The following is a 117897-nucleotide window of genomic DNA, read 5'->3' on the forward strand; positions in this document are numbered from 1 at the left end:
GGCACCCAGCAGCAGCCCTGGCACAGTCAGGAGGGGATGGAGGAGACGCGGACAGGCTCTGCCCAGCAGTGCCTGGAGGGAGGGCAGGAGGCAGGGTATGGGCTGAGGCACAAGGGGCTCAGGCTGGAGATGAGGAGAAGCCTTTTTCCCACCAGGACAGCCTGGCTGTGGAGACAGGGCCCAGGCAGTTCGGGACTCTGCAGCCTGGGGGCTTCGTGTCCTGACTGGGTGAAGAATTTCTCTGAAATTCTGAGCCTGGTCTGAGGGGCCTGCAGTCTCTCCCATCCTTCATGTGCCTGCAGGTCTGCTGCTTATTACTGAAAAATAGAGGTAACAGCACCTGATTCCTCCCAGCTCCAAGTTCTTTCCTTCCCCTTGCTCCCTTTACACAAGAAAGAAAAGAACAATAGCTTTCAACTAGTTATCATTTCTTAATGAGACTTAGATGGCAAGAAGCAAATCACCTGGACTCATTTAAGCAAATGCACAGGAATTAAGTGAGGCAACAAACATGCAAAGATATTCAATTATCAGCATCCCAAGGATCTAATTGAATAAACAAAACTTTCAGAAGTTGTGTGTCAAGGATCAGAAGTCTCCATCCTACAGCATGGAAAAATCTCTTGAGCAGCTGACTGTAAAAAACAGTAAACGCAGGAGCATTTCTCCAAACAGGAGAAACTCTGTTTCTTTATTCATGTTGGGTTGCACATCTTTATGAAAAAAAATTCAAGGATCAGCATAGGCATTATAGTTAGTCACAAATACAGGATTATACGCCTGTGTAAATATGCACATATACACATGCATATGTCTTTACATATAGTATATATATATTAAATATGCAATATCTCTACACAGTATTATAGTATAATAATAATAATGTAAATCTGTATATATATACATATCTGTAAAGATAGCTCCTAGGCAATCCAGGCATTCAAATGCTCTGTATAAGCTCAGATCTACATAGAGTAGTTGCGGTGCCCCAGGCAGCTGAGGATGAATTTTTACAGATTTGAGTTATTCCTAAACATTCAGTTCCCCATGACTTCACAGGACAAACTAGCAGCTCAGAGCTGTGGGACAGAGAAATGTTCCTCTACCATAAGACTCTTCAGAACAACTCCCATTGCTGGGGGCTAGGAAGGAATTGTGATATAAACATTAGCACACCTGCCCTGAACCACAGAGGGATTCTGCTGAATCCTTGAGTAGAAACTTAAACCAGTATCACAGTTGCTTTGCACTTTTTAACTGAATGTGTTTGCAAGGTGTGTATACTGGAATCAAACACCATGTCTGTTTCAGAGACGGAGTAACTGAAAATCACAGATGTGAAAAGGCTTGCTTTGCAGGTGTAGTAATTTAATTACCTAGAGAACACTGATTTACTGCAGATTTTTTTACCATAGGGGTATTTCCATGTCATGTGGATGAGCCACGAACTGCTGATACCTTATTCCGTTCATTTCACTGTACGTGGCACTATGTGCACAAAGAGGGTATGGTTGGGGCTAGCTTACCCCACTACCTCTGTCAAGAGGGAAGAAGGGTACTAAGAACAACTGGTATAAAGTAGAGCAGCCTTACATGCATCATGTGAAACATAGATGCATATGCATAGATGCAGAGACATAGCCACCAACCAGCTGAATTATGCTTTGGTTGTAGAATAGCATCCCTTTTTTCCATTTAAATCCATTCTGGCATCTTTTTATTCTGATCTGAATGAAGTATATTTTGTTACAGTTCAAAATCTTAAGGTGCCCTTTGAATTTATTTATTATTTTATTATAAATAAAATAAAAAGTCTGAAACCTGTGCTAAGTCTCAATACTCATTAACACGACATCGTGTTATACAGAGGCTGTACCTGTTGCTCACCAGTCCTGTCCCAAAGAGATACAGAAAGATCACTAATCCCCTACCTTTTTTTTGTTATTATTTTACAAGCAGTTACAGAAATACAGTTATCCTTTTCATCCTTTTTCTTTTGTTTTTCTGAGTCTTGGTTATTAGTCTGTTCATATAGTTGTTAGCTTGCACAAACATCCATAAGTGTTTGTGCACACTTCTGTGTGTACGTATGTTCATATTTATGTACAGCGTCTGCAAATGTAGACTGTTATATGCATTTAGAAGGATGGGTAACAGGGATACAGGCTTTGGTGAGCATTGTGTTGCTAAATGAAGGGCTTGTTGCACCCACTAGCATGTGTGCTTCTCCTTATCCTGACAGCCTACCCATCCCTTGCAGAGGCCTCAGCTGAGCATCAGCTCCGGGAAAGGCAATCTGTCACGACTGGAAACACAGAAAAGTCTGAACCTTAGCATTATTTTCATCTAGCAGTTTACTGCATCGGTTTTAAAATGGGGATTGTTATCTTAATCTCCTAAAATACCAAGATTATATCAATGAGCCAGTAAAACAGAACTGTAGGCAGAGTGGTTGCAGAAATTTCCAAAACAGTTGTTAGGAGCCTGAGATAGCAAAGTGATTTCTAGGCAAAGATGACTACTCTCTGAGCAGACATGAATTTTTAAAAAATAGCTAAATAAAATAAATAAATAAAGTTGAAAGCTTTACTTGTTTCACATTTAATACCCACTCGTGTTTTAATGCTTGCAGCTTTAGATTTGCCTGTGTGTAAGCAGATAATGAATGACTTCTATGAAAAAGTCAAAGGCTTTATTGCTACTGCAAAATATGGCCTGATATAGCATAAGTACTGCAGATTCATAAAAAACCAAAGCATTGAAGCATTTAGAGATGCCAGTATCTCAAGACAAGCATATGCCATTAACTTCAAATAGGCATCAAGTTGACTTGGTGAATCATTCACCTAGTATTCACAAGTATCCTTTTTTTTTTTTTTTTTTAAAACTGTTTTATTAGTAGTTTTTGTTTGATTTGTTTGTTTGGTTTGGTTTGTTTGCATGAAACACAGACTATTTTGGAACACTGGCATTTTTTACATTCCTAAATTTATATCAGATTCTAGGGGAAGTTCTATGAGAAGCAGAAGACCAAGATAACCAACACTAAAACAATCTTTCCTATCTGCTTCTCATAAAAACTTGCTTATCTTGATTTAACAAATTAATTTTGTTTAAATATACTAGGTAAGATGTAGGCTTTTAATAAGATAGTCATGCTGAGCCTTTTACTCTGGCAAATCCCACAGCATTCTACTTTTGCTAATCCTCTGACCTTTAAGGTAAAATACATGTATAGAGGCATGGCTATTCACATAAACCCAGATTATTCACAAAGGAGGTCTGAAATGCAATTTCCAGAATTTCCAGATTTTGCAGGCATCTTGGCCTTTTACAAAACACTTTATACACATAAGGCTGTTCAAATGAACAAAGTCAGTGACCTGAGAATAAGCTGTATGAGATACAAGAACAAATCCTTTCACTTTTGGGTAATAGCATGAAATTTTTAACATCTAGGCAGAACTGACTAAACCACAAGTAGAAGGGTTTGGGAATTAAAATGGAAAAAATTTTGCTTTCCTCAGATACCTTCTTTCCTACAGCTCAACCGCAAGAGAGTTTTTGCAGCTGTATTATAAATGCTCGACAATTGTGGTTGGAAATAGCGACCATTTTGTAACTGCTACAGGAAGGCTGAATACAACCATTGCTGCAAAGCATTCCTCTGAGAAACAGAGGGGAAACCAAAGCAATTAATGGAAGGGTATACCAAGAGGACATCTCCAGACAGAATCTATGGTGTTATTTATTTTCTTTTGTTTTACAGCAGGCAAATTATGTTTTTTCCATGTTTGATTAAGTTGGCAGGAGCTTAGTTTAGTATTGTGTTCTCTGTCAACCAAAGAACAGGCATTTGTTCGTACAGAGGGAAAGATGAAACATTTACTTCTGATTCCCTCTTAGTGGAAAAATATTTCAGCAATTCAGCTACCACATCTGGTGTATAAAGACTATGAGAAAAAAAAAAAAAAAAAAAAAAAAAAAAAAGTATGTTTGTAACCTTAATTTATGAGCTTTCACAGCAAAATAGGCAAGAGACCTATTTGTCCCATTCTGCTTCTCTGTCAAGTTTATTTCATTTCCTGTGCACAAATGTTTCCCCTAGCTTTCTGGCCAAACTGTTTCTGTCTGTTCTAAAGGCTTTTGGACCCCAAGACCAGAAAACTCTTTAATGTCTTGATCCTCTCTTGGATTGGTCCCAAGTAGCCCACCAGGAAAACTTCACTGACTCCTCACTGTTTAGCAGATTGCAATGTACCTGCCAGCTTGTACTTCTATTGCTGTGCCTGCAAAAAGGCATGAAATGCTTCTCATGGTTTTCAGATATTTGTGTTCAAGCATGAAGTTTCATGTTGACCATGAATACCTTCAGCTACAGCTATTACTAGCTATACAACTTAGCAGGAACTCAGCTGCATAAGAGAATAGTCTATTTTCTTCTGGTTTTGGTACAGATGAAGCAAACCTACGCTGAGAGAAGAGGACAGCCATTTGGCTAGCAGCTTTCTTGAAGGCAGTCTGGCTTCAGTATGACTGAATTTTCAGAGGGCTGACAACAGGAAGAGATATGAGGAAGGATCCTGTCTACAGCAGGCCAGAAAACACATTAAAGATCTGGAGGAGAGATCACAAAGAGTTCGGAGTTTGGGAGAAAGGCATGAAGGATGGAGACAAGAAACAGAAGAAGCCTTGGCAGCAGGAGAAAGACTGAGAAGATGCAGGGAAGTGTCTCCAGCAGCACTGAAATGGTATGAGTGGCAGACTGAAAGAAACAACCAGGCATAAATTTACATAAGACGCCAATGGAGGATGAGGTCAAGGTCTGCCTGACAACATGAAGAAGGCATTATGTGGCCGGTCCAAACAATGGAGGTGTGGTTTTGTAGGTGCATTAAACACAGCTAAGTAAGCAGAGTGTAAGAAAGCTTCCAATATCCTGCTGTTTTGTTGTTGTTGTTGTTTGCTTCTTTGTTAGTTTTTGTTTTTCTTTTTTGTAGTTTTTCACATTAGCACTGCAAGTTTATCACATGCCCTCCAGCTAGTGAGCCTCATAGGCAATTACTGAACCAAGCTGTACTGAGGGAAGGTACTGTCTCTGTGTACATTACCATGATTGACTCTAACTCCTAATTACAACATACTGTTCCTGGATTGTTTTCCACAGTAGTGGACAAGGAACAAAGTATGAAGGACTGTCTGCTGTATTACAACCACTCAGCAGCTTGTAGCTTTAGATGAGATTTCTGTCATTTTCAGGAAAATTGGAAGTTTCTACCTTAGTTAAACCTTTTTTATCTAGTGTCACCTTTTGGCCATGCCGGGACAATGGCCAAGGACAGAACTTGCTTGCTATGCCATATCCCAAGTGTTTGATTACTGTGTTGTCATCTTTGCAAATAGTAACTACAAATATTGAAGTCTGCAATGATTTTTGTAGTTCTTACTCCCATAAACTTGAAATAATTTCTACTTAAAGTTTGGCAACACTGTAACTACTTTAATTAATTTCTGTCACAGGTTGTGTGACATATCTTGGGAGATTTAGCGGTAAAAACTTCTAGAATATCAGGAGAAATTCCTCTCTCACTTGTCCCTTTGGGGTAGAAAATACAACTGCATTTGGAGCTTAGTGTTATTTTATCAGTTCAAGGTTTAAGTAATCCTACCAGTGCTCACAGATTATTAATATTTAAGTCAGTTTTTGTTTCAACACAGAGAAACTTGTCTAATCTGACATCCAGTCTGAGGAAAGATTTTTTTAGAAGCTCCATGTGCTGTACCCTGATGACTAGAAACACAAGGACAATGGTATTTAATCAGTAGAGAAACAAACAAGAAGATTCATAATGAACAATTGCCATTTCTCTGAAAACTCTGGGCAATACTGTTTAAATATCCATCCATTTATGTTAAAAATTGGGTTACTTGCAGAAGGATTACTAGGAAAATAAAATAGAGAGAAATTTCCTGGGTCACTGAGCTCTTACCTTCTGTGATGGATGCTCTTTCAAACTGATGACATACTAATTTCCCATATATCACCCCAGGCATTGCAACAAGTTTTCTCTAACTTTACCTGAAAGAAATTACTTCCTCTATTTGTAGGAGGTCTGGCAGTTCTCTATAGACATATAGCAAAGTGGTGAGTGCATTGTACATACCTCTTCTGACCTTTTCTGGCTGTTGATGCTCTAGGTTATGATGGCTTCAGAGACATGGTGAAGTTGAGACCTCCTCAGTGCCAGATACACAACCAGTGACTGTGCTCCTGTCAGCACTTTTTTCCATTGTACAGTGCACTTTGAGGACCATACTAGTCCCACAAAGGTACAGGATTAAGACCCCCTGAAGAGATTAAGAGCTCTGGATGATGTGCACTATGGGGGTGGTGTACTTCCTGGGTCAGTAGAGCAGGGCCTCACAGCCAGGCCCATCCCACTGCCTCCAGGTAGAGAGCAGGCAGCCAGGGCAGAGCTCCAGCCTCAGGCACTGAGCATTACCATGGGGACAGGCACGGGGTGAGGCCAAGCTTGGACATCCACCCATGGATAGGGGATCAGGATCAGGCATGGGAAGAGGAATCAGAGTCAGACACAGCCCCAAGCTTCCTTCCTTCCTTCCTCCTCCTCCTCCTCTCGGATAAAACCAAGTGTGCCTTTCCCTACACATACATGTTATTAGTTACGTTATAAATGAGTGAATAGGAACTGATTGAGCTACCATTACTTATGGTTGTTCATTGTTTAGAATGGACTTTATGGGCTCAGTGTGGGTCTTACCATGATGGTGCTATATCACAAATTGGTTGTCAGCTCTACGTCATATAAAGAAATGTATTATGAATCAGTGGGAGCTTGGAGAAATCAGAGTTGAGAAGTTATGACAAACTGCCATCTCAAAGCTCTTGTTATTGTTACCTAATTTCTATCTCTCCTATAGATAAAAATGCTATAAATGACATCAGCAATACATTTAATACTTTTTTTCCAAAATTAAAGGAGTTGCTGTCAATAGTTTATAATACTGTATTCTTTCACAGCCACTGTTTTCCAAAAACTCTGCTATGCTCTCTATATTGTTTATTGAAAGGAACATCTGAAACAAGACATAGTTTTTGTTCATCTGTGAATGCTTTAGGTTGTCCCTGTGCTACTTGCTAAGCAAAAAGACACATGTGGAGTCATTTCAAATACTTGAGAAAACAATGTGCCATTCATGCACAAGTATGCACAAATAACAATACGCTTGAGCTGTTGTGTAGTGAAAGAAAGAGAGAAAGAGAGAAAGAGAGAAAGAGAGAAGAAGGAAAAGAAAGAAAGAAAGAAAGAAAGAAAGAAAGAAAGAAAGAAAGAAAGAAAGAAAGAAAGAAAGAAAGAAAGAAAGAAAGAAAGAAAAGATAATTACATCCTGTCCAGTCTGATGATAAAAAACATTACTTCAAAAAATAAGGTAACTTCTGTGATAAAGTCAGAAGGGCCCTGGAATAAACCATTAGATAGCCGAACTGAGGAGACTTGATATGACTGGGTCAATACTGTCTTTGTTGCTTTCAGCTTTCTTTATGCTACCTATATGAATAGAAGCCTTTTCTCTAAAGGGTAGTAGTAACAGCTATAGTAGTTGAATTATCTGAAATTTCTTTGTTTGCATTTAATAAAGGAATTCCTTTATAATTTTGTGTCTTGAGAAAAGGGCAGACGTTATAAAACTGGAATTTCACTGTGAATACCAAGTTTCTTCATTAAGAGGGGAATAGTAATGCTTCCCTTTTTCACCTACAGTTAGGCATTAGAATAATAGCGCTCATCAATTATTGGTATTATACAGAAGTTGCATAGTGCACATATAAAGGAGAAATTGAAAGAAACTTGATTTAGGACAAGACATCCTTCTCCCATACTAAAAGTAAGCAGGACTGTATAAGTTCACAGTGCAACCCAAAACTCTGTTTTATGAATTGTTTCCACAGAGGATTATCAGGGGCAGCAATTGCTCAGATAGGATAGTTCTAGATAAATAAGGATGATGCAAATGAAATGCAGAAGCACTCTCATAAAAAGCATGACCAGTCCTGTCACTGAAACACTAGAGTACATCACTGTCAATGCTGAATATACTGAACAGCCAGTGGGGTGTCATAGCCCAGCCTAATTCTGCCCCAAGGCAGTATTCAGGCATACCACCTTACATATACCCGTTGTGGTACTGGGACCAAAGCACTCTGTCTCTATCACAGTATCAAACCTTGTTGGCAAGAATCACAGAAGCATTTATAGAATCATTGAATCGTTTTTGCAGGAAAAGACCCTTAAGATCATCAAGTACAACCAATTTGCTTTTCTAGCTGAAGTCACGTAGTCTATAAATGCAGTAAAGAAACAAAGAAACAAAGACCCATTCTCCACAAAATGTTAAGAAAAAACAGGATGTTACTGCCAATGCATCTGGCCTCCTGTGCTCTGCTTATTAAAGAGGTGGTCTCCTGGAAATCTTTGAGAATGGCAGAAAGGTCCAGGAGTAACTTTAATTATAAATGTAGTGCAGGCTCACAAATACAAACATAAACAAGTGTTCTTTACTCTTAACAGGTGAATACAGCACCGTCTGCACCCTGCTTTTCATACTTCCAGTGTTCTTCAGCTTTTTCCAGTCTCTGTTTGTAACTAGCCACACAATTTACCTGTCCTTTCATGGAAACAGTAAATATAGATTTATATTTGTATATTGTATATATTTTCCAAATATATATTTGGAAAAAAAAAAACAAACCACGGACATGCTAAAACATTCTGTAGAAATGGAGGCTTGCAGCAAAGCTGAAAATGGAGCTTTGGGCTTCAAAATCCTATGCTGCTTCCACAGAGCTACTAGACCATTTTTCCTCAGGGCACAGTATCTTGAAATTGCATCTGTAGCACATGCATCAGTGCAGTATGTTTCATGTACAGTTAGGAACTAGGTTTAGTTCTGTTTAAAACACTGGCACCAATATACTGATTTCAGTACTGATTTAGATTTACTTCTAAATTATATCACTAAAATTCAGCATTTCACCAGCTTTGACTTAGGATATGGTTTAGGTTTGATTAGCTGCATCCTGAACTCCTCAGGTTTTACTAGACTTTAATGTAAGACCTTTACACAATTTTTGCTTTTTTTTTTAGATGTCATCTTTTTTTTTTTTTTTCCATTTGGGTTTAAGAGAAAGGTCTCTCCTTCATTAATTGCTCAGAAGAATAGTGAGAACATTAGTATAAACCCAGATAGCAGAAAAAATAGCAAAAAGAGTGGGCCATAAACCACTCATTAACTACAAGGCAAAATTTAGAAAATGAGAATCAGAAAAGCAGATCAAACAAATCAGGGGATGAACGTTTGTAAAATGACTCTCTTTCTTCTTATAAACACAGTTTCACAGAACTATAATGTACTTTAACGGTGTGCTAATAAAATAAGGAGACTTCTAACAGAAGTCTTGCTGCTGATTCTTAATCCTACTGCCCTTTTCACTACTAAACCCAGAAAACTCAGTAAGATGTGACTATTTGTCAAATAATATCCTTTAATGGTGAGTTTTGTGGATTACTCATGTAGCATCGAAAACATTACCTTTTGAGTACCTTGTGTTTCACTTAAATATCACCTTAGTTCTGTATAATGAGCATAAGTCAATTGCCTTCTTTATAAAGTGTAGCATTTATATTTCTGTCATATATTCTCTCACTCCTCTGCCTTTCAAACTAAGCAGTCCTAGTCCCTTTAATCTCTTCTTGCAACTGGCATAGTCTTCTGGGGCTGTATAATTCACACTTTGAGGAAGGAGAGAGAGCAGAAGCCAGATATCATCTCTGTAGACTTAGCGACTTAGAGGGTTAGGAGAGAGACAGGGAAGGAAAAAAAAGGAAATCCTCCTTAACACCAATCATGAGATGATTATGAACAGCTCTGTCTATGAGTGAGCACTAAGAATAACCAAAGATAATATCAACAGGGCTGACAGTGACTTTTGATGCACAGAATTCCAGAGTACCGGTTTTCATTTAAAATATTTTTTAAAAAAGCATGAAAAGTTGCCATCTTGAAAATGTTTCTCAGATAAAAACTATCAGCCTGGAATAGCGTGGGAGAGTTTGTATGTTCAACTGCTCATCCCCACCAGAATCCTTTGTAAGCACTCAAAAGAAGGAGAGCTTCTAATCTTATTCAGAGCACAAATAATCAAATAGGCTTCATCACCAATTTTTTAGAGCAGGGATAAAACATGGTTATCACAGCTATTGACTTGTTGAACTAGGAATTTTGTTTTTCCTGGACCCAGTTTTGATTAAGCATTAATGAAGCTCAACCAAATAATTTTATCTTGTGTTTTAAAAACAACTGTATAATCAATGTATGAAATATCTCATGTTAGCTTTGGTCACTACAGAACTAGGAGTTAAACTCAAGTAGTAACAAGGGCACACAAGCCATAATTCCATCTCTGTTTTTTCAAAGAAACACTTGAAGACAGTTTCTGCTCTGGGTGAGGCACAGAGAACTGCTGTCAGAAGGTGGGGGAAATTACATGAGCGTGCCAAAAGGCAGAAAAGTTCGGGCCAACAACGGCAGGAGACAGCAAATCAAATGAAAATCACATTTTAATTATTCTTTTGGCATTTAAACAATCCTATTAATATGCCATGAACTATTTACACACATCTAACAAACTTAATTTCCTTCTACAAGGTCACCCAGCTAGTTGACCAAAGGAAGCAAGTCTATCTAATCTTTCTGGGTTTTAGTAAAGTTTTTGATACTGTCTCTCACACTAGCTTTCTGGACAAAATAACCAGAACACAATTAGAAAAATGCACAATAATATTGGTAAACAGTTGGCTGACAGGTCAGGCCCAAAGGGTTCTTGTAAATGGTGTTAAATCAGGCTGGTGACCTGTCACTTGTGAGGTTCCTCAGGGCTCCAGTCCTCTTCAATGTTTTCATAAACAATTTGAATGAAGGACCTGAAGGTTTTTTGAGCAAGTTCATAGATGATACCAAATTGGGTGGAGCTGTTGACTCCATTGTGGGTTGTGAGGCCTTTCAGAGAGATCAACAAAACAGAGAGCTAGGTAATCACCAACAATATGAACTTTAACAAGAGCAAGTGTCGGATTCTGCACCTGGGAAGGGGCAACCCTGGTTATATGTACAGACTAGGGGATGAGATGCTGGAGAGCAGCCCGGCAGAAAGCCCCTGGGGGTTTTAATTGACAGCAAACTGAACATGAGCCAGCATGTGCCTTGGTGGCCAGGAGACCACCTGTATCCCTCTGTATCACACTGTATCCTGGGATGCATCAGGCACAGCACTGCCAGCCAGTTGAGGGAAGTGATCGTCCTGCTCTACTCTGTGCTGGTGCAGCCTCACCTTGAGTAGTGTGTGTGCAGTTTTGGGCACCACAGTGTAAGAAAGACATAAAGCATATAGTGTCCAAAGGAGGGCAACAAAGATGCTAATGGGTCTAGAGGGGAAGACATATGAGGAGCAGCTGAAGTCACTTGGCTTGTTCAGCCCAGAGCAGAGCAGGCTGAGGAAAGGTCTCATGGCAGCCTGCAGCTCCCTCTCAAGGAGAGCAGGGGGGCAGGTGCTGAGCTCTGCTCTCTAGGTACCAGTGATAGGATCTGAGGGAATGGCTTGAGGCTGCGACAGGGGCAGTTCAGGCTGGATATCAGGAAAAGGGAACATGCTCCCCAGGTCACGGCACCAAGCCTGCTGTAGTTCAAGAAGTGTTTAGACAATGATCTCAGACACACAGTCTGATTTTTTGGGTGGTCCTTTGGGGATCCAGGAGTAGGACTCAATGATCCTTGTGGGTCCCTTTCAACTTGGATATTCTATGACTCTATGTAATAACACAGATAACTCTCAGGAAGAAGATTTATGGGATGATAAGGTGAATTCTAATTTTTCCCTGCTAGCATAGGTTGGTGTTGCAATGCCTTTGAAAAGCATACAAATGCATCTCTTCCAAGAAAGATCTAGGATGGCAATGCCATCAACAAATCTAGTAATTTAATCTAGTCATCTAGTAACTGCCACATGGTACAGTGTTTCTTCTGCCTCTTATATTCTGTTCAAATTTGTTTATTAATTATTTGCCATCTCTTGTATTGAAAGGCAACAAATTTGAACTGGAAATTGTTCATCACTTGCTGAAGGAAGGCAAAGCTCAAAATACTTACACTGGGCTGGTCAGTCTATCTAATGTCATAGAAATTGTATCTAACATGCTATCCTCCTGTTGTCCAGAGGGACTAGTCTCATGAACATTGAAATACAGTCACCTTTGGAAATTTGCCTAGTGAGATGCCTGTAAGATTTTGTATTTAATATGAACTTAATTTTTATTTTGTTTAAGAAATTTCAGAGAAGCTGAGATATATCAGTCTATACTTCCAGCCTCGATCAGCCATAACAGAACAGGAAAAAAACTCAAGAGTTTTCAGGGATTTGAGAATATTTACTCCACATTAGGTCTTGTTCTAATTTATCTGGGGCTCTGTGTGAATATTCTCTGTGTGAACGTTCTTCATTGTTTGCTATCCATCTGTTAATCTCTATTCCCTAAAGCTCTCCTTTAAATTGGCCTTGTATGCTTTTCCCTGACCTTTGAGTAGTACAGAATCTTTTGAGATTATTAGATCTTAACTTTCTCTTACTGTGTATGGGTCAGCAAAGCCCTACTCTTTGAATTTCACTTTTTTATTATTATTAGTTCAATTGGCTGTACCTCCAAGGGAACAATTGTGTCAGATGGGATTCACAGATAAAAGAATAAGAAACTGCAAAATTAAATATCATTTAAAAAAATAAATAAATAAATAAAAAGGATTATAGTATCATGTATTTTTACGTCTAGTTTAAGCTATTAAAGGTAATTTCACAGTATTAAGGAAAACCTCTTATTTTTCATTACTCCTGAGGACCTGCAAATGAGTTGGAAGTACCTGTGAAGCATATGCTGCTACTCACCTGATGTCAGTTCAAGTATCAGATTAGTCAGCAAGGTAAATTCCTAAATACTCCTGAAAATTTGTCTTCCCTGCAGCATGGTTTTCACTCCCTGTTTGGTGAGGGCCAAATGGCTTGTGGGCAGTTCAAACTTTTGTATTGTACTAAGGTCTCAAGTTTCTTGCAAAACGGAATTCTTGAAGTCTGTCAGGTAATGCACTAATATAGTTTGAAATTACTCTTTCTCTTACATACTCCAACTCAGTACAACGTGGGACATTGTAAGAACATAAAAAACAGTTAGGCAGAGAAACAGCCTCAGCTGGACACAGGACATGACTAAGAGAAATCATCCAGATTTATAGATCTCTAGAAATACTGTTATTCATGAATTTTTAATAAAAGTAGTTTAGACAAAGACTACCTTGTTCCCTTACCAAAACATTCCTTCAGACAAAATCATTTATGTTCTATAAAAATGTTTCTGAACTCAGTGCCGATATAAATTACTCAACGGACAGCTCAGTGAGCTGATTTCTTAAGTATATATTAATGGTTAGGAAAAAAAGAAGAAAAAAAAAGTTACATTAATCTAAAGTGACTCAGATATTTCAGAGGAAGTTTTACTGAAGTTACAATGAAATTTCTTTCCACTTAGCCAACAAATATTATATGAAATGACACTTGTGGTGGTGGCACAGCAGAGCAAATGTACACTGCCTTAACCAGTCAAACTGCAGGTGAGACAACTCCTATTCAGTCAGCCCTCTTTAGATGTCTTTTAGAGAAATTCTCCCCTATACCCCACTGACCAGGTAACTGTTAGTTACAAAGAGAGCTCAGTGGTAGATGTCTACACTATAGGAAGCTCTTTCCACAAGATAAATCCCTCTCTGTGTGTCACTGGGGAGGAGTCAAAGCAATTCTCTGGCACAGCTTTGTGCCTGGCCTGTCTCCAAGAAAAGCCATCAGGTGAAATTCTACAAACTGTGTTGATTGCTATCATCAGATTATCGCCGTGGACTTCACCTGGCACTTTGATTTATAGGCATGGATTATTCTCAATAGTATCTTAACAAAAAAAAAAAAAAAAAAAAAAAAAAAGCAAACCTAAGTGTTCCTGAAAAGTAAAGTACTATTATTCCTTCCTTAAAATGTTCCTTTGTCTCAATTATTTCATATTAAATTTATTATTTGTTTCTAGCCACTGTTATAGTAGCCTTACATTTGGAGAGCCCATCAACATTCAAAAGATGACCAAACATCCCAGTGTTATAAGTGCAGTGAAATAAATCCAAATTCAAAACACTGTATTAGGACACATTAACTCCAGTTTCTTTCCAACAATAACTTGGTGTAAACCAACAAACTATTGTATTGTCAAAAAGAGCATATGTACTGAAATTATCACTGCATCAAAACCGAAGATACATCTTCCAGGTGACATGCTGTATCTTCCTAATATGCATTAAAAATGTTGCTTGCATTTGTCCAACCATGTCTCATAGCACTTTGTATCCACCATTTTTAGATAAAAAGACAGGAAGAATTCAACTTCTTCAAAAATGTGCTATGCACGTGCATACATTTTCAGATCTGGCTGTGTCCAGCAGGAATATTTTTAAAGGCGAAGACTCTGTATTTAAATAAAAAAGAAGTATTTTTTAATCTAACCTAATCTAATTTTTAAATTTATGATAAAAGACTTCACACATTTCTCATCTAAGCAAGGATTTGAGCTGGTTTGGAATTCCGGCCAAGCAAATTTATTTATTTATTTATTTATTTATTTATTTATTTATTTATTCATTCATTCATTCATTCATTTTCAAAAAAAGCCAATTAATCAAAAACAAAATTTTAGATGAAAATTAACAGCTTAAATAAAGCTTTTATAAGAAATAGAAGCATAGTATAATTGCTTATTAAATGAGAAAGAATAAAAGAGAGCCATAGCAACAGCTTGATGGTTGAAGTATAGAAAACCTTATTTCCAGCTTTTGTTCTCCTTCAGTAACTTCTCCTTTCTATTGAAAAGTATATCTCCTAGATTACATTTTTCGCTCCACTTCGTAGAAAACTTGGAGTGAATGTCTGATCCTTCTTAAAACTCTTGTATGTTTGCAGAATGAATAAATAAATAAATAAGTACTGAATTCACTATCTATTTTAGGAATGTGAAATAGCAGAGTAGGGAATTTAATCTTTGTCACATGCTTTTCTGGCTACAATGCCAATATACAAGTTACTGTCCTTCCATCTGTGAGCTATCTTCCCTCTGCCTCACTGCTCTTTCCCCCTGCTCCTTCCCAAACCTAAGGAGCAAACAAACAAAAACAGATGGAAAAAAAATAAACAAGCTTACTTTGCACTGATGTGAAAGAGAAAACATTTGAATCTTGGGAAATTTGGATAGGAAAAACAATTTCTAATCCAACATCTGTATAAAAATGCTTTCAAAATCTGTATACTAATGCTACATTATGGAGACAGGTCATTTTGCAATTGTTAACCACTATATATTCTGGTGTTGGTCTCCTGTCCACTCAGCATAGCCAAAACAAAGATGCGGATGTAGAACTGACTGACCACCACAGTGGAGTGTTTATGCTTTTGAAGCTTGCCTTTACTTTCTTTTCAGTTTAAGGATTGGCCTTCTCCCGTGCAGTTTCATTCACAGAGAAAACAGCTCCACCTATATTGCTTAAATCAATTTTTCTACCTTATTCTTTTTGGAGTACTCTCAGAGAGCAGAGCTCCTGTGCGTCCTTTTCTTCAGCTGATTTTATATATATTTTTTGTTAGCTGGGGAAGCTTTCATAATTGCTGTTCCATGTGCATTTATTAGTGGTTAAGAAAAGACATTTTATGGCTTTTTTCCTGACTGGGAAGGGATTCAGCAAAAAGTAGGACCGGTACTAATTTAGATTCAGGAACAGTGTCCACTTTTCATGGCTAGAGGGCAAGTTCATGTGCTTCAGCCATGGAGCACACCTGTACTGCACACTGCAGCATTGGGCAGGGATGCACTCTGTATAGTTAGTCCAAGAAACATCAATATGAGAGACAGAACTCCTGACATGATAAATTTACATGCTTCTCATTCAGTTTAATTATGGTTAAAACCCTTTAAAACTATGTTGCCGTGCATAGTGGATACTCCTATAATGACTTTTTAGGACAATATTCGATAGGTGTCAACAATAACACTTACAACTGTGGATTCCTGTCCTGTTATCTCTGATGATAGAATTATATTTTCTCTTTTCTGTCAAAAAGCTCAAGAGATGCTTTCAAATATTCCTTCTCTTAAATGAGTCTCTTGTCTTTCTTCCTGTTGACATTTGTTTGAGTATTTGCTTTCATCACTGTGACACTTTGGAAATCAGTATGTTTAGGTTGTCTGCAGGAGCAAGGAGGTCATCAAATATAAGCTGTACTGCTATATGATCCCATTAAATATGCTTATATTTTCTTCTGCTATGTTTTTTGTTTTTGCTTTTTTTTTGCTGGGGGTGGGAAATACTTGTGTATTGAATTTCACACAAAATTGTCATCCAATTTCTCTAATATGGTAAATATTGAGATCATCATGCAATAGAAGATTCAGTTAAAGGTAAATGCTAGCAATATCAATATACATTTCCTGAGGACAGGGAGGAAAGGAAGGAAGGAAGGAAGGAAGGAAGGAAGGAAGGAAGGAAGGAAGGAAGGAAGGAAGGAAGGAAGGAAGGAAGGAAGGAAGGAAGGAAGGAAGGAAGGAAGGAAGGAAGGAAGGAAGGAAGGACTTAAAAGTGCAGTACTTAAAAGGGCATCCACAAGTGATTGGGTAGACTGATGTGCCGGATTTCTCATCAGGCATTATCTGAAAGGCAATATTAAACTATAGCAGTGCACTCTGCTTAAGCTTGAAAAGAAGCAACCTCAAGAAAATGAAAATGTTTTCAAAATGCAGCCTGAATGCAGATTCTCAGCAATGCACGTAAGACCTTACTAAACTCCTTTCACTATTTTTCATTTAAAAATTACATTACACTGAAGGTTGTTCTGCTGTGGTGCTGTTCCATGGCCTGACACATGAGATGGTCTCTCAGGCTGTAAGTTTGCTCTTGTTGGCCTTGTGTTTTTATCTCACCTCTATGCAGAATCACTGGCAGAAGCACAAAGTCTTTAGCTCCTGGTATAAAAGCACTGAAAAGTCTCACATGTTTCTCTGAGAAAGACCAGAATGATTTTCATCTTAGCTGCACAATACAGCTTCTTTTGCCTGTGTTTGTTTTTTTTTTCCCTCTTCACACATAAGTATGTATGCAAACACACTTTCTTCTAGAAGAGAGAAGCATGGTAGTGTACTGGTAGAAGTTTTTCTGGTTTTTGATGACAGACAAGGACTTAAATAAAACAGAAGTTCAAGAGTCTAGTCAGAGATGAGATTGATTCAAATTTTGGATTATGTTTACACATGAATAGAAGTCATAATTACTAGTCCTACAAGAACACGCAGTGTATGTGAGGAATACACAAAATGAAGACACTGCCTCAGTATATAATATCCTTACAGTCTTACAAATTAGACCTGTTGCTACTCCCAGTAAAATCAGTTTTATTTTAATTTCCGTGAATAAAAGGGCATTATTTTGAAAATGCACTGTCAAACCATGAAGTCTTTGGTGCTGCTGAAGACATTGTATAGCATTGTAATGATTACTACAGTACTGTATTGTAGCTAAAGATTGCAATAACTGATACACAGTGGAGTCTTGAAAATATTTATTGGCTAAGGTATACACAGCAAATGTTCTCTTAATCTGATCTTTAAAATGTCCATAAAATCTGTTTCCAAAGCCCTGAATGACCAGAAAGATGCAGGAAAGTGAGGTGTTGCATATCTGGATCAACTTGAATACAGAATAAGAGAGTTTCTTAGACTGTATTTGTTGCATAGTCTACCTATTCTTTATTTATTTTTTATTTTTTTAAAGGAAGCACTCAAACAACCCAGTCATACTGTAATTATTTAAGAAGCCAGCTGTACCAAATGTTAAACTATTGAAGGTCAATCCCATTTCATGTTACAGCATATTTCTTCAAATGTTTTTTTCTACCCTACTAGTTTAATTTTGTTAGCAATATCACAGACATACTCACAGAGTATCTAGTTTTCTTTTAGCATGAAATAAACCTAATTTGGGAAGAAACCCTTGTAGTGTCTTTGCTGTGTAGTGTATTAGTCACCCTATCCTTTACAAATTAAGCTCTTTGGCATTATAGGAGAAATCATCTGCTACATACTGGCATCAAGCAAAAGCAGATTCATAAACTCTGCCCTTAATCTCTCTTTCAGTTTTCTTCCAATTAGAAACAATCTTTCCCTGATACTCTAATTAATACTTACACATTAAAATATTAGGCATTATAGCAGAAATCATCTGTTATATTCTTGCACAAAGCAAAAACAGGTTTGCAAGCCCTTGCCCTTAATCTTTCTTTCAATTTTCTTCCATTTAAAAAACAATCTTTCCCCAATACTCTAATTAATGCAAATGATATTCATGATTAGTTAGTATTATGCTAATCTGAGCCCCAAATTTACCTAAATCTGCATGGTGTTGTCTGAGTACCAGATTGCTTTGGGTTTCTAAGTAAAATTACATTAGCCTGCCAGCTGTACAAAACAACATGATAGAGTAGAAATCCAAGCAAATCATCAAGATTACATTAGTTTTGTTTCTTAATGAACAACTGTTTGCATTAGGGATTACAGACAAATTATGGTTTTCCTCTCTGTACCCAGGCAGCCAGGCATCTGTTGAGAAGTTTCTTTTTTTTTTTTCCTGACTACCCCTAAATAGATTGAGGGGAGCTAAGACAGGGATAGGAGTCTAGTATTTCACGTAATTGAATTTTTTCCATTACAAAGTAATCACCACTCTGGGGCCCACTGCTAACCTCAAATTTCTCTCTTCCACTACTGTCTGGAATGCAGGAGAAACTTGAGTGTATTTGTAGGGGGGCATCCATCACCCAGATTCTCCTCTCACTGCACAGAAACAGGTTACATACCTTACATCAGTACCTGCTTGCCATTACACTGCTGATTTCCAAAACCATGCTGCTGAAATTCCCGCTCCCGTGGTACAAACAGTATGCCAGCAAAAAAGCACCATGTATGGAACACAGTGATGCTCTGTAGCCGGTCTTAGCAGCGCACACAGAAAACCAAGCTATGTAAGGTTGGGCAATAATGAACATGGTACCACCAAGACTGCTAATATTTAAGGAATAACAACAAAGCACAGCTTTGTGTATGTAATTCAGCAGCCTGTTCACATTTGCCCCTGTTTCATGTCAAACTTCTATAACGTGCTTGTTATTATGTTCTGCTTGATTTAATTATGCTCCTAGTGTACAGGTTTATTCATTCTTCCATGTACTAATCTCGTCTCCAGAACTCACACTGTGACAGCTCATTATTGTTGGCGAAAATGTAGGACGCTGATAGGAAAAGAAAGGCTCAGATACATTCATCATTGTATATCTAGACCTTTTGATTACAATATACAAGTAACAAGTTAATTGTGGATCAACCTGCAAAGTGTAGGACAGTAAAGGGTGGGTAAATCACCTTCTGTGTCTTGAATGACAATGCCAAGGAGGAGCAGAATAATTCTGAGCAATTTCTTTCCTGGCGTCAAACCCTGTGCTAAAAGTGCAATCCTTCTTTGCCTATCCAGAGCTTCAGTTACATACAAACGTGCACTGAAGGGCACTGCCACTGTTGTGGAATTTATTAAGAATCCTTACCAAAATATCCCCCTAGAACATGGCCTCTCTTTCACTTAGTTCAAATGATCTGTTTAAATAGTTATAATTATTTTTAGCAAACAATATACGAAGTGAAAGCAAAACAAAACAAAAAACCGACAGGTATCTTTCCCATTTATAGTCATATATGCATTTTCTGGACCTTATTCTATACACTTATTCTATACACTTCCAAGTATCGTAATGCAAACTATTGAAGGAAAAGATCATTCTAAATCCAATTTCATACTTTGATAAAATGAAGCAAATCTAAAATATGTGCATATGAGGTCTACAGCAAATGTATTAAGGCTTTCATGTCATAAAACTGATTTGAGACTATAAGGAAAAGTCTGAGTGACTTTTGAAATGCTTTGGAAAAGTTATGTATTAGGATAGCTTTGTCTGAAACAGGTGATCCACAGCTCTGTCTTTACTGGGTCTTACTGAATGCAGAAGTATAAACTGGAGCAAGACGAAACCATACCTTCCATTTGGAAAGCTGCCTGGGAGCTAATAAAGATGACTGTTTTCCTTACGTGGTTGTCACTTTTGGTACTTCTGTATAGACTTTTTTTTTTTTTTCCTGTCAACAATCTATACAGATAATGAAAATAATCACAAAGATTAGTCAAGGAGTGGACAATCTGCAAATTAGATACCAGGAAACTTCCAAATACGCGTCGTTATTATTTGAGAAAGACTTACTGATACCACAAATAACAGGCATTATATCAGATAAATTAAATCGTTCACCCCAAGAATAAAAAAGATATCTCAGAGTTAGAAAAATGAAAAAACAAATAAACAAGACTAATATTTCTGCTGTGGTAAGAAGCGTTTATAAGGCTACTAGATGGACAGAAAATCTGAATGGTTATATGCTGCTCAGTAAAGACATTCTGTTAATCGATGACATGCTATTTTTCTTGTGGATTTTTGAAAGAACACTAACAAATAATTATATTCTACTCAAGTACGTGTCAAAGAGATACCTTGAAACAATTCTAGTAACACAACGGACAAACACAGCTGGATGAAATACCTTGAAAATCACGGTACTTAATTAACTTTGGTTAAGGGTTTTTAGGCATTCAAAACTGGCATTATCGTTACTATTAACATGTTCACTTTGTCCTAGTTTTTGCACAGATTACTCAGGTAGCACTGTTAACTGCATTGTAATTTATCTGAACAAGAATAAAAGGATTTTTCCTTTCTCTCACTAATTCTCATGAACTAAAACAGTCACAGACTTAGCTGAAACTCCTGTTGTTTTTCAACATCATTTTCAATATCATTGAATGGCTTGGGTTGGAAGGGACCTTAAAGATCACCCAGTGCCAACCCCCTGCCATGGCCAGGGATGCCACCAAGGTGTCATAAAGCCCTATCCAACCTGGCTTTCAACACTTCCAGGGATGGAGTATCCACAGTTTTTCTCTGAGCAACTGGTTCCAGTGCCTCACCACCCTCTGAATGAAGAATTTCTTCCTTATATCTCCCCTCTTTTAAAACCATTCCCCCTTCTCCTATCATTATCCTGAGTAAAAAGTTGCTCTCTTTTTAATATATCTAAAAAAAAACAACAGATTTTTATGACAAGTCAAAACACGCAGCTGGAGTCAGATGGATCAGTGATAGGGCTAAAGTGAAAAGCATGTTGGCATCATGGTGCTGGTGGTGGGAATTAACAAACACTGCTATGAAGACTTCAATAAGAATTCTGATGAAACAAATCACTGAGTTCAGGTTCTGGCTCAGTCCCCGCTTGCCACTCAAGCTTGCTAATTATCAGTACCAAGGACAGAACATTCATGGGCCTTAGGGCTGTGCCATACTCCTGTACAAGCTCAAGCCCAGGTGTAAAACAGAAGCCAGTGCTGCTGCTGCATTTGCTGTACAGGCCACGTGGATAGATGCTAGCTTTCAAGATAGATTCATTTCATACCTTATTCTGTCATTAGGCCCATCACAATGCACTCAAAAATAAATTTGATCGGCAGGCCAAATAATCTTACAGCATGCTTATGTAGATTTATGTAGACTTTATTCTCCTTTCTTGAGCCAACAGGGCCCTAGACTGCTGCTAAAGCCAGAGAGAGGATTGTTCTATGAGAGCAACAGAGCAACACTTGATGAAATAAGAAAACTCTTGATAAAATATTGTGAAAAACACCCAAGTATCACCACCATCAGTATCTTCCCACCACCCCCAGTACCCTCAAAAATGCAAGTAAGAAATCCTTGATTTGCAAACACATTTGCAGGAACAATTACTGTGGCTGGGAAGCTGAAGTAGCAAGCACAGATTAAGAAATGTCATCATGTCTGCAGACAAATTCTGACAGATAAAAACCTAACCAGCCTTCCAGAGCAGTGTGATAAATCTCATTGTTTTCTGACATGATGGTAAATTTTATTTTGAGATCATATAGTGACATCTTCTTATGAGGAATCAGCACAGGTATTTATCTCAAGTGAATGATGTGCATAGACAGTTCTTTTGTCATTAGCTAATGGGTAATTATAGAGGTGTTATAAAAGCAGAGCTCCTTAAAATATGAGTAAGAGTTAGAGCAGAGGTAAGAGTGACAGAGTAAATGGAATACAACTCATTAAACACAGCAACTTTGTAGTGCTTCAGTGTGAAGCATTGCAAACACTAAACTTGTTTAGTTCAAAAGCTCAGTATTAAAGGATTCAGTTCGATCCTCTGTTCATTTTAATGTGAACTTATCTGTTGCATTGTATCCACAAATCTCAAGCCCACAGTGTTTTGCTAACAGCATTCTTTTACAGATTACTTGCCCTAAATGGAAAACCAGAGAATTTTATTGGATCAAATTTATTACTCGGAAGAAATCAAAAGTCTCCTGTCATATTTTCTTGAGCACTGGGAGAATTCACATCTGGATCTAACTTCTCTGAGCAGTCTTTTCTTAACTTACAAAGAATTCAGTTTGTTTCCATTGGAATGTTTTTTTTTTTTAAGATTACCTGAGAACCAAGTCATCATTTACAAAGATGCTATATAGAGTGTTTCCTTCTTCAGTATTTAATGTCTTTGATAATTTTGACATTTAACAATGACAATTTGACCTTTGATGTTGACCTCTGCTTAACAAAATAAATCTGTCAATGGACATGCATGCTGTGCTGTGTTGAGACAGAAGAACTTCAGTGTTTACATGACATTGCAAGTTACAAGATCTGTTAAAAATATTTGATTGTGTGCTTTTGTTTGGAATTCAGAAAAGTTCTAGTAAATGTTTTAAGACAGTTAATGGTATGACTGCACAGAGTGGTGAAGTTGTTAGTAGCAGCTGTTAGAGAATTCAAAATTGCTTCCTACTCATATTGATTTTTAAGTTTGAAAGTGCTGTTTTTATCTGCTCTCAATACAGTTTTTCCTTGTTATACTGTCTGTGTCATGATGCTATAACCTGAAAAAAATTATGTCAGTTGTAGCTAATACTTAGACATTCCTTATTTCCAGCAACTGTCAAAAGGCTGACTTTCAAACTCTTTTTTCACTAGTAACTTCTACTTTTGATGAAGTACTACTTAAATTGCAAAAATAAATTGTAGGAACCTTCATCTATCTCTCTTTAATTTAGATCTTCAATTTACTGAATTTGATTGTTTTAAGATTGCAAATCTAATATTTTAGGAACCTGATAATACATCTCAAAGAAGAGAAATGTTTCCAGTTTTGAAGTTTTCAACCTACTAAAGTATAGAAAACTCAGCTTTATTTCATCACAATTTTGAATCAACATTCATCAACTTTCCAGTGGTAAAACCACCTATTTTGCATAGCAGAAAAAATTTGCCATGAAGAAAACAGTTAACTGGAAAACAAAAACGAACAAAACCCACCACCACCACAAAAAAAATAAATAAATAAATAAATAAATTCAAGAACAGACTGATAACTTCGGATAAGAAAAAGCAATTTTATTATGAGTTGCACAAGATTTCTACAGATCCTACACAAGTTTTACCTCCAGCAAGGTGCCATAGATTGCTTAGTGTATGTATGTCCTCAATCATAACACAAGTTCTGTTAAGTTACAAAAGGAAATCTTATTAAACAGGTATGTAAAACACCTATGTTACATTTTGAATATTATAATTGTATAAATTATAGACATACATAAAGTACTATAGCATCTTACATGCTGCAGAAGCACAGTTTAGGACTAAAAAGCTGTTTTGACCTGATTTCAGTGGACTTTGGATCATGTCTTAAGCCAACGCAGTACATGCATAATGGACATGCAGTCCCAGGCACACGCAAGCATTTGTTTACAATATTGTTGATGCAGGACTTTTCTCATAAGAAAACTGTAAAGATTCCCAGAATGAACAGACAAAAGGGGCAATGTCAGACTCGGACTCGCAGTGTGGAGTTCTTGCTAGTTTCAAGTACAAAGTGTAAGTCAAAGCGTTGTTACACTACAAAGGTGTTGCAACTGTTACACACCTCACAGTAAGCAAAACTAACTGGAAACACATATTTAACTTGAATGGGACTGCGAAGTAAAAGACACAGAGGAATTAGAAAAGTACCTGCTAGTGAACTACTATTGGTATTTTTTTCTTGGTTAAAAGTGCATGGTTTTTAAAAACAGCAATGAAGAAGTGTTAAATGTGAACAGTACCTTCATGCCACACTAGCATATTCTGCTAGCATCTGAATTCCCTGCTCCTTCTAGGTTTTTCTTGATAAAAGAAAATTAAAAACTTGAAAGAACTATTCCCCTGTCCCATAATAAAAAACATTATACATTAGAAAGGAAAATGCATTTGAGTTTTACAGTTTTGCCTATCTCCAGATATCCTTCTGATTTTAAACAGTCAAATTCAGAAAGATACCAAGTATATACAGTTCCTGAGCCAGATACTTGTTACAGATTGAAATATAGCTTTCTTTTTGAACAAAAATAATAAAAATAAAAAAGAAGGGTTTACAGTGTCTCATAAGAGTATATGTTGTCTTAAAAAAGACAAAAGTATTTGTATGTCTTTTGGCTCATCATTCAGAATAACTATATCATTACACAGGATCTATGTAATTTCATTACATAGGACCTTGTAGTAGGGTATGTATGCTGTTCACATGTTTGTGTCCACCAGGAAAACTGAACAACATCCTATGAACATAACCTTGAGCTAATCCTTCCTCTTACTCGCTTCTCCCCCTGAATTAAGATATTGTGTTCTGGGTCCATGAATAAGCACAACAAGTCCAATACGTCCACGGTTATATTGACATTTGTTTCTAAATCATTTAATTAAAAGTCATTATTGAGAACAAAGGATTCATTAACAAGCTGTACATCTGAACAACTGATGGAGTTGTTGTATTATGAATATAATTTTAATCCAAGTTAGAAAACTGCACAGATGTGCTGCTGCAAAATATTGACATACTGCAACTCCATTGGAATGTGATTAACATTTGTGTAGAACCAAAATGTACATTAAAATCTGGCTTTCCTAATAAATTTAGGACTGGCATAATTCTTTTAATACTGAAATAAGGCATCAAAATCGTTAGTCTTTTTATTTCCACTCAAGACTATATGCTCTACTAATACACCTTAATACTGTGTGATATTTGTTAAAATTATTTCTTTCTAACTCGCAAAATAAAGAGTAGAATAGAAAAGCAGTAAACTTTGTATTGATAATCTTTTTGGTCAGAGTTTAAGCTGTATTTTGATCATAAAATAAAGCCACTAGGCAAAATGAAATGTGCAGTATTTGCAACAGATTTGAACTTCCTAGCTGTCTCTGGATTGTTCTGCACACAAACTTGTCAATACTTTTTCTCAACAGTTTTGGATAGAGAGACTTTTCTTCATTTCTATGTCTGCTGCACATGCATGCATAAATGGTTACAAAAATAGAGTTTTGAGATTAGGAAGAAGAGATTTTTTAGAAAAAAAAAAATAAAATATATATATATATATGTACTCTGTAGATTTGCATGGAAATGATCTGACACCTGTCAATATACATTCAAGCCTTGGCACAGATTTAACAAAAGAGCTTTCAGTAGGTTCCTGAGATCCAAATATCTGCAAACCTTTCCTACAAGAAAAAATATCAGCTGAATAAAAATGTCAAACAGTTTTGTAAATAGCTACTTGGATCTGAATTTTTAAATCTGCAAAATGAAACACAAAACACCATATGACTTTAATTCTGAATCAGTCCTTTACCATGAGGAGACTGAAAACAGTAAAATATATTTAGTGTTGTTTCTGCAGGTATCATCCTCTAAATCACCCTCATCTTCATTCCTCTTCACTTTATAAATGGAGATTTTTCATTCAAAAAATTCTGGAGTATTTGCCAGCTGTACTGAACAGCACTTGATATATAGGCTCTCCCTCTTCACTGAATATGTGTTTTTCCTCACCATAGAGTTCAATGAAAAAATAATAAGATGATGCACAACTAAGGTGATCACACTACAGCCAGCTAAAAATCTCAAGTAATCAATTTAAAAATTTCTATTTACTGTTATTTAGTATATTAAAGATTGTGTGTGTGTTTTTTTTTCCACTTACCTGTTTATTACCCTCTCAGTAAAACTTCTACTCTTTTATGCTTTAGTAGATAGGTCTATATTTAAAAGAACATAGAGAGCGCGTGACTTCCCTTTTATTGTTTTTCCCTATCAATTTATTACTATTGAAGCTAAATAAAAGAACCTGAATGAAATAAAGAGTAATACAGGAAAAAAAAAAATGTAGTATTGCAATACCGTAAGTGGACTTTACTTTACTAAAGACTTTACTTACTAAATACCCATTTCACTTTATTTAAAAAGATAGAATAAAGTTTTGTAGAAAAAAAGTTTCAATGTAATTACTTTTTTAAAAAAAAGAAAAAAGCCATTATTTTAGGAAAATTCAAACTACATTTGATGTTGAACCTCCATGCTGCACAGTTATAATAAAACAGATAGCCTACCTATGCTGAAAAAAATACAGGTTTTGTAATGATGCCTGTTATAATAATGATGCCTGTGTTTGTTAATGAACTTTTTTTTACAACAATAAATAACCATCTTAGCACACTATTTCCTGTTTCCCACAAGGTATTAGCAATTCACTGTTTACAATCAGTCAGAAAAAGCAGAAGCAGCAAACTAAAAGTCTGCTTTTTTTTTTCCCCACTTAGAAGTCTGAAGCTTTTTCTTACACTGCGTATTCCTGTCAAGCATTTACTACAAATAAATATACAATAAATTCTGTGATAATACTTTGTGCACATTGAATCATAAGGTATTTGTCTTTTTCTCTAAGAGAAAACAATTCACATTGCATGTGAGTTTACCTTCAGTTCTACAACTACAGCTTTATAAATGAGAAATATGCTCCAAAGTAGAAGGCACGGCTAAAATTCCATCTGATTTTCACCCATACTTAAAAGCCATGAATTTTAAACTCTCTTTTTAAAGTGTGAATGAAATATACATGCACAGCAACAAATATTTACATTACCTGTATTTCACAGATTACTGTTCAGGATAAAACACTACATGCAGTGAAAGTATTGATTTTCTTTTCCCTTTGGAAGCAATGCCAGCTTACCGACAGCTATCCTTATAGAGACTTTTATTATAATTAAGACATGCTACTTAAAAAAAGCCTCTGAACATGCAATATTAAGGAGATCTGCAACACAACATTTCATGGTGCCTTCATCTAAACATCTGTTAGCCACTTTAATAGCTCATTTCAGTAATGTACACACTTCAATAAAAAAGTCTGATTAAAGATATAAACAATAATGTAAACATAATGCTATAAAGTATAGCTCCCAGTGAAAAAGCAGGTTCACTAAACAGTTTTTTATCATTTACTTTCCTTCTCTGTTCTTTTCAAAGTAACATCAATGTTCACACTGCAATAGTTCAACAAGTAGAAAAGACAGAAAAACTCTCATTGCCTGTATTTTAAAAGTACAGAAACAATCAAAAGTAGCGAGCATAATTTAAATCAAATACTCCCTTCTGGTATGATACCCTCACTGAAGGCACGTATCAACATCCACCTTTGGAAAGATAATGAAGTCCTTGCAAAGCAGTGTCGGAAGGCAGTTATAATCAGAGAGCTGCCTTCTGTCCAGGCACTGGGACGTGCTATCCACTGGTGCTCCCCAGACCCACCGCCCAGGAATAAAGTGCCTATTGTCTCAGCACTGTACTAATTGTGAAAAAGCAGCCCATGCAGTAAGCATAATAATTATCCAGACAAACAAGCAAAGGCAATCAATGAAGGAATGAAAGGGGTAAAAATACACGGCCAGACAAAGCAACCCAGGAATGAAATTAATATTCATAATGCAATGTTAGTCAGCAGAAAGTCCCTTTCATGGCATGGCTACTGCATACAAGAGACCATTGTCTACATGCAACAAAATCAGCATATGGAGAAAACTTCATGTAGCTCCAGCAAGAAGAAAGCCGTTCTTTCCCAAAAGACTTGCTCCCCATCCCACTATTTTGATCAAATAAAGTTTTGGACTCCTTTGCTCACTAACATTAAAAAAAGTTGTCTCTCAGGGTCCACCCTTTCCTGATCTCTCTAAGTTGTTTTTTTTTTCCACCTCCCTGCTTTCATTTGCAGCTGTATAAATATGAACAAAAACCCCATGCTCATCCAAACAAAGAAAAAATGGACTGAATATGCATAGCCTCATTAACTAAATTTAATTATGACAAGCGGCATATTAATCAGTAGTTGCTCCAGTTACTGCATTCATTGGAAAGGAGGAGGACTCCAAATTAAGGGGAAGCGTGGGGGACAATCGCATGCTGATTAGGAGGCTGCTCACAACATGATACAATACACTTTCTAAATAATTATTCAGAGGAAACAGAATAAAGAGGCAGATTGCTCTATTTTTAAGACCAACTCAAGAACAATTAGCCAAGAGCATGATGACAAGGCTGCTTTCTTTTTTTCTTGTGGCTGCTTCCACCTCTACATTCTCACACCAAATAGTTTGGCAGGCACTGCAAAATTTCCATTTCACATTTAAAAAAGAGAGAGAGGAAGAAGAAGAAAAAAGGAGAAAGAGAAATCCCATGCTGTTCTGTCCTTGCTGCTGTTTTATAAAGAAGGAAAGAAGGCCCATGCCACTACAATAGCAGAGAAACCCTATCTGGCTGCGGTGTTTAGGAGCTCTGCAGAGTCACCAGGCTGGAGCTCAAAACTTTGCACACCCTGAACTTTGCGACATGTGCATTGCAACAGTGAAGGAGGAGTTCAGAAAGGGGAAAAAAATCTTTCCGGGAGGGAAACAAAAAAAAAAAAAAAAAAAAAAGTTTTCACACCAACTTACCATCCACCAGGTCCTGGCTGACATGTCATAGCATAGCTGCCATTTTATGGAGCTGTCCGATGCTTTCCCTGCCATTACGCTGTCAGCAACCTTCATCAGATGCAGCTCAATGGAAGATAAGACACCTAATCAAGAAAACATCAGCAGTGGCTTGCTGGGCTACATGTAGGCCAATCCTTATCACGCTGCATCATGGGAAAAGCTCCTTTATTAGCAAGAACTCCAACCTCACTGATATAAAGACAAGGATCAGGGCTTTTTTCCTTTTTTTTTTTTTTCTTTTTTTTTTTTTTTTTCTTTTTGTCTGAAGGGATTGGTGAGACTAGCCAGCGCTCTTTGTGTATCATGTGTACACGAGTTTAGTATCTTGCAAGTGGGCGGCTAACTGCATCGCCGGGCTAGGCAGACCTAAGTTTATTTGCATTCTTCTCAGTTGTATATTGTTTGACATGGTTTGGGGTCAGCTCCCAGAGCAAGGACAGAGGGGAAAGGGGCTGCTGTGAACCTGTGCCTGTGCCAGCACGCAGACGGACAGACGGGTTTTGGCCAGACGGTGGGGGCACGGCTGGGGTGCCACAGGCGCCCATGCACTTGCACATGCAGGCATACGCGTGCACGGGCTGGCGGCCCAGGAACACACAGGTAGCAGCTGCAGCTGGATGCCGGAGGTTGCCAAAGGCTACAAACTCTGTTCTTGCACTGGACATATGGAAACAGTTTAACTCTTTGCAATCAGCCTTTCGCGAGGAATAGAAAAGCCTGGCAAGCCAGCGTAAGGAGAGGGGGGTGGGCTTGCAGCTAGGGTTTCAGTGCCACAGACTTTTCCCCCTCCCTTCCCATGGATGTCCATGATCTCCTCTGCTCAGGGTGATCTGGCCTGGGAGGGGGAGGCGAGGGGGCGGGAGCTGCTCTCTCCTGCCCCATGGCTTCTGGTCATCTGCCTGCTATACCCACCACCCACAGGGAGAGAAGGCATTTTCCTGCGAGGTTTTCCAGACAAGGCTTTCTCCCACATGGAAAATACAAGATCCTCTGAAGGAAGGGATGGCTTAGAAGAACAAGTAATTCTGACTTTATTTTAAGCAGCGGAAAGGGAAAAGTATGTATGTAAGCACATGCAGGAAATCAATAAACCCTGGCTCACATTAAAGGGGATATACAGAAAGAACGGGATTTGCCAGTCTTGGCTGAAGGGGTCAACACCAATTTTACCTCTGTGCTGCAGATTCTATATGTGCTTTAGTTACAAACACCTCTTTAGCAAAAATAAAAAATTTAAAAAATCACATTTGGAGATTGCCTACTTAAAATTATCACATTAAAATAATAACAGTAAAAGAGCAAGTATTGAACACACATAGCATCTCTCTACTGATTGCATTTCCAGTTTATCATCTTCCACATTTTGCAATGTGAAAGACTTTGCAATCTACAGGGCCCACTTGCCTTGAACCACAAAGACTCCAGGACTACTGGCATATGTATGAATATACCACACTACAACACATGGAGCCACCACCAGGGCTCCTCCTATTGCACTTCATCTTTCCCATGCATGTTTTTTTCCTTTTCCTTCCTCTTCAGTCTTTGTCCCTTCCATGAAGACTACCTCCAGAGTTAAGCACTCTCACAGATGAGAGCCCACTGTAGCTACTGTCACAGCAGTGCAATGCTCCCACTGACAGACAGGGTACCCACACACCCACAGAGTAATTTTGGCTGCGTGTTGAGCTGTACAGGTGTCTGGCACATGGACCCGCCACCTTCACCTACCTGTCAGAGCTGGTGTCTGTGGCCCATTTAATTTGGTCCTGAAGCAGTCACAGCACCTCAAGAAATGACTCTCTGTACAAGTCCAGAGCACTGGCAACAGAGATGCTTTGCAGCAACACCGGGTGCATCAAAAGATGAAAACTGTTTTCCTTTTCCTTATGTGTTATTGTGGTCAGCTTGCTGACTTAGTTTCCTATTTTGAACATGCTGATGAGGACAGAATCAAAAAAGCCAGACACAAAAGTAGTGGGCACTCTGGACATCCCAATCCCCTATATTGTTCTTTATGTAGAAGATCTGTGCACTACAGATGAGGATGTTTCCTTATTTTTCATTCCAGTTAGGTCAACATGATAAATAGGAAATGAATTAAAACCCTTGTAGTTGGAAGACCTGCCTGATATCAGATGGGGTGAGATGGCTAAGCACACTTACTGTGAGCAGGAGGAGTTAAATCTTTCTGGCTCAATCCCTACTTCCCAGTCAAACAGCTTTGTGGTAACAGTACCACGTATGGTGAGCACTGGCAACTATACGCCTTCCCTGGAAGATGTAGGTAATGTAACAGCAGACTAGATAACATCATCAAGCACTGGGCAAAAAACAGGTAGAGTTTTACCCAGTTGTTCGCAGGCAGACAACAGTCAGGTGTCCTGAATGGTCTCAGCATGAATATCTGGGTTGTGCATGCAATGTGCATTTAACAAACGTACTTTCAAGTGCAAGAAAACATGGGAATAACATGCAGGATGAGTACTCTGCAGTTTCACACCCACTGAAGTCTGATCATAGATGAAGAGACCAACTGTCTCAGCCACTAATCAGCCTTAGCAGGGCAGCTGACAAATCCCCAGCAGCACTATGATGGCTGGGAGTGGGAGCCCACAAGTTAGGTAATCATGAGACAGGTTCCCGTGCTTAAAAGAGGATAAGAGTTTTATCGCATTGTAGGGAGCTGAGAGAGCCCATGCTGCTCTCAGATGCCCAGCCCACAGCAAATCTGATCTTGCAGCATCCTCTTCTACCAAGCCCTCTGTGACCGACACGTTAAAACAGCAGTGTCTGCTCCATCTCAGATGAACACATCTCCTGAAGCTTCACCAAGTCTTTGCATCGCCTGTAGGCACAAACAGCACACAGATGTTTGCTTTACTTGCAGCCAGAAAAGGCAGAGTTAATGATGAGCCTCCCTTCTGTTGCTGCCTGTTGCCTTTCTTGCCTTGGCTGAGGACAGAATGGGCATTTCTGCCACCCAAAAAAATGTGCCTGCAGCATTGGTCAGTGCATGCTTCCCACACACGTGCTACTGCCATGCCCTCTCCTGCCAGCTGGGAGGACAGCCTTCCCCCAGGCATGTCTGTTTTGCAGATGAGATTTTAAAAATGCTGTAATACTATAATGTTTGAACACACAGTCATATACGCCACTGGGAGAAATACATAACTGGACTTTTTATTTTATTTTATTTTATTTTATTTTATTTTATTTTATTTTATTTTATTTTATTTATTTATTTATTTATTTATTTGCCTTTAGGAAAAGACAAATTTATGAGGAAAACTTTGACTTTGGCAGAAGTGCATAGTACTGCTTGTTATGTAACAGAAATGCACTTCAAGGTTATTCAAACTTCCATTTTGATAGAAGGGTTTTTTTAAGCTGAAATGAATTTTTCAACTGAAAATTGTAATGAAATATTTGACCTGACTGACCCATATTTTTATTATGATTTTTTAAATCTTTCCTAAGTATCTCTTCCATTTATTTGAAGCAATGAAAGCAGTCATCAAGATATAAATGTTTGTGGAGCAGAAACCTGATTCCTAAAGAGCTTCAGCAAAATAAAATGCAAGCAAGTTCATGCAGTTTCAGGAACCTGTCTTCTTAGTAAGTTAAGAAAATAATTACCAGCCTGACTTTTCCCCAACAGCTTGAGTTTTCATAAGGCTTGTTTTCTCCAAGCTGGCTCAGGTCTTGACTCTACTCTAGGCAACTTCCCCATCCAGGAGGGAACTAATGAACACTGCAACTCTTAATGAGCCCACAGGAATCAATTAGTTTCTTTCTGTAAGGTCCCAACACCTACTAACAGAGAGGCTCAGACAAAGAAAGCTTGCTACTCTGGAGTATATGCAGTGCTGCTGCAGAGACCTAGACTAGGACTGCAGATTTAAGGAACTGTAGAACACAAGATTAACATTCAGATTTTGGGGTGGTTTTTGTTTGTTTGTTTGCTTAATCTACTATTTGTAAAAGTCCTTGACTGTCTTTGGAAGGAAAAAAAAATCTGAAAAACTGATGATGTAAGTCTAGAGCAACACTATTTCACCAGTGTGTATTGTGTTTATATTTTTCACCTAGTGTCGTGAGGCTACCTATGACATATAGAGACTCCCCTAGTGTTGACAATTTCCTTTCCCTGGTAGCCAATGGACCTGTGGGCAGACACTTATCCCAAGCAGTATTTCCTAGGAAAACATCTAGGCCAGCCATCAATGAACCCAACCATTAGCGTTAACAGCAGATAGCTAATTGCACATCACATTCAATCATTTTCACACACAGCTCTCTCTCACATACATGTGTCATACTTGCAAGTGTCAGTGCCGGGTTGAAGCTGGGACACCAGCTCCAGCTGTTCATTCTGAAGTGAGAACTTGTACTGATGCACCAGAGCATTTTAGGCAGATGCTCAGAAAGTCCGTTGAGAGCTCCTTTGCTCCACCAGGTACAGATATATACACACACACTAATATATATATCCCCTTGGACTTTGTCTGCATGCAGCAAACTCCACAGTGGTGTGTGCTGCCCGTTTGGTTGGCAGCCTCTCCTCTTTGTTGCATAGAGTTTCTCTGTTCCTGGCATTCCAAAAGGATGGCTGGTTCTCAACAGCCTTACAGCTCTGAGGAGAGCTTTCACATGCTGCCCCTCTGCATGCACTTTTCCTCTCATTCCCCTGCTGTTTTCTGGTAAATATTTTCCATCCATAGTTATAGGCACCTACAGACAGAACCCATTCACACAAACTCACACAGAGAGGTTCTTTATGGCACCAGGCTTTTTTTTTTTTTTTTTTTTTTTTTTTTTTTTTTGTTAATGATAGAACAGCACTTATCTCCAGAAGTCTAAAAAAAAAAAAAAAAATGTTTTCAAATATACAGCTTTGATGATTCCTTCAGTAATGCAGCAGAGGGAGGTGGTTGCTATTTTTTTCACTTACCCTTTCTGTTTTAATATTTGATGTAAGTTGAGAGACAAATAAGGCTTTTTGAACAACAACAGCAAGAATAACAAACATCTAGCCATGACAGAATTTGCCTGAACAGCATCTTTGCTGTGCTGAATGCCTATGTGAAGAAAGCCAGTATTCTTACCAAGTGCTTCCTCAAGTACTTCATGGCCAGAAACTTTACAACCATACATTTCTACCTTAGCACTTTCTCTTCTGTGGACAGACATACTTTCCTGGAACTCCAAAATACTGAAGAAGTGTCATGGTACGTCCAGGACTGTGAAGAGCTCCAAGCTTCGCTTAATAGAAGCCACCAACAGTGGTGATATCCCTGAAAGTAATCAGAACCCCTCTTTTTGCTGCCATCACAAATGCCTTCCAGGCTCAGCACAGCACTTGTTTGGAACAAACAGAAAATGGAGGGTAGTGGTGCCCCTTCAGAGACCCTGCCTGCTGAGCACATGCATTGGAAGCTGCAGCTGGGCAAGCTTCCAAAAAACTGGACACCCGGTCCCCAGGCTGATGACAGTACCAGGAAAGACAGTACCACTAAGATGCTTTTTGCAAGTAATGTTTTGAAGTCATAAATGCTGAGTGTCAATTAACAAAGCAGATATGGCCAAACAGTCAAGTGGAAACCACATACTTGTAAAAATGTATGAATCAGTCAAATTCAGAGACAAATATAATGACTTAACTTACAAAATTAATAATGATATCATTTCAATATATCCACAGAACTGCTGCAGTTTATATACATGCCAATGTGCTGCAGAACCTTTCAGCTTGGGCAGGAGACAGACAGTGGTGGGGACACACCCAGAACCAGAGGGTTTCACTCTGTGTTCTTAAAGTAGTCCCAGAAAATGCTTCAATTGCATTATTTGCATTGAAATGATTCCTGCAGGATAATGGGGACAATATAAAATAACTTAAAGTGATAGAAGTCTAGCAGCCTGTTAATTTTATTTTTAAAAAAATCATCTTTTTGAAGGCAGTATGTGACCTTTATTCATTTCTTAAAAAAAATCCTAGAGCACAACTATTATTCAAAGACGGAGGAGGAGTTCTACTTGCCATTTTCCTGCAAAATTGCTTGATATTTAAGAAGCATGTTTCTTACACAAGTGTTCTTTATTCACGAAGTCCCTTGTTTCATAAGGAGGGTGGTCGTTAGCATTTAGAACAGAATAATACTCCATCCATCTCATTCGTGGGTTGAATTTCAACCCCATAAGCCATGTTAGAATCATAGAAATCTGAATTGGGTCCCCTGAGATTCAGTGCTAAGAAGCCTGCTAATAAATGGAAGCCATTATGCTGCTTGTTCATGATCTCCTTAGAAGCAGGGATGGATTCTTTTCACCTCCATTTTGAAGAGACTGGCATACTGATAGGCTTCTTCAAATACACTGCACTTTTCACTGAATGTGGAGCCTGTTCTTTGCTTACAGCACAACTCCAGTTCGGGGCATGCCAAAACAGCCTTGCCACCAGGAGCAAGCCAACTGCTCACTTTGTGCTGGCAGCAGCCCTGGGACAAGCTCCAGGGAAATCCGGTCCCTTCCCTCCAGTCTTCACTACAAAGCTGTTGAAAGAAGAAAAGGGGAAGGGGAAGGGGAAGGGGAAGGGGAAGGGGAAGGGGAAGGGGAAGGGGAAGGGGAAGGGGAAGGGGAAGGGGAAGGAAAAGCTGATTGCCCACCTTTCCTGGGGAGAAGCAATAAAGGTTTGCCCACCTTTGGCAGTTCTCAGCTGCCATTTTACTGTTTTGCTGCAGTGCTGTCCCTTTTGTTAGTCCCATGCTGGAGTATGCAGGAGCACTCTAGGAATTTTGTTCACAGTGTTTTAGCAGGACTTTTTGTTCCAGAGGGTTAGCCCAGGTGTTGAAGGTTTGTGCCTGCCACAAACCTCTCCTCAAAGGTTTGGGCACCAGTGCATTGCCTCCTGCAAGCCAGGTGGGTGAGGGTCAGCACAGATATATTTCTCCAGGAGCTTTGGTGCAGAACTGTTGGCAGAGAACAGCAAGCTACACGTAAATGGAAAGACATGTAAAATTTACCTCGGTGCCCACCTGGGAAATTGATTATCTGTCTGAAAAGAGCTCTGAGATCCCATCAGAAATGATTGTTTTAGAGCTCGCTTCTGAAAGGCCTTCATAAAATAACATTGCCAGTTCACCTATGCAGCTTACAATTCTAAGGGCATATTAGACAAAATGAATGCAACGTTTCAATACCACACCAGCCCCCCTGTGCAATAAAGATAAAACAAGGTATTTAGTTAATGGTTCATATTCTTACCTTCAAATGCCCACTGACCTATGTCAAAGAACTACACAAAGAACAACAAAGAACTAGCACAGTCTTCCAAGTACTTGCTAAACTAGTAGACCTGCAGTTTCTATCCTCCTCACAAATGATTTCTCTACTGCCTTTTTGCCACCTGTTTTATATGTCACATAAATAGAGCTCAGCTTACATAGAGCTGGTTTCCTCTTCAATTACCATTATGATACAATATAGACCTTTGCAGTTAAAAACTTTCAAAATTATAATTCAATGTACACATCTGATATGTTTGCCATAACCTTTACTAGGTTTTATAATGAGCACTGGGCACTGAGGGTAAAAGAACAGCCTCATTAATATTCTCCAAAATATCGTAGTAATGCCTTTTTCTCCCCACTTTCTCAGCCATCCTTTAAGGATTTTTACTACATGTCTTTTAAGAAAAAAACAAATTTCTCTTCTACGACTCCCATAATTTCTCTCATGAAAATTCATGAACCGGTTTGATATTATAAGAAAACAAACGTTTCTTCCTTCTTTTATTCAGAATCACCTGCAAATTACTGTAAGGAAATTTGTCATCGTTGGCTTTCTCAAACAAAACAGATTTAATTATTGATATAAGTGATTTGACTAAATACTACTCTGCACCATATCCTTTGCAGCCTAAGTCAAGAACTACTTGGAAGACTGGTAGTTTTGCTCAGACTTGTCCAAGGTTATGGAAGTGTTCATATGAATCCATATATTCATGCAACATATTTTTTTTCTGATTCTTTTTCTGAGCATTTAAAATAGGATATCCAGAGAGAGATGCACCTCAAATCTAATATTAAGCTGTGGCATTCAATTATCTTTCAGCAGCTCTGGTTTAATGAGAAGCTTTTCTAAATACTAAATTACATACATCAGTTTGGTTTACTAGTCTATTCAGAGGAAGAATAATTATTTTGTTTTGAAAAACTGACCAAATCGGATGAGACTGTGGCTGAAGTCCAACAATTCCACCAAAGTTACATCATCTTCTTTTAAGTACTTGTAGCTTTGCCAGACTTGAAATGAGTCTTAAACTTGAAAATTTTCTCTCTAGGGAATTTTCAGGAAGACTTGAGGAGAATAGACCACATCCCTCAACATGATGCACCCTTCATAGTTCAGCAGTTCCACAGGGAAGCTCCAAGGCATTCAAGGCATTGTGCCCAACAGAACGAACATGTCTGAACAAACTGGCTAATCTTCACATGCAGGCTTACTGACAAGTGTACCGGTTCTTGCGCCTGTCATGGAAGCTCTGAACTGGAAGAATTTTGCCATTGGAAGGAATTCTGAGGCGTGCCTTGGAGGAATAGTTTTTTAAGCCTGGAAACCCCTGTCTCATTCAGGAAAATAAAACCAAACCAGATGTGCATCTTCGGCCCTTCCTGTTTGTAAACGCCTGTCCGTATTTACTTTTATGTTTCCTATGAATATGTGGCTAGCTTGCACACCTTCCTGCCATGTTTTGGTGAAGACTCACCATAATTTTTTTATATAATGATTCACTTTCTTCAGTATGGAAGTAAGAACAGTATGAAAGCCAATTTTTGAAAGTCTTTGGTAAAATATTTGCTCCAAAATGAAATGTGTAGTCAGAATTCTTGTTTCAAGCTCACAGCAAAATGAGACAGACAAGACACTTCACATTTAGAAATCTTTCTTAGCCAAGTCCTCAAGGCATAGGTAGATCATTTCAAACAATCCTGTTACACGGGATTAAGCACTTGTCACTTGCTTTCTGACCTGTGGTATTGGATGGTGTATATGATCCTAATCTCACCCTTGTGCAATGCAGCGACATTTCTGCTGGTCTCACCAGCTTTACAACCATTCTTCCCTTTAATTGTACACTGATTTCCTCATGCAAATAATTTTCTTACTTGAATAGTATTATATAAGCTCCCTTTACATTTGACTGATCAGAGAGAAAATGTGACTCCTTTTAGAAACTGAACAAATAATAAAATGTGACTCATTTCAGAAATTAATGGATCATGTCACAGATTAATGGATACTGATGTATTATTTTCAATACATTAGTGATGGTGGAGATAAAAACTTCCTGAACTAAAATGGGCATGGTTCCAGTGATGTTGAAGACGATTGATTTTGGCAGCTTCAGGTCTATGGGCTGCAAAAACATCAGTTCAGAAATCATTTTGCCGACAGCGGAGCTGTGTGCCTAACTTCAGCTTTCAAAAAATACTGAGCAGAAAGTCACTTTGAGTGAGAAAACAGGAGGGAGATCAATCCAAAAATGTGAAAAGCACTGTGTATAAAGTCTTCAAAAAAAAAAAATTATAAAAAAGACTAACAAACTGTAATTTGCTAACAACAAAAAAGTCTATTGTTTATACTTTCTGTCTAGATCTAATCAGCACAGAATTAGAAGTTCAATCGTATTCTAATTTAATTGAACTAATGTCCTGTATTTTTTTTTTTTTATGTTTTGTTAGTATTTTTAATAAATTTAGCTCTAGACCACTGATAAGTTTCATTAAATTTAAATGGAGTAATCAATGCATGAGAGATGGAAAGCCCTTGAAAGATATGAAAAGTCCTTACGTCTATTCATAATTCAAGGCAAATACATAAACCACTAACTAGCACTAGCTAGCAATTATTTCATTAGTTTATTGGTTTGTAGTAAAACCACATCCATCCACCAACTTACCCTAAAACTTGTCGAACAGTATGGGTGAGTTCAGTGACAGACACACATAAAGCCATTGCCTTCTTGTGGGTGTAGCAATTCTTACATCTGGTTTTCACAGCATCTCAGCATGGAAGAAGCATGCAGCTAGACTCAGCTGGGCATTACATGACAAGCAGAAAGACAGCAGGGACAGTCTGCTGTGACCCTCTGCTGTAACACTTACTACTACAATTCCCTTTGGTATTTGAGAAGCATGGGATGAACTGTGCTCACGTAGGCTCTTTGCCTCACTTGTGCTTTGCCTCACTTACATCTTTTTCATTTCATTTATTAGTTGATTGGTTTGAGGAACACTATGCTACTTTCACCAAAGTTTAGAATATACTTTGACTTATACCTACTCAAAAGTTGTAGTTTGAATGAAAGGATCAGTTAGAGCTACTCCCAGTACTGAAAAGTACTGAAAAGCACTTCTCTCTGCCTAAAAATATGGAGATGGCATCTGTTGTATTTGCCCCGTAAGGTGATTTTCCTGTAGCTCTCAGGATGTGAGATCCTGTATTTCAACATTCTAAGTGAAGACAAATTTTCATCTGTTGTGTTCTGCAAGTATTACAGTAGGACAGGGAAACCATAACATAATGTTCAATGACCAGGACTTAACACTTGAAATAAAGATGAATAGGTGATCCTTAAAGGCTTGCTCAGAAGAATTCTTACCCCCTCTGTTTGCTGAAGATGTTTTATTAGAGGTGAGTGAAGACACATACAGTAAAAATTTCAAGCCCTGTCTATTAGTCATAAATTATCAGAATTCTTTCCTAGCTCATACAAATGCCATATATAAATTTAGTTATAGAAATGTGCCCTGGATATACAAATGTTTAGAGTAGTTTGGATGCAGATATGTTTTCAATTTCCCTGCAAGCAGTTTCAATATTAATGGTATTTACCTAAAGCTCCAATATTTAAAAATGAATTAAATTTAAATCTCAACATGATCACCTAAGACATGCTCATCTGCTGCTTTCCTTTTTAGCGTAATCCAAAATCAAAGGCTGAAAACTAAATATAGTTTTTAATATGATCTTTCTTCTTAGTCCAGATGTGTGTCATTGGTTTAACCAAGAAGTTAAAAAATAGATATGCTTCAAATTCTACATGTCTATGCAGTCCTGAATTGTAGGCAGCCCACATTTCTTATTTGATCTGTGGGATATGTCTATGTCTTCTAAAGTGGAATATCCAAGCTTCTCTGACTTGAAAAATCATAAAATCTTAAAATGGCTTGGGTTGAAAGGGACCTTAAAGATCATCTACTTCCATACCCCCTGCCATGGGCAGGGATGCCACCCTACATCATGTTGCCCAGGGCCTTGTCCAGCCTGGCCTTGAACACCACTAGGGATGCAACATCCATGGCTCCTCTTAGCAACCTGTTCCAGTGTCTTACTGCCATCTGAGTGAAGAATTTCTTCCTAACCTCTGATCAAAACCTCCCCTCTTTTAGTTTAAAACCATTCTCCATTGTCCTATCATTATCTGCCCAAGTAGAATAGTTGCTCTCCATTTTTTTTTTTTTTTTGTAAGCCCCCTTCAAGTATTGAAACGCTGCAAAGAGAACTCCTGAGAGCCTTCTCTTCCCCAGGCTGAACATCCACAACTCTCTCAGCCTTTCTTTATAGGAGAGGTACTCCAGCCCTCTGAGCAACCTCATGGCCTCCCTCTAGACCAGCTCTAACATGTTCACATCCTTCTTCTGCTGGGCGCCCCAGACCTGGACACAGCACTCCAAATGGGGTCCCATGAGGGCAGAATAGAGGGGGACAATCTCCTCCCTTGATCTGCCGGCCACCCCTCTGTTGATGCAGTCCAGGACACAGTTGGCGTTCTGGGCAGCAAGTGCACAGTGCTGGCTCATATGAAGCCTTTCATTCACCAGAACCCCCAGGTCCTTCTCTGGAGGGCTTTTCTCAGTAAGTTCTCCCAGTCTGTGCTCATGTCTGGGACTGCTCTGACCCAGGTGCAGCACCTTGCACTTGGCCTTGTTGAACCTCATTAGGTTGATGTGGGCCCACTTTTCAAGCTTGTCCAGGTCCCTTTGGATGGCATCCCTTCCTTCTGTTGTATCAACTGCACCACTCAGCTTGGTGTTGTCTGCAAACTTGATGAGGGTTCACTCAATCCCTTCATATATGTCACTGATAAAGATATTAAACAGCACTGGTCCCAAGTCATAGCCCTAAGGGACACCATTCATCACCATCCTCCACTTGGACATAGAGCCATTGACTGCCACTATTTGGGTGTGACCTTCAAGCCAATTCCTTACCCACTGAATGGTCCACCCTTCGAATCCTTCTCTCTCCAATTTGATGATCAGGATGTCATGTAGGACCATGTCAAAGGCCTTGCAGACATCCAGGAAGATGACATTGGTTGGTCTTCCTTTGTCAACTAATGCAATCACTCCAGCATAGAAGGCCACCAGACTGGACAGGCACAATTTGCCTTTGGTGAAGCCATGCTAGCTGTCTCAGATCACCTCCTTGTCCTGCATGTGCCTTAACATTGTTTCCATTGTTTCCATGATCTTCCCAGGCACAGAAGTGAGGCTCACTGATTTGTAATTCCCTGGGTAATATAATGTAATGGAAGGGGCAGTATTTGAAAAGCATACATGGTGGTTTTATCCTGCTGGGCAGCTGAATTCCACAACTCTCACTCTCACTCTCCCTCCTCAAAGAATGAGGGAAAGAAAATATGACAAAAAAAGGCTCAAGGATTGAGATAGGGACAGGGAGATCATTCAGTGATTATTATCAAAGGCAAAACAGACTCAGGATAGGGAGATTAGAGAAATTTATTACCTATTATAACAAGCGAGAGAAGCAAGAAACAAAGAAAAACTAAAAATGCCTGCCCCCTTCCACCCTCTTCCACCCCCTCCCCCCGAATGGTGCAGGGCAATGGGGAATGGAGGCTGCGGTCAGCGGTCAGCCCCTGTCATGTCATTTCCACCACTCCCTCAAGGTCTCTCTCTGCCCCTGCTCCCAGTGGGGTCCCTCCCACGGGATGCCGTCCTTCCCCAACTGAACCTGTGGGGGCTGCCCACAGGCGGCAGCTCTCCAAGCACTGCTCCCACATGGCTCTGTACCACGGGGTCCATCCATCCCCCAGGAGCAAACTGTTCCAGCACGGGTCCCCCATGGGTGGGCGGCAGCTCCCCCCAGACCCCTGCTCCTGCGTGGGCTCCTCTCCACGGGCTGCAGCTCCGACCCGGGGCCTGCTCCTGCGGGGGCTCTCCATGGGCCGCAGACTCCTCCAGGCCACATCCACCTGCTCCACCGGGGGCTCCTCCACCCATGGGGGGGCTGCAGCGTGGAGATCTGCTCCATGTGGGACCCATGGGCTGCAGGGGGACAGCCTGCTCCACCAGGGGCCTCTCCACAGCCTGCAGGAGAACTGCTGCTGCATGCCTGGAGCACCTCCTGCCCTCCTGCTGCACTGACCTGGGGGTCTGCCCGTCTGTTTCTTACTCCTCTCTCCCAGCTGCTGTTGCACAGTAGGTTCCCTCCCTCCCTCGCTCCCTCCCTCCCTCCCTCCCTCCCTCCCTCCCTCCCTCCCTCCCTCCCTCCCTCCTTCCCTCCCTTCTTTCCTTCCTTCCTTCTTCCTTTTTTTTTTTTTTTTTTTCCCATTCCTTAAATCTGCTGTCCCAGAGGCCCCACCAGCATCACTCCATGGCCTGGCTGTGACCGGCACGAGGTCTCTTTGGAGTCATCTGGAGCTGGCTCTGGTCTGATATGGGGCAGCTGCTGGGCTCTGCTCACAGTGGCCACCCCTGCAGCCTCCCTGCTACCAAAATCTTGCCACATAAACCCAGTACAGCAACTAAGATTAACAGTAAAGATTAGTTAATGCGAGTGCTGCAGACTTTGTGAAGAGTATGCATCCATTTATGGCAGGAGCTGGGACTGCACAGCCAGCAGGGGTATTGCCCTCAGCTGAAGGAGGAAAGGGAGTGCAGAGAGGTGATGCAGGTATCTCAACTTCTGTCATTTTAAGTGGTCTCACTGCCCTACCTGAGCCCTGGTTGCTGATCCAGAAGAGGAGAAGTATATCCATAAATGCCGTGTTGAAATTGCTGGCCTCACACTGTGCTCCCGGTCACTCTAAGACATCTGTAATAAGTACCTGCATCACTTTTCATGATTTCCTGCTTCTAGGCAATCTATTAGTAGACCTCTAAAATCTGATGTCTCAGCCCTAAGGACAAATAACTGTGTTTATCAGTGACTAACACAAATGCTAAGCAATGTCTTCTGCAGTCTAAATGCTTCTAGGGCTAAATAATTTTGAAGCCAAAGTCTTTAAAGTGTTGCCTGAGGAGTGGCACTCAACACAAAAAGGCTTTTAGTAAAATATCATGTCTGTATTTGTCACTCTCCCTCAAATGCCATCACAACTACAACTGCTTTTTCAGTAATCTCTTTCAATAAGATTTCAAGCACACATTCACTTAGATATATGGCTGAAAGGCAATTTATTTTTATAAGTAAGTTTAGGTAAAGAGAATGCTGACTGGTCAGGGTTTTTTTTTCCAGATAGCAGTGAAAGGCACAGTACAAATCCAATACATTCAAACAACACCCTTAAATTTCAAGTTGGAAGAGAGAGCAGTCAGAAACTGGAAGTGGAAAAAAAAAAAAATATATATATATATATATATATATATAAAGTGAAGGATCAAGCAGCCAAGGTAAGTGATGGATTTGCAGTGTCTTGGCACCTTCACGAATACTCATCTTGAAGGAGAATACAGGGGAGCTAAATGAAGTTATATTGCCTTTTTTGATAAGCCTGGTTAAGATCTTGAACTTATAATGTGCTTGTGCATCTGTTGTGACAGGTGAGCAAAGACTATAAAAAGTTCTTTCCAGAAAGAATACCTGCAAGGCACTGCAAATGCTGCTTTGATATCAGAACAGATGCACAGTTGCTTATTGCTCCATCAGCTGGAGCTCTTGAAAGAAAAACAAACAAACAAACAAACAACACCACCAACAAAACAGAGAGATTAGAAATTTTATGATTATCCCTGGGCACCAGTTGTCTGTACTAATATTGATTTCCACATTTTATCTTCTCTACCCAAATCTCCAAAGTATGGCAAGAGCTTAAAGATCTATGAGGGAATTAACTAGCATGGAAGGAAGATACATTCTTCTCAGAAAAGGAGTATAAGTGAAGTATTTGGAGAAATATTACATCTCAGCAGTAAGCACTGTCATGATATATTAAACAAGCTCTTCTTTTTGCCTTCTGTGAACACAATGCTCTGCTCTGAGTGTGTGAAACAGCATATTTACATGCTATTTCAAAGATTTTTGGTGTATGGATAAGCTAAGAATGCTAAGTCCTCCGTAATTATTTACACAAGATAGTTCCCCTGCCCCCTCTTTAAATTCTCCTTACGCAACAAATGAAGAGTTGAGGGGAGCTTTCAGACAGTATGTTTTACTCCTTGGTGCCACAGGCTGCTGCACATCAGCGCTCACCCTGCCCGCAAAGCTCCCTCCTTTCTGACAGCTCACCTCTCTGCTCTTGCAACATGCATGTCTGTCAGCCAGACCCTGACAAACCCGCAAGCAAGCCTCCCATTACTGCACATACAACTTGTTCTTCATTTTCTCTTGCACAAACATTCATCCTGCCTTTTTTTTTTTGTGATTGGTATTAGATTTGCCAGCCAGGCTAGGTGTATGAGGTGTCCATCATTCCTCTGTTTAGAGGTGTGCTTGCTCTTGCTTTAAATAAAAGCCTTGCCCTCCTCTTCAAAGTGAGGTCTGTCTCCTAACAGCTCTCTCACCCTTTTACCATCACCCTTTTAACCATCAGAACAGCCATCATAAACGGTTTACAGAATTATTATTATTTTTTTAATTACTCCAATACTTTCTGGCTTTATTGAGAACTACAGTGACTACGCTAACTATATGACATGAAGATACTGGCAAAACTCGCTCAATATTGTCAAGTTTTTAAGTTACATTCATGATTCTTTAGGCATCTGATAATTCTAAAACGGAAACAAGACAGAAATGAGAGGCTGACAGGAGTTCAGAAGGCCGGATGTTTGGTAACTATTTTAAATTAAAAGACAATTCCATGAATTTTTAAAAATGTACCTGTCTACTCATCACCATTTCACTTTCTGCAATTGCTTCCCAAGAACTGGGTCTCAGAAGATAAAGCTATTCAGAAAATACCATCTTTTTGTTTGGTATAGGGTTGTTTTTGTTTACTAACAGCATTTCCAAAGAGACTTTGAAAAGTGAGATTCCATCTTCACAGAATATAATTTTTCAGTGTTCTACTTATAGAAAAAAATTTATGGCCCCAAATTAGGTGAAAATTAAAAATAAAAATAAATAAAAAAGCAAAACATCATTGGACAAAAATACTTCTGGGACTAGCTTACATGATGAAATCTCTCACAAATGACTTCTTCAGTACCTCAACAGAACATAAATTTGAGTAGTAACCTGTCCTTCAGTTATAGTTCTAAAATTGTACACCTGGCTTCCTGTTTTAACAGACCTTGTGGAAAATTATTCCCTGAGACATTTCCTCACCTACCAAGTCAGAGACTGGAGAAATCTTATTCGTTAGGTATTCCAGGCAAAAGGAGTATTATACTCACTAATTCAACCCTGAATTTTGTAGCAAAACAGTGTAATTTAGAAATATGATCGATATCAGCATAGTGATTTGAACTTACTATTACCCATAGTACGTACAAAACATACAGTGGATTATGTGCAGTAAGACTTGCAGATATTATTTGCATTTAGAATTTAACTAGTGGCAAAAAGCACAATGTTTACTTTTTCTTTTTTTTTTTTTCAGTCACTGAGAGTTACAGAGACCTACTTTTTTGATTGGTTCTCCTTTGCTGATTTAAATCACACTGCTGTCAGAAAGTTGCAGTGTAAAGTTTTATGAAAAGTGTATTACTCATTAGTTTGTTAATATACACTCAAAACCACTTCCTCTTTGCCAAATTTTTACTTAACAAAGTAGGAAAAAGGAAGACATTTATTTTCTTATCTTTCTAACTTCTTCTTGGCAGTGCAAGGGTAGACAGTAAAATTACAGTAAAATTATTTTATCATTAGCAGACATTTGGTGACCTGTCTGGACTGTAAATAGGGAGTTATAAAAAGGAAGTCAATTAAAATGAACAACATCTTAAATTCTCTGCTTCTCCCTCTCTGTCCTCAGTGGAGAAGCGCTATTATAAGACAAAGGATGGCAGAGCCTCAGAGCTTCATTAGACATAAACATATGGATCAATAAATCTTTTTTTTTTTCTTTTTTTTTTTTTTTTCTCCCTTCTTTCATCAGGTCACTTTCTTCACTCTCAAGCTGGAAGGTCTTTCTTACACAGCTACATATTTCTTCTCCGACTTTAATGGTATCATTGCAGACCTTATATTTATTTCTTATTTACTTTATTTCTTTATTTCTTGCACAGGATAGCAGGGTTTTAATCTTACACAACAAAAGAAGTTCTCTTAACTCTTGTGATCTTCAACATCATTCAAAAAACACATCTCATTCATCAGAATGTCTTGTGGAAATAAAAAATAAATAAAATTGCAGCACCCACATTTTTTTATCATCTTTAACAATATTGTCCTTAGCATAACTCTGAGTCTGAAAGCATTTGTAATCCTATTCACACCAGCCCTGGAAGCAAAAAGAAGCTGCTACATACCCACTAGAAAAGGATGTTACACCATTGAAATATGGACTTTAGACTGCCAGTAAAGGTACCATGATAGTCAGGACTTTGTGAACAGCAACTGGAAGCCCTCAAGATGTACTGGAACTACTCAGAGCTGGCAGAAGCACCCTGGAGAACTGCACTAGCTGTAATTTTCTGCTCAGAATCACTTGATAAAGACACAACTTAGCAGTGATTGCTGCTGTGTTTGGGCTGCATCATTCAAAGGCTTTGGGGAGCATCTCCGATGTTCCGTGGATGGGAAGCAAGTGTGCAGCTGCCCAGGTAGAAGAAGCAGTGGGGACACATTGTGCTGGATGTCCTGGTAAACCAATACAGGATGGCTTCTGTGTCACAGGATGTGGCAGCTCTCATGGCAGCATGTGAGCAGGGAGTTGGAGTTTTCTCTTTTGGCAGTGTAGCCCACCCGACTCCTGCTTCTGGCACGCAGGTGTCTTAGCCAAGAAAACCAGAGGTCAACCGAAGACAGATCTTATGAGTCTCAGACTTGTGATCTAACACAGTGGGTTAGCATCCATTAGCTATCAAAACAAATGATCAAATTTCACATTTGTAGGGCTCAATTCACTGCATCGTCTGTACTTAACACCACTTGGAAAAGAAAAAAGAGGAACTTATTATCCAAATGGCAGCCAACACGCTATAGAATCAGGGACTTTGTCACAGCTATGAGAAAATCCTCACTTTATGGAATAAAAAAAAAGTGAGGTTGTGAATCATATCTAAAACAGAAAGATCACGTTCAATTTGGGGATAAATTATTACTTGGGCTTGAAAGAGTCATTATTCCTCAGCAGCACCTGTCCAATTCATTTTATGTTCAGTTCTGTGTGACTGAAATACAGCTTTTTGGCTTTCTGAATACAAAGTCTATTGCTGCATGTGTCTGATCTTAAATGAAGCCTTCAGCAAAGGGAATGTTTTTGAGAGGAGAAGTCCAATGAAAAAAATATTGTGAAACCAGAGGACATACGAAGAATGTGCTGTGACTGATACAAATTCTGGTCTTTTTTTTTTTTTTTTTTTTTTTAATTCTGGTCTTTTTTTTTTTTTTCTCCTTTTTTCTCTCTCTCTCTCTCTCTTTTTTTTTTTTTTTTTCTCCTTTTCTCTCTCTCTCTCTCTTTTTTTTTTTTTTTCTTTCTTCAAATTAGCTTGGCTGTATTTTATTCAACCTAACACATCCTCCATCCTTCCTCAAGCCTGTTTACTCAGCTGGATGTCCACAGGGTCCAATTTTCCCTCCAATTGCCCTTGCACGCTAATATAATTGCAGCTCATATGGGTAATTGGTCAGCCTACAGCAGTGTTTGCATGCATTTGTTCATCTGCACTACCTGGCAGTCTCTTAAAATGAATTTATAGACTGAAAGTACTATTGAATACTTTGTTTCATTCAGTTTATAAAAGGACAAAACACATCAAGAATTACTTCCAGGAGCTTTAGGCATTAAAAATATTGCAGTGTACACATTTTTACGGGCAAGTCGGAATAGATCTCTGTTTCCACACACCAAAAAGGAGGCAGACACACAGTTCAGTTGTATCTAATTTGCAAATACTAAAATAAATAAATTTCTTAGTAGAGATCAACCAGATTGGAAATTATTATGTGGGGAAAAGAGGCCCAGTGAAATTGCAAACAAGAGAAACCAAAATTGTTGGCAGAAAGCAGGAACAGCTTTTTCTGGAATACACACAGAACATAGAATTTTACAGGTTGGTTTTATGCTGTTGTGGGAGGATCTGTATGAAAGTGATTTTTATTACCGTTTACCAGAATCCGGTTCATGGGTTGAAACAGAAGATGCAAGTCCTGTGCCACATTACCATGTAGTTTGTACTCCCTTATTCACGAAGTGTTACAATTCAGCTATTTTAATCTTTTCCTTGCAGACATCACCACTGGCCTTTCTCTTCTGTTCACTGTTCTTGCAGTGGATCTTCCCAGGTCTCCAAAATCTTCCCTGCTCTCATTTCTGCTATGGCTGAGTCTACTGCTCATGCCAGAACCTGCAGCCTCTATTTTATTTCCTCTCTGCTGGATTTTTCTCTAGTTACTAATAGTTCTGAACGTCTCTTTAGATCTCTAAATCTAGCGTCTCATTTGAGTGAGACCTGAACGTGGGAACCCTCTCTGCATTGACTTCTCTGGCACCAATTTGCATTTGTACAAAACAAAAAGGCTGCCAATCCAGATCCCTTTAACTAGCTCAGATAGACATATTTTTAGAATCTGTGGCTTGTATGTTTTTGTACGATGTATTAAATCTTTCATAATCATCCTTGGAAACCTATTTCTCTATTTTCAATTTGCAAATGGCAATTTATAAAAATGTTATATCTACAACAAAGGTTCCTACTTAAGAACTGTCCTTCAGACAACTGTCCTGGCATAAATGTGCCACAATAGGTCTTGATTTTATGTGCTTGTACTCACCCATCAGTACAGTTTACATATTTGCTTGTTTTTCATTACATATGAGAGTTCAGAAGGCAAAAAAAAATGTGGAAGGGTTAATACATCAGTATAACTACATTTACATTATTCAATTATTTAAGCAAGAAATCTACCAATACTGTAACTAGTGCTGTCATCCTGATAGACACTCAAATTGAAAAACAGATCAGGTTTTCTTGCTTTCACCAACACTCATTTGTTCACTTAATAAGAAACAACAAAGAGGATAAGTACTTTCCTAACTATTAAATGATTTATCAGGCTTCAGTTTTCCAAAGCTATCAATGGGGATTATAGCTTTATCTTTTGATGTAAAACTATTGAGTAACAGTCGTTTAAAAAGGAATTGTGAAAATCTAAAAACAGATTTGGAAAATATAAACAAAGTATCTACACAACATTAAAATAATATTAATAAACTCAGAGGAGAAAATATTTTTTTTTTTATTATTTAAAAATAAGATTTCTAAAAATACAATATATAGGAAATTTCAATAGGAATGAAAAATAATACAAAACTTAAATCAAACATAAAAGAAAAACAGAAATATTACATGAATAAACCAAAGAATGAAAGAAAGAAAAAAGACAATACAAGATTTGATTAAAATAATACCAGGGTAAGTTTTCCTGTTTTGATATTATTCAGCCATTCACCTCATACATCACCCATTCTGGCAAAACCTGTATTAGACCTCATAACTTTCAGTAAGTTCAAAGTAAACATTACTCAGAATTGTTTGAAAACTGTCAAGATTAACCAAAGATCAGTATGACTCAATCATATGCTGAAGTGAATTACAAAATTCAGGCTAATAATTTATAAAAAGTAGTATTATTTTCCTACCTGGCACTCAGATTGAAGCTGTGAAGGATACAGAGTGATAATTTTCCATCTATAAATTGTAATGTGATCTACAATATGTTAGAAAATGCACACAGAAATACCTTTTCACCCACAAATGCATGTGTATTACAATTTAAGTTTGGTACCTTCTAGCTGAGAAAGCATGCATTCTAATGTAAATTTGAATTATTCTTCCAGGCAATAAATACTTATATGATCCTTGTGGGAACAGCTGACTTTATTCATTCCACCGTACTTGGGCAAGGAGGACACAAAATGTTATTGACCAATTTCAGCAGGACTGAAGTCCTAGGCCTAATGTAGCTCACAGATGCAAGTTTGTCAAAGAACCTTGAAGACAGTAGTACAAAAACCTTTAGAAGAACAGCGCATTCTTAAGTAATGCACTATGTTGCATGAGTAGGGACCCTGTATTTAGAAGTAGTGATTCTTCCCGAAGGCAATCTCTAGAGGCACCTCTACAACTAATAGTTTTGAAGTCTAGATAGTTTGAATAACTTAGAATTACATTCAATTCATTCATGTAAGAGAAATAATGAATTTTGTCTTTATTAATGCAGGAAACAACTGTCAGTATATCTTCTGCACTCTTAACTATTATAGCTGTTAACCTTAATATATATATATTTATAAATATATAAAACAGCTAATAATGGTGTGCCTGACAGACTGTGTGGTAGTAGCAATAGTATTTCTATTTTGATATAAACAGCATACCAAGCAGGAATTTGTCACTTTTCATCTATTTTAGATAACTTTAAACAGTGATGAAATCAATCTTTGAAATGCCTGTGTTCTCTAATTTTGAATTTTCAAATAATTTAATTTACACAATAGAAGACTTGTAATATTTTTATAGATAAGTATTTATAATGTATTTTCTATATGCAATTTGCTAATGACTGTGAAGCATAGGATTGCATCTTTATTTTGATGGCCTTATCAATATTATAAGTTGCTGTATCCTGAAAACAATCAAATTTGTTGTGACATTCCACTTGGTCTTTTATGAACCATGAATATTAACTGATGAATAAAAAAAAATTATGAATACCTGAAGAACAGCTCAGAACATAAATTTTAAAGCAGTTATGTCTGTTAATAAAGACTGATCCATGGGAGGTTACAGTTACTTTTAAAAAGTTCAAATATGTGCGAATTCAAGTCTCATAGCTGGTCTAATATTTTGACGGAAGAGATATGAATCTCTGATTGCAAATATATACCTGTGCCTGCTCCAGAACATTGCATGTACTGGCTTAGGTCAGAAGATGATGACTCAAGCAACAGCAAAGCAAAAACTAATCTGATTTAAATATAAAATGTTTAAGGAATACAGAAAACTCCCAGCTGTGGGAGAAGTTTTAACAGAACTCATTCAAAGCATTAACTTTTATGTTGCACAGAATTAATTACAACAGAAGTGATTTTGACTGGGAAGATGACTACAGCCTTGAAAGGTCTGATCTCTCACATAAATCAGAAGGAAAATTTCTCACAAGGAGAATTTTTTTCCTAGATTAGCAAACGCTTCTTGAAAACATTCTCACTCCCACATTACTAAAATACTGTGTCACACAGCAAATGCATTGAACAAAATGTCCAGAACATAATGAGAAATTATTACCATCCTGATTTTATAGGAGATATTACCTACAGGTTCAACCTCTAAGTCACCCACTGAGGTTATTTTTAAGTCTAAGTTTCTGTTTTTCAAACACAACAATTTCAGTGTTATTAATACTAAAAATCAGTTAATCAACAGAAAAACTAACTTACACAAACTTAAGCTTAAGACAAAGTGCAAACTAAGCTTCTAGAGATCTGGGACATATTGCAAGAAGGTCTTTCATGACTTCACACTAGTTAGCACCCCACATGATATGATCTCAAAGGATGGTAAAATGAGCCTGTACCTCTGGCAGTTGAGAACATACTAAGCTGAAGCCTATTAGGACTTGAAAAGCTGTACCACATGCCCACTACTGATGCAACATTATTTAAGAGCTAACAGAGCTAGAAATGTGGCTATTTGGTATATACTATAAGCAATTTATATTGAAGGCTGGACACAAATAATCTTTCAGTAGGGAATGGTCTGATTGAAGAGGGACAGGACCTTAGAAGCTCATATGCTGGGCTATATGCATATATACAAAGCTCTCTAATATTTTTTCTATTAGCACTGATGGACACGTACAATGTTTAGTTGGATCTCTTCACTGGGTTCAAATCTTTGACTACAGACTTCAACATCAGATAAGAGATTTTGCTGCCAGGCAAAAGCTTGTAGTTTCTTGGAAGAAAAACAAAACAAAACAAAACAGAATAGTACCTATGTATTCTGACAGTTAACTCTCAATCAGTTGCAAGATTGTAAATAAAAATGTATTTCTTATACACAATGTTAATAAAAATCAATTTATTATTCTTACATACATAACACAACTGCAGAATTACAGGATTGAATGAGAAATACTAGGTGTTACTAATAGATATCCACATCATTTTATGTAACTCATCCTTCAGAAGCAGATTCTATGGAAATACATATAGTTTTTATCCTAGAAAGAGTTTAGAAGTACTAATACAGTATTATTGATTGGAATATATGTAGAATAAGTAACATTTTTTGTCCAGAAAGATCAAGACTCCACCATACAAAGAAAACACTTCTAAGGAATGCAATGATATTTCTAGTTGGGAAAATGAGAAGAGTCAACCAACAGTATTAAGCTTTATCTTTGTGATACAGCTGTTCTAATAAAGCTACCATTTTGTTTTTGTTTTGTTGTTGTTGTTTTTGTTTGTTTGTTTTGTGAGCAGCAGCAAAATGAATTGCATGGTGAAGACAAAGGTTGGAGACCACCAAGTTAAAAAATACACTGAAGTGACAGCAACCTCAAATGCATGACAGCAGCTTTCTGCTACAAGTGATGTACTGCTGGCAGGAAGGATAGCCAAATACAGCATATGACATGTTATAAAACATGATTTATGTTAACTAACAACATCAAGTTACCAGAAACCCATCTTATTATCATGTTTTGTCTGAATGTAAAGTGGACTTGAAAAAAAATCTCTTTCACAGTACTGCTGAAATCCTTACTATAATCACCTACATTCCCCCACTTACGTTACCCCGCTTACATTGGAGTACAGTGGGCTGCTACAGGACAAAACAAAGCATATTTCATTATTTCTTAGAAGAATAGTTTGCTTAATAAAACCAGACATCTGTATGATGAACAATGAAAGATGAATAATGATGGCATGGATACATAAACGGCAAAACACCTGCTCTTTGCAATTTCACTTAAAGAATCAAAGCACCTGTTTTAGTCACATCTTCATTTCCACTACACATTCACGAGTTTCCCTTCACACTCACCCACTGTAGATTCAAGACAAGCAGAAGGAAGCCTAGTTCAAAATCTTTCCTTCCACTCGGTTCTCAGGTTCTTACTCATGAATCCTTCTCAAGACTGTGCATACAAACACTCCCTTCTCTCCTCCACACATTCAAAATTAGGATAAAAAATAAAGTAGCTGCCTAAATAATATTTATGTTGGTTCCTAATGTTATGAGTGAAGTCTACGAAAAATTTATTTACCCCCAAAAATCTAACAATATGAAAACATTTGAGAAATTGTGACTTTGTGACTTTATCATTTTCATCTCAGATTCAGGCAATATTTTCATATACATCATTTTCTTAAGCTCCAAGGTTCTTCTTTGGGTCATTTGAGTAGGTGCCCTAGAATTTAAATTTATAATATATTATTTGAAAGGAAAGTCTATTCCTTTCTATTCTATTTGTATTCTATTCTAAAATTCTGAAAATTTTCTAGAAAAAATCCCACATGCTACACTACCTTTTAGGCAGACTAAAAACATTATCTGCTTATTTAAGATGCAGTCCAGTCCTAATACGTTAATCTGACCACTAGCACAGACACACGCCCAAATCATTCAATTATTCGTCCAGATAACTCCTGTGCAATAATGAAGAATGACAGCTGGGCCCGTCCATGCTCCAGGCCACGATTCAACTATTGTTGCATAATATGACCAAAAGAGGGCACTTTGAGAATAAGAGAGGAAAGGCTCTACCCCACATTCGAGCACTAGGCTGACAGACTACAGCCCTAAAGTCTTCTTACAGAAGACAAAATACCTTATAATGTCCAAGCATAAACATTCTTCATCATTAACTATTAATCATGTGCATGAGTGCACGGATGTTTGTACGTATACTTTGTAGTCCATTCAGAGCATGTTTATTCCCCAATCTGGGCCTTACCATGACTTTTTTATGTTTCACACTTCCTCTTTCTTAAGAACAATGTACACATTTGGACTTCGTGTGGATTTTTATCCCCGCAAAGCGGATAACATTCAACGCATATCATGTAAAATAAATAAAATATACAATGTTTATAATTGAGGCTCCAACTACTGAGCTGATTCTGGATTACAGATTTGGTTCTCCAAGTATACTTAAATTACCTGAGATGATGATATTAGAAATCAGAAAGAATAATTATATACCCCCATAATGAACATACCAAGAACAGTTACATTCTTGATTGTATGTCTTAATAAGCATCAAAGCATTATGATCTGCTATGAAATTTGAAATTTGATTTAAAAAAAACAAACAAACAAAAAAAAAACACTACATTTTGCTTATGACACATATTTAAATATTGGCATATAAGCCAAAACTGACTGCTATTATTGCAGTCTCTCCTCTATGTGCTTTGCAGAGATTACAGTAATTGAATACCTTCCAAAAAAAAGTGAATACAGACATTACTTTAGAATGTATAAACACATTCTTGTTAATTTCAAGTGCTAGTCCAGCCTTTTCATCCACTTTTCATGAAACTCACCTTCATTTACATACTGCTGCCAATACCATCTTAAATTCTAAACTCACATCTACAAACACAGTGAAAAAAAAAAGAATAGCTGAATATTAGGCTCAAAATTTAAATGACGCATTGTATTCATTTTATAAGAGAGGAGAAGTGAAGTTAGTTCAAATATTAGAAGTTTACAAAAAATTCAAGTGATTTTTAAGATGAGCAATTTTGGCAATTTCAAAGCATCGTCAAAATCTGTTAACTCAATAAATGAACACCTAGCACAGGCAATGACTCTATTAAGATTTTAAGAGCTGATCTAAAAATTCATTATGAACAGCATTCAAAAGCTAGCCATTCATTTTGAATGAACCATTTATAAATTTTCTCCAAATTCAGCCTATATATTGTACACGCTGATTTTGTGCCTTTTTATTATCTATTTGCTTGGCTGTCATTTAAGGTGGATCCTAGCCCATTTAGACAAGACAAGAAACACTATAAGCAGCATAACTTAAAACATTGCAGCTCTGAGTTTTTCATGAAAATTCACAGAACTTTCAAAAATCACAAATATCCCATGCTGGTATTTGTACAGATACACAAGGCTATAATAAACTACATATATTTTCCAGATAGAGCAAAGTCAAGCCAGTGCTTAGGAACCATTGTCATTTTACCACATGTAACCTTCAGAATGCTTTCTTTGGTTAATTATTTCTGTACAGAAAGGGCCCACAATAAGCTATTGTGTATCAATATAATACCCTATTAAATCAGCTAGTAATCTTTACCAGACATATTACTAGCAAATATCTGTATTTATATATAAATATTTTAAATTATTTTCATATATGCTCCCCATTTACAAACACTTAAACTAATTGCAGCTAGTCATGACTAAAGAATAAAAAATATAAAATGTTTATCGTTCTAATGACAATGTACTATTCTTTACAGTACATTATGCTAATTATATCTGCATTTTAAAAACATCATAATTCTCACATTTGCACCCTACAACTTTTAAAATTATTATTTTATTTTGAATTATTGCAAAGAAATCCTTGGGATACTGTGTAAAGCATGCTTTCCATCTGCATACTTTACCCTGTGACATTTCATAGCTTCTGTTGACATTAAGACACAAGTATTTTCCACTAAGATCATATTTATGCAGAAAGATAATTGTAAGATCTCTCTATATAAACAGATACATATACATGAATTTATAAAAACCCTTCTGAGAAAGGTTTAGGAAGAAGTCTGTCTGTTTTAAATGTTTTGTTTTATAGTGCAGTGTTGCATGATTAAAACTTTGCATCACAAATAAATGGCAGTATAAGTGAATTTTAAACATATGTAGCAGAAAATAAGACCTCAATATTATTTAAAAAGACCTACCGATTAAAAAAAAATAAAAATCAATAAGACACTTAGTGGAAAAGCTAACAATCAGTGTAAACTTCAGTGTTTCCTACCGAAGTAAAAAAACAAAAGAGCCAGTATTATCAAACACTGTACAACTGCATTCCAGTCATTTGTTTTTGCTATTAACCTCAAAGACAACAGAAATCCCTTTGGAAAGCTAATTTGAAAGTGAATATGCCTAAACTTGAACATACAACTTGTAATAATTTCAGAACAGAATCAAGACCACTATTAAAATAAAGCCTGGGGCACTCTGTGATGTTTATGATTGGTGGGTGGCTTTTAATTGACTTGAAGACTGTCATAGTCCTATTATCATAAAACCTGTAACACACTTCCAGCATGGAGGACCCATCTGTGCCCACCATCCATCTGTTTAGACATGATTGGCAAAGTGGTAGGGAACTCGCAGTGGTTGCCTCTGCCTGAAAGGAATAAACCACAGGATCTTCCAGCGAGTGCCAAAAACTTCTGAGAAGGTCTGCTGCCATGGCTTTCGGGGCCTCGATCTACAGAAGACAGCATTATTAGTGAAAGACAGCACTCCCATGGTGCACTTCAGTCAGCTAAAACAATACAGGTTGGCTGGGGATCCATTACTGGACTCTGATGAATTGTGTCCCAGCACCATAAATACAGCTTTTCTTTCATTATGGCTTGCAGCTGAGACTTAACTTTGGAAAATAGAAATTATCTATGTCATCAATCAACTGAAGGTAACTTTTGAAGCAGAGGAGAACCTCAGGATCAATGCAATGTATGTCAAGAACACAGTAGCAAGTGATTTTCGACCTGTACTTTTGAAAGAAAATACAGCTTCACTTACTATTGATAAAGAAGGAAAATGAATAACGTGAGGCTGCTTTGTATAAAACTAATATTAAAGGATTAGAGAGCTACTGCTAGAGATAGGAAGTACAGGACACAGTAACATGCAAAATAATCTTAACAATGCCTTCGGTTCCTCTTCTCTCACACAGTTAAAAAAGCAAAACTCCTTCAGCAAATAAATGCAGACATTTTACAGCACTTACACATTTTCACAACAGTTTGACATTTTTTCTATACTCGTAGTGTCCTGTTGAAGAAAAGAAAACAGAATGAAATACTATTTCATTATATTCCTCACTGTTAATATGTTATTATGAAAGCAACTAAATAAGGCAGGGAATTGATTGTAAGCATACACTGCTTTGGCATCAGTCCAGTAGGTTACATATTACTCATATATATTACTCATATTACTCATTATTCTATATTAGCTATAAACAGCTGTGAGATTATATGCACAACAAATTCATTCAATCTGTTAAATGATTTTTACAAACATGATGTAACACTATACTGTGTAATTATACTATGGTAGAACACACCACAGAATATCAACAAAAATTTACAGCATTATTATGGCTAAAATAAATAGACATATTACACTTAATTCATGTGACATTTAGAAGTAATGCACACAAAGTAAACTCTTGCCATACTTTTCACAAGCACCCATTCCTGACTTGGAGTAGTCCACTGAGATAACCACAGGAATTTAAATACATTTATACCTTAACTTAGTAAAATGGAACTATTAACAGAAGTAGTATTTTGAATAGTAGGAACTAGTAAGAAGTTTTGAAACAACCATCTTCGTAAGTATCATAATACAAGCAGCACTGCTAAGATGAAACCAGCTGTTTCCATAGCCTCTAGAGGTAAACACTAAAAATAAAAATGATTTTTTTTTAACTTTTTTTTTTTTTTAAGGAAAAACTAAATCGTATCCAGATTGAAGACACTCTTGCAGTAAACTAGATTCATATATTATACTCTTAAACAGGACGGATTTAATAAAATCACAAAGCTTTATAAATAATACATCAATTTAAATTTAGGTAATCACAAAATTATACTTTTAAAACTACAAGCAGTGGTACTTTTCTCTCACTTTCACACTACATATTTAATGAAAAAGCTTGCTTTGTACACATATATCTCTTCAATTTTAACTCCAGTAGCATTGGACCTGATGATCTCCTGAGGTCCCTTCCAAACCCTACAATTCTGTGACTCTGTGATTCTTTAATACTAGTGTTTTCAAGCACAGGCACAATTCATTATGTCCCAGAATTATTCACTGGGTCCAAAATACAGTAAATATTTTTCATGGTTCCACCTTCTTTTCATGGCAGCTTGATATTTCCCTTCACTGTTCATTGATTTAGGCATGTACATAATGCACCTGTCAGATTACACTAGCATTTGAATGAAACTGAGAGCTTGTGTCTATTGTCCCAGCCATACACAGACACAAGGGATGTGGTTTAATTAGGTTGCGACTTCATTAAGTCATCTGGAAACACTACCTAGCAATAAAACCATACTGTGTTCCTTGATTGTTCTTGCCATCGGCGCACTGCTGGGATTCTGCTACCCTCTTTCATAAATGTTTGGAGAGAAATGGTGAAATGTTAGTGGGATATAATGTAAAGTGAGCTGCTTCCCTACCTCACCAAATGTAGGTGGTCTCAACTCCCCTTGTTAAATTTTTATCTTCTAAATCCACTTCCCAACTATGATTAGTTTTGGAAGAGGATCCCTTACCGCTTGCTAAACTGCAAAAATATGTAATTCTTCCCCACAGCCTATCAGCTGAATTCTACACTCACTGTGGCAAAGGAGAGATGTCCCCTATTCTCAAAGTTCTTCCCTGTTTCTGCAGAAAAGACATGCCCACAGCAGATTATATAAATCCATTCTGGCACCATCATTAGGTGGATTTGAACTGCTCAGAAGTGAGAGAGGACCGGACTGGAGGCAACAGACTGTAAATAATGTCTGTTGTTCCAATTCCCATAGATAAACTGCTTCTCCTCTCTACTTCATGGGCTTGTCTAGTATATTAGCTTGCCTTCCCTCCCATCACCTTCCACAGGTTGCAAGAAAGCATTAGAAGACACAAGCCATTTTCCTTGCTACATCAGGACATGACTGAACAGCCAGAGAATATTCTGCTTCCTTGGGCAAGCTTTTTGTCCAGTCCTGTCAGGACAAACATTTTGCTGACCACAAAAAATCACACACAGTTTTCTGAATATAGGCACAGGCAAATAGGCACGGACATTACTTCCATGACATTTCAGTGAGGTTTTAACAGTGGTTTCATGGCATGCTCCTTCCATAACTGCAAAAACATCCCATCTCTAAGAACTAGCCTCCTGTCAACTCAAAGCTCTCTAACTGATAGTATAAAATAATACTATGTTTGAAAGCAATGATTTCTAATTAATTTCAAAGAACAGCAGTATACTAGTCCATGCTACAATTGATTTCTAACTATCACAATTTACATTATATTTGCACAAAAGGAACCTTAAATAGCTTTGGGTGCAGCCATAACATAACAGAATAATACTTGAACTACAGCTTTTTGATCTGTTTCACTACATCTGCTATCTAAAACATTGTATTTCAGATTTTTTGGAGGAATTTCCAGTTTGGGGATTCTGAAGGGGCAGAGTGCTGTTTCTTTTTAGTAGCTATCATGGCAGTAAGACCTGAAAGATGCTCCTCAAAATTTGCTTCTCTCAAAAATGCAGCCCATTACATTAATGAACTAAGTGGAGGCACCAAAATAGGAACTGCAGAAAATGGCTGTAAGAAATGCCTGTCAAACTTCCACACCTTTAAAACATACCAAGGATTTTAGTTGGATAGGAAGTCAAAGAAAATACTCCTTCCTCCTTGCATTAAAATGACAGAAACTACTTTTTCCTACTTTAGCTTTACAGTAAAGGAATTGGGACTAAGCAGTGAATCTTTTGTTTCTGGGATACCATTTCAGAACTAAAAAACAAACAAGCAAAATCTTTACACATTGTAAAAGCTGCGAACTAGTGCTGAAGGAATGGGAGGAATCACCTCTCCCCAAAGCTTAGCTAGTTAACAAATGCTGGTGACTAACTTGAGAAACTGAACTCCCCTCACTGCTTCCCTCCAACCCCCCCCCCCCCCCCCCCAAAAAAAAAAAATATATATATATATAAAAAATCCACTGCCAAACAGCTGGGCTTATTTGAAATATATTTTCATTGGACAGTGAACCAATTTACCTTTTCACATGAAAGTGAAACTTCACAGCACCCCAGGAAACTCAGCAGCCCCTCTGGAGACAGGAGAGAGAGATGAATTCTTTCAGAGAAGAAAAGGAGGACCAAAAGGAGGATCAGAATAACCCCTATTCTTCTGAATAACAAAGTGTTCTGTTTATTAACACATCTCATGAACTTACGCATTTAATGTAAATGAAGGTTTTGTTACAACACCAGCATTACTACATTCAGCCTAAGAGGCTTTGGCTGTCTGCATCTACTATCAGCTTGGATTACTATTAATAGAAACAGAACACTGCTACAAACTTCTTTGTTTTGTTTTGTTTAAGACTCACACCCTAATGTTGATGTTAAAATCTTTTGGGAAGTTGTTACTCATCCAGACTTTGAAAATAACTTCATATGAATAAACATGGCGTTATCTATTGAGTCCCAGTAATATCTATCTTCAATAAAAATATAAAAATTCCTATTTCATACAAGACAAGATCGACTAACCAAGATCTAATTCATTTCACATTAGGGGTCATCTGGACCCCAAATGTCATCATCCAGATTGGAAACAAGTAATTGTTCCTGCACTTGGCTATTCAGAGAAACACACCCACTGACAAGCACCTTAAAGCAACTAGGGACAAAAAATCATACCTTAATGAGAAAGACAAAAGAAATTAGAGGAAGTAAACACAGAAATTATTAAAAACATACAGTTTTAAAAGAGAGACAAAGAGCAAAGGGTTCAGATTCTTCTGATGGGATACAGAATCTTGTAGGTTTTTTTGGTTGGTTGGTTTTTGCCTTAAGGACTTACTGCTAGAAGCAGCTTGCCTGCTCTAAGTAAGCTATTACAACAGCTAAGACCGTTATGAAGAGACAATAAGAGTACTGACTGAATTTTGCAGACTAATTTAAGATTAATTTGCAAATGAATGCACTTGTGCTACCTACTAAGAGAAAGAGATCTTCCACATCTATATTTTTAATAAGCAATAACCACCTGCCTCAAAAAAGAGGTTTTTAAGAAAGTATTTTAACAAACTGTGCTATAGGATGTAATTCATCGTGAACCAGTTTATGATAGATCAAGCACATGGAAAGAATATTTTTCTCTGATTCATATTTTCCACAGGAGAAGCAGTAATTTGTAACTCACAGGACTAACACCAAAGCACGCATCCACAACCTCTGGTTCAATTTTTCTTATATGCTTGCTTAAAGTGATGTGTAAGAAATACAGCTTTATTACTCACATTTGAAGAAGGCAAGCATTAAGCCATGCTTTCTTAATACAGTATTTGCATATACTCAATATATAAGAATCAGAAAGAAAATACGGCAATGCAGAAAGAGGAAAAACAAACAAATCTTGGCAAGCCTTCCAGGATTTGCAGCCATTGCTGTTATGTGGAAGTGCCATTCTATCTTGAACAATCTATCAGTTTATTATTCGTTCTACTTAACATCTTTTCCATCTTCGTAAGCATATGACAGGTGAGCATTTGAGGAATACCAAATATTGAGACCTTCACAAAAAGATCACTTAATATTTCAGAAATTTCCCCTATTGGCCCTAATTACATTTAGATTTTATGTTTAGCCACTTTTCAACATTGTTTTCATAATCTTGACTTCTCATGTAAGAAAGTATGATGAATTTTATCAATATTAGTGAAATTCAGCCTGAAAATTACTTCTGTATTTTTAAATTCTTAAACTGTGTGCAAAATGAAAAATGAAGCTACATTATACCTAAGGAATATTCCTCCTAGGCTCTTCTAGGCTCTGATGAATTTTGTTAAGTAGATTTTTCATTATTAAATCCGTCATTACTAAATGACTCAATGAAAAGAAAATATATAACAACAAATTAGGAGGACATTTGCACAGAAGATTATACAAACAGATCTCTTTTTTTCATATTATTTCAAATCTATGGTGTGCTCAGTGCTGATGTCTGTTTGACAGCAAGATACATGACAAAACACATGTATTATTTCTCTTGATACTTACCAATATCATCTTAAGAAAAAAACAATAAAGAAAAAAATGCCTTGCAAGGCTAGCTGTTGACCTTCCTCACACAGAAGTCATTTTAATGGTCTCATGTCTTAATTTGACAACCCATGTATTAAACAAAATGTACTCAGCACTGAGAACTCTAAGACATCATTATTATAAGTTACTTATTTTTAATTGTTCAAAGGAACTTCTTTTATTATCTAGAAAAATAATTGAGCTGTAACAGGCCTTCTTCCTTGAGTGATGAAAAAGATATTTTTTGTATGACATTTTTGTTTCTCTGCAAAGTATAAAATGCCTTTGACTATTTTTTTTAAGTTATACAACTCTTTAATACTAATGTAAATAATGATTTTCAATAAAAGCATTCTCTAAAAATCTTAAAAGCTAAAACCATGCAGTGATCTAAACCAGATGAGATCCTTTTCCGCTATGGATGTTTTACACTTGAATTTATTCTTACATTTAAAGCTTATAAGAGAGATTTTTAAAAGAAATTAGAATTTTGTTTTTATGGTAAGTAAATAGACTTTTAAAACTGGCAGGATATATCAATTCAAAAGTTAAACCATTTCCTAGTCTATTTGAGAAAAGTAAGTTAGAAGTTCAAAAGACTTTATACTGTTAACAAAATCTCATTCAATGACCAGGACGTGATTAATTCCTGACCAATTAATTTATAGGACTTTACGCAGTCTTCTAATAGGAGATTTACCTATAGGTGGATTAAAGGTAGAGAGAGAAAAAGGAGAAGGGATAAGAACAAAGCAGATACAGACAGACAATATTTGCATGAATATATTTCCCATTTTATCTCTAATTTCAAATTATTATTTGGGTTTACAGTTTACATACAGCTTTCTCTCTACAATTACTTTTTATTTTATAGTTTATTACAACCAAGTAAAGAATACATAGGCCTGGGAATCCTGATTTCCCCTTCCAATCTCAGTTTCTTCTATGCTAACTTAATTATGAGGATTAATAGTTCTTTGATTAAATTTCTGCCATGTTTAAAAAAAAAATCAGGAAAAGCCCTTATTACTTCACTAATCAAAGAGTATTTAATAGATTATCTGATTAAAGATGTGATTACAAATACTTTTAGTTATAAGATATTTATTTTTCAAGACAAAAGGCATTTTAGCACAACTACGTCACTTGTGCTTGCTGTATATTAAAAAGCAATGGATCAACACTACAAAATATGTAAAGAATTTAACAGACTTTGTTTTATTCATAAAATTAACTCCAAATACATTTTCATTATTTTGCATTTCATCTCTCTTAAAATTTTGTCTAACTGATTCCACAGGGAATTTTATTTTTTTCACTTGTATTTTCATTATTTACACTTCATTTTGCATTATGCTATTAAATGAAATGATACTCCTAAAGAAAACTGACTCCTTGAAAATATTCCTTTGGGATAAAAACATCAAAACTTTAGTTTGTACGACTTCCATCTTTTTCCCATTTTGTTAAAATGATTTTATTTTCTTTTGAAAATGAATGAAACGATCAAAAAGAAAAAAGTTCCTGACTCTCTGTAAGTATCAGCCAGAGCAAGTAAAAGTTAAAATATATTTATTATTAATTTAGGATGCTCATGCTGAAATATATCTGTTTACTACAATGAAAATACTACTGTAATATATTTGCTACTTAAAGGTGAAAGGAGAAACACTGCAACAATAACAAAGGATAGTCCTTAATAAATATCAACATTTAAAAATACTTCCGAAGGGAAAAATTTATGTGGATAGGCATCATATTGTACACCAGACAGACTGTTGAACACCAGCTGTTAAACTATTTTCCTTTCCATCCTCCCCAAGGCAAATGAAGGGAAATTTTTCTCTACCACATCCACCCAGCACTGATGCTCCAGGATACTGGCATATCACTGTACACCATTCAAACCCTTAATTAACAGGAAACCCCGGCAGCATTAATTAAATTAATAAAGTCACTGTCCACTTAGTTTACGATAATACATATGCTACCTTGCATAAAGAACACATGTTATCTGTTATATTTATAAAAGCCCATCCATTACATAGTTCTGCCCCAAAGAAACAAGTTAATTACTAAACAATTTTAAATAAAAGTATTTCTCTACAGTACTGACACTTAAATGCACAGAAAATCATATTTTATGGACTATGTTGGAAAAATTAAGGAAATGTATTTAATTCTATATAAATAGTTTATTTGAACATATGGAAAAATGGAAACACAAACTGTTTAATGTTTAAAATAAAAAACAATCAAAGGTAATCCTTTAAAATTAGGGTTCAGATTAGTCTTTGCAAAGGATGCTGTTTAACTGAAACATCTGGTAGTGTTATGTTGAGAGACAGACCTTTTTTAACTTTGGAAATGAGATTAGTAGATCCGTTATTTGTAAGTGTCCAAGTAATTTCTAATTATTTTATCTGGGTCACAGATAATCCGCTTTTACAGGGCTTCCACAATGACATCAGAGGATCACTACTGAACTGATTATCCTGTTACCTTCCACCATCCATGGGAAGATGGGATTTTCCTTTTGTACAGAGGAAGAGAAAGAGAGAAGTGGCTGATTGCTTCAGACAGGTGGCAGCCCACAAAGTAAAGAACTGCACAGAGCCTGAGAAAAAAGAAACCCTCTCATATGCAAAAGGCACCAGCCTTAAAAGAGGTCAACAAATTGTATACTACTTAGTATTGTGCAACTTAATGCTACTTAATCTTGTGCAACTTAAAACCTCACTAGATGTGGAAAAAGTGTGAAAAAGTGTTTGTTTTGGAACACACCAAAATAATCAGAGAAACCATTATTTATAGGCCATGCCATATTATTAAATACTTGTATTACCATAATACTTCATAGATCAAACATAACTGACATGTCAGAACCTTATTGTATCAATTAAAAAAAAAATAAAAAATTAACATTTTAACAGTTGAAGTGATGTGAAAGATATAAAGAAATACTTTCTTTAAGCGGAAGTAGAACCTGAGCAAAAGAGACAATTGCAAATGCCAGGGCTAGTTTTGTACTAACACACAAGGAACCTGACAGTTCCTCCTTTTTAAGTGATCCTGGGTAACAGCTCTTTCCCTCTTGCAATAATAAACTTGGAAGAATCTATAGCTGGTAAAAATACTTCTTTTTTCCCCCCAGGTGAATTTATGCCTTTTCCTATTAATGAATGAATAGGTTATTTCTTTACTTTTAGGAAAACAAATACCTGTTGCATATAAAAAATATCAAATGACATAGCATTTGTTTAGAAAAAAAAAGAAAAAGAAAATAACATCTTGAGAAAAGAAGCATGTTTCTGGATAATACTTAATTTAGCTGTTAATTAAATTTTATTACTTGACGTGCGAATAACTACAGAAAAAAAAGTAACTGGAAATAAAATGAAGTAAATTTTGCTCCTCAAGATTTGCTCTTATACAAATGCAAGATACTTCTTTCTACACAAACGCAGCATTTGTCTTTCCAGTACAATGCCATGAAGAGGCATAGGCAGTAGTTACATAAGTCTGCATATGCTTTGGATGTTTTTTGTGAAAACTTTAAAACTTTTCTGAACTTGAACAGTCTCAAGAAAGCAATAGTTTATATATAAATACTATTTTTACTATTTATGACAAGCCACCAAATATATAAAATATCTCCCTCTATCTCTGTGGACCCGATGGTCTTTCAAGGTCCCTTCCAACCCCTTCAATTCTGTGATTCTGTGACTGCTTGAGGTGAGAGAAATGATTGATTTCTCATGGGAGAGGGAGTGTTCCAGCTAGAAGTAGTCTGAAGTAAGGGGTACCAATAATAAAAAGATATTCTCAGTAGCAGAACTATATATATATAATCTTATTTATTTATTTTTAACCTACTGTTTTATGCTATGCTTGCCTTTGCTTCTGAAGTAGCCATTGAAAAATATTGTGCTGCCTACGAATCTAAGAATACTGCCTTATTTCCTATTATGGAAGATAAAATTTATATTTGCAGAACAAGCAATTACAGGGAATAGAGGACAGAAAAAGCGAGTGTCAGGCATGGAAGATAACTAGGCCTTCAATATAAATACATCGTCAGTTTTGGAAATTACATCAGACTGTGCTGTCTTCATAGCTGAAAATGCCACACAGATCTTCAGAAAATTTTAAGTAAGAACACTAATTTTTATAATGAAATTTTAAGAAGAGTATCTTCTAAATAAAGATCTTAGACTTTCTCCCCATTTCAGAGAGTTCTGAATGAGAGAGATCTTAGCCTTCTCTTTCTCCAAAGTATCCAAATACGTTACCCAAGAGAGATCTGGTGTATATGAGGAAGAAGTGCTAAAATTCAGGATGATCATGAGAGTAAAGCCAAATATAGCTTTGGGAAAGCAACTGCAGGAGGATGAAAAGAGACATGTGCCTGTTCTGCTAAAAGGGTGTTTCACATATGCTAGTTTCTAGGGAGAAAGCACTAATCTCGTATAAAGTGGCAACCTCAGCTGCTCCTCTCTTCATGACAATAATTCATGTCAAAAGTTCCTCTAAGGACAGTTTTTGCCAACCAGCTGCTCTCCTCTCATTATGGGAAGTCACCTCCCCTGCTCTTTGGTTGCCTGGACCTCCAGATGAGATATAAATAGCATACTCATGATACCCCAGCAGAAATACCACAATACAAAAGGTGGTTTACATACTCAGAGAGATTACTGCATATTAGGTAACTCGGTCTGCTAGTCACTTTGCAAGTAGTACAGCATTAAGAACAGCCTTCATGCAAGAGCCAAATACAAGTACACAAGTTAAAATGTTTTTATTTTTGCCTGAGAGAACACTCTTTCCAAGCATCTTAGAATCTGTTGAACACACTTGAAAGAGGGTAACAGAAGATTACACACATTTTTTCTTAGTTTAATAACTCTTACATAATGGATCTACTGTTACAACACAGAGTTATGCAATGACAGTCACAGAAGTTCAGTCAACTGCACAGCAACACTGTATTTGACAAGCACACAGAGCAGAATAAATCACCTGCACTTCATCATATATGTCCTTATTTTTAGGTACTGCCCTGTTTCAAACATTTGGAACTATATTGGGCATATCCTTTCCATTACATGAGTTAGACAACAGTTTTGACTTAAAAAAAAAATAATTAAATAAATCAAAGAGGAGAAAATGCCGGTATTTCTACTTAAAATCTTACAAAAACTCCTGATCTTTCATACAGCTTGTCAAGATCGGATAACTCAATTTGTTAAATAGCTCATGTTGGCAAAGACCAACTCTGCTCAGAAATATGCCATCTACAAAGGGCATTTCATGCAAATTCATTCCATACATTTAATTTTACCTGTCTCACTGCAGTGGCAAAAAGGTTAACTGATAGCAATTTTACTTCTGTAAACATGAACAGTCAGTAGAGGTGCTCTGAAGTCGTATACTTATCTTGCTTCATAATTAGGCTACATACCAATCATTTATATTTGAGCAGAACCATCATAATGTGGAAACCATCCATAAATATTGAAGCAAGAAGGTGTTATTTCAGGTACTAGTTTTTCATTACCCATAATGCTAAGGAAGGAAGAAAATTACAATTTCAAATCCCAAGTTGCTTCTGTGGGACTGACAGTAAACAGAAAACTTTCTATATATGAACAAGATATGGGAAAATTGGGAACTGTGTGTTTTTAAAATTGGTATGTCCAACATTCCTGAAAAAAATTAGCCTTAGCTGCTTGTATTACTTTGTTCAGTGACACAAAACAGAAACTACGGGATTGGTTTCTGGAAAATTAAATGATGGTCCTGCAAGTTTACATTATGGAGAATGAAAAAGTTTTCCTACAAAAAAAGTTCAAAGTTAGATAAATCCTGAGTCTATTTGTCCTTCCAAAAATGCAATTTTGACAGAATTTGAAATACAGGTAAATAACAAAGATAAAATCCCAAACACTTGAACTCACTAGGTTCATCTAGCAATGTCATATATATCATTCAAAGTAGATCATAGAGCTGCAATGTTGATTGTCCCTATTATTTAAAAACAACTTTTATCCAGAAGCTGTGGAACTAATCTTGGTTTGATATTAAACTGCAAATGCAGGAACCAAGAAAATGTTTATCTGCTTTTCTGTATGAGTATGAAAAACAGAGCTGCTGCTCTGCTGCACCTTTTTCAAAAGGCCCATATTCTCATCAACATCTCTTGCACACATCTGCGTACCTTCAGCAATTTCTAAAGTGCATGCTTTCAAGAACTGCTGCAGAGCAATTAATGTAACATGAATGCTCTAACTGTGCATGTCTATGCCTGCAAGTGTTTGAGTTTTCTCTAAATTACCCTCAAATCTGCACTACTAGTCTTTGATGACTGTGCTCCTCTGTTACATAAATTTTGATCTGTACCTTATACTAAATTAAGCCTAATTTCATAATTAATTCATTATTTTAAATAGAGCTCACCACAGCCAAAATTTGCTTAGTTTATACAGGAAGTCTAGATCCTGAACAGCAACTCCACAAAGTACACAATGGACACATTACTATCTCTAGGTGATCACAGCTTGTTGCTTCTAGAGGACACAAACTTCTCAACATTGTGCACTCAGAACTGGGGGCAGGTACACCCATTTTGTTTTGCAGTTCTACACATCAGAGGACTGTCTGTGCAATGTGCACCTGCTGCCCTCTCATCTGCCTTTTCCAATGACTAGCCGAAATTGTTGGGAAGTGCTTACAGGGGAAGCAAATCTCCACACTACAACACTAACAATCAAACACTGTACAGACAGATTTTCTGACACAGCTTGCAGGCTAAGCACAACCTCATCAGATGCCTGACTAGCAGATTTCCTCAAAACGACTGCATTTTTTTATTCCTGCCAATTCCATATTCATCAAAGAATTAACAAGAAGAAAAGGATCATGCTGCTGGTATGGAAAAAAGGCATGGATATGAAAAAGGCAGGGTACCTTCAGAAGACAAAGGGTAATTTTGTGGAAGAGTATCTGGACATTTAGCATAAAATCCATTCTATCAATTGAGAAAATCTTATGAAAATTTGCATCTTCCTCTATGACCGCTCCCCATATGACAGGTTGCTAAACTCTTTGTGACTGATTAAACTGGAATTATCATGTGTCTAAATATTGATGTGTACCAGAACTTGAAAAGCATTGCTTCCATCGAGACACTTTCCCACTCAGATGTAGGGGTGGGTGAACACTAGTAAATTTACCAAAGATAACACACCCTAATCAAACTGCAGCTTTTAAGAATTTTGAAGGCACTCTGAAGGCACACAGTAAAGTGGCTCAAATACTAACAACATTACAGTTGTAGATGGTGACAGTAACTTGAAGGGGATCAGGATCCTGCTTACTTAAAAATCCTATGTTAAAGGTTTCTATTTGACTTTGATGTCTGGAAAAACAAATGCAGAATTTCTGTAGACCAGTGACTGACAAAAAAAAAAGGGGGGGGGGGGGGTGGAATAGTGACTGCCAAAACAAGAGAAAACCAAACATAACCCAAAATGTACATAGCCACCAATTTCACTTAAGCAGGAAAGATCTGGAAAGCATTAAAAGATTAAGGTTCAAAAACTTGAGTGATGGTTTCAGCAGCATCCTTCTAAGTAACATCATCCATTGCTTCTACTTTCAATTGTGACCATGGTTCCTTTCAGCTGTACGGTTTTTGTTTTCCATATAAACAAATACCACCAGTATGTATCTTGAGAAACCAGAAGAAAAAGCCTTTTGTGTGTGGGCAGGTAACTTTGCTTTTTTACACATCCATTCCTCTGCAGTGGTCCAGAAGTTAACAACCCTAAAACAACACTAAAGCTGGGGTGCAGAGTGCCTGCAATTTCTCTAGCCACCACAGAAAGGTGTAGCCACAGACACCCACAACTTACAGAAGACAGCAGCAGCTTACAAGGGCAGTTCACTCACATCTGAGGTCACCAATTTCACACCCTCAACCATGCTGAAAGTGGTTGCAGAGGAATTCTTTACAGAGGATCCAAACACAGAAGTACGGATGCTGTGCAATTTGTGTTTGGAGATACACACCTGAGGAGTCTGAGCATGGCACTGAATAACCCCTTCTAGGCAGCTCGCAGCTTACTTTGAGCAGTTGAACACGACTAATAATTGAATAGTATAGGTTGGAAGGTTCTTTTAGACGTCAGTGCAACAGAGTCACATGGTGTGAACGGGGATCACAATAATGGATTTCTACTTCTGCAAGCAATCCCATACCTAAAAACTCAGGCATAAAAAGCAAGCACAATAGTTCCTCTACTACAGGAAGGGTGCAGTGAGAGGTCCTACTGCAGAGCCCATCCACATCTGAAATTATTTTGTGGTGTATTTGTTTGAAGTAGGTTGACAAAGAGGACAAGACAGTTCAGGTATAGCGCAGCTCTGCAATCCACAGAAATATGATTTAAGCACATAAAAGAAGGTTGGACTTGAAAATACTATTTTTTGCTCATATCCATTCCACAGTAGTAGACAGCTCACTAGGTGCAATGGGACATACATTACAGTATAGTAGAGAACTGACATAGAGAAAGACTTTTCAGCACTTTATACAGTCCGAAATGTTGGTGGCAGCCTAACAGTGTTAGGAAGTGTCCCAGGTTTCAGGCATGTGTGACAATCAGTTTCACTCAGTTACTGTTTCATGTATACTCATAGTATCTGGATAGATGCTGATGGCCATAGCCAGAATTTAGTCCACACAGAACAGAACTGGAGGTTTCTGTTTTATTCATTTTCTCCTGCATCATTTCTGTGTTTTAGCATAGTGCTAAACACATGGCTTTTTGTTCCTTCTCCTACATCCACTTAACAGACACTCAAAAGACATCCACATTTCAGCATTTGAACATTAATGCTCCTTGATTTTCTGCCTCTCCCACTAGAGGGAGAAGAAGCAGAATCCAGACGTCTGCAGCACTTCAACTAGATACCTAGCAAGGCATAGTATGGGATTAGAAAAACTAATGTACAGGGACACAAAGGTTGTGTGCCAGCATATAAACAGGGAGGTGACAACCTGTCAGCTAGACCCTGGAACAGAAATCAGACACAATAACGGGGCACAAAAGTGAACAGACCTGTGATTGAGAGGAAGTGCAGGAAGTAGTCTGTTAGAGCAGCTAGAAGATGCCAAAAATACAGTAGTGCTATAGACACACAAAAATCAGGAAGCAACAAAAACAATAAATATGTTTTTATCTAACAGAAGTAAAAACTATGCAGCTTTTTTTTTTTTTTTTTTTTTTTTGGTCCTTTATTCCATACAAAAGAATTACATAATACACTTAGGCATTTTTCCATCATACACCTAAAACATTAATACTGTGTAAACCATGACAATACCAAAATGAAATCTCAGGCAAATCTCAGTCAGATGTAGTCACAAAGATTCCGTTATCTTATACTTCACTATTTCTAAAAAAAAGTTTTGCAGGCTAGATCATACACTCTTTTGGATATGTCCACGTCTGACTAATATACTCTCTTTGTTGAACACTGGAGTATTTTAAATAATTCTTTGGATTCTCGATATAATTCTAAAGGATTCACTAGTGGTGATTCATTTTTAACGTACAGAAAGGGATGTTACAGGAACAAAAGCTTCCTTCTTATATTTATTAAATTATCAAATTCATCTAACTGAAAAACGTTTCCAAACAGAGTTTTTTTCTGTACCTTTAAATATAGAATATGCATTTGGACTGTAACAATTTACAGTCAGAATACATAATCCCATTCCACAACTTAGTAATTGAAAAGTTATGAAAGGAAACTTATTTATTAAAATACTTAACAAAAAGTCTGTGTTCTCAGAATCCATGATTTATCAGCAGGCCTCACTGTCACAAAGCCAGAGACCACCGCATATAAGATTTTAAAATAAAAACGAGAATCAAAACTCAGGAAATACATACCTTGTACACTTTATCAATCCAGGACAATGTAAGGTTAATTTTATTAATACTAATCAGGAAATTCCCTTGATTGGTGAGTTACTACACACTTGTTTCCTAGAAGGCTTCTTAAGACTTCCTTCGAGAAGAAATCTTGACAAAGCACATACCAAATAGGTGCTTCATAGTAGAAACGCTTCTCTATTGTCCATTAAATACAATCTTCTTTTTTACTTTTAATATGTTTATTGAAAATAAAACTAATATATGCCTCTAAAATTAAGAGATTAGATACTTACAGTGAAAATACCCATTAGCTGAGTGTAAAAGAGTCCACTTATTCCACCTAACATTATTAGGCCCATGAAGGCAGATACTCTTAGAAGAGCAAGTTCATGTCTAAATACAAAAACATCCTAGAACGAGAGAGAAAGGAGAAAGACTTTAGCATTTAAAAATTTATTAGAGTCTTTGAACTGAATGGTAATACCAGATAAGAGCTGCACCCGAAGACTTACAGCTAGAGACAAACATTGGATTTTGAGGTATGTGGCAAATTACTGATATATTTATGTGCTAAAATTATAAAACAATCATTTATTTATACATGTAAACAGTTTGTTTGTTTGTTTGTTTGTTTGTTTGTTTTTTTGTGTGTGTGTGTCGTACTGCTAATAATACCTCATTCAGGTATTTAAGGTTTGGGAATACATTAAGCTCAGACACATTATTCCTTATTTTATCACCTCAAACGGTGTCAGATTGCTACACGCAAGCTCCAAAATATAAGAAAGCCATTCTGTTAAACTGTCTAATTTGTAAGGCTTCTATATCTTGGCTCCTAGACACAAGTTTCTTTTTAATACCATCTCTTTTATAATAAAAATAATTACATTTCTAGCTTAAAGACAGTACCTATAAAATCCAATGTCTGTATTCAATTGGTCTAACTGTAATACTGGCTATTATCCAACAAACCTATCTTCACCTATTAAATCTTATTTTCAAGTGGCTGCTTATGACTTTGGATATGGGTGCACAACCAGGTTGCTTCAGGGTAGAAGAGGTTATGAATTTACTGTATCACATGCACCATATTTTTAACACAGGAAAACATTTGCACATGGCAATTACTGTAGATGTACTTACTGCAAGTTCACACCCCATCTTACCCTTTGATAATGAGTTAACACATCCATTCTCTTATTTGTAAGTTATGATTATGTTCTCAGGGCTGTCTTTTGAATGTACACATCTGTTCATCCACTTAAAAAAGCGAGATCACAGCAGGAAACTATTAAAACCTTTTAAGTAAACTTTAAATTACAACCAGAATATAAAAATGAACTGAATGAAAAAAAAAAATCCTACTGCTTTTGAACTTTCCTTCTTTATGTTCAGCCACTAGGACCTAAGAAGAGGAACTCTTACAATCAGAATATGGGATTTTAATTAAACAGGGAACAGCAAATTATATTTTTTAAAAAATTGATTTTATGTTTAAGTTATTTCCCTGAATGTTCAAAATACAAATCATGGAAAACGTTTATACTGGCTACTAAAGTCAACAATTACTGAAAAAGAAGATACCAGCAACTATCAGCTAAAAACAAAAACAAAATGCAAAACCCACTCATTTTTTCTGAACTGTTAAGGCAGCTCTTATTAGGAATGTCCTTTCTTACAGATGTACAGAACACACCCATCATTTCCTTTTTTTTTTTTTTTCATTCTGCCAAGTTAATTCAAAGTTAAATAATCTTAAAACCAGACATGCTGATTTTTTTTTTCTTTTTTAACCATCTCTCCAAACATTTAAAGAAAAACAAGGTAAGACACCACATTCTACTAGGTATAAAACATTTTCTCCTCTTAGGTATGTTGCTTTGTTGTATCTGAAATGTTTCAATGTATTCACACTCATCTTGACAGAAAACACTAAAATGTGACTGCCAATAGTGCAGTCACATTCTGGATCTAATATCATACTTCCCCATTAGCACAAAAATATTTGTAACAACACATCTCTTAGCATCCCAACACTCCAAAGGACTTCCTTCTCTTCAGCATGGTCTTCAGTAGGAAAAAAAGACATCACACAATACTGAAGAAAATCTTACTGTAAAAAACACAGTTAGCATTTTCCCTTTGACCTTTCTAACCCAAGACACAGAAAAGAAAAAACTTTTGATACTGAAGAACTAGGAATACTACTATCTTTCCTTCCTTCCTACCTAAAGGAAAAATTCATCTACAGCAGAAGAAGGGGGGTTGCTGAAAATCTAAAGAGAAGAGGTGACACTGTAAACATTTTTTTCCCCCAGCCATTACATGTCCCTAGTGGAACCAAAGTCTGCGAGGCAACGATGACCTGGAAATCAATACTGAGTCCTAGTCTAGCACTCTGTACAGACGACAGTATTTTCCTACAGAAACACAGAGTCTTCTTGTAATCGGACCTTAGTAACAGCTGTTTTCACAATTCTACCTTGAAACAGAATTCCATGAAAGTAGGTAAGAGAACAGTTAAAAGAAATTAATTTAAACCACAGCAACGACACTAATTGTATATTTAGGATGATGATGCTTTATATAAACATTCACCCCAATTTATTTTCATTGTTCTTTCTCAGGACTGACAAAAGCATCATCCGCTGCTAAGAAAACCAGTCAAAACTATCATACATCAACACTCAAGACTACTCAATAATTAACTAATCCCTCTTTCAGTGTATTTTCGAGATGTCCTCTTGTTCAAACACCATTAAGACTCACCCATGTCAGTGTAATGTGAGTACTGAGACATCCTGCCCCCCTGACTCTCCAAAAATCACGTTATTTCTGCTCAGAGAAAGAACCACACAGACTGAGCAACCAAGTATAATCACACAAAAACTCTCTCTTGGCAAAATAGAATTTTGTTCCACAGCAGCTTTCTTCCATACCGGGCCAGGCTGACATCAGTGACAAGGCCACTGATGTAACACACACAGGTTTAGCAATAAAAGCAGCACTTCAGGTGGCCCCCTTCTCTCCTTTTTGCATACACCACAGTCTAATGGCTTTGTCTAATCTTCAGTGAAATAGGTTGTTGCCACTGTTTTTCAGCTTCCTAGGCAGCTCTGTCCCCCTCTCTTTGTCGCCTGTTACATCAGGTTTTTAGCTCCCACTAGCCATACAGAAATTAGTATACTTAGCTCTTCTACCCATACAGAAAAACTGCAAGGATCCTCAGCTTCTTATTAAAACACATGCATAGAAATGCCTGCAATAGAAACTATGCACAGAATAGTAAAGCGTAGGATTACACTGAGGGCTGTATTACAAACCATGGGATCTAGCATCTGTATGTTAATAGCATAATACTAAAACATTCCACAGAAAACACAAAGTCCATGGGAGAGTGCAAAACAACCTCAGCCCCATGACGTAACATACACTGTACATTCATTCAGCAGCAGTCATGGATGATCCCTATGACAAACGCTAATGCTGACTGTAAAGACTGTTACTTTATGTTTATGTCACCATACAACAGAGAGGTCAAAAACAATGAGTGTCAGCTCAAGATCATAACAAATGATAAGATCATTGCTTCAAAATTCAACTTTCTTTTTACCCTGCTTTAAAACAAACAAACAAACAAACAAAAACAAAACAAAACAAAAACAAAAACAACAAAAACAAAAACAACAAAAAAAACCATGAAAACATTTCAGATGTCCCTGCCATTTATAGTGTTGGGTTATTTTGTTATTTTCAAGGGTTTACGGTATTCTTTGAATCCAGGAGTATGGTATCTGCTCCAGAAGAAAAAGTGAAAACAACAAAAAACCCTCATAACTTTCCATTTACAAAGTGATATTCCTTTATTCCATCTTGCTTCTTTAGTGAAATATGATATACATATAATAATTTCTAACAAATAGAGTAAGATATTTCATGTTTCTCTTAGAAAAGGGGTACATAAGAAGCCTCATGTAATACATGATAACCTATTTATCTAGTCTCTGGTTCAAACACATGGGATGTCTGCCTCAGTATGGTTATAAAGTCAGTCAACTTAGCTACCATAATAACAGTACAGGATACAGAACAAAGCCGGGCTGTCAGCTTTAAAAAAGCAAAAAACATGCAGACAATAGGTTTTGCAGTAACAAAAAGGAAGAAGAGGTGCAAGGGAGAAAATTCACTCACATTAAAATTAAAATAATGAATTAATAGATCTTCATTCTAATAAACCTTTTTGTAGATATCTTTATTATGAATACACTTCTGAAAAAAAAAAAAACAAAGCTAAAGAGGAACTAATGTGCTGTCTTATCTCACATAGATGATTTAATTATTATTTTCTTCTGTTCTAGTAGTAATGGTACTCCTCCTGCTGGACAAACAGAAGCAATAACCACAAGCCATCTTTCTGACAGTACATCAATTAAAAGAGCCAAGAATAGTATATAAAACCTAAAGATGAAATACTTTCTCTCTGTTGAAGTGGTTTCCTGCATTAGCTTTAAAGCTAACAACTTTATCTTACATATTTATTTATTTTTTAATTATTTTTTTTTACTTAAGCTTTAAAATGCAAATAAAACTTTTCATTTGCGATGAAATGCTAACAAGCATACAGTGATATTTTTGTAATGAATTAATCAGTACTGCAATAAAATGATTACTTCACAACAGCATTAAAAGCAGTTTTAATTCCATAGCTTCTGTATTGTGTACTATTTTATATTAAAAGAATAAAAATTGAGAGATAAAGGCACACAGCCAAAAAAATCACAAGCGTTTTTAATGAGCAGGAAGTAAGCTAATTCCAGATGGCTGTGTAGAAAAAAAACATATCATTTTTTGAATCTGTGCTAAACACTAGCCCCTGTCAATTCAGAAAATACCCGCTTTTTGTTAAAGCCAAAGTTTCTCCAGTGAAAAGCACTTCCGTGAAAGGTAGAATGTACCTTTCTATAGTCTCTGGAATTCTGTGGTACTTCAAGCTTAATTAGTATTTGAAGATTGAAAGAACTTTGCAGGATGCTTGCCTAAAAGCCTAACCAATAGAAACCAAATTGTCTCACTGTTCATTTGATATCAAAAGAGACACTTTTGACAACTGATTCTGTGCCCTAAGCTATACGAGAAGAAACTCTTAGCTAAACTTGAAAAAAAAAAATCAGCCTAATGGGGCTCTGATGTCATCTTCCAGGCAGAAGTATTAACTACACCCCAAATTATTTTTAATTTTTCAAACTTCAATGTGTGTCCCCAGTCCTGCAGCTTAAAAACTGAGAAAGCCAAACACTATTAACAAAGGTCTGAAAAGATCAGACCTGCTTTGTCTACTAATCTTTCTGTATGTTTGTATGTCATACACTGTAACACAGATCCGGTTTTCCAAAAGCCACTGTCATTTGAAGTGTCCATAAATGAAAACTGATCAATAAAAAAACAACACAACTAAAACAAAACAGTACTTCCCTCCCCCCCCCCTCGTGAATCTGTGTAAATTTAGGTAGACAAATGTTAGAACCAGATCCATTATTCAGGTAACTCCAGTAAGCTCAGTTAAAATAATTACCCCGAAGCACTCACTTTCCTAATCTCTACTTCCCCTAAAGGGTAGATACTAAAAAACAATCATAGGTCTGTCTCCTAAAGACTTGAAATTAAACCCGTTTTAAGCTATCAAGAACAAACTTTAATATGTATTCATTGGCAAAACCATTTATTATTACCATAAAGAGTTTGCAGACTGACTGAAGTATGATTTCCCATTTCTTTTCCTACATACACTAGTCTCCAAGCAAAAAAATTGGTTCCCTTATACTGTATTTTTAAATAACAATGCTAACAGACACAACTTGTGTTGATTATCTAAAGATGGTGTAATTACTTAAAGCAAGTTATACCACTCACAGGACTCAATAAAAATGAAATATTCTACCATGAAATTACTCTATTAAAGAAGCACTGCCTATGCCATACAAAATCCTTATCTTTATAAAATGAAACACTTTACATAAGCATTAGAATGCCCTATTCAGTATTTACAAAGTCATTAAGTGTTCTTTGCACTTGAAACTTGCAATCTCTGTACACGGAAAGACAGTAGTTTACGATGATCCTATCCAGAACTGTACTAGGGTAACAAATTTACTAGTTAACAAATAACTAATATACAAACAGCAAAGTATTTTGCAAAGCTACTGAAACTAAAAGCAAAGGTATTTACATTTCGTCACCTCTCAAAAATGTTAAGATTCCAAAAACCCAACACATATTGCCATGAAATTTTGAACCAGTAATATAGAAAGATTGCAATTCCACATCCCTGTTAACTTCCTTTTAGCTAATATAAATCAAATTGGCTTCCTCAAATCTCTCAATGCATGTATAACAACATAAACATAAAAAGCCCATTTCCAGACAACAAATTGGAAATGAAGTGAGAAATTCTTCATTTTAACACACAAATGTATACTGTTTTTGTCTGTGGTAGAATTAATTTTCTTCATGACAGCTCATGTGGTGCTATGTTTTGGATTTGTGTTGATACAAATCAGTGTTGATAACCGATATTTTATCCGTTGCTGAACAGTGCTTACACAGAGTCAAGGCCTTTTCTATGCCTCATGCTGCCCTGCCAGCAAATAGGCTGGACATTCACAAGAAGATGAGAGGGGAGACAGCCAGAACAGCTGACACCAACTGACCAAAGGGATAATCCACACCAATATCGTGTTGTGTTTAGCAATAAAAGCTGAGGAAAATATGAAAGAGGAATGGATGCTTGGAGCAATGACATTTGTCCTCCCAAGTTACCCTTACATGTGCTAGAGCCCCGTTCTCCTGGAAAAGAATAAACATCTGTCTGCTGATAGGAAGTAGTGAATGAATTCTTTATTTTGCTTTGCAGCTTTTGCTTTACCTTTTAAACTGTCTTAGTTTCAATCCATGAGTTTTTACACTTTTACCTTCTGATGCTCTTCCACTTTGCACTGGGCAGAAGTGAGCAAGCAGCTGTGTAGAGTTTAGCTACCTACTGAATTAACCCACAGCAAGAACTTTGCCTTGGTTGATCAGGAAATGTTTGTATCTATGGAAAGATGATCCAAGAAGCCAGCAAATTCTTCTGTTTCCCATGTTTCTAGAGCCCTTTAAACCATATAAATGGAAATTTCATATAGATGAAAAATTAAAATAAAATAAAATAAAATAAAATAAAATAAAATAGGAAATGGAAATAGGAAAAAAATAAAATAGGAAATTTCATCAGAATGAAGATGTTCTCTTTTCAGAGAAAAAAAAAATCTATTTTGTTAAATTCATTGCAATACAAAGTTGATATCTATGAATATCAGATTAGCACTTTTTTCAGTTCTAAATGATCCAAGAAGCAAATTCTTCTTACATTTTTCAGCTCTACTTCAATATACCATATTCACATATGCTTCTTTGGGAACATCACATCTACTGCAGACTGACAAGGGAGCAAATAGGAGGCTTGGATGGCTATGTCTTATTCCCTTACAGAAGTACAAATTTTCAGGACTTTTAGCACTCTGATTTTACATCATTTGGGATACAAAATAAGATAGGAAATTTAAGTTGTTCAACAAAATGGAATACGGTACCTGCCTTACTAACATCCTGGAACTAGCCTCCAGCACACTTGAAAATGGGTGTGATGTCACCAGCAGAAAGAATACTGGGGTGTCACCTCAACAGGGGATGATAAAAACAAACAAAAAAAGGAATACCCCAGTATTTAAAAAAAATCTCAATAACATTTAGCGTACATTACAAATTTCTGGAATGGTTGTAGTCTTTTCATACCTGGAAAGTTACAGTTACCTAATTTTGAATGTTTTAAAATTGTATTTTACGTTTTCCTATTTAGTGTGATTGTATTTGCACAGTCTGGGACAAATATAAAGTTCATTTCAGATTCTAGGAAGAAGTTTTTGTTTCTTTATGAGCAAGATCTCCTAGTGTTTTTTTTCACCCCAAAACAAAGAGTATCAGCTTTGCTATTCTAGCACTTTCAATGACTCAGCAACTTACAAGGCAACTTCTTGAATATTCTGAATCTTACAGAATACAAATAACAGTCATAAATAAACACCAGATACAGAGACTTTACAACTTTAGTTCCGCAACTGAGGAACATGAAAAACACCTTTTTACCCTATTCCAATGCATAAATTCACCTCTGCATTTTGCTGAAGACGAGACCTTGAAATACCATACTGGCATACAGTCCAAATAAAATAAACTGAACTTAATTATTCCTTGACCCACATGACCTTTTTAAAAGAACACAAAATATTGCTTTAAAATAAATGTGCATTTTTATCCTTCCAGAACAGTCTTATGTTCTCATCTTTTTCTGGCAATTTTATCATTTTCAAGTAGGGACCTGGGACAGAAAAAACACACTCTGCAAAAATTTACTTTGGAGAAAGACAAAAGAAAATATAATAAAACTAAAGCAGTTAGTTAGCTTGCTTCTTCCTACTTTTCACTGATCACTTCTAAATGAATTTAGCTGGTTTTGTCCTCCTTTCCCTAATGTATTTTTAACATTTAGAAATTATACTCCATATTAGAATATTTTGTTACTTAGCATAAATCAATTTCTTCATTTAACATACATGTGTATGAACTCTCTTTCCTCTTGACAAGTGGACAAGCAGAAATGTTTAGTAACTAGATACCACAGTAAATTATATTGTAGTATTAGCTATTAATTCATTTCACATAGAAAACAGATTCTTACCCCGTTATCTTTTTTCAGAGGCAAAAAGTAGTAGTAATGGCAGAAATCAAGTATCAGCGTATATGAACTAAGAATTTGAGTGTAGAAGCACAGCTGTAAAAACAGCCAATGATTGTCTTCACCAACACAATTATTAATCCTGCAAAGAAACAAAGTAAATATAGACTAAAATATAAAGGTTGTTAACACTGCAGTTATGATATGAACAGAGTACAACCATTTCTATGTAAGAGAATGTGTGACTATGTATGGGCCAAGTACTGACTAACCACTCCCTTCTTAATCAAAGCGGTGGTCTTTGTGTTGGAGATGGCAGTTATTGTAAAGAAGGATATGCCTACACAATCGCTTAAGGCCTAGGTTGTATTACTGAAAATACTGCTTAGAACAGGAGACATATTTCTCTTTACCTTCCTACAGCAGAGATATGTCTACGTAATAATACTCAAGGTAAAACTTGACTCTTAAATGTCTGCAAAATCTCACATTAATATTATCAGTCATTAACATCATCATAATATACTCAATAATGACATTTCCAGTCATTACATTTTATTTGTTGTGAGCTATATAGCCCAAGAACTGGAAATGTAAATGAATAGTTTGAAATAAATGTGATCACAGGGTACTCCAAGGATAAATAAACTTGACTTAGGAAGGAATGCAAGACACTGGAGTCAGAAAACAAGCATCTCTATTCAGAAAGTCTTTCTGCAGTACTTTCAACATAAAGGAGTAAAGTAATCACAAGCAATCTTGAAAAACTAACTTAAAAATCCAAAAAGTAAGTCTAGTCTGCTTCACAGAAGTTACACTGATGCATGAAATTTGTTCAGAGGTACAATTTCATGCAAGTGTGGTAGCTCTAGCACAAGCACTAGCACAGACATCAGTACCACACTAAGCAATAATGACAAAAGTATTATACCAGCACTATTTTCTGAACTGGCAATAGACAAAAAAGGTAGCTTGAAAAATGGCTAAATCAGCAAAGGAGGATCCTGACCTTAATCCTATCCTCTGGAGTTCATCATTGCTGCCTTGCTGGAAATCATACCACAGAACCACTGAGAGAAATGTTAATTTTAATTTTAAACAATAAACAATCAGAGTTAAACAGAGAATCATAGCCAGATTAGTTATTTTGACTGAAACTAGTTAAGGAACACTACAAGAAGAAATTTCACTTTCACACAGAAGTGAAGTCATGACAAATGGCCTTTGGTATACAGCAATAACATTTTCTATCCAGCACAGCCATGCACTAAACTAAAAACCAAAAACTATCTAAAAATGATGAATTATTCTCATTATTACAGACAGTATCCCCTCATTTGTTGAAATTGTAATCTTTTATTTCAATCCAATACATATAGTTTTATTTCCTACAGAAAATATTTTTTCCAGCACCAAAAACTAAATTGTAACAAATAAATTCGTATGCAATGTACAAATTAATTATATTAATATCAGCTTTAAGGACTAAAAATTGCAATTCTTTAAACAAAATATGTGAACTTTACAAGACTGTATAGTACATAACAATTAGTTAATGATTGTATGCTACACTGCAACAGTCCTTTTTGTCAGTTCTTCTTGTAGGCATGAGAAAGTCACAAAGCTGTTCTTACCTTGCTCTAAATGCATAAATAAAAAAGCATTATTGAGAAAGAAAGCAAACAAATAAGCAGTAGTCAAGACCATGAACTTTGAAATAATATACTAAACCAAGGGTAGATTGCTAGGATAAATAAATGCCCTAGTCTTACCATGGACAATGGTGATCCATCCTCCTCACACAATGTCCACAACGACTACAATGGTGTGAACGCTTTGGTCTCATCATATTGCATTTGTTACATAATTCCCAAAATTCTCGTTCTGTGGCAAAATATAAAGATAGCTTAGAAAGACTGAAACTCAGTCCAGCATTCTTATGTCAAACATGTATTTAAGTGATTCAAAGAGAAACAGGTTTTTTTTACTATGACATGAGTAGGATGAGCAGCATATAAGAAATATTTTTTCCCACACACTATCACCTTAATTAAAGTGAAATGTTACTGTAGCAATTTTACAGTTCTGTGCTAATTTCCTTCTCCAAAATCTTTCTCCTCCTATATATTTCTTATGATTAATTATTATAGCACAAAAACTGTCACACAAACAAGGAAAAGCATTACTCTATTTTCTTACACGTCTATTCTGGAAAAAAAAACAAACCCACCTGCTAAATAGAAACATCACACACTCTCCCTAGCATTCCAAAATCTTGAAGAAAGACTTGTATTTGTCAAATATAGGCAACTAAAATAAAATACACAACAAAGGCTTCTGAAGCACCTTCTACCCCAAAGCATTTTAAGATATACATCTCAACATGGAATTTTATACAGAAAAAAAAAAAAAAAAACAACGAAAAAACAGATAAAAGATAGAATTTTATTTAAAAATACACACTAGTTTTCAATGCCCAACATGAGATTCTTAAAGCTCACTTGACTAGCTGAAACTAACAGGAGCTACTATTTCTTAGCTTAGTTTTTATTTATCTCAAATTGGGTCACTGAAATTAGAGGAAGCCTTTGAAAAAAAGAATTCTAGTGACATAGTCAAAAAGTTTGTATTCATATGAGAAACAAAAGACACCAACACTGTAATAATTGGGCTGTAAGATTAAGAGTTGTAAATATTTTGACTGGCTGTTTCTACCTAACTAGAATCTTTTTTGATGCAGAGAAATTTCTTAAATCCCAGGGAAAAAAAAAAAGCTTAGTTTTTACAGTAGAGCATTCTGAAATTTTGTATGATAATACATTCTCACAATGTAAAGAAAATAAATTTAGCATTTTCTGAGCCACCTGCTGGCAGCTCTAATCTTGTCTCTCTTGCTGACAAATAACATTTGGACACTGGAAGTACAGAAGCCCAATATCTGAGATCATTAAACTAGTAATAATGCCATATGGAAATTGTTTTACAATCTGTTCCCATAAATCCAGTGTCACAAAGGTGTCACTCCCTAATAGGGTAGCTAACAGCAGAGTTCAGAAACACCTCAACCTCATTTTTGAATGCAATTTATACCATACAAAAATACATCTTGTTGTAAATCCACAGAATACCAGGGAACCTAATTGCTACTTTAGAAAGGACAAACTCCTGATATGCATTAAATATGATTTGACACACATCAAATCGTAATAACATTATCACAGTCAAGCCTACGTGTCCCACCTTCAGAAGTACCTACAAAGTATCATTTCTGTATATGGCTGAAACATGAGGATAAAAGGATGGAGAACATTCAAACATACTCTAAAAGATAAAGAAACACTTCTGCACAAAGAGAACTCGTTTGTAACGGTCCTGGTATTTTGCTGGGAAATGGATAAATATGTTCAGTCAAAAATGTAAATGTCTGTAACTGTATTAAGCACCTTCATTCTCGACTTCAGACTGCAGATTCCACATTGCTATTCCTGCAACAAGAGGTCTGACTCTTGTCTGACTCCAGTCTAAGCAATCTTTCCTTTTACTTGGTCAAAGGCTTAGTTACCAGGAACATAAAGAACACTGTTAGCAGATTTTCCATGATCACTGTTTCACACCATTATTCCAAAGAAGATTCCTACTATCCTTCCTACTACTTCCTGTGTAGTTTGTGTGTATCATAACATTAGTTCTGGGACTAAACAGATCATGTTTCCAAAAAGATCACCACAGATTCTCACTACCATGAGGAAGGGAAGTGTTACTCCTAGAATGCATCAGGTTGCAAGACAAGATTGAAATATTCAGCCATCACTGTATTTGATACACTTTCTACATTCAAAAAGTATTTTCTGTTCATGTGGCAAAGCTCATGTTCTTTAACAGTCCTACTCCATTATAAACTGCTGTGTAAAAGCATTATGCATTATACAAGCACCTTAACAACATCAAACGCTTCATTAAAATATTGGTTTTCTCCATGGCAGGTTTACAAAGGTTTCAAATTCTCTCCCATTTCTGGTACATCAGACATCATACAGCAATTGTGGAATACATTCACAAGTACAGAAGAATTGTCACAGTCACTACTGGATATCAATGTAATGTAACCAGTGTGACAGTCCATACAAACATAATTCACTGCAACAAAATGTGTAAAAAAAAAAGAAAAAAAAAAAGTAAAATCCAGCATACTTGTACTTTCTACAACCTTCAGCATCTCATAAATTCACTTAGAGAAAAAAGCAGTAGAGTAAAAATGACTGAGCATCTCAAAAAAATCATACTAAATGTTAACATTAGAAGTATATGCAGTAAGTCTGAAAGCATAGAATGCAAAATTCTCCCCATCAAAAGATTTCCTATCATAAGTTCCTGCATAACTAAACATATAAAGGAGTACAAATTTTAAAAAGAAGTTTTGAGTCTACACAGCAGAAAGTGCTAGAAGTTTAAAGGTCAGAAAAGCGATTTATACTGATTTTCATTTCAGAAACAATATAGTCTTCAACAGAGATTGCTTGTGGTTTCAATTAAATCTTACAAAATCAAATTGATTTCCAATTATTCTGAGGACATTAAAGTAAGTTTTATTCAACTATATAGAAACAACTTAATGTACCTGTAATTGGAATCTTTGGGTTTTCAGGTAGCTTTCCTGGATCAGCTACTGAGGCTCTTACTAATGAAGCTATACAAAACAATGAACACAAGTAATAACCTGAAAAAACAAGTGATCATTTGTTACTGTTTTTTGGGGGGAGAAAATCAGGAGGGTTAACACATCAGACTTAAATTACTTCAAACATATTAAAATTTCAGAAAAGCAGGTAAATGTGAAACAATATTTTTTTTTTCTCATTGGACAACAGTATTTTACATATGCTAACAACCATTTGTACATATTATGCATAAATATTCAATATCCTCTATGCTTAAATACATTAAAACAACAGTAATCACTTAAGTGTGTAAATCTCTCTGCAAAAAATTAAAAACCACTTCAGTACCTTTGTGCAGGCAACCCATGACAGTCTTTAATTATATAAAAGATAATTGCTTTTCCACTATCCAGAAGGCAAAATGAACCACAGAATCATAGAATGGTCTGGGTTGGAAAGAATCTTAAAGATCATCTAATTTCCACCCTCCCACACACACACAGACACCACAGGCAGAGACACCTTTCACTAGACCAGGTTGCTCATTTTAAAAATAGGTGTGATTTATTTAGTTTTTAAATGAAAAAAAAAATCAAAAAGACATTATGGTCATGGTCACAGTCATCCAGAGAGGTTCCAGATGACTGTAGATTGCTAATGTTACACCCATCTACATGTATAAGAAGGGTCATAAGGAGGACCAAGGGAACTACAGGCCTGTCAGCCTGACCTTGGTGCCAGTAAAGGTCATCTTTAGATGACCTTTAGAAGAACAGGTCTTCTTGAATGCAGTCACACAGCATACGCAGGACCACTGGGGGATCAGGCCCAGTCAGGATGGGTTCATGTCCTGACCAACCTCTTCTCCTATGACTGGGTGACCCACCTGATGGATGACAGAAAGGCTGTTCATGTAGTCTACCTAGACTTCAGCAAGGCCTTTGACACAGTCTCTCACAGTATCCTCCTGGAGAACCTGGCAGGCCTGGCTTGGGCAGGCATACTCTTTGCTGGGTTAAAAATTGGCTGGACAGCCTGGCCCAGAGAGTGGTGGTGAATGGAGTGGAATCCAACTGGTGACCGGCCACCAGTGGTGTTCCCCAGAGGTCAGTGTTGGGGCCCGTCCTTTTTCATATCCTTATTGATGACTTGGATGAGGGAATTGAGTGCACCCTCAGTAAGTTTGCAGACAACACCAAGCTGGGGGGAAGTGTCCATCTGCTGGAGGGTAAGAAGGCTCTGCAGAGGGATCTGGACAGGTTGGGTTGATGGGCCCGGGCCAATGGGATGAGGTTCAATATGGCTAAGTGCCAGGTCCTGCACTTTGGCCACAACAACCCCATGCAGCGCTGTAGGCTTGGGGCAGAGTGGCTGGAAAGCTGTGCACAGGAAAGGCCGGACATGGTGCTCAGGGACATGGTTTAGTGGGTGATATTGTAGTACGGTGATGGTTGACTAGGTACTCTTGAAGGTCTTTTCCAACCTTTATGACTCTATGATTATACCCGTATGTACAAGCTTCATCAAATTATACATCCGTTCAATGAATTCCCATCAATTGGGTTTACAAATATATCAGGTCTCAAAATTTAGGGACAGCTTTAAACCCTCAACTTTTTAACAAGTCAGCAGCATAACACTTCACAGATGCATTAAGATCATGAATTTGCTCTGTGCTGTTCATCAGTGCTTCACAGAACCAGTGTGAAACCCAAACGGAAATTGTATCCTGTCAGACATACTTGACCAGTGGGTTTTATAAACACAAGAGGTACAATTTTGCACCATCTGTGTACAGCTCCAGGTAGCCCACTACTTGATTTTTCACTGGCTAGCCACAGATACCCAGGAAAAGAAATTAAAGAGTTGGCAAGTATAAAGGAATTCTTTGTCTTGCTTTCCAGCTACTAGGAAACAGCACATTTCCTCAGCTTCCTTCATAAACCCCAACAGATTTGCCGTTATTATGGTGGACCTATCTTCTAATCCATCTTCCATGAGTGCTGGACATACAAGAATAGCAAGACTTGGGGGTCAAAAGTTTTATTTCAAGCATTGATGCAAGAAACAGCATGCACTTACAAGTCTCTGCCCATTTAAAAAAAAACAAACAAACAAACAAAAAAAAACTTTCCACAATTGTAAAGACAGCTCAGCCTCATCCTGGCGAAGATTCAAAGCTTACTGAACTTTCCATCCTCATTTTCCTATGTTTTGATTGTAAGAAGCACTTAATGACATATTAAAAAAAAAAAACATTTTTTTTTTACATGCAGTAGCACTACTACCCTTTCTATTAAAGAAACAGTTACATTCAAAGGTTAGAATTATTAGTTCAAAATTATACCGAGCTTTGCTGTAGCTTTCCAATCTACCAAAATCTTCATCTTGCTTTTACAAGATTATTACAAAAAAAAAAGCCATTTTAAAAGAAAAGTTAAATTCTGAGATATATACAGCACATTTTTGCACTTGTTTTAGTACGTGATTTTGTTCCACCCAACAAAATAAAATATCCCCACCTATGAAACATTACAAATAAAGCAATGACACAGTTACATAGTTACTAAGACATTTACCATGATAGAACTGGTCACACACCAAAAAAGTAAAAACACACAACACAAAACCAACAAAAACAAATCACCATCTGAACAGATCTTACTACTATTCAACATGTTAACATTTAGGAAGCTATATGTGAATTATATTGTAGGGACCATCCAAGTCTTGAAACACGTATCTTAATTTTCTCAGCTTTGGTCTCCAGTAGAAAAGTGCTAGTTATTCAGAGGTGTGTAAGGTAACTGCTTTACACTACATCAAAAATGTAGGTATTCCAGCACTGAATTAGAAATTATTCAGTCTTCTCATTCAGTAACAGATATATTTTTGGTGCTGTATGATCTACAATATTGAGTACTCCCTAAAATTGAAAAGGGAAAGAAAAAGTAGCGGTTAACACTGCTTTGATAGCAGCAGCAGGATGACACTTTGAACTTACTCACTTATGTCAAGAATTTCCTCCACTGCCTTATAAAATACATGCCAGCTATTCTATACCTCAAAGCCTCCACGTGAGAGGACATTTCCAACGGTCCATTTTCACCAAAAAGCTGGCTCCTGTTATAAGGTTTTTCCTCAGCAGATCCTATTAGCATAATTCATATTAGCTTACCTACCAACGGGTATGTGACATGTCTAGCAAAACCCAGCTATTCAACCAACAGAACTCTCACTCTAACTTCTGACGAACACAAAGGGCTATGAGTCTTAACGTCTGTCAACTTTCCATAATTACACTAGTAGCTAATCCAGTAAAAACGTTCTAGCTACTGGACTTCAAAGGCGCGTTAATGCTTCTCCCCACTTCCCACACAAATGAGCTTTACTGTAATACCTTTGAAAGGAGCGTCTCAACTGCTGATAACACAGAAGTATAGAATGTGTCCCTGTGCTCTTATCCTTCATATTCTACCCTGTTAACTGTTATCCAAAGATACTATTTTTACTAGTAGAAAAAAGGACTAAGTTACTTTAAAAAAAGACTTACACAGAATTGCCACAGCTGAAATATGTCCCTCTTCATAGCGAGGAAAAAGGATGACTTTTGGAATGAAGATTGTATTGTACAGCCAAACAAAGATGATCAGGCCCATGCAGCACCAACCCTGAGGGTCAACCACAAAGTGAATTCGAAGTCCCATTGAACACAAACACGTAACAATCTGTCACACTCAAGAAGAAAAGGTGATCCTAGAGAGATAATAACAAACAAACAAAGTACATGAAACCAGAATTGTTCAACCTACAGGGGTCTACATATATTAAAATGGAAAAAAAAAAAAAGTCAATTTATGATTTAAGGAATTAAATCAAAATTTATTTTTTTTTCACATATACTGTTCATATAGTATGTGAGCAGTATATAGAGGGAAGAGAACTATCTTATGATTTCATTAACTAGTTATATTTCACTAAAAAGCAACATTTATCATCAAGATGCAAGTAAAAAAAGCAATGGAAAAAAAAAGCAAGTAACAGAAAAAGCAAGCAACTAAGGTCAGACAGCTGGCAGTGGCAAATGAGATTAACATTTAAAGAAGTCTCCCATCAAAATAAAAAGGCTGCAGGAAATACATGGAATAATTTATCTTATACAAGGATTTGTCCCACCTACCTGTTATATTCTCCCAGATACATATTAAGACAATTTTTCTAAAAGCTTGTATGCTAAAATTTTCACAGGCTCACCTATAATTTTGTTGTTTTTCACTGCTAAGTATTCTCTTTTGTGCCATTTAGAGCAATCTAACATATAAAGGAAGCACAATACCCTAACATCTTTCACGTAGGTTTTTAAGAGGTGTAACAAAATGTTATGTTTTCTCACTATTAATCACACTTAAGATACTGAAGTTTCCATTCTGACAGTTTAACATGCTGTGTTTTTCATTCGGTTGGTTAGTTGTTTCTTTATTAATTTTAGACTGAAGAAAACCCATGAATATGAACTTCAGAGCATGATGGTTTGGTGGTTTTTTTTGCTCTTTCCCAGCACTGCATGTTGCAAGCACCACTCATCAGAACCTTCAAGGGAAGAATTACTTACATTTTTTGTTAGGCTGCCTTCACGTTAAGTATCTTAATGTCACAACACACACATAAAACACTGGCTACACTCTATCCAAGACACTCTCCTTTGAACAGCAGTTTCCCTTACCTCTGGGCTTCAGGGAACTTGCCCATTTTAGATGGATTTCCTCTCATTCCTTTATTTTTGCTACAGTGGAATTTCACCTCCTTTATCAGTCAGATGTTACCTGTTTCCAGGGAGTTTTTGTTTCATTCTCGTTGTCATTCACAACTTCTCTGCTTATTACTACCTATCCACAAGTTTCATTAATAACTTGTTTCTTTTTCTAGGTAACTAACTACACACAGACCTGAATAAACTGATGTTTTCACACATTTATTCACTGTTTATGCACCTGTTCATTGCTGTCTTCTAGTGCAACAGTGTTCTTTTTCAAGTATAGCAGTGCATTTGCCACTTTTACCCTAAAATTTGCTAACATTTGTTATAAACCTGTATTGTATGCTGAATACATCGTTCTGTACCCTTAAAACCATTTTTAAGTTTATGAAAAAAAGGAAGACTTTTAGTCCTATATTTGATTTTTTTAATTTTACTGTACGTAACATGCATGCATAAAAGTCTGTTATATACACAGTATTAGTAGTAGCACATATCTAAACATATAAATAGTCTCTAAACATATAAATAACATAGAATTTTTTATACTCCTGAATCGGATAGTTCTTAATATGACTCTATTGTGAGTTACCTTTGTAAATCAGCAGGTTTAGAACTAAATAACATTTTACATCACTCTGAATGTGTGCTGGAGGATCTGTCTCATCAAGCTGTGAAGTTGTGGGAAGAGGTGAGTAGACTATACAACAACAGCAGAACTGAAAAGGAGATGGACCAGATCCCTTTCAAGACAGTGTAGCTACAACAAGCCTTAACCCCCAGCTGTATGTGCACTGAGAAGGGGCACAGGCAGCACACCTCTGCTTGTCAGGCTAGGAATGGAGATATCCAAGATGGAGAAGGCTGGGAGCTTATGAGCTCCAGCACCAGATGGATGGTTCCCCAGGGACCCGGCAGCAAGCAAAAGCAGCGAGTTCTGTCCAAATGAACCTGTGGGTTGGCTCAGCCCAAGTACCATGGCAGAGCAAGCAGGATGGGTCAAAGAAGATCGAGTGGTGAGAAACTCCCTGCTGCTGGGGCTGACGTGCCTCTACTGACCCAACCTGTCACCTGACAAGATCTGCTGCTTGCTAAGGGCTTGGGTCCACAATACCACAAAGAAGCTGTTACTGAGGCCAGCAGCCTGCCCCGCAAACTATTACACCCAGCTGCTCTTCTTCTACATGAGCACCACAGGTACAGCCAGGTGAGAGAGACCAGGAGCAAGCAGACATGACAACATTGCTCAGGTGACGACATCCAAGGCCTGGTGGCTAGGTGGTATCTCCTTCATCCTGCAGGTGATGGAGAAGGGATAAAGGAACAGATGAGTCCCAAAGACCAAAAAGTTGTTCTGCATGCAGTTCTAGCACTGCAATCTCACTCAGATCATGGAGACAAGCTTACACAACTGGAGTGCTGCCACGGATGGATACAAGTTCTTTATGAAAGACACACTGGCATTGAAGTGCATCTACACCAATGCACGCAGCATGGGTAACAAACAGGAGGAGCTGGAAGCCATCGTGCAGCAGGCAGGCTACAACTTGGTTGCCATCACGGAGACGTGGTGGGACCAGTCTCATGACTGGAGTGCTGCAATGACTGGCTATAAGCTCTATAGAAGGGACAGGCAGCACAGAAGGGGTGGTGGTGTGGCTCTCTATATTAGAGAGTCTTTTGATGTTGTAGAACTCGAGGCTGGGAATGACAAGGTCGAGTCCCTTTGGGTTAGGATCGGCAGGGACAACAAGGCCAGTGTCCTGGTCGGGGTCTGCTACAGACTGCCGAACCAGGATGAGGAGATGGATGAGGAGTTCTACAGGCAGCTGACAGAAGTTGCAAAATCATCAGCTCTTGTACTTGTGGAGGACTTCAACTTCCCTGACATATCCTGGAAGCACAACACAGCCCAGAGAAAGCAGTCTAGGAGGTTTCTGGAGAGCGTGGAAGACAGCTTCCTGACGCAGCTGGTTAGTGAACCTACTGGGGTGGCGCCCCGCTAGACCTTCTCTTCACAAACAGAGAAGTACTGATGGAGGACGTGATTGTCGGGAGCTGTCTTGGGCAGAGTGACCACGAAATGGTGGAGTTCACTATTCTTGGCGAGGCCAGGAAGGGGACCAGTAAAACCGCTGTATTGGACTTTCGGAGGGCTGACTTTGAGCTGCTCAGGACACTGGTTGGTGGAGTCCCTTGGGAGGCGGTTCTGAAGGGCAGAGGGGTCCAGGAAGGCTGGGCGCTCTTCAAGAGGGAAGTCTTAATGGCGCAGGAACGGTCTGTCCCCACGTGCCCAAAGACGAGCTGGCGGGGAAGAAGACCAGCCTGGCTCAACAGAGAATTGTGGCTTGATCTTAGGAGGAAAAAGAGGGTTTATAAGCTTTGGAAAAGTGGGCAGGCCACTAGGGAGGATTTTAAGGATGTAGCGAGGCTGTGCAGGGACAAAATTAGCAAGGCCAAAGCTCATCTGGAGCTCAATCTGGCTACGGCCGTTAAAGATAACAAAAAACGTTTCTATAAATACATCAACACAAAAAGGAGAACTAAGGAGAATCTCCATCCTTTACTGGATGCGGGGGGAAACTTAGTTACAAGAGATGAGGAAAAGGCGGAGGTGCTCTATGACTTCTTTGCCTCAGTCTTTAGCGGCAATACCAGTTGTTCAATGGATACTCAGTACCCTGAGCTGGTGGAAGGGGATGGGGAGCAGGATGTGGCCCTCATTATCCACGAAGAACTGGTTGGTGACCTGCTACGGCACTTGGATGTGCACAAGTCGATGGGGCCGGATGGGATCCACCCAAGGGTACTGAGGGAACTGGCAGAGGAGCTGGCCAAGCCACTATGCATCATTTATCAGCAGTCCTGGCTATCGGGGGAGGTCCCAGTTGACTGGCGGCTAGCAAACGTGATGCCCGTCTACAAGAAGGGCCGGAGGGCAGACCCGGGAAACTACAGGCCTGTCAGTTTGACCTCAGTGCCAGGGAAGCTCATGGAGCAGATCCTCCTGAGAGTCATCACGCAGCACTTGCAGGGGAAGCAGGCGATCAGGCCCAATCAGCATGGGTTTATGAAAGGCAGATCCTGCTTGACGAACCTGATCTCCTTCTATGACAAAGTGACACCCTGGGTGGACAAGGGAAAGGCTGTGGATGTGGTCTACCCTGACTTCAGCAAGGCTTTTGACACCATCTCCCACAGCATTCTCCTCAAGAAACTGGCTGCTCTTGGCTTGGACTGGCGCACGCTTCGTTGGGTTAGAAACTGGCTGGATAGCCGGGCCCAAAGAGTCGTGGTGAATGGAGCCAAGTCCAGTTGGAGGCCAGTCACTAGTGGCGTCCCCCAGGGCTCGGTGCTGGGGCCGGTCCTCTTTAATATCTTCATCGATGATCTGGACAAGGGCATCGAGTGCACCCTCAGTAAGTTCGCAGATGACACCAAGTTAGGTGCGTGTGTCAATCTGCTCGAGGGTAGGAAGGCTCTGCAGGAGGATCTGGATAGGCTGCACCGATGGGCTGAGGTCAACTGCATGAAGTTCAACAAGGCCAAGTGCCGGGTCCTGTACCTGGGGCGCAATAACCCCAAGCAGAGTTACAGGCTGGGAGATGAGTGGTTGGAGAGCTGCCAGGCAGAGAAGGACCTGGGAGTGATGGTGGATAGTCGGCTGAATATGAGCCAGCAGTGTGCTCAGGTGGCCAAGAAGGCCAACGGCATCCTGGCTTGTATCAGGAACAGCGTGACCAGCAGGGCTAGGGAGGTGATCGTCCCCCTGTACTCAGCTCTGGTGAGGCCGCACCTGGAGTACTGTGTTCAGTTTTGGGCCCCTCGCTACAAGAAGGACATGGAGGTGCTTGAGCGGGTACAGAGAAGGGCGACGAAGCTGGTGAGGGTCCTGGAGAACAAGTCCTACGAGGAGCGGCTGAGGGAGCTGGGCTTGTTCAGCCTGGAGAAGAGGAGGCTCAGGGGCGACCTTATCGCTCTCTATAGGTACCTTAAAGGAGGCTGTACGAGGTGGGGGTTGGTCTGTTCTCCCACGTGCCTGGTGACAGGACGAGGGGGAATGGGCTTAAGTTGAGTCAGGGGAGTTTTAGGTTAGATGTTAGGAAGAACTTCTTCACTGAAAGGGTTGTGAGGCACTGGAACAGGCTGCCCAGGGAAGTGGTGGAGTCACCATCCCTGGAGGTCTTTAAAAGACATTTAGATGTAGAGCTTAGGGATATGGTTTAGTGGGGACTGTTAGTGTTAGGTCAGAGGTTGGACTCGATGATCTTGAGGTCTCTTCCAACCTAGAAATTCTGTGATTCTGTGATATGATGAGGCTGGAGAATTGTCCTTTATGTGAGATAGCAGCACGAATCTGTGGAGCTCTTACCTAGAGCAAACACTGAGCCAGCAGAGAGCTTACAGGTTAGGGTTAGTGGGAAGACCAAGATGGGTGACATTCAGGAAGGTGTCTATGAAAGACTGCCTGATAAAGAAGAAGAAACAGATGAAGCTTTCTCCAGAAAGCCGAGAGAAGCTCTCACATTGACAAGTCCCTGTCCACATGGGCAGCTTGAACCATCCTGGTATATACTGGAAGGGTGAAGCAGCAGTTTTACATGTATGAGTTTCAGGAGTGTCCTGGCAACAACTTCCTGGCACGGTCAACTGAGGACCCAACTTTGGGAGAAGCTTTGTTGGACCTCATATTCACAAAGAAGTAGTTGGGAATGTGAAGGTCAGGCATGGCTTTGGGTATGATATCCAAGAGATGGTGGCATTGATGACTTTAAAGGAGGGAATATGGCAAACGGCAAGATCACAATCCCAGACTTCAAAACAGACTTTGGACTGCATAGGGACCTTATACCCCTTGGGAGACCATCCTGTAGAGAAGAGGAGTCCAGGTTCAAGAATCACCTCCAGGTTCTAGAATGGTCCAGTCCCATGTGCAGGAGCCCAGTCATAAGTGGCAGGAAGCTTCCACAGATGAACAAGGAGTACCTGACAAAACTCAGATATAAAAATGAAGCACATATGAAGGGGTAGTAAGAACAGGTGTCCCATGAAGAATACAGAAACAACATTTGAGTATACAGGGCTGGGATTAGGAAAGCGAACTGGAATTGAATTTGGTGCTGAATCTGGTAATGAACGTGAAGGTCAACAGGAAGGATTTCTACAAGTACATCAGCAGCATAAGGAAGGCCAGGGTAAATGTGGGCTTGCTGCTGAATGGGGCAGGGTGCCTGCTGAGAGGCCACAGAAAAAGTCCAACTGCCTTCTTCACTTCAGTCTTTATGAGTAAGACCTGCTTTCCAGAATCCCAGGCCTCTAACAGCAGCAGGAAAGTACAGATCCAAAGAGACTTACCCTTAGGGAGGGAGGATCAGATTAAGAAACCTTTAAACAAACTGCATGGGACCTGATAGGATGCAACTACACGTGCTGAGGGAGGTAGTCCTGTGTCATTGTGAGACCATGCCCAATCGCTTGTGAAAGTCTGAGCTGATGGGAGAGGTTCCTGAGGACTCAAAAATGCAAGTGACGTTCCTATTTTTAAACACAAGGAGAAAGATTCAGGAAACCACAAGCTTTTTAGCCTCACCCTGATCCCTTGGAAGGTGGAGCTAATAGTCCTGGAAACTGTTTCTAAACACAGGATGGACAAGAAGGTGATTGGTGGTAGTCAGAATGGATTTACAAAGGGGAAATCATGTAGACAGAAAAACAGAGGCCAATAAAACCGCAGGCAGCTTGAAACGTTGCTGACTGCAAAGGAATCCATTCAGTTTCCATCTTACCAGAACAGTAGATATTCCAGAACTTCATGGCTTATCCTCAGAAGAGGAAATAACATCTCAGGGAACAAAATAGACAGATAAAACAACAGAAATATTTGCTTCTGAGTGGCCTACTAAGTATAACATGAGAGATGCTCTAGAGAAAACAATAGAAATGCCTATAATGGAAAATGGTCCCAAATTCTTACTGCTCAATGACTTAATTGTCGCATGCATGACATTATTTAATTTTGTATTAAATAAATAAAAACAAGCAATGACAAAACCATACCTTCGATGTCAGCAAGTTTCACGAATTTGGAACTATGCAAAAGAAGGACCCATTCTCAGTAAAAGAAGAGACAGTTTTCATCATCTATCTCTGGATTCCTTCTCTTCTCTATCTTTTCTGAAATAAACACAGAAAAGAGAGCGATACTCAGATGACCCTCATCACTGTTTTGAAAGGTGGAATATAATGGATTACCTTCTACACTGTTCTTCATACCTCTCATCATTGAACAGAGCTTCCTTTCAAGCTACTTACACAGATATGCAGATCCTTTGCCTCTCTTGTCTGAATTGATACACTGATTCTAAATAGCTTTCTTCTAATTTCAGTTCTAGGCTATTTCCCAATTTTAGCACAGATTTTAAGATGGTAGAATTCAGATACATTTCTACGGAAAACTGCACTACTGTCAATATATCTCAGTTACATTAAATTGTCATACACTTGCTTCCTGCTTGCCTATTATAATGACAAATTAAGTTTCCTATTTTTCTTTATACTTCTTTCAGCAATCCTGCATAAATGATGTTAATATAAAGACTTCCTCTAGCAAAGTGAGCTTTTTCCTTTCCTCCCCTTTGTTGATGTACCATATATACATTAACCTGTATGCGGAAAAGTATTAAACACATGTGTATTCCAGTGACTAGGTAGAAAAGGTAAGATTTTAATTCAGTTCAGAGACAAGGTAAATTTGTAGCCTTCACTCCTAAAACATACTTTAAAAAAAAATATATTCATTCTTTCACTTAAAAATTATATCCAAATGAAGGAAGACTGATCACAAACAATTGTGCCAGTTCTTTAGAATGCACCATTTCTGAGAAGAATAATTAGAGTACGTAGAGGAAAAAAAGTTTTATGAGCTGGTTTGAAAAAAATCATTCGAAAAGAAACAATTGATTTACATCTAGAAATCCAGTATTCATGCCTAAAACTTTTCCAACAAAATAATTTAGGATAAAACACAGCACTTACACTGGAGGCTTTGTGTTCTTCTTTTTTTACCAGAATTTATAACAATCTTTTCTAAATAAATGTCTCAGACACAAAACATTTGAAAGAAAACAGTATCTGTGGCTGTAAAAAGGTTCAGATTTATCAAAATTTATCAAAAGATGACTAAGTCCTTCCTACACAGTCAAGAATTGTTTTGCTTTTCCAAACACTTTTACTAAATGATGCCTTTAGAGCATTTTTTCCTAACCCTCTTCCTTCTTCCCAGTTCAGTTAACAGTACCATAAATTCAGTATTTGCTCACAGTACGACTTGTACTGTGATGTCCGCTCAGTAATAGACTACAAAATGAATCAGAAAGGCAGAAAGTCACTCCCCCAAAAAAGAGAAAGCTTTGCACAAATCAGAAACATTAAGTAGAGATTACTCTAACAGGCTCACCTGAATGCAAACTCCCCCCTCCAAAAAAAAAGTATAAAGTTTTGCACCAAGACTGTCCCAACACCTATTTAGAAAAGTTTCATAAATAAACTTGAAACAAGTACTGCTCAATTTCTCATCTCAAGAAGCATGACACCCAGCTCTGGTGATAACCTGCTTCTTGCAGGTTTTATGGCTGTTGCATTGATGCACCAAGATCCTGTACATTCTGCCTCATTTCAGCTGAACAAGTAGCACTGGACTTCTATTTCAGTATAAAAAGTAAGACTTGTGAAAAATCACTTCCAGAACTTTTCCACAAATGCTTAAACAAACGTTCACACAGGTCAGTATCTCATAGTATTTTTCACTGCAGAATGAGATTTAATAGACCCCATACAAACCAACCTTTATAAAATACCCTTTCAGAGTAAGAAAAACACTGCTTTCTAAAGAGTGTATTTTAAGCCATTTACATAGAAAAAGGAACAGAGAGTAGAAACTTCCTACAGTATCTGTGATAGCTAAAGCAAGGATGTGCCAATCAACAGGCTCCCCCCCAGCTTGTGGATCCACCTGTGGTTTTACATCTGCAACTTTTCCAAACATCTTCTGTAGTTTACAAGAATTACTGTCTAAAATAACTATTACAAAACTGAAAATACAATTCACCAGAAAAAAAAAACATGGACATGAACCAAATGACTAAATTACTTTTCAACTATATATTTAAGAAGTCAGTTTTGTGAAGAGTTGCATCAGACAAGATTTGTTTTTGCAGCTCTTCAGCTTAACAAAACTAGTATCTGAATAACCAGCTAACAAAAGCAGCAGCATATTCTTGCCGTGACAAAACCCCACATACCTATTGTTGCGCATTCATGCAATAAATGACTGTTAAGAGAGGCCTTTGCACCATACAGTTACTTGGTGGCTGTTGATAGGTTGGTTAAGGTAGGCATGACATTCCCAGCTAGTTCTTTACTACTGATAAAACCTTGCAAGGTGTTTCTGTAAACATATACTGCATTCATTAAGCGATTGCCAAGCACCACATGGGGTTGGGCTGTCGGTATATACGCACTACACCCTTACTTACCACAAACACGAGGACATTATCTTCACCTACTGCTGACCAAACAGCCTCATATGGACAGATTATATACAATTTCTTAGATAATACGTATTACTTAGCACATCACTGGTCAGGTCCTGTGTCTGAAGACCTACAATCTCACTCTACAAATCACTGCTGATGGAAACTGAAAGCGTGAAACCAGACGGGGTCGGAGGGCACTGCGCCTTCGCCTGCCGGCTAACAAAACCCAAGCACCTCTTCCATTACCACCTCAAGGGCAAGAGGCACCCTCATCGCTTCGCAAAAATAAATAAATGAATAAAATAAATAAATAATTTAAATAAATAAATAAAAACCACTTTAACCCCGGCACAAGCGCCGTCCGGGGCCGGTAGCACGGGGCGCACCCCACGTAAAGCCGCCGACAGCCCAGCCTCGCCAGCCTCGGTCGCCCCTCATTCCCCCCCCCCCCCCCCCCCCCCAACGGCTCCGCGGGCCACCGGGACCCCCAAGCGGCCACCCTCCGGTCTGTAACGTTCCCTAACGGCCGTAACGGCCGCGGCGGACCCCCCTCCTCCCCCCCCCCACCGGAACCAACCGTCGGGTGAGGCCGCGCGGGGAAGGGGGGGAGGGAGGGGGGGGGAGAGAGGGGCTCACGCGCCCCCCGCTCTCCCGCTCTCCATGGCAACCGCGGGGGTCCGCCGCCGCCAGCCGGGAGCGCCACCTTCCGCTTCCGCCGCCAGCGCCGCCGCGCATGCGCGCCTTCGGGGGGGGGGGGGGGGGTGTAGTGCTGTGAGAAGAGGTTGCTCTTAATAATGTGGTTTTTTTTGTTGTTTTGTTTTGTTTTGTTTTGTTTCCTAAAACTTGATAACAGAGGTGAAATAAAGGCAGCCATAGGAACAGGCCACACTGAAAATTGGCTGATTCATTCGGCCAATGTTGAATAAGACGTTGATAACAATTTCTGGAAAGGTTATTGTCTGTTCCATCACGGATTTCACTTGTATATAAAAGACCTCGTAAATTCCATTACAGATTTCGCTCAGGGATATATGTGGAAAAGACATAATAAATGGTTTATGGAAACATTCCAGTGTTTTGAAGGATGAATGTAGATGGGAGGAAAAACACGGAGAGGAAAGGAAAACAACTTGGGAAATAAAATGGAAGGATTAACAGAGGAAAAGTTGAACAGCTGGAAGTTTTCTGTAGAGTAAAAAATAATAGTAGCATCTCCTAATCAAGTACCAGTTACTGGCAGATCTGTCATGACACGCTGATAATGACCAGTCACTGGATCTGTAGTCTGGTCAGGCAACTTGTATTTTTTCTACATACGCATTTTCAGAGTAAACATGTACTGAAACAGTAGCCTGTTCAAGCTCAGCCATCAGCACAATTCCCATTTGTTAATACTTCTTTTGGGGTAGCACAATGCAGGTAGAAAAGCAGGCAATCATGTGCTTGACTTCCCAGTTTGACTTGCAAAGGCTCCAAATGCAGAAATTACCCAACACTGTTACCACAATAGCAAATCTAGATCCATTTTATTTCAGATGCTGTGATAGGTAATGATGAGTCTTTATAGCCAAGTCCATTCTGAAGAAAAAAAAAAAAAATTAAACCTAGGGGAAATATTAACTGCATAATGCGGACTTTACATAAAGTCCAACATGGACATATTACACATAGATTATTAAAAGTCTGTGAAATAAGAAATATATTCTTTGGTGGAGAATATTGCACAATAGTGTAGAATTCCTCTTGGAGTTTCTGATGTCTGTGTTGTGTTGTTGTTGCTGTTTATAAATTACCACAGGAGCCACCAGCTGTCATCATAAAAATTTTATTGGCACTCTGTAAATATTAAATCAGCATGCTAAAATCAAGCCATGTGCAGGAACAGCTGATGCTCTGTTACGGAGAGCACATGCAAGAGAGAGGTATGCACTATGACTCCCTGGATTCTTACAGCTTACAAGTCCCTTGCTTCATAAGGCTGTGTTCCAGGATTCATTTTGTGTCCAATTGTACCCTATGATCGATGTGCAGTAGGGGCTATCTGTGTTCAGGTATCTCCTGGGTTGAATAAATCAGCCTTTTCAACAGTACATACCTTCCTGGATCCTCCTAAATTGTGCAGTTTGTTACTGCCACTTCTTTTCTTTGGCACCATTTTTGTTGCTCACTTCCTTGGAAACCTTGCTAGTATAAATTGGAGACTCTTGTAAACTTCAGAAGGAGCCAAATTCTTTATGTCGTGAAGGTCCACATTTCTGGTGCATGACAGAGGTCCTTATTAGTCACATGCCACATTGAAATGAAACCTGCCCTGATCCTGGCCCAGAAGCTTTTGTCAGTCACAATGTCACATACTGAGGATGAAGCATTAAAAGTTAAAAGAATATATCTTATAAATTTGCACAATGCATTTTTTTCTTTTCCTTTTGCCATTTTCAAAAACAAACAAACAAAAACCTTTTCAATTATTCCCACTCAGCATCCCTTGGAATATTTTAGTCATGCATTTCAGGGACTCCATTTTCTCTCCATTTCTGACCTAATCGCAAGGGAAATGAAAGGCCAGATTCATTTTCTGATCCCTCTGCCTCAGTTGTAGGCACGGTGAATCCCCCAGCCTAGAGAGGTTAAATGAAGTCTATACTAAACCAGGCAGTAGTCTAATTTAGGGGGTTAATTTTCACCCAGCCCTCCGAAGGCATGAGGAGCTCCCCTCAGGAGCTCCCCTGCTGTAACATTAGCTCTTCTAAGCCCTCTCTCCCTCCAGGGCTTACTGCTAGGAGTTCAGGCAGGGTGACAGGAGGGATGAATGTCTCCATAGCTATTAGACTGTGAGGTGCATTTGAACCAGCTTCAGCAGAGAGTAAATGGCTGCTAATAGCAAAATCCTAAACCGGCAAAAGAAGAACTCCCCAGAAAAGGCCATCGTGAAGGCTGGCATCTTTTTGTTTTTGTTTTGTCATGGTGTTTTTTGGGGGGGTTGCTTTGGTTGGTTGGTTTTTGGGGGAGGGGGTTGTTTGTTTTGGATTCCATTTAGCTTTTGATCTGTTCTTCACTGTTTAAATTGAAGTGCGTTTTGCTGGTGCCATGGATCATGAGGCACTGTAAACAGGATGACTTTGTTCTCAATATAGAGATTTAGTGTTTTTAGCAATACTCTTGCAGTGGGCCAAATGCAGCATCTTTTTATCTCCTTTCTCATTTGAGGAAAGGGAATACTGGCAGCTGACAGGGTGAGCTTTAAAGGGAGCAGAAATCAGTAGCTGCCTACCAGATGTTCAAGGCGTTAGGATTGGTTAGCAAGACAGAAAATGTGAAATACTTGTAATTCACTATCAGTACGTATTTTCTGTTTCCACTGGCAAAGTCCCAAAACACAGGCCTGCTGATGGGGGACCCCAGGTAGCCTCAACCCCACACCTTTTCCCGTGCACAGCACACATTCCCAGTTGCCCCATACAATGTGGTTATCCAGCTGCAGAGACTGGCAGGGGGCTCTTCCCGGAGCAAGGAATCTTGTTGTCTTGTGATTCCAGTGAGGAGCTCATAAATTTAGGAGAAAGTACGGCGTGAGATTTCACCACCTGTCAGTGAAACATGCTAAAGCTTGTTAGCTGACAGCCATGAGGTTTGCTGTGAACATTTCTTAAGTGTAGTGGACAAAGTACCAACCACAAAGTACTGAGTGCAACTTCAGAGATTTTTTTTTTCCTGGAAATTATGGTTCAGTAGAATTCATTAAGAGCTACCCTCTGGTGTTTGATGTAGTTACAGGCATTAAAGCCAACCTTGTAAAACACTTATTATAAAGAATAACATACAGCGAAGATATAATTTTCTTAAGCAATAAGAATAAACAGCATTTTTCCTCAATTATTTCCAATGTAAAGAACAGAAACTCCACATCCATTTCAAAATGTCCAGGAGGTCAAATAAAATGTCAGAAATGCACAGACTTCACTTCAGATTGAGGTGAGCTTTCTGACAGCTCTGTAGCTATAGCTTAGTCTTGTTCTGTATGTTAGGTTTGAACCGTAGAGGTCACATTACAGTACTCCACTGCAAGCATAGATACAGTGGGAAAGTTTTAATTACAGGAAGCGTGCAATCTCTTAGTGCACACAACTGAAGTGAAGTCATGCAGGTTTGCTGCTATAATAGCATTACCGCAGGAAGGATCCATATACAGATACGGGTCATTCCCCTCACCTTTCTGACCCACATCATTATACTAGTAGAGGCCATCACAGTTGTGCTGAGAGAACAAAATCTTGTTAGCTTGAGGCACAACTTACTCCTAATAATGAATTTTTAGAGGCTGAGAAGTCTTATCCAATTAACACATTCTTGATTTTGCAGAATGCTGTGCTAATTACATGCAACCAGTCATTGCTGGGTTAATTAAACATTCATCCAAAAAAACCTACAGCACTAATCTAATTAGCAATTACTACAGCTGTCATTACCTCTTTTCACCTCCTTTTAAGCTGTGCAAATTCACACTAAGAATTTACTCCTTCAGACTCTTTACATGAATAGCTTTCTTTGACTACAGTAATCTTCAGTACACAGAAGGAGCTTTAAAAATCAGGCTGAATTCTTTACAGTCTAAAATATAACTTCAGTTCTGCCATTCATATATGCAAAAGTCACATTTTAGCAGTCAATCATGTCAAAATTAAAAGACTAGATGACTTTTCTTTTTAATTACCTTCTTATTGGAAGCATAGGTCCTACCTTCAAAGTGGTTCTCTGTAAGTATCAAGTCTGAAACATACTTGCGTTAAAAAAAAGAAAAAGAGAAAATGCAGACAAAGATTCCTGTATATTCATGCAGCTTTAAATGTCAGTAATTAGAAGCCTCAGAAAATTTAGCTTTTTCAGGTTAAATAGTAAAGTTGTTCATAATCTCAGCCCATTTATGCTCCATGCAGCCCAGCATGTGATGGCAGATTTCTGAATCCTTTCACCAGCTGGCATCCTAAGAATATCGATCAGTATTATAAAGCTAGAATATATATTAAAATAAGTTAAAAATAAGTATTTATTGGGAGTAATACATTCAATACAAGGATGGTAAAAACTTAACAGATTGTTATTTGAAATAACATTATATTATCATACTGTAACATACAAACAGCTATATACAGTTTACACATTAGTCTTTAGTGCAAAAGGACAGACAGAAGGCTTTGCTTAGTTTTAATGGGCAATTTTTATTATTTAGAATCAGGTTTATATACAGTGAAATATAACTATATACTAGTCTTCAGTTCTGTCACTGCATGTAACATGCAAACTGCTACTGCGGCCATTCAGACTCAGTACCAGAATATCATTCAGATGCAATTTTCAGTAAAATTAAAAATGAGCGGATCACTCTAAATCCACAATGAACTTGGACAAAATATTAAGATACTTCTGGTCACAGCACAATTCATACACAAAGGAATCATTTACCAAACCCTTGAATTCACCAGTTATACAAATACTGATTTCCAATACCCAAAGAAAGAGCTGTGGATAGTTTAATAAGAGGGGCCCAGGTCTGACAGTGTGGCAGTAGCACTAGAGCAGATTCCCAGAGGATTACAGGAGCTGGTTAGAAGTAGTATGGTCCAGTTTTTGGAATCTGGGATGCCAGACAAGTCCAGGGAGAAGCAACTGGAGAAAGCAGCAAAGACAGCAATTCAGCTAACAGCTACTCATGCTGTCTGTACTGGCTAGGACTGGAATCAGACCTTTTCTAACAGAAGGCCTTCTCTGGTGTTCCTATAAACCTATACAGGTATCGGCATGCTGATAAGATCCTTTTGCAGATTTTCGATCACACAAATGTGTTTTCTGCTTTAGTTTAGCTGTTGAGAATGCTACTTAAACTTTATCTGGCTGTCACCACCAACACTGAAATTCAACTAACAGGAAAATATGCATTGCCTTTCCACAGTGAACTTAAATAATAACAACAGTGGAAATACATTAATTTCTGGTGCTTTCTGTGGAAGTCTATATTTTTCTTTTTTTTTTTTTTTCCTCCTTCTACTGTATGAAAGTTTCAAGAAAAATACATGCAGAGGAACTGCAGGTGTGTAAAAAGAGAGTAAGGGGTTTCTATGGCAAACCACTTGCAAACCATTCGCAACTACTAAGCATGTAAGTTGTGAGGTGTGTTAGTTTTTGCTGGAAACTGAACTCCAGCTGGGAGCAATCAGAATGACCCTAACTCATCACAGCTCTCTTTTTGCCTTATATCCATTTATATTTTACACTCTCCAGTCACTATCTTGATATAAAAACGGACCTGTTTTTGCAATGAAGAGACTAAAGCCTCCTATGTGTTCTCAGTAGAACAATACTGGCAGTCTCTGCAAGCAAAGGCAATGTAGAACAGCCATTACATTAGGTTTTTGTAGAGATAAATCATCATGCTAGTTCTTCAGCTGTTGTTTGCTAGCATCCTAGGATGCTAGTAGTTATAGGAAGGTTGGAAAACTTTAGAAGGTTTCCCTTGTTAAAGTAAAAACTTTATGCACAAACCCAAAAATTCCATCTCCATTTCTTTAACAACTGCAAGGAAACATCTGTTAAATTTTAGGTAAAGTTATTGTTGAAGCAAAGAGGCAGTTTATGTAGAAATTTACATCTTTAATATTTTGGTGTAACTGTGTGATGAAAGCCTTTGAAGTTCTTTGATTATTTTTTTTTTCCCATTGGCAAATTCTTATGATCAGGGACTTGAGAGGTACCTTGAACAGGTTAGTTGTGCTCGTGTGCATTTTCATGCAAATCTGACTGTCGAGATTCAAGCACAGGATCTTTAATCTTCTGAATCTCACATTTACACTCTTCCACAATCATGACTTCTTTGACCACTGGGACAGAATTGGTGCAGTTGAGATCCAAGCGCTTCATGGAAAACTTGGTTGGCATGCACTGAGAACAGAAGGTATAAAGACGATCTTCTGGACCAGGAACATGAAAGGAACTACACTTTCCAAAGCACAGATTATTCTGTACTATCACCTTCTCACAGCTCTCATGAGCTATACCCTGAAACAGAAAACAGTTTGAAGATCACAGTATTAGCAGTGATACATTAATATAATTTAGTACTAAGTCTATATTTCTGGTACATGAGTGACCAGTGGGATTTACTTGAAAGCATGAAGGCAAAAATAACAAAACAAATCAAAAAGCATAACTCCAAACTACTATTCTATAAGAACCATTTTTTTTCTCTGAACATTTACTTTAAAAATGTTTATTTTTGATGGCAATCAAGCAGTAAAATACAAGACTGATTTCTGTTTTACAAAACAAAAATAACAAAGACCAAACTTTGGAACTCCTATGGGCACTTTTTAGATTGAACAACACAGGAAAAAAATTCTGCTCAACTCAGAGCCTTTGTGAACTGGTGGGAGAAATCCAATAGGTGGATTTACCTTTCAATTGGTCTCTGAGTTCTGCATTTCCAACATGGTTAAGCAGTCTTTCCCACTTGCAGGACTTAAAACATCATTTTGTACCAATATTATTTCAGATAAACCACAAGCTAAATTCAGCTGTAATCCTGATTCATTTTGATGTGGGAGATGAATATAATGTTATTTAGCAGTTAAAAAATAAATATATAAAATATTTAAAGTGTAATTCAAGTTCTGTAATTTTCTTGATTTGCAAGAGTAATAATTGCTTGTATCAGGAGGGACTATGTCACATTCCCAAACCAGGAAAAGCTAGACTGAAGTTAGCTCTTTGATATTGGCATAACTGCAGCCATCATGGAGAAAGCTTGCCATATTACGCTGACACAAAAAGTAAAACAGTACATGTGCCTAGGCCATATATGTCTGCCAAGGAAATAAATTTAGGGATGTAAAAAAAGAAAAAAAAAAAAAGAAAAAAAAAAAGTGATCCTTAACTTATAGTCACAGTGTTGATAGAATGCTCAGAATACATACGGCCTTATGAGGAAAACAGCACTGTTGTCTACACTGCTTACTTGCCTTGATATTACAGCATGACTGAATGGCTTCATCTGGGAATGGGACAATTTACCTGTTCTCCAACATTCTTAGTATGGAATTAGATATATGCATCAGTCTTTCAATTAACACAGTAGACAGGAAAATTTGCTTAGCTGTAGGAAATCAACCAGCTTCTCCTGTCAATTGTTGTTCTGGGACACATTTTTTATACATATGTACATATATAGAGAGATGTATAGCAACTCATGTATAGAAACATTATAGATGTATATGTGTTGTATAGACCACCTCCCTGCTTGCTCAGGCTAGGTCAGAACATCATTGCAAAAAGAGAATAAATAACTCTGAAAACAATGTGTGGCTTTCCAGTGCTGCGGTTTCACAGTCTGCCTCATCAAAATAAAGCTTCTAGTCTTTCTCAGAGCTTATGGAGTGTGTGGCCCTTTGTCTTAGCAAATGAACTAACCCATGCATGTTTACTTGCTGATTATAAGAGGCAGGAAAAAGGACACATTTATTGACCTTGGACACCTGTTCTTACCTGAGAAAAAGGCAGGGTTCTGCAGGTTTCTTGGTGCATTTCATTAGTCTTGATTGGCAGGACAACCTCTTCTGAAGCTGAATTTTTCCTTAACATGAAGTGGTCCCAGAATTTCTTGGCATCTTTTCTATAGGTATGTTCAACCTCCCTCTTGCTGGAATAGTGGGATGGAGAGACGTTTTCCATGGGAGAGACCTCTCTGGGTGCTGTCCAGGTTCTAACATCTTGGTCTGCATAGAGTTCTGCATTAGGAAGGATGAATCTGGACATTTTTTTCTCCCCTTGCTTCTGACTCTCTCCTGCTGTCTGTGGAATTGCTACAAAAAAACTTGGTTGTCCCTGGGTTTCCTCAACAGCTACTGGGTTTTCCCCCACCAGCTCACGAAAACTTTGACTCTCAAGCAGCTTTTTGTCCAGGTAGAAAAGCCGCTGAAATGGCCTTCTGCTTTTCCTTTGCTCTGAGTCTACCTGTGGCTCTGTGGCTCCAAGATGTGAGAGCACTAGCAGCTGAAGGAGAAGCAGTGACATGGTCCTGCTGAGTGTAGCCCTGTAGACCTGCTTCTATTGCACTGAACAGTGTGCTAGTTTTATACAGGAGCCTGGTGTCAGCTTAAGTTTGTGTGCCAAGAGGAGGGGGGAGCTCAGAGGAGACCGTAGTGTGCTTAATTGTATTCATTTGCTGTAGATTACAATTATGATAGTGGAGTTTGTGCTAATGAAATTCCACTTTCAATCTGTATGATGTGTATTGCAAGTTCCTATCTAAAAACTAGTAACCTAGGATGGTGTGGGAGACAGGGGGAGTCAACAGGAGGAAATGTTTGGATAAGCTGTCTAGCTGAGGCCTAGGAATTAAGGAAACATTTGAGGTGGTGTATTAGCATGTTCAATGTGGTCTTCATTGTTTATTTTGACTTTCCATTCCACAAAGCTAGAGACTGTCAAAACAGGGAATGTTATTTCATCACAACAGGAAAAGGCAAGCTGATTAATGTTTTCTAAAACATGAAGCTGGATCTGGAGATGTAAAATCAGTCTGTGTTTTCAAAAGTTGCTACTAATTTTGGTCTTTCAGATTTTGAATATGATCCAAGGCCTGCATCAGCACTGCTGCAAACTGGCAGACTTATGCTCACACACCCAGAGGAACCTGGCAGAGAGCACTAGTTCTAGCTTCATCTCTTTCACAGTAGTTTTGCAGATGTGAGAGTGCAGAAGTTTTACTAGTCCAGAATAAGTTCACAAGGTCAATAAAATCTGCACCCTCAGTTCTCAAAGATCCATACTGAAATTTCCTGTACTGACACCAAAGACACTACAAATAACCAATAAAGCTGGTAAACAAAATGAGGACTTAAGCAAAACACATTTTGTGATGCATTTTGTGATTCCAGAGTTGAATGTCTCAACAGAAGTATCTAAAGACTACCAGAGCTAAGCTGGAGGCTTAGTTTCACAAAGTTATGCTATGCAGCATGTGAGAAGAAACTTCTGGTAGTACAGCATACTTAGGAAAGCACTGAGAGAAGGAAAAAAATATTTTCAATAAATATCTCAAACATTGATTCTAATCCAAAAATATTAAAAGGAAAATCTGTTTCAGATAACTTGTGATGTTAGTACTCTGTCCTCTACACATACCTGTTTCTACTGGGAAGATTCTATCAATAGACTCTTAAGTTTGTAGCTAATTTCTTCATTAATTTTGAAAACCAAGCAGGTCTGTACCAGACATATAGAATAATATGTCTTTCATTTCAGGGGAATTAGTTTAGTTTACTTCGATTAGCAGGTAATAAGTTCTTGGCAATTTCCTTGCATGGCACTGATGCAACACACAGTGAAGATTTAGAGCTTGTCCTTATTCCATAATTTACTTGAGTTAAAATTTGTTCTTGTCTTGATTTGAACCCTGAGACAGAAGTGCATGGAGCTCCAGCAAGAATGGTATTCACACACCACTCTTTGAGTATGTGTGCTTTGACCTCAGTGGGATGAGTATCTTGTTAAGGGAAGCAAAACTGTCAGGCACAAACTTTATTACTCTGTATCTTCAGTCCAGAGAAATTGAATTCTGCTACTGATTTGGTACCTTCCTGAAGTCTCAGAATTGCCAGGGACAGCAGACCTCAGTTGTCAGGAATGAAATCACGGGAAATCTTGGTATTTGCAACAAGATCAGCTATGACACATATCCCCCAGAAGTCCTTGCATCAGATTTACATAAGCATGTGCAGTAATAAAGTGGAGTAGGAAAGAATCAAGAGGAATAATTTGATTGTCAATAGCAAATTAAGTAGTATAAAAGTACAGTTTGGATCCTCACACCTTGTCTTCATTGGCCACCATGTGTAGCTGAAGTGACTGAGGTTTGGATCTAAAATTCCTTATATCTGGTGCATATTGGTCGTAGCTGTCCAGAATTACTCAAGGAGGATAAGTACATTATATTTGTGTAGAGGTGGTGGTTAGGGGCACGGTAAACTTGGTATTGCTAGGTTAATGGCTGGACTTAAAAGATTCTGTCATTTCATGTTTTTATGACTCTTTCTCCTTTTTCCTCATTATTTTAGTTGCTTGGAATGTTACAAGACGAGGGTGATACTCAGACCTGTGTATTATATTTTATTATATTGACATAGAAGGGTCTGACGTGTTTGGTAATGACTTTCAAATACTAGATTTGATTGTTTGAAGTAATATATATTTTTGTAGCTCTTTGCTTCAGAATTTAAAATTATAAAGCTCACTAAAACAATTTAAAGTCCATTTCTTCTGGATTGTAGAAATACAACAGAAATATTCCTTCTGTTTGCTTTTAAGCTGTTTTTCACTTCCTTTGTCAGAAGTGCCTTTTCACCAAGTTGAAGAACCTAGCAATGTACCAGCATTTTTTGTTTAAAAGGTCCAGCTATGGTCTTGATCCTTTAATGCTTGTTTCAACTTTATCCATATAAGCAAAATTATACGGATAAATTAACTCACATGTATGTTTACAGAAATGAAAACTAAGTGCCTGAAGGGCCCAATTTACCCCTTTTCAAAGCCTTCTGAAGAAAAAATAATAATAAATTTAAAAAAATCCCACCACCTTCAAGGTAAAAATGAACAGACTTTTAGTCTTCATTAAAAGTTACCCTAATCTGCCCTGAAAGAAGAAGCATACATGCAAGGCCTTTCTTATCTGGTGTGTCTGATGTGGTTGAGGCATGGTCTAGTACCCAGACAGCCTTAACTTCTGTTGGAAGCTTCTCCTGTTCATAATATGAATATGAGCAAAATAATTTTATGACTGCCTTCTCTCCCCCCACCCCCACCCCCTCCCCCCCCTTTTTTTTTTCCAAGAGGGGGTTCTTCCTGCATCTTTTCACAAAGAACCAATCAGGCTGCAAGCAGGAAACATTGTGCAAACAATTTAAGAATATCACACAATAATAAAGAAAATGTTAGTACTGGAATTCTTGTCCTAGACACTTGTATGTAAAGTAAAATGTTGTGGATTATTTGTGCAGTGCAAATGTTAACAAGGAATGCATAAAGATTTATTCTGGCATATAGATATAGATGTTAAACTGCTAGTGTGCAATGGCGCTGGAAAAAAAAAAAAAAAACACACAAACAAAAAAAAAACACTGTTTAAGATCAGGATGGTATTTTCTGTTCTATCCTGTACCACACAGCAAGAAAGAAGGCTGAAGCAAAGCAATACCAACAAATCTCTCTACAACCTAAAAGCAGAAAACTGAGCTCTTATCTCCTCTAGGCTAAGCAAACTCTGGTTCTTGGATTTTCTTGGATAGTTTTACCTAAAGATCTGCTGAGAGCCAAAAGCTGCATGCCAGCCCTGGTTCTGCCAGGCCAATCTCATCCTGCTTCTTCATGCCTACAATAGTAAGCTGTGGCTGGTTTCCAAGAGACAAATTTGGTAAGAAACGGGGCCTGGTACATCTGGGCACAGTTTGTTCTATATTTACACACAGTCTAAATCTGCTTTGGAGTCAGCTGCGTGCATAACTGCACACAGGTAGCAGGACATGTCCTCAGCCTCTCGTTTCAGCGAGGAGCCAGCCTGCATTATGGGAAGGCATCCCAGCTTGGACAGTGAATTTGGAGAACCACTACAAAGTTAAAAATAGTAAGTATTTGTACGTCTTTTTGTGGTGACATCAACTGCATAGTCTAATAATTGACAACAGAGATTGGACTGAGCACATTATCATTATGTTCCAAATGCAGCTAATCTCAGATTTCTACAAAAAGCAATGATGTATCTTTTATAAAAACTTGTTTTCCTGCCTGATTATCCTTTCATGTAAGCATAGCACATGTTTTCACTGTATTTTGGTTGTTAAATTTTGTGGCTAAATGCAGCAGCGTCTTTCAGGCAGGCTTTGATTTGCCTTCATAGTAGCATTTTTTCAGGACATTCTGCTTTCAGAAATAGTCACTGTGAATGTTTTCCCATCTTTTTAAAAACACTATCAGGTCTATAGATGACAAGTGACATGCAAATGCAAAGTGGTATTATTCATTCGTTTCAGAGCTGGAGTTTATTCAGTCATTATGGACATAAACTGAGTAATTAGTTACACTGCCAGTTGATGCCTAAAAATAATTCTTAGGCAGTGCTTGAATTACTTGCCTTCTGTTGAGCTAAATAATTTCATTATAACATGATTAATGATTAAATCATTAAAATGGATTTTATATTTTACAGTCCACTTCAATATCCTATCATTTTAGAAACACATTGTATGTAGACAAACTTGTATCCACATATATCTTTTACAGAACCCACATGAAGACCTCAGAACTAATGAATTAGCACTATGCAGTTTATTCTCCATTTATTGTACTTATCAAAGAAAGCCATCTGTGGTCTTTGTTTTACTGAGTTTCGGGAAAACAGATCGCATACAGGCCTCACGGGGAAGTTATAATTATGAAACCAAAAGGCTTTTGTGAAGTGTGATAGGAAAGAATAGCCAGTAAATAATTTTGTATTTTCAACCTTATGTACTGTACAGCATGAATTTCACCCTTTGTCTATTCAGCTTCTAGTCTTTTGTTGTGTTGTTTCTTGCATTGACTCATTAATATACCTTTCCATTCACATTTTTCTCTTTCTTTTCTCTGTTCTGGAGAAACACAGCTAGAATCTAAGTTTCAAACTACTGCCAAAATGTAGATTCTTGCACTTGAAAATGTTCACTTTTGTGTCTAGCAGAGCTAGGGTAAGTTTCTTTTCATATGTGTTGATTCATTGCTCTCACAACACTTGACAGTAAGATGGAATAATCTGCATGGCATTAAGGACACATGATGCAATGGATTGTTTTCTCTCTGTTGCAGTTCTCAGGATGGAAGATTTTGGACTGGTAGCCACCTCTGAAGCATTTCCTCCATCATACCGGTACATATGTACCACCTAATTGAGAACATACTCAATTCCAAAGCCATGCTGAGGACCTGTGCTGAATATGTTCCTGATCGCTACAGCTTATTAAACCTTGAGACACTGAAGGAGGAGGAGTCTGCGCAATGGGAAATTTCAGTCTTGAGGAAAACACGATTTCTCAGAATAATTTGTGTGAATAATAATTGGTTAGCAGTGATAATTCACCAAGGAGTTCAACAATACCAATTGAAGAAATATGCAAGAAAATGTTTCTAGCATAATTCAAGAAAGAAGAAGAAAGAAAGAAATTAAATTTAACAAGAAAAACAAGAAAGAAAGAAATTAAATGTATTTAATTACAGTAAAAATGTATTAAGATTTGTCTGAAAAATTTGTCTGTATGCATAAAATAGTATCCTTTTGCATACTGTGCTTATATCCAATTATTTAGGTATCATGTTGCTATTCATTAGGTCTTCCACTACTGAAAAAAATACATTATCTCAGCTCTGTGAAAATAAACTAAAAAATCTCTGTTCTTGTCTTCTACCCTTATACTGGTTATATACTGATAAACAGAATAGTAGTTAAGCAGTGGAGATAGTGTAGCAGCATTGTCCAAATTACAAGTAGCATAGCTTCTTGTAATAAAAGAGTTGAAATCTCAATGAAGCTGACTGAAGATCACAATGAGAAACAATGCCTTTTTTTTTTCCTGTTAATTTTAATGATCCTTTAAATGATGAATCATTTTAAAAATCAATTTTATGGACTGACAATCTTTCTTGAAGTCATTCTTTCTCTTATATATCTGCTTGTAGACTTGTAACTTTCTTTAAATTTACTTCTCAAAATAAACATTCCAGCATTTTCTATTAAACATATAGTTTGCTTATGATATATATGTCCTTATAGTACTAATTCAGAAAGGCTCATGCAGAAGAAGAAACAGAATTCAGAAACTGCAAAGAATAAACAGCAGCTATATTATACTTAACTATAAGTACGTTACTACTATGCCCAACACTTACGTTTTTACCACTAGCTAAAAAAATAAAAATAAAACCACCAAAAATAAAACACACACACACAAAAAATGAAAACAACAACAACAAAAAGCACCTTTGGTTCAATTATGGAAGGAAACTGAAGAAACACAGATTCACCAAAATGATATGTTTCAGTTTTGTATTGACAGAAAGCTATGCATAACAATGTATATAGTGTTCTGAATACAGTAATTAGGTTAGCACCAGTCTTGTGATGTAAATAAAGTAGAATCACAGTATTCGCTGAGTTATATATATAATTTCCTCAAGCCTATTTTTGTAGTTTTAGAATGAGTGAAAAAAGAATGCCTTCATTACATTTCTCTGTGTACAGAAGAGATCTCGAAAACTTTAGTGATTTTTTCCAAATTAAACTTGATCTCTATGACATTAGTAACAACACACTTGCTCACGCAAATACAATTTGTTCTTAAGTTATTGAAGCTTGTTTTCCCTGTATTTGGCTGAATCTGGGGAGCGACAAGAGGTAATATTACTAGCTTCAGTTACTGGGTTACTTCAAAGGTCTCCACCCATGGCAAGATCTCAACAGTGTAATATCAAAAGAATTCAGGTCAGAATTTTCTGCTTTGGAAGAAGTGTTCCTGTGGCAAGTTGCCTACCATTTTTTTACACAGCTGTCATCTGCAAGTCATCTGCTTGGTCAACAAATTAAAAAGATAGCTGACAGGGAGAGGAGGTGGTTAAAAGAAGCAGGCACACAAGCAGCTCACCATTCCCTTTTTAGAAAGCTGGGCTAACAACATTTGTGTTTTTTTTGTTTGTTTGTTTGTTTGTTTGTTTTCACTGAGCTGTCACCTGTTGATTCTGTTGCTGTTAAAAGACACATGGGTAGTTCTGGTAAAATAAAACTTGTGCTCATTCAGAACATCCACAGGTGAACACCAGTATTTATATGACTTTCAGCCTCTCAAAATTCCATGTTGACACTGATCCTTGAATGCTTGCTCAGTTTCCCAAGTTTATTCAGAGTCTAAATCAAGCTGTATTGAAGACTGAAAAAGTTCCCAGTAACTTCTCAGGATTTTAGGCTTTTTCTTTACTAAAACTCTTAGAGACAACAACTTCCTATGGCAACAGAAAAAGTGACATATTTTTGCTTTCCCTGTTTTGAATATGTAATATTTTTTGAACCTATCCTAATAAAGAGTGCAAAGATCACTGAAAAAAAAATGCTTCATTTTAAAATCATGTAAGAATTTTAGCTTCATTAAAATATTGTATCAGATCTCATGAAAGCAGAAAATGCATATAGTTTGCATAACTAACTATCCGTTGTGTACTGAAAACTTCAAACACCTCAATTGCTTTAAGGTACTTCAAATAAAGTACAGAAAAGGGGTATTTTCCACTCTTCACGCACAAGCAAATTTCTGAGATCAGTGCTGTCTCAGTACAGTCACTAGTCATATATTAGTTACTGGTCCAGTAACAAACTCCACGGCCAAAATTCCCTCTCTGTTAAGGTCATTCATTATATAAGTAGGAGGGGTACTTAATAATCTTGATAGGTTTTGTAAAGATAGTACCAATAAGCTCAGTAGTTTTTATAACAAGAAGTCCCTAAAGAAATAAAATTTTATGTTTAACAACCTCTCTTAATCATTTTTCCCTGCAATTACAGAACATGATATCAAGCTATCAAGTGTGCTTTGTTGCACCATGTTTTTTTTTTTTTGTTTTGTTTTGTTTTGTTTTTGTTTGTTTTCAGCAAAAAGAAATATATATATATATATATAAAATTACAAAGAAATAAAAACAGGTCTGGACAGGTACTCAGAGACTACTTGTTTTGGGGGTATTCTTGAAACAATTAGCATATATATCATTTTGGTTTAGATAATTTATTGAGCAAAAGTGTTAGTGTTTATAAAAATGTCTAGAAGCTTGGCATAAAGGTTATAAAGACAAAAACGAATTATGGAAGTGTGTTTGGTTGTATCTGTTGATACCAACAATATGATATGGTTCTGTCCACAGTATTTTACCTCTAATCTTGTAAGGCACTTGTGCTTATCTGCAAGAGTGCAAGAGTCCCTTCAGAAAGGTACTCTCCTACATGGAAGGACTGTCCAGCTACTCACATGCCTGTTCTAACTCATCATACGCAAGAAGGAGGGATAAATAATCTCTGGAACAGTTCCTCCAGCACAGAGAGGAGAGGTGATTCTGCTGCATCTGTTCCTTCACAGGACTGAGAAATTACTTTGAGGAGTCCTAGAAAGAGCAGAGGTGCAAATGGTGCACAAATGTAATTGATCAAGAGTCTGGCCGAATTGATGAGCTTGTAAGGGACGTGGACAGAAACAACTGCTGGCAGCAGGCAGGCAGATGGGAGGGCTGAGAGTTCATATGGTACATGGTAAATTCTTCATACTCGATGCCACACCACCTGTCATACACTCATGTCAGGCAGAGGGAGGGTTTGAAAAAAGCTTTAATTTTTTAGCAAGCTTATGACTTGTTTCTTTTTTTAATTTTAAGGCTGGCAGTAAAGAGGTCCTAAAACAAGATTTTTGTCATGTCAAGAATAACTTTACTATAATGTTACCAAGTGGTAACATGACAATGGCATGTATATATAACAAGTTAAAATTAAGTTATGGGCAGCTGTTTGGGTTTTGGTGTTTTGTTATTTTGTTTTGTTGTTTTGTTCTGTTTTTTTTTTTTTTTTGGTCTTGTTTTTTTTTGTTTTTTTGTTTTTTTCCTATTAAATGCTGTTTTTAAGCTATTCTCAGAACTAAATCTGGATTTTTTATAATTATTTTTTAAAACCTCAAATCCCTAATAAGGACTTAGATTAATACTTTTCAAAAGCCATAGCTGCTTTAGTACAAAGTATGTCTCACGATTACATTGGCTTATACACACATATAAATCCTATTCATGTTCATGTATCACTGAATCCCATGATACTATTCTGGAATTAAGCTTCAGTATTAATTTTTTTGTGTGGGTAAATCATCCTTCGAGATAGCATTAAATTTGCAGAGGTCCAGTTATTTAATTACACTGTAAAAATTATAGCAACATCATGCAATTCTAAAAAACAGTGAATAAGTGAATAATTTTAGTCAGAAGTGACAAACAATGTGCAGTTCTATATGAGCAGATCCATTAGGATCTGAAGCTGTTCTTGGATACTAGAAAAAGAAATACAAGGCTTTTGCTCATGTTGGTACTCTGTCACTAAACCATATCACTGCTATTCTTTTGTAGAACATTGTACTAGGATATCCACACAAAAAGTACAAAGTACAAAAAGTATCCTAACAAAATGTCTCACCCTTCCACACACAAGATAACCTGCTTTCAGACAGCAGAGTCTGCCCTCACTTCCACCCCAAACAGTATTTCTTTCACTGTGACTGCAGGGTAAAACTGCTGTTTTTATTGCAAATGTACTAAAGCAATAGCCAATCCATAATCACTCCTTAAGAGTGAAGCAAATCAACTGATGTGCTACTTTCTTTGTTTTTTCTTTCTTTCTGTGTAAACAAAGGTATG

General features: G+C 37.6%; 2 protein-coding genes across 5 annotated transcripts; both read right to left on the reverse strand.

Moving 5' to 3' along the window:
* Positions 1–49843: 49843 nt before the first annotated feature.
* Positions 49844–100021, reverse strand: ZDHHC21 (zDHHC palmitoyltransferase 21). Of its 4 annotated transcripts, none has more exons than XM_082782879.1 (9): positions 99968–100021; positions 96914–97030; positions 89654–89771; positions 86061–86159; positions 83215–83326; positions 81446–81584; positions 72966–73082; positions 57626–57669; positions 49844–57100 (listed from the first exon to the last, which is right to left on the reverse strand). In XM_082782879.1, exons 3-9 carry the CDS (start codon positions 89757–89759, stop codon positions 56968–56970), a joined length of 750 nt encoding a protein of 249 aa, XP_082639005.1. In that variant the 5' UTR covers positions 89760–89771; positions 96914–97030; positions 99968–100021; the 3' UTR covers positions 49844–56967. The 4 variants fall into 4 exon arrangements, with proteins under 4 accessions (XP_082639005.1, XP_082639003.1, XP_082639004.1 ...); XM_082782877.1 differs by having other exon boundaries at positions 89654–89856; XM_082782878.1 differs by lacking the exon at positions 99968–100021 and adding an exon at positions 99391–99485 and having other exon boundaries at positions 89654–89856.
* A 6030-nt stretch (positions 100022–106051) lies between these two features.
* On the reverse strand, positions 106052–109113 carry CER1 (cerberus 1, DAN family BMP antagonist). Its single transcript, XM_082782455.1, has 2 exons — positions 107923–109113; positions 106052–106440 (listed from the first exon to the last, which is right to left on the reverse strand). Exons 1-2 carry the CDS (start codon positions 108448–108450, stop codon positions 106147–106149), a joined length of 822 nt encoding a protein of 273 aa, XP_082638581.1. The 5' UTR covers positions 108451–109113; the 3' UTR covers positions 106052–106146.
* Between the last annotated feature and the right edge of the window lie 8784 nt (positions 109114–117897).

This window comes from Aythya marila (assembly GCF_965140915.1).
Source record: "Aythya marila genome assembly, chromosome: Z".
NCBI classification, from domain to species: Eukaryota; Metazoa; Chordata; class Aves; order Anseriformes; family Anatidae; genus Aythya; species Aythya marila.

Coding starts and splice junctions, on each gene's coding strand:
- ZDHHC21 (XM_082782877.1), bottom strand. CDS start 89,807: ATGGGACTTCGAATTCACTTTGTGGTTGACCCTCAGGGTTGGTGCTGC. Junction 86,160..89,653: donor TTCAGCTGTGGCAATTCTGT/GTAAGTCTTTTT, acceptor TTGTTTTTTCAG/GTTATTACTTGTGTTCATTG. Junction 57,670..72,965: donor AGCTAATGGGTATTTTCACT/GTAAGTATCTAA, acceptor TTTCTTCAACAG/GACACTACGAGTATAGAAAA.
- CER1 (XM_082782455.1), bottom strand. CDS start 108,450: ATGTCACTGCTTCTCCTTCAGCTGCTAGTGCTCTCACATCTTGGAGCC. Junction 106,441..107,922: donor GAACCCTGCCTTTTTCTCAG/GTAAGAACAGGT, acceptor TTTCTGTTTCAG/GGTATAGCTCATGAGAGCTG.